The sequence below is a fragment of the Panthera tigris genome, chromosome D2, assembly GCF_018350195.1.
Source record: "Panthera tigris isolate Pti1 chromosome D2, P.tigris_Pti1_mat1.1, whole genome shotgun sequence".
Taxonomy (NCBI): Eukaryota; Metazoa; Chordata; class Mammalia; order Carnivora; family Felidae; genus Panthera; species Panthera tigris.
Window position 1 is genome coordinate 49,040,085 of NC_056670.1, and position 143,693 is coordinate 49,183,777.

A 143,693-nucleotide genomic window follows, 5' to 3' on the forward strand; every position below is an offset into this window, starting at 1 on the left:
ACTTGAGAATATATATTTGGAATACAACGTTAGAACACTTTGTCTTGCGAGTTAAGGAGCTTTCATCTCAGTGTGCACTCCACGGGGTCATCAGTCCTAGTACCTACCTGATACAGTGTCTATGTTTGCTACTTTATTTTCCTGATTTGATACACACCTTATGATGTTTTGGTATTTTGAGATGAACTCTGAGTACAAAGCTGTACCGTAACACAGGATGTCAGTTGGTGTGACTGGACGTACTTGCATCAATAAAAGAACATGTTGCTCCCCTTGCATGCCTGCTCTCTGCGTGTAGCTGGTGAGGCCTGATGGCTTGGCTGCTGACAAAGAGGTGTGAGGATGTCTAGGTCCTATATGGCCCTTCAAAGAAGGAGCAAGGGTCTCCCACCTACACAACACATTCTGACAAAGGGCTTCAAATAAATAATGCAAAACAAGACCAAGTTGTAGAAGAGTTGTGTTCTGGTCCTGCTTTCCTCAAGGAAAGATCCAAAACTGTATCACTAGTTGATTGTATCACATGGTCCTAAAAGTTTGGCAAACTTAACCCATGTAAGACTGTAAATGCTCCTTTACTACAGGACTAGTCAGAACTGTCAGTGGGCTCTGTGGGGCTCTGCTGGGGCAAGGGAAGTTGGGGGCACCTGCTGACATCTTTCTGTAGAACAGTTTGCAGAATGCAGTTCTAGATGGGGGCTCTTTCTGTTGTGATGAGTCACCTTCAAGACTACTAAAGAAAAGGGATTTGTTGAAAGGCACATGAGAGTTTGTGGAATTGAAAGAAAAGCATTGAGACACCGGAATGGAAGCCAAACTCCCACCTGTCCCTCTCCAGCCTATCCCACTGCCACTCTGTCAACAATGCCCAGGCTGGACGAGGTCTGCTCTACAGTTCGCTGAACCTTACCCTGTTCCCTCAGAGCTAACTCGGGCTCATTTTTCAACGTGTACAGTGTCTGTCATCTGCCCAACAGAAACCTTTCTGTGATGGGCGTGCTCTCTACCTGCATTGCTGCTGGTTACATCTGTGCACTGAGATGTGGCCAATACAACTGAGGAATGGAATTTCTAATTTGAGGTGTAAACACCTAGTGGCCACTGTACTGAACGCTAGGCCTGTGGGGCTTTGTCACCTGCTGTCCTTCCAGTGGCCTATGGACAGCACACAATAGGTGCTTAGGTGTTTGTAGAGCAATGAGGACACCTATGAGGATGCACAAGTGAGTTTTGGGGAAATGACACTTTTTCAGTCTTTATGATTCAATGGAATTCTTCATTTCCTGGTAAAGTCATTTTTGAACGTTTCTACCTACCTCAGCTGAAGAAGGGGCAGCACATCCTTCAGTGTGTGTCTTGGCCATGGAGCTTGAGCTGGAAGTGCATGGTGAGCTCTCTTGGCTAGCTGTGGTGCTCCTGCACCCACAGAGTAGTCCCCCTAGGGCATGCTTCTCAAGGTGTGGCTCTTTGACAGCAGCATTAGCAGCACTGGGCACTTGGTCAAACCGATCTCACAGTCCCTCTGCAGGCTCGCTAAAGGGGAAAACGGGGTTGGGGAGTCCAGAGTGTTTGGGAAGCTCCTCTGCTGATCCTCACAGCCTACCTTTCCCAGGTACAGCCCACTTCCCCCAGTGCACTCTGCTTTGCACACATCAAACCTCCACGTCACTAGTGCACGTCCTTTAATGTACTATGGTCCTGTGCTCGCACACATTCTTCCAGAGTCCTCTTACAGCTTCTCTGTAGGGTGAGTGGTGCTCTGTGCTCCTCCGGGCCCCATCTGTTTTCTCACCTTATACCATTGGCATCCGTCTTGCCCACCAGTCTTGGCTTTCTGAGTAGGAGCCACTTGTGTAGCTGTGTGGCCAGCGATCAGCAAGGTGTGCAGCTCCTACCACCACCATATGACGACTGAATGCTGCCTTTCACTTCACACACACATTTCAAGAACAAATCTATGTTACAGCATCATGTGACAGGAAATAAGCTAAGGATCTCTCCTAAGGCCATAGAGACTTCTGTGACAAAACAAAGATTATTTGCGAAATATATACCCATTACACCTATATATAAAAATAATGTCCTGTTCTCCAGGGAGGCAAGACAGGATAAGCATAAGAGCAAGGAATCAAAAGTTAAACTATTAGGATTCGAATCCTAGTTTCCAGTTCTCAGCAGGGCATACTTGGAAAAGTTGTTTGTCTTTTAAAGCTTCCATTTTCTTAAGATTGAGATGAAATTACAATACTGTCTCATGGGGTTGTTGTAATGTTACACGGCAGAAAGTGCAGTGCCTGGTTCATTAGAAGCAGTCAGTGTTAGCTGGGTACTTGCAGTGGCACCCCTGATGAAACTGAACCCCACTTCTCCCACAGAGCAGAATCTCCTGGGAAAAGTGACACAAGAATTGTAAGTGACCTTCTCAAAGGGACAACTGATGTTCTGGTTAATATATTCTAACATTACTGAAAAGTCACTTGTGTTAAATTTAATCAGTATATACATATATGAGGAAAAATCCCACAAATTGGGGATTCTGAACTACTTTCTAAATGAAAAACCTATTACCCACATACAGGCTAGTGACCTTATATCATACCAACATGATTTCTGTTTTTATTCCCAGAAAGGAAGTCATGATAATGTGAGGAAGGTGAAGGGCTACCAACCCCTCTCCCCTAAATATCTATCTTAACATACCCCAAACTCTTACGTATGGATCTTAAGCAACACTGTTGAGGAAACAGTGTTGTCAAGTATATAAAAAACATGGGATTTAAAAAATTCATTTTCATTTCTTAAAGAACGAATAGAGGCTCTTCTCCAAATTTGTTGGTCACAATTCTGAAGAAATTACGAGAGTGTAAGATTGGAAAATATGAAACAAGAGACATAAAGGGCACGGAGAATATAACAATAGGTCTAACATGTTATTGGAGCTTTTGAAAGAATGAGGTAAAGACAATGAAATATAATAGCTGAATATCTTTCAGAACTGATAAAAGACAATAATAATCCAAGGGGCCCAAAGAATCTCAAGCAGGATCAGAAAAAAAAAACAAAACAAACAAAAAAACCCCCAAAACCCTACAAACACACATATCATAGTGATACAGAACAGAGATAAAGAGGAGATCCTGAAGGCAGCCAGGAAAAAAAAGTTGATTACTTTCAAAGGAGTATCAACCTTAAGCTGATAACTTACTTATGAGGGAAATAACTGAAGCCAGAAGACAGCAGAATAACATCAATGTGCTAAAAAAAAATTCCCAACCTAGAATTCTATACTCTTCAAAAAATATTTTTTAAATGAGATAAAGATATTTATGAACCAAAATGGAGTTTGCTATCAGCAGACCTTCACTGAAATTTTAAAGATTGACTCTTGACTCCCACACTATATACATAAATTATTTCTAGATGCATCATAGATCTAAGTATGAATGGCGCAACAAAGATGAGAAGGGAAGTTATAAGCAATCTTAATAAAGCATCTAAAAGAAAACAGGAAAATTTCTTCTTTACTTTGGAGCAGGCAAAGGTTTCTTAAATTGGATACCAAAATCACTGGCTATAAAAGAAAGAAAAATGATAAAATGGACATTAAAATTAACAGCTTTTGTTTACTAACAGATAACATTAAGAGAATGAAAACAGTCCCCTGCCTCGGGGAAGGTATTTGCAATACATAAACCTGACAAAAGACTTGATCCAGAATACAGAAGTAACTCCTACCAATCAATTAAAAAAAAAAAAAAAAGGCAATTTAAAAACAGGTAAAAAAATTTTACTAGGCATTTCAGTAAAGAAGATCTTCAAGTGGCCAATAAGCACATGAAAAGATATCATTTCCCTAGTAATAAACTAATAAAACCAAAATGAGAGAACTGTACATACTCAATAGAGATTAAAGGGTCTAAATTGAAAACATTGAAAATACTATGTTGGGACAACGTGACACAACTGGATTCCTCACACGTGGCTGGCAAGAGTGAGTTATTTGAAAGGACTGAAAAAATTGGTCAGCCTCTGGTAAGGTTAATCAAGGAAAAACAAAAGGCACAAATAATATCTGGAATGAAAGAAGGGTTATCACTATAGATCCTGTACATATTACAGATATAATAGGATATTGTAAACAACTTTGTATATTTCATCTAAATTTTCAAATTTATCACTATAAATTCCTAGAAGACTGCACCTTATCTAAAATAACACAATCAAAACTGACTTTAAAAGAAAGAGAAAATCTGAATAGATCTATAATCATTAAATAAATTGGACCAATGATCAGAAATCTTCCCAAAATGAAAACTTCATGGTCATGTGGCTTTCAGGTAGTTCTCTCAAATATTCAAAGAAGAAATAATTCCAGTCTTACAAAACTTTTTTAGAAACAGAAGGAGGAAGACCTATCACTTACTTTATAGGTTAGCATAACCTTAATAAAAACTCATGAACACAGATGAAAAACACCTCAAATATATATACACATAAACACCCATACACACACGAATACATACACAGATATGCAAATGAAGTGTGTGTGTGTGTGTGTGCGCATGCACACACGATAAACTAAATCCAGCAATGCATAATAAGAATAATCTATCATGAAAGATTGGAGTTTACCCTAGGAATGCAAGGGTACTTCAGAAAACTGATTAACTTAATTTAACATCTCAAAGATGGAAAAAAAACATATGATCATCTCAACAGATGCAGTAATATAAAGTAACTTTGTTAACTTGATAAAGGGCATTTATAAAAACACCTTCAACAAATACCATACTTACTGATGAAACACTGAGAGTGTTCCCCTTGAAATCAGAAACATGGGCAGGAAGTCCACTATTATCACCTCCAGTCAACACTGCACAACAAATCCCAACAAGCACAGTAAGACACGGAAAATAAAGACATAAAAACTGAAAAGAAACAAAACTTTTACTACTCATAGAGATATGATTGCATAACAGAAAAATACGAAAGAAGCCAGAAATACATCACTAGAATTAAGTGTTTTTGGCAAGGTTGCTGAACACAAGCATCAATTGGGTTTCTAAGCCCAGCAATAGACAATAAAAAAAGAAAAAAGATAGTTACAATGGCATAAAAAATGCAAAGTATCTAGGAAAAATCTATAAAATAATACATGTAAACCCACTGTGTGAAAAAGTATAAAATTTAATTGAAAGACAATATAGACCTAAATAGATATGTCATGTTCAAGGACTGGAAGACTCCGTATCATAAAGATGTGAAATGTCCCCAAGGTGATCTTAGAGATTCAATGAAATCCCAATCAAATTCATGACAGTTTTGTGAAACTTAACTAGCTTATTCTAAAATTTATATGAAAATACCAGGGCCACAAGTAGCCATGACAATTGTTAAGAATGGGCAAATGGACTAGCTCTTAGAAATAGTGATTTCTTATAAAGTTATAGTAATTTAGGCCATGATGTAAGGGTATGGTGATGGACAGAAAGCCTAATTGAACAGAGAGAGCCCAGAACCAGACCTCTCTCCATGTATGGAGATCTGATGGATGGGAGTGGTTCTGCAGATCAGTGGGTAAAATATGGACTATATTGTAAGGTGATGCTGGAAACAGTGTAATACAATCCTTACCTCATGGCACATATAAAAAGCTCTTCCAGTTAGGTTAAAGACCTAACTAGGAAAAGCAAAGCTATATATGAGGTATTCAGGAGACAATATAGAACAATAGCTTTAAGCCCTCTTTCCTTAATATAAGGTTATAAATCAATAATAAAAAGTAGAATCCATAAAGGGAAAAAATAGTCACATTAAAGTTAATTTCTATTAATGAAAAAGTACCATCAAGAATGGGAAAAAACAAGCCACATCCTGGGAGGAGATAGTTAACCAATAAGAACTGGTTATGTGATGAATTCCTATGAACTGATAGAAATGGGCAAAAAGACTGAAATGCAAATTGTAATTCTAATTCATGCCTAAGGCCTACTAGATTAGCAAGAATTAATAAACCTAACAAAATTAAGTATTGCCAAGGATGCAAAATGAACTGTCTCACACTGCTGAAGATGGTCCACTTTGGAAAGGAAACAGAATGTACACACAACTGATGACCCAACATTATTACTAAAGAAATTCTTGTACACTGACACATATATAGTCGGGAAAACTAAGAAAAACAAGTGAAAAATTATCACAGAAATCAGAATGGCTGCTATTATGGGAGGTGAGGGTGTGTGATTAAGAAGGGGCACACAGAGGCCTTTCACTGACAATGTTCTTTATCTCACTCTGGGTAGCTGTTTGCTTTATTACTCTTTAAATTACACAATTACATGTTATATTCTTTTCTGTATTTATGGTATTTTGCAACAGAAAAAAATTATCACATTTTCATTTAAATTTTGATAATAAAATACTTTATTGGTACCATTTAATGTCAAAGCCACAGTATGTTTCCATTGCTTAGCTTCCATTTTTAAATTAAAGGCTAGTTTTTTTTAAAAAGGAGAAAAGGTAAAATCACTTGATTCTGTCAAAAAACAAGATGCAACTTACCTTCGCAAATAATTAGGTTCTCTCACTTTAAATACCAAAATTCACTGGTCTTCATAATAAATAACTGTATATAAAGGAGACAATAGCCTAATAATTCTGTAGAGAATATTTTATACATCTTAAAAAAAAAAGCCTAAATGCTACCCAACTTAAAACTTGTAAGAATAATTCATAAGAGTTACTGTAAAATGAATTCATGTAGCACCAAGAAATTTGGAATTTATATTTCAGATGGTATGATTTACTGAGTAAAAAGTAATGACTTTTCTTCTGTGAATTTTCAGGGGTTTATGTACAAATAGGAAGGATACAATATAGGTCCCTTTTAAAAGCCAAATCAAAATCTATGCATGCCTTTCACCTTATCTCCAATTTCTGGATCTAGCAATTGACCGTATGGTAAAAGATCCATGTGTGATAAATAACATAGTACAGTCCTATCTGAATACAACTTCTTATGCATCTTGTCTCATTAACATAATTTATACCTCAAGTAAAACAATATTCTATCTGCAAACAATACATTTCTCTAAAATATTCTGTAATTCAGATTTCCATTCAGATTACTTTCCCCTCCACCTCTTTTTGCAAATCAGTGTAATCTATGGCATACCTCATTAAATTGTTTTTCTTCAAGAAACTCTCTCTCAACTCAAAGTAGCATAACATTACAAATACAGATGTAGCATATATTAACATATGAGGGAAAAAAAGGATAATAAATATATACGGATTCAAGCTAAATGAGACAATGCAAAGCAAAAAACACAAAAGCATGCTATGTTCATCTATTCTGAACCACTATAAGAAGGCCCCGGTAGCACCTGGCTCATGTAAACGGATGTTCCCAGAGATCACCTGCTCTCCAACATAAGTAAATGTTCTAGTAAAGACATTTCCATGTTTGTTTACTTAAAACAATCCATAGCAACTCTGACTACTAATCCAGAACACGATAACACATTATAGTTTTAATCATGAGTCATAGATTCTAACCTAAGTATTTTCACTATTACTCATTTGTTTAATACCAGACATTCAGGGAGCTAAGCAACATTAAGCGTTTTTATTTCTGATTTCTTTTGATTGATTCTGAATTTCAGATGTGTCATTTAGTCATCCTCTGCTTCAGTGAAAAGGTTTCTTCAAGCAACTGACTAAAGGTCTTAATATAAAAGCAGGTTGACTCAGTGGTCAGCAGGTGAAGAACCCTTGTCAACACAATCCCTCCATAACACTCTGTCCTCTGTGCAGGACTGGATGCTCCTGACCCACCCTGAGCACAACACATTCCATCCCTCAACCCAGATGCAACCCGAACACATCAGAACATGGGTGCAGGGTAGAAACCACCTCAAAACTACTTTTGGGGCAAACACCAGATTTCAATTTGTCAGTGATTCCAAAGTACGGTATTCTCACAAAACAGGCTTTGCACTGAAACACTTGCTTTTTCTTCCCATATCAAGTTAAACTGCTTAAAGTAAAGTAATGCCAGAAAGAACACAAAAAATAAGCATGTCTTCTCTGAAAGAGGCACTGCATCTGGAATTGGAATTAAGGCTAAAAAAATAGTGCTGGTTTGTGGTTCAGACTAGTGTGCCAATGATGACATTAACCAACAGCTTCACTATTTGTCCTGTATGCCTGTTTGTGAAGATGGGTCTCTATCTCCTCCCTGAAGACCAGCATTCCCAGGTGCGAGTGAGAAGCCTCATTCATGGCTTTGGACTGGATGCACATACGGTACTGCTCGGGGGTCAATTCATCAGCACAGCGTTTCTCATGCCAGAGGTGGAAAAGACCAGGAACTGGAGTCCGAATCACAATCAGGTCACCATGTAAGTATTTTCGATAAAGATGAACATCTTCTCCACCCCAACCTTTTACTTCCATGTCGAATCCACCTGCAGGATTAAAATGGACACTGTACATAACTGTCTGACAGCTAGAGCACAGTCAGACCTGATAAGGATCAAGATGTTCTGCTTCAAATGACATGGCATGGTATAGCCTAAAGACACCTCATGGAGAAGACTGACATCCTGGTTTGGAAGTCAGTTAGGAGCAGACATCTAGGAGCGCAGGGTCTGTTGTTGAGAGTATCAAAATGAGATTAAATATTTGAGAATGCTTTGTAAACGTCAAAGTTATATAGAAAATCTGGAGAAAATCAAAGGAGAAGGAAATATAAATCACCCATAATCTCACCACCCTTATTATAATTAACATAATTATCCTTTGAGACTTAAGTTTTTCTGGGTCACAGAAAATTCTCCAGAGGAGAAAAGAGAAGAAATGTCTAAGCTGAACATATACATTTGAGAATGGGCACACAGATGATTTAAAGCCATAGGAATGGATGAAATTACTGAAGGAATTTAGAAAGAAAATAGGGCTCAGGTCTAAATCCTAAGTAAGTAATGCCAACATCTACAGGTTAAACATGCAGAGAAAGTTAAGTCAGCAAAAGAGTCTGAAAAATGGCACCAGAGGATGGAGAAAATTCTGGAGATCAAGCTATCAGAGTAGTCAAACGAAGAAAGTGTCGTGAAGAAGAAATGCTCATGTGTGTGCTGCTCAGTTAAGAACTTAAAAAGACCCAGGTAGACCTGGAAACATACATGTTATTTATAATCTTACCTACTAGAACAATTCTGATACAGTGATGGGGCAAATGGATAACTGGAATGGGTAAACACATGAAACAGGAGATAAAGTTGAGACTATTTTCAAACTGGCTTAAGCTGAACAATGAACTTTCTAAAGAAACATGGAGAACATAAACCATTTGGAGTTTTCTGAAAAACTAGAAAAGATTTTTAAAAACTGAGAACAAATTAATTCTTTAGGAGCTAGGTTTCCAAATTATGTCTTCTGTCAAATAATTATATGCCACTTAATTTCACCCTTGAAGGATGACAATAATCCTGAGCTCTCTGAAAAGTATTACTTTAAATAGTCACAGCCTTACTAATAAACACTATGTATAATATGTCTTGGTTTTTCTTCCTTGTAGATATCAGTTGTTCAAATATTAGAGATGGTGTAGATACTTAACATAAATGGGAGACTTCCAGTTTCTGGTCCAGCACAAACAGAGCTTAGAAGTCATTTCATCCTACCAAAAAGTAAAAAAAACAAACTGAAAAATGTACAACTCTTCTCAGATCCCTCAGAGAAATAAGGTCACAGAGCAAATGGCTACCTCCAAATTGGAGAGACAGGCAGGTAAAACAGAATCACAAGTATCAGAGCAGAAACCTACCAATAGAAATCTCCAGGGGAACCAGTACTGGGGTAAGGTGGCGGTGGGCAGAGTGGGGTGGAAATCTGAACCGTAAATGACGGAGAGTTGAAAATTTCAGGCGGCCCAGTCATAGGAAGGTCCCTGTACTCCTTTAGGAGCTCTAGCAAAACTGTGAAGACTGGAGCAAAATCCCCTAGTGCTTTCAGCAGGGCAGTGGAAAGTGATCATTTTGAAACAAGCCAGAGAGAACACTTTATTCTTCTTAACAAAACCTGCCATTAGGAGAAACTATTTTACCTGAGTCGAATCTACCTGGGGGAAGGACATATCCAACTCTAGCCCACTCTATCCATCCTGTTCCACCTTAGGTTGGGGCAGCGTCTGAGAAACACTTGTGAAGACATATAATCTCACTTCAAGGACTGAGGCCTAATCACAGGTATATAGAATGCTTCCTCTTTTCCTACACTTCACCACCGATTACTAAAGGCCTTGCCCAATACATTATGTTCAGCTATGAAGAGAAAATGAGGCATACTAAAAGACAAAAAACGATTGAAGACATAGAGCAAGTATCAGAACCAGACTCAGATATGGCAGGGGTACTGAAATTATCAGCCTGGGAATTTAAAACAACTGTAATTGATATGCTAAGGACTCCATTGGGAAAAGCAAGAACAGATGGGTAATGTAAGCAGACTGAGAGCTTCTAAGAAAGAATAGAAAAGAAATGCTAAAGATAAACAATGTAACAAAGGAAGAATGCCTTTGTACTGGCTGAGGAAAGAATCTCTGAGCTTGAGGACACATCAATAGAAACTTCCAAAACTGAAAAGGCAAACCCAAAGAAGACTGGGGGAAAAAACAGATCAGAACTTCTAAGAACTGTGGGACAACCACAAAAGGTATAACGTATGTATAATGGGAATATCAGAAGGCGAGGAAAGGGAGAAAGGAATAGAAGCTCCACAATGAAAGAGGCCAAATTCCAAACAAGCGCTGAGAGGATTGGGACTCCCTTTCTCATCCAGCTTACAGTTATAAGGTAGACGCTTCATTCCAGAAGGGAGTGGGACTGCTCTTCCCCTACCCCATAAGGTAGGGATGCCACTCTGAGAGAAGGGTGCCACTGTCTTCACCCCCCCCCGCCCCGCCCCCCCCCCCCCCCCCCCCCTCTGGAGAGGCTCAGAGATTTTTTTCCCCAGGGGAGGAGGCAGTACATGAGAACAAACTGCTTCAAAGCTCTACGCAACGAAACTGACTTTATTTGAAACAGTGTGCAGAAGTTCAAGCCTAACAGGGCTCTTGAAAATAATGGAGATTTTGGTGGTAAGCAATTCAGAGGAAGCTGATAGCTCCATTAGAGCAATAAGCTAAAAATAGGCCAGTTAGGTTACTGGAGAGAAACAGGGAAAGAGACAGCTAAGAAGAGCCCTTTTGAGGTCTGAACAAAACTCAAAGATTTGCCTCAAAAACTACCTTGCAAAAGGGTTCAATTTAACTGGGTCAGACTGTGGAGCAATTTATGCCCCAGAGCCCTGTCAAAAACAAGAGCGCAAACCAGTGAGCAATTAGTGCAGTCTAACAGATGGGAGTTACCAACAGAGGCACAGAAAAAGTAAAAGAGAGCTCTACTAAATTCATGTCATCCCAGGGTGACTGTGCACAGGCCCTAAGGAGTGACAGGAGAGGCTTCATATTGCTGGGGGGTGGAGGGAGGGTGGGGAGTTAAAATTCATTAACATAGTAAAGCCAAGTCAATAAATAAACAAGCAGAAAACAGAACAAAAAACAAGCCCTGGAGGCAGGGGGAAATTCAATACCCAGACTTGCCATAATAGATTAACTAAGATGTTCAGTTTGCAAGAAAGAAATTAGGAGGCATGTTAATAAACAGAAAAGTGTGACCTGTATACCAGAAAAAAAGGAGGCAACAGAAACTGTGAGAGGGCCTAGATGTTGGTTTTTACAAAAATTCCAAAACAATCATTATAAATATGTTCAAAGAATTAAAGAAATCATACTTAAAGAGAAGGTAAGATAACAATGTCTCATCAAATGGGGAATATTAATGAAAAAACAGAAGTCATACATATATATAACATACATATAGATATGTATAGATAGACCGAGAGTGCCAAATGGAAATTCTGGAGTTAAAAAAGTACAATTTAAATAAAAAACTCATTAGAGCAGCTCAACAGAAGATCTGATCTAACAAAGAATCAACAAACTTGAAGACAGATCAACTGCGATTATGTAATCCAAAGAACAGAGAAAAAAAGAAAAATGAAAAATGAACAATCCCAGAGAAATGTGGGACACCGTTAACTGCACCAACACAGATCAAACAGGAATATGAAGAGAAAATAATGAGAAAGGAGCAGTGAGAAGTAACACAGGTTAGAAGGCAATGATGTATACTCGCTGTTTTATTAAGCCAGAAGTAAGGGAAAAGGGCATTAGTTTCATTTAATAGTCTTTTTATTGCTATTTGCTGATTTTCCATGATTCAAATGTTACAATAATAAAGAGACAAGGTGGAGGAATTTCCAAAACAAATGCATGATTATAAAAATGAATGTAAGACAGACCTAAAAAGTACATAAAATATATTCTATTATAAAATATAAAAAAATAAATGTATATATATGTATGTATGTATATATATATATATATATATATATATATATACACACATGCATAAATATGTAAAATATATTTTTATATGCTGTGGAAATGTAGCCACTGACTGATTAGGAGACATGGAATCAAGTTTCAGCCTGCTTTATTTTATTTTTTATTCTGTGAGAGAGAGAGAGAGAAGGAGGGAGGGAGGGAAAGCGAGCGTGCACAGGATGGGGAAAGACAGAAACCCAAGCAGGTTGTGCAAGGTCAGCACGGAGCCTGATGTAGGGCTCAAACTCAGGAAGCAAGATCATGACCTGAGCTGATATCAAGATTCAGACAATTCACTGACTGAGCCACCCAAGTGGCCCTTCAGCCTGCTTTCTTAAACTGTACTCTGACAATCTATTTTTTGCTGGGTAAGGCTGAAGCCAGAGTGGGGGCAGGGGGCTTAGACCAGATTCTTCAGGGTCATCTCTGGCTTCAAGGAATGCATGATTAAGCCAGTGACTATAAGTCCCCCACTCTAACTTCAATCAGAGCTAGAAAGACCAGTTGTCTTTTCATTTGTTTTTTGAATACTAGGATTTTCATAAGAGTTAACAGATAATTAAAGGGGTTTCATCTCTAAATAAAAAAATGCCAAAGCCCCTGAACTAGATACTCTAATATTACTTCCAGATGTAATAATCCATGAGCACAACACCAAAGTTATGTAGAGATCTTTTGTAAGAGCATTCAAAACAACTGCAAATATTGGTAATAAGACAAACTGATGCTTTTAAAAACCAGTGTTTGATTTTCAAGAAACAAGTAAATATTCTGTTACACCTTCATCTTTATGATCTCATTTTTGCCACTCAGAGACATTATTATAAACTTTGCCTTTCACATCTCCAGACTCCTCTTTTTAGCCAATCTCAGACATTCATAATTTAATGGGAAAACACTCGATTCTCAGACCTTTAGAAAATGCCATAAGGCCCTACAGTAAACATGTATAGTCCTATTCTTAAATGTAAGATATACTTACCAATGGTCAGGAAATCTGATCGATACTGACAAGTCATTCCAAAGCCAAAATCTCGCCAAAAGCCAGAATCCTTTTTGTGAACCTTTGGTTAAAAAAAAGAAATTCAATTTAATCCCTCAAGACCTAGGTTTCAATCAACAATGAAAAAAATTAAGATACTTTCCAAATAATAATTTTTCCTATCACTTATGTGACTGAAAATGGATCACATGCATTTATATTATTAAATCCTTACAAAACCAACAAAAAAACAGTACTCTACATGAGCAAAGGATTCTTGCCATATTTAATTTACCCGAATTCAAGCCCTTACAAGGTGCAAGCTGAAGTTACTAGTAAACAGTATGGTGCCTGAGCTCAAAGGAGCTTACATTCTATTCTGGGAGGGTAACAGTTGCACAAACATATACTGTAATACAATATAATTACTTCTACACAAATCTTATTTGGTGCCTACTCAGCATTTATTCCTTGCCCCTCTCCTGACTGTACACACTTTTGCTCTGGTAATTCTCTGGCCTCATGTAGCCCATGAGCTTCAGGGAAGCTCCTTCCACCTGCAGCTTCAGACTGGGCCACGACTACTCTTTACCAGTGGCACACTGTCACCCCACTAATTGCAGGAATTGGTTCACTAACAGGAATCAGACAAAATTCAGGACAACATGGCAAAAGAAGAGGGTTGTTGGGAACTCTGGAAGACAAAGCCCCTTCGTTCCTCCGAGAGAGCTACTAGAAAAGACGCTTGCTTTTTTTGAACGGTATAGGGCAGGAGTCAGCAAACTACAGCCTCCAGGCTAAATCTGGCCTGCTGCCTGTTTCTGAAAATAATTTCGTCGGAATAGAGCCACACTCATTTGTTTACAAACTGTCTATGCATATTTTCATGGTACAGTGGCATAGCTGAGTAGTTGCAATAGGAATTTAACTGTATGGTCCGGAAAGCCCAAGATATTTTCTACATGGCTCTTTACAGAGTAAGTTTGACAACGCCTCAAAAGTAGGGGTTCAAGCCTAACAGGCTTGAACTGCTGCACTCCTTCTCTATCACATGGGAGACCAGTTTTAAAATGAAGCTGTCACCACTAAAGTCCAAGCAGAGAAAGAAAAAGAAAAGCAGGGCTTTGATGATATAGAGCCCCCAGAATCAAGTAAACGTTGAACCTCGATAAACCTTCTTTATTTTATTCATGCATTCAACAAGTATTTGAATCCATTAGACACAGTACTAGGAGCTGGGACACAGCAGTATGAATAGAGCAGTATGAATAGACTCTGCCATCACAGAGCTCTGTTTTGATGGAAAGATAGCAAATAAATCTATATCTCAGGTGGTAACACATGCTAGGAAGAAAAATGCAGTAGGACAATGGGAGAACATGAGAGAGAGAAAGCCTATTTTGCCATAAGGGGCTTCTCTGAGGAGATAATGTTTGAGCAGGGACTGTAATGAAATACTGAAGTGAGCTGTGCAAATATCTAAAGGAGATCATTCCAGGTAAAGAGGGTAACATGTACAATGGCTCGGAGGCAGTAAGTGAATGACTAAGGCAAGAGTAGAGAAAACAAGGGCAAGAGCAGAAGAATGAGGCCCTGAAGACAAGAAAGGGCTATTAACATTTTTTTTTTTTTATTTTTTTATTTTTGGGACAGAGAGAGACAGAGCATGAACGGGGGAGGGGCAGAGAGAGAGAGGGAGACACAGAATCGGAAACAGGCTCCAGGCTCTGAGCCATCAGCCCAGAGCCTGACGCGGGGCTCGAACTCACGGACCGCGAGATCGTGACCTGGCTGAAGTCGGACGCTTAACCGACTGCGCCACCCAGGCGCCCCAGGGCTATTAACATTTTAAAAAGATAATTGGTATTACAGATTTTTGTATGTATATGGTAATGATCCATAAGAGGCAAATGTTAGGATAGGAGACAGTGAAGGATGGCGGGGATGGGAGTCCCTGTTTAGTCATGAGGGATAAGCTCTAGTTCAACAGAAAAGGACAGGCTAGGCTTACGAGGGGCCACAGGGAATTTGTCCACTGGGAATGGGGAGAGGCTGAGAGATCTCATGACAGAGTAAAGAAGAATGTCTGACCACTCCTCTAAGTGAAAAATGAAGCAAGATATTTGAAGAGGGAGGAGTGGTGAGGAGTGCTGGGAGGCACGAGAAGGACAGTGTGGCTGGCTTGGAGGACAGACAGCAGGTAGACTATGGTCAGGAGCAGAACGTTAGGGCAGCCATGGAACCCTGAGGCCTATGGTCATATATTTAAAGCAATGGCCCTATAGTGGGGCTGTTTCTTGCCCTCCACATTCACTGCTCAGGGGCCTGGGTGAGAGTTGCCCTTAACCAGGCTGGGGTTTTAAGAGAAAACATTGGGAGGAGGGATGAAGGAGGTGAGTATAGCAAGAAGGCTATGGATAATGACTGACTATGGAGTCTGAGTTGGGTAAGGAGAGATGTAAGGATGCGGACATGAGGAGGATGACAGAAAAGAAAGATCTCATCCAACGTGCAGGGTTCTGAAACAGCTTTCTAGAAGAAATGAAGTTGGAGCTGGGATCTGAGAGAGAAGCAGGAGTTAGCCAAGTGAAAGTTGCAGACAAAAGAACAGGTTGTGCAAAGATCCAGAGATGGGAGAGAGCACTGTGGGTGAAGGATGGTGGGACCACATTAGAGACAGAAGTAGAAGTGACCACAAATCTAGGCCAGGGCTCAGCAAACGTCTGCAACACAATGGGCAGTAAATATTTTGGGCTCCGCAGAACACAGAGTCTGTCACAACTATTCAACTTTGCCACTGTAGTGTGAAAGCTGTCATTGACAATAAGTAACCAAATGAGCACGCTGTGTTCCAATAAACTTTATTTATGGCCACTGAAATTTGTATTTCATATCATTTTCATCTGCCATGAAGTATTATTTCAAAAATATTTTTCAACCACTCTTCACCCCTGGGCCAGAGAAAATTAGGCAGCAGGTATTTTGGGCAGCAGGTTGTAGACTGCTGACCCCTGGTTTAAGGGATCCACAGACGTCATCAGAAAGAATGGGGTACCTGGTCACACGTTTTGGCTTTTTCCTAATGGCAATGGAAATTTCCCTGAAGAGTCAGGGCAGAAGGAGTAATGGGATCAGATGACATTTTTGAAAGATCACTCTGGTTACAGTGTAGAGAAGAGATATAAAAGGGGACAAGAAGGGAGGCTGGTTAAAGAGGCACTAGTTATAATCTAGGAATGGGAAGCCTAGTTTTAGACTATCATGGTATGTTCAGAAAGAAAAAATTGCATGGAGGTAAAAAAGATTGAGTACAAAAACTGACAAGTTAGCAAGTGACTAAATGGGCAGGAGTAAGGGTGAGAGGGAAGGATCAACCAAGAGTGACAGCAGGCTGCTGTCCTGAACAATGGTAGTACCATCCCCCAAGAGTGGGGGCACTAGGGAAAGGGCCAGCCCAGAGCAGAACAATGCAGAGCTGGGTTCTGGATATAATGAATGCGAGTGATCTGTAAGCCACATGGGAATTACTGCTTATCTATAGAGGAGGCAAATCTTGAGGGGAGTGAGGAGAGTCTGAAAAAGCTGCTGTGTGGAATAGGAGAACTGGCTGGAAACAGAACAAGGCAGCAACTGAGGATTCAGCTTAAGTTGGAGCTAATACGTGAGGTATGCATTTTCCTTCTTGCCTTTTTTTTTTTTTTTTTGCAGGAGAGGGGCTTCTTCCCCTTCTAGAATGTAAAGCTCCTAGACAGCAGGAATTTTTGTTGATTTTGATCACTGCCATATCTGTAGCACCTAGAACAACATGTGGCACATGGTAGGCTCTCAATAAACATTGGTTAAATGAATAAACAAATTTATACAGGCATAATTTCTGTGGCAAAACCAGGCTCTAATATTCTTATCTCCTTAGTCAAAACAAAAGTATTACAACAAAACACTCACTTTGACATTTCTACTCCATGACAATTCTGATTTTACAAATATTATGACTTCCTTTATAACTTAACTTCTTTTAAAAATCTCCAGTTACCAGATTCGGGGGAAGAAGTCATTGGTTTTGTTTGATTTTTAAACCACCACATTTCCACTGTCAATAATCCCTGGTTATTAATATTTTATTTTTATCTGTCCCTCTCCTAAGCATGTGGGGGACATAGCTATCCACGTTATAACCTATATCTCTAGCCCTCAGTGCCTCACAGGCTGCCAGGTTCAAGAATCCATGTGGCAACCTGACACCTCCCCTTGAGGGTCTAATCGACCAACATGTTCAGGTTGACCTCTTGATCTCTCCTCTTGCCATTCTTGTCTTTTTCCTACTCCTCACATCTTGTCCACCAGCAAGTTCTGTCAGCCAAGTCACACCCAAACCGTTCTCCACAATCACCATCCTTACTCAAGCCACAGTCACCTCCCTGGTCCGCTGCAAAAGCCCAACTGGCTCTTTGCAACAGGAGCCACATACAATCCATTCTCCATAGAATCAAAACCCTCCCAAGGCTTTCTATCACACTTAGCCTAAACTCCTTAGTGCCAACAAGCTCTACGTGACTGGCTCAGCTTTGTGCCCTACTGCCCACTGTGCTCCAGCCGCCTTAGGAAACCCACTAGTGTCTCCTTCTGCCTGCAACTGCTTTTCCCCAGTAAGGGTAGCAGGTTCCTTCTTGTTACTTGGATGGCCTCTCCTACAGCCCAATCTCAGAAAGGTCTTTCTGACCAAGCACACCACAGAAACCACCTAATCACTCTTCACAACTCAGCCTATTTTAATGATCTGTATGGTATTTATTAATTGACTTTATCTTCCATCTCTTCCTATCAGAATAAATATTCCTGTGAATGGTAACCATGTCTATATGGTTCCAGGTGCTGGGGGTTCCAGCGGTGAATAATGGCTGGTATAGCATGAGCCCTACTGGATGAATTAATATAACAGAGGCAGTTTGTGCATTGGGTAAGAGTGGAGACACACAGCCCAGCCTTCTGGCCCCAACCCTGCCAGGCCTGTGGGCAGGCACTCAATCACCATACAGCTGCGTCCTTGTCTGTAAAACAGGGGTAAAAATAGCACCTACTTCAGAGGTTGTAAGAAGGATTAAATGAGTTAACATGTATGAAAAACAGAACAGTACCTTACACAGAGAAAAGGGTACATAAAAAAATAGCCATCATTAACATTAAAGGATCATCTAAGAAAGATACACCATTTCCCGTTTTTTTAAAAATTTTATTTTGATGTAATCTCTACACCCAACGTGGGTCTTGAACTCATGATCCTGAGACCAAGAGTCACATGCTCCTCTGACTGAGCCAGCCGGGCACTCCCATTCCCCACTTTTTAAACTTTGTATTTTCCACTACATTTACACTGCTGTATATATCTACATTTCATGAACATTTTCCTTTAGGTACATATTCACCACTGTAGGTACTATAATTCAATTTATTATTTTATCATTAGAGTTTTACTTGCTTTCAATGTTGTCAATATTATTATGTGAATTGCTACTCCAGAGCTCTGCTTCCTCAGGAGAGAATCCTGGGAGTGGAGATTACTGGATCAGAGAGATGAACCTGTTTGAAAACTCCTGGCCCAGGGAGCTTGCCTGCATTCCTACACCACCTGCAGGGATGGGAGACTTCCATCCTGCCGGCCTCGCTTGCATGGCTGTTTTAAACAGTGATTTCACAGCAGCAAAAAAGTTTCGCACTGCTGTTTTAATTTATTCTTCGTAAGTTTACTATTTAAATATGTTTATTGTGAATTATTACCAACTGTCTTTTAATCATTTTTTTCTATTGGTATATTTCCTACTTACTTTGAATATTAAGGAGATAATATTACACATTAAGGAGAGCAAGCTTTTGTCTTCCTTTAAGTGGGGAGACTGAAGTTTAGAAAGGGTAACTTGCAAAGGTTACAAAGGAGCGAAGCTAGAGCTTGAAGTGGAAGCACTTAAACTTATCTTTCTGCATAACATCTAGAATGAACCTACATTCAAACTATTCTTCTCTCACATCTTCCCAAACCAGACAAGAATATTAGTATGCTTTTATATTTCTCTTCACCCTCATATGTTGACTCCATTTGGCACTTTTTTTATCAAGTAATTTTTTTATAAATAATTTTTTTTTTGTTTTGGAGTAATTTTACGTTTATAGAAAAGTTGCAAAGCAGCAGAGAGTTCTCATATACTTCTCATCTAATTCTAACTTCCCCTAAATGTTATTATCTTACATTGTTGTGGTACATTTATAAAAACTAAGAAATCAACACTGGTACATTACTATTAACTAAATTTGAGACTTTTGTTTGGATTCCACCAGTTTTTCCTTCAATGTCATTTTTCTGTTCCAGGATCCAGTCTAAGGCACCAAACTGCATTTATCTGTTATGTCTCCTTGGTCTCCTGAGAACCTGTCATAGTTTCTTAGTTTTGTTTTTAACGACCTTGACACTTTTAAGTTTATTTTTTTTAGTAACCTCTACACCCAACGTGAACCTCGAACTCATGACCCCGAGATCAAGAATCATCTGCTCCTCTGAGCCAGCCAGGCACTCCTGATCTTGACAACTTTGAGGAGTACTGGTCAAGTATTTTGTAGAATACTGGTTTTGTCTGATGCTTCTCATGATTAGGGTTTTGGAGGGAAGGCCACAGAAGTGAAATGGCCTTCTTGCTACATCATATCAGGGGTGCATAACAACCCTGGTAATGTTAGCCTTCATCACTTAGGGCTTAAGGTGGTGTCTACCAGGTTTCTCCCCTGAAAAGTTAGTTTTTCTCTTTCCATACTTGATTCTTTAGAAATGAGTCACCTAGCTCCACCTACTGGAAAAGAAAATACCTACATAAATTATTTGGAATTCTGTAAGAAGACTGATCTCTTTTCCCTCATCTACTCTTATTTTATCTAAAGAGCTTGTCTACCCATTGATTATTGTTTATCTACTTGCTCATTTATTAATTTTTAAAATGTTTTTTATTTTTTTTGATGAGAGAGCGAGAGAACAGGGGAGGGGCAGAGAGAGAAGGAGACAGCATCTGAAGCAGGCTCCAGGCTCTGAGCTGCCAGCACAGAGCCTGATGCAGGGCTCGAACCCACAAACCGCGAGATCATGACCTGAGCCGAAGTCGGATGCTTAACCGACTGAGCCACCTAGGCGCACCTCCACTATGTGTTTATACCAGTATGGGCTCAAGGATATTTATTTTATGCTTGGGGTTGCAATCCAGGACTATGTTATTTATCTTGTGCTCAAATTGTTCAGCTTTGCCATTGAGAGTTCTTCCAGGCTCCTGTGTCCCTTTGACAGACCCTCACCTCACCCTTTTATTGTTTGAGTACTTCCTTACTTTCTGGACCTTCAGGCTCCTTAATTTCCTGTCCCAGCACTAAGATCTGGAAGCCTGGTATGCTTGTTACTCTTGGGGTATCACTGCTTCTAGGTCTTCTCAGGGGATAGAGCTAGGTAATACTTGTAAGCATGTACCGTTTGACTTTTAAATCCCCAATTGTTATTCATTTCTTTTTTATTATGTGTTTCATCAACAACTGTTTAAACAAAAGTTTTACTGGGGTTTTGTTGTTGTTGACTACTGTTACATTCTCAGATCTTCTTTCATACAGGCTCATTTCTCATTCTGCTGAAGAGGTCTGTAAGAAGTAAACCGAGTCCCTGAATGTTCAACAATGTCTATTTTGCTCTCAGATCAAATATGAATTCCAGAATTAAAGTTGTTTCTCTCAGAATGTTCAAGGTATTGTTTGATTGTCTTCTAGCACCAATATTATCAAAATGAAGGTGAATGCCAATCTGATTTTTACTCCTTTGTAGACAAGCTGGGGTTTGCTATTTTTGGTGTCTCTAAAAGCTATCAGGATTGTCCCTTCATTGTTCTCAAATGCCAGAAGACTTGTCTTTCCTTGGCTCTTTGAAGTTTTCTTCTATTTCCTCCTCTGTTTTCTCTTTTTTCTCCCTTCTGGAACTCCTATTCAATCAACAATTTCGGGAGCTCCTTGACTGATCCCTCATGTCTCAGTTTTTCTCTCACATCATCTCTCTTGGTCTTTGTGTGCCCAGATGGCTTGTCTTCTAGTTTACAAATTTGTTTCAACTGTGACCATTCCACTATTCAGCCCATTTAGTGAGTTTTAGATTTTCGTAATTTCCCAATTCTGACCTTTTTAGCACCAAATCTGGTTTTATGAATTTAAAGTTTTCTCTTCCTAAACACATATTTATCTTAAAGTTGTTTTCATTCTGTATTCATATTCTCATGTGTTACCTTTTCTGTTTTTCTGTTGGTTTGGCTACTCCTGGTTAACCGCTACTGATTTTTGTTTCAAAAGTCACTGTTCAAAAACCCTTGGCTGTTAGCTGTGAGTAGAGGGGCTTATCTCCAGTAATAGTGGAAGAGGGGCAAATGTGCCAAGAGTAGCTCATCTTCAGAGCCTGGGGCTTCCTATCCACCCTGCAACTCAATATTCCCCAAACCCTGCTCTGCCTCTCTTGCTCCAGAACTACATACCCTGCTGCAGGCTACAGTCCAATGCCTAGGATGCCTGTTGCTGAGCACACGGCCAGAGAATACATACTTCACTACTCTCTGCCTTCTATGAGCTCAGAGGATGCAGAGCAGCCCCATCTTGTGTTCTCCTGAACACGTTCCAGATTCTTCTCTCCACTACTGATCCTATGCCAACTACTGCCATCTTACAGAAATTTCTCAAAATATGGATCTACCAGTAAGTGGCACTTCTCTCATTTTGCAGTGCTAATATACCTTTTTGTTTTTAGTAATTCACTTTTACAAAGAATTTAGGGTGTCAGATAAGGCAAATGTGGGTGCTTGGTTTGTCATTTTGATCCCATCTGTTTCTATATTCCTCAGTAACACTGGCCTACAGATAAGGTACAGGGTATGTGTATATAAACGCCTTGCCAGGTGTTCCTCTGAAGAGAATGTTGGCTTCATAAAATTTATTAAGTAGATCATATGGTACTAACTGTTCTTTTTTGGAAAAACTCACCAGTAAAACATTATACCTATGCACCTGCAGGATAATTTTTTGATAACTGTTCTAATTTTTTAAGTGGTTCTTAGTCTTTTCAGAGCTTCCATCTTTTTTATTCATAAAGCACTAACAAAAACTTTGCTCATGTTAATAGTTTATAAATGCTCAAATCTTTTATCTAGATTTTTTTTAAACTTACCATATAAAAACGATTTCTCTCAATGTTTTCTTATTCTAATTTCCAATGATGTGTTTTTCTGTTTACCCCAAATCTGTCCACATTGATTAAAATATTTTTTTTAGCATGGGGCGCCTGGGTGGCTCAGTTGGTTAAGCGTCCGACTTTGGCTCAAGTCATGATCTCACGGTTCGTGGGTTCAAACCCTGCACTGGGCTCTGTGCTGACAGCCTAGAGTCTGGAGCCTGCTTTGGATTCTGTGTCTCCCTCTCTCTGTTCCTCCCCTGCTCACATTCTGTCTCTCTCAAAAATAAATTAAAAAAAAAAAAATAGAAAAAAAAATTTTTTTGCACATAAAGATTAAGGTCCTATATATTAGTGAAACTATTATTTTTGGTTCATTAATTTCTGCCTTTATCTTTCTTTCCTCAGAGTTATTTTTCATTTTTTAACATCTTAATTGACTTCTTAGTTTGTTTCCATTTTTATTTAATATTAACAATAAAAGATTAGGCTAAGTGCAATATAGTATCCTGGTCTGGAACCTAGAACAGAAAAAGGATGTTAGTAGAAGAAGTAATGAAATCCTAATCTATAGTGTAGTTAGCAGTACTTACCAATGTTAAGTTCTAATTGTGATCATCACTTATATATATATTAACCTTAGGGAAACCGGGTGAAGTATAGGAAGGCTCTATATTATCTTTCAAACTTTTCTGTGAATCTAAATTATTCCAACATAGAAGTTTATTAAAAAAAAAAAAGTATATTAACTCTATCAAGAACTAGAAGTTCTAATATGTGGCATTTCCACACCATGACTTTCTATGTAATTGCCCACAGAATATTATTCCTTCTTATTTAGTTTTAATTTCTAGTTAATAAGGTTTCTTTTAATTAAAAAAAATTGTTTTTTTACTATTTACTTATTTCTGAGAGAGAGACAGAGTGCCAGCAGGGGAGGAGCAGAGAGAGAGAGAGGGAGACACAGAATCCAAAGCAGGCTCCAGGCTCTAGGCTGTCAGCACAGAGCCCAATGCGGAACTCAAACCCACAAACCATGATATCATGACCTGAGCTGAAGTTGGATGCTTAACCAACTGAGCCACCCAGGCGCCCTTAGTTAATAAGGTTTTTAAACTTAAAATTTATTTTTATTTATTTTTTTTATTAAAAAAATTTTAATATTTTTGAGAGAGCGAGAGAGAGCGAGCATGAGTTGGGGAGGGGCAAAGAGAGAGGGAGACACAGAAACTGAAGCAGGCTGAACCATCCAGGCATCCCTAAAATTTATTTAGTATTACTGAAAATATGTTGGCAGAAATGACTAAAATTTTCATATTCTAGAACATTGTTTTCTCTGTGTCCTAAATTTTTCTTTCCCCCTCTAGAATAGTACTTAATTCTAAAGCCATAAACGTGAAACCATCTTATCGTGGGGGGTGTAAAAGAGACAATGAAAATATGTTTATAATAACTACAGTTTTTTATGGAAACTTTCTTTTCTACTTGTGAAACAAATATAAAGGAATCTAGCAAGATCTTTGTGGCCTTTCCTGACAGTGAATCTTACCAGCTGCTGCTCCACAGGCGGTGGTACATCCTGACTGGCATAAACAATGGCAGGGTTGTAAAGACTGAACACCACAGGGTAAAACACCTTCTTACCTATAAATTAAATTATATGATTACATCACACAAAGAAGTCCTAAAATGAAAAGACTCATCAGTACTGCATTATCAACATTTTATTAAAGTCTTTCTTCAGTCATATGACTTTATCAATATTGTATTTTATCAATTTTCAGGCTACCAAACATCATGCTAGATTTGATGAAATAATGACTTAGATTTGACGAAATAATGATGACACATCAGTAGGCCAGGCTATGAAATTATAAGCTAAAATAGACTAAAGGGTGTTCTACACATTTATTCTCTTTGATTTTAGAAAGATACACAAAGGTGTTCTCTCAGCTATTCATTAGGTAAGCCATTTATTACTCATCATTTCATCTAATTAGTGGGGATAGATGTAGGTTAACCTTTGACAATCACCAAGAACTTAGAAACTTCTGTTAAAGCCATCCTTCAAAACAAATCATAGAAACAGTAAATCCAAAGTATTATACAGTGAACAGATATGTACAGAATTAAAATATAGAACTGTAGATGGATATGAATAAGATTTGTAAAAGCTGGGAAGAGTTAAAATTACCTGATCTAATAGCTGCTGCAGAAGCCTTTGTCATTAGTATTCAAATTGATAGCACTAAAGGGAAGCTAAAGACTAGCCCATCCTCCCCCCAATAAAGACTGGCCTCAGTCAGTTGTGATAATACGAAGTGCTCAGTAACTATCAAGTACCTGTGGCAATGTGGTAGGCTTTTTATTGCAAGATCCCAACTAGATGCTCATCTCACTTTTGTTAAAACTCACTTAGGAATGGGGAGGTCAATTCTCAGAGGCCAATCTATTTCTAGACATAAAAATATATCTTTCACGTTGAGCAAACATGTTTCCTTCTACTTCCACATTGTGAACTTCATGCTGACTGGTGTCACAAAAGTAAACCTAACCCTCATTTATTCACTAGGTTCTCAAAGAGTTCCTGACAATCATCCCTCATGAAAATAATAAGAAAGTAATAATTTTCATGATATGAACAGTTCTACAAAAAAAATTTACTATGAGATTTTTTAGTACAGAAAACTTCCTTTTCACATTTAAAATAAGATTTGGGGGTGCCCAGGGATGCCTGGGTGGCTCAGTGGGTTAAGAGTCCTTCTCACAGTTCATGAATTCAAGCCCCACATCAGGCTCTGTGGTGACAGCTCAGAGCCTGGAGCCTGCTTCAAATTCCATGTCTCCCTCTCTCTCTGCCCCTCCCCCGCTTGCACTCTGTCTTTCAAAAATAAACAAGCATTAAAAAAAAAATTTGGGGGTGCCTGGGTAGCTCAGTTGTTTGAGTGTCCAACTCTTGATTTCGGCTCAGGTCATGATCCCAGGGTCATGGATTGAGCCCTGTGTTGGGCTCCATGTGAAGCCTGCTTAAGATTCATTCTCTCTCTCTCTCTCTCTCTCTCTTCTCCGCCTCTCTCCCCTGCTCGCGTGCTTTCTCTCTCTCTCTCTCTCTCTCAAAAAAAAAACAACAAAAAAAAGATTTGCTTTATAAAAATGTCATCTGCCCATACATTTTCAAAAAATATCTACAACATAGGCAAAGAATAGTAAATCATCTAAATCGTCCCCATACACACAGCAAGGACACCAAGTACCATCTGTATCTGGACCTGCACGTGTGTCTTTGTGTTGGCACCACCTGCCTGAGGCACAGTGCTACTGACTCTCACACATCTCCACATTGTCTGCTTGGCTCTTTTTCTGAGAAGCGCTGCTTCCTCCTTGTCAATTTTAAGGCCTTTGCTTATCTGGATTCAATTGTTGGCAACAGAATTTGGCCGTAAGAGAAGAAGGGTATGAACTTCAGAAGGGCAAATTTTCACTTTTCTACTTAATATTCCAGTTAAAGTATGCCTAATATACCTTTAAGAAAACATAATCAACTTGATTCCAAATGTGGGACATGCTGACACTGCGCTAAATTTCTACACTCAGTTCATCTACCAACATGTTACGCACCTGGCTCAGCATTTAACCGGCAGCTGTTAAGGAATTCGGCTGAGAAATATATATCAACATCACAGAAAAACATCAAGACCTCTCCCTTGTCCCAAGCTTGGGCACCCACATTTAGTCCTTGTCCACGATTAAATTCTTCATTCAATGGGATCAAAGTATAATTGTGAAAATTAGACTCACTAGGAGGAAAACATATACAACAAAGGATAAGTCCCATTTAAAGCTTAACAACTCTCTTCTTTCAACACAACTTACGCAATATGTTTTACACTCTAGATATTTTTTTACTTTGGTTCTACATTCATACAGGGAAAGGAAATCTTCAGCTTCACATGTATGATCATCATCAGAGACAGATACTCACTAAATGCCCATATTTGAGGCAATGTGCTGGTGGTGTGAGCTTAAAAACTGTCAAGGGGCCACTGACCTTCAAGATGTTAAAAACTTATTGGGCAGATAAGAAACATACACATGGAAAAATGGTCATTAATATTTGGTAATAAATAATGCATTCCATGTAAATGGTACATGCAAAGAGTCCTCTTGCTCTAGAGTTTTTCAGATCTTTGCTCACACGTCTCCTTATCAGAGGAGTCCCCCTCACACCATATGTGAAGTTGCTCTGACTTCCCTCTCTTTCTTCAATATTTACCACCCTGCCTGGCTTTGCTTTACTCAGGACCACCAGACATGTTTATTCGTGTGTCTTCCCACACTGGAATATAAACTCCATGAGAGCAGGGACTTTGTTTTGTTTGTTACTATGGATACAGTGCACCTCCTCAAAGAGTAGGAGATCAATAAATATTTGCTGAATGAATGAATGAATGAACAGCAGTTCTGAGAAAAAAGATTGCTTTTGTCTGAGAGTAGTTAGAGATGATGTTAGAAGCAGAATTTAACTTATGCCTTGATTAAAATCCTGAATTCAGTAGTGCGTTTAGAGGTTATTCCAATTAATTATTCTCAAAGGTAAAGAGATGAGAGTAGAAAGCATTTTAGACAACAGGGATCAGACAAATCAGATTGGAACAAAGGGATCCTAAAATGGGAACAATGAGAGAAGACCAGAAAAGGGTCAGACTGAGGAGTGAGTGCCTTCTGTGAGAAGTTAAAGGACCTGGTCAGTGTCCTTGAGGCAAGGAGGAGTTTTTCTGCCCGGGCCGTGGTTCTCACAATGAAGTCCCCACACCCACAGCATTAGCCTCCCTGGGAAAGTATTAGAAACCCTTTCTGGGTGGGTCTGGGCTACACCCCAGACCTCTGAATCAGATACTAGGGGTGACAATGAGCATCTGTGTCTCTCTTGAGACAGATCACTCCAGGTCGCTCTGATGTTAAAGTTGGGAGAAATGCTGTGCTAGGGTACAGCTGGCTCAAAAAAGGGACATTTTAGGAAGATAATTCTTATAACAGTATAGAATGGGGAATGGAGAGATGGAAGCAAAGGCTCAAATAGTGTATGGCGTGGACTCCACATGCTCTGAATGCCCACAATGTCCTCCTCATGGGATACAAATCTCTCCTTTCTTTTGGGAAAACTGCTGATTACCACCTCACACTCCCAGCACCCAGCAGAGGAACTAATCATAGAACACCCCAACCACAGTAACTTCCTAGGGGCGGGGACCAGACTCAAGCTGGGCCAATCACAATACCCCCACCCCTCATGAGTGGGCAAAACTCCTTCCCTGGGCTTTTCTCAACTGGATCTGGGAGAAAGCTCTTTCCTCTCTGATGGCAAAGCTGAGAAGATGTGAGCCCAAAGCCGCCAACAGCCATATACCTCACATGTGGAAGAAGCCAATCTGCAATAGGAGAATGAAATCAACATGCAGAGAAAAACAGACAAGAAGATAACAAGAGAATTTTCATGGTATTCAAGTCTCTGGTTCCAGTCCCTAAGACATCAAAGCTGTTTTGTTTTTTTCCCCCAAATTTGGTAATAATCCCCTTAGTTTGGGAGCTATCCAAAATTCTTTCATAACATTCCCAGTTTCCTTAAGTATTCCCTAAGTTTAAGATAGGTTTCCATCATGTGCCACAGAGGAGTCTTGATTAAAGCAGGGACAACTTCAGTAATACCAATAGAAGTGCTTGGCACTTAGTAGGTGACCTGAAAATGGTAAGCAGGGAAGAAATGAAGGGAGGGGAAACCTGGGTTAGGTGGTGGCAGCAGCAAGAAAGAACAGAGAAGAGGTCCTGTGTAGTAAGCAAGAACTTATTAGAGGTAAAGAATGAGTGAAAGATGCTAGCTCTCAGACATTAAGCCCAGGGGATCATGAGAATGGCCTTAGTCCGAACTGAAAGAGGGCCATCGGGAGAAGAATAGCTAGTGTGAAGTAGGAGACAATGCTTGTTTTTTATTCATGTGCTGTGAGAGTCCCTTTGGGGTAGGGACTCCAAGTCCTTCCTCTGCGCCCGTCCTACTCCAACCACCCCAGTCAGACTCCCAAGCGGTGTACCTGGAACATAGTCGGTGGGATTCAATGAATGTTAGTTGAACGGTTCAAGAGGAATGGCCGGCCAAATCTGGACTCTTAGGGAATGGCCACAACTAGCAGAAAGGTAAAGAAGCAAGTAAAAGGATACAGAGTTGGCAGCGGACAAGACAATCAACCTAATACCTTACACAGTAATACATTTATATTTACAAAATATTTACATTTTACAAACATCAGAGGAAAGTGTCAAGAAGGAACTACTGGGTGGTTAGGCATCAAATATAAAAAAGCGATCAAAGAGGATAACAGAAAAGTTTGAATTTGGCAGCTAGGTCATAACTTTGGGCCCAAAACTTAGAGATGAAAAGGCAGAAGAGCTGTAGAATTAATAATGGAGTATTAAGGAATTACAAATTCATTCATTCAAACCTCTGAGTACCTACTATGTGCCAGGTACTGTATGAGTTGCCTAATTAGAGAATTACTGTTCTATGAGGTTTAGCCAGAAAGGACAGAAACCTACTAGTAGCTGATGAGTATTATAGAGTCGGGTGGTGGTGTCTTAATGACAGGGGAGACCTAAGCATCATTTGCAGGACAAGAAGAATGAACTTGGGGAAATGGAAGGAAAGAAAAGGTGACAAGTGAGAGAAAGCTCAGGAGATAATATTAAAGTGAAGGGATTAGATTTAGAAAAAGGAGAAGAGTCCAACACAAGGGAAGGAAGAAGTAATAAATGGAGGCAAATAAATAGAAGGTAGGTGGGCCACAGAGTGAGAGGGCCCAGATCATGCTAGGCTATCTGTCAAGAGGGCAGGGAAGACATATTATTTAAGAGTTGCGTGAGTGAATTGAGGGGTGAAATGAGGAACTTATTATCACCACGACTCATGTGCCCAGCCAACTTTTAAATAGCAGCTATTTAAAATTAACTAATTAAATATCTGAAATTCTCATTCTTCTAATGTTACATATCAAGGACTTCAATGTGGACATGGCTCACCAACCTTGTGACAGATTCTAGGATAGACTTGACTTTAGACAGTCCTTCTTTACCAAAATACACCACTGTGAGATGAATTCTCTTGTCCTGATGAATACACACATCCCTAACAGAATTGAAAAATAAAGTTCATTCAAGAAAATATATAAGGCACTACTCATTCAGAAAGCCATCACATGAAGCCTTAACAAAATGAATGAGGCATTACTCATTTAGAATGAAACTGCAGAAACTTTAAGTAAATACAAAAGCGGCAATATCGTTGAATTATTAAAGAAGTCACAGCAAACGCATAACAACATATGCACATGAATATAACCCTTTGAGGCCCATAGAAGTTGCCATATTTCAAAATCTTTTTGAAACATTTGCTTTGGTATTGCCTTCAGAAGCAAATACAAGCTATTCAAGGAAAGAAGTCTAATCAGTTCATAAACAAATAAATATTCAAGTTGTTGGTCAAGAGTTATTTTGTCTTCAGACTGGCTAATTCCAGAAATTATACCTATCATTAAGGAATAAATATTTGCCATGACTGATGTTACTTACTGTAAAGAATAATGTAGCATCTGAAAGCAATTCCAAGAATGGCAGTAAAAAATGCTTTAGGAAATCAGATCTCAAGTGAGCTATTCCAAACAGGTAAAACTCATTTGGAAGAATGATTTCTATATATTTTGCTACAGAACAGCATTAACTAATTTTTAAGTCCAATGATTTCAAAATGAGAATAAAGATGGGATTATAAAGCATTAAAACTAGCATATTAAAATATTAAAAACATGGCAAAGGTTAAATTAAAACAAAAAAGCAAACTTTCCCCAGCTAGCTACCCTAATAACATACTTACTAATTTTTTTTAACACTTTAGCATTTTAAAATATCCAAATTTAATGACAAAAAAGTTTTTAAAAATTATTAAACTCTCTGCTTCTCAAGATGGAATAACTGTCTCCCATTTTTAGTTGAATGTTTGTATTTCCGAAATTCATTTCAATTTTAAAATTCAAATTTACTCAAGGGAATCTTCTGGGGAAATAGCATTGTCCTATATCGTGATTGCGAAGGCAATTATGAGTGTATAGATTTGTCAAAACTCATGAAACTTCTACTTAAAATATGTGCGTTTTATTTATGTAATTTATACCTTAATAAAGTTATTTTTAAAGATTCAACTTGCCCTAAAGTGAATTCACACACAATTATAAAGGTCATCAAATGTAGTTTCTAATAGTTGTCACTCTCAATTTATTTCAAAGTTCAAACTGTCAATAACACACTATATTATACATGCTTAAAAAAAAAGAATAGCAAAAATTAAAATTCCCAAAGCCTACAAAATTACTCTATAATTCTAAGTAATCATACTCAATGAAGATGAATTAAGTAAATCTGCATGAAATGTGATTTTTTACAAGTGCTTAGTCAAATCATGACACCCTGAGAGTTACCTGAAGTTCTGCATAAACTGCGCAAAGGCTTCAGTTCTTTCAGCAAGTGGCACAATGATATTAATAATTGATCTAGTAATGTCAATCATCTCGCTCTTCACTTTCATGAGAGGTCCAAAAGGGCGGAAGAGGGTCACATGTCTATATTCCATAAGGTCTGCTTTCTTAAAAAAGAGTTCATACTGTGTGCCCTTATCTCTCTCGGTGCGATAATAACCTAAAGGAAAGAGTTAGGGATAAAGATGTCTCTATGTCAAAGTTTACAAATTCAATGTGAATACTGATTTTACTCAAAGATCAACAGTACAACAGTAGACTGAAGGGTTTTTAATCATTTTGTGAAAATATTTACCCCATTGTACAGTTGTAAACAATTCTTTCTTTAAAAGGAGACGTTAAAAAAAAATGTTCACTGCTCTATTATTATTCAATCCATAAATATGCTTCAAGTCACAACTGCCCCTTTTTGCATATAACTTTTTTTAAATAGTAGAGCCTATCAACATAGTAATCTTATGATAAAAATAAATTACTTCTAGCACTATTAAATTCTAGACTTGAGAGTCAAAACTTCTATTGCTCAGTTCGGTTCAATGAAAATAAATGGAATACCTTCGTGTCATTCACTGGTAGTACAAAGAGGGCTATGTGGTCCTGGTTTTGAGAAAGGGTTAGTCTAGTGAGGGAGACAAAAATAAGTAAAAACAATACAGTGATATATACCTTACTCTACACACACACACAAATCTCTCTCTTTCTCTCTCTCTCTGAAGAGAGTGAAGTCAAAGAAAAATTAGTACAGATTTAAACATGGTGTTGTGAGATGCCTCCAGGAGAAAAGTCTGGAAGTCTATCGGGCAATCTGATTTTTAAGTGTGACATTCAAGAGAGAGGTAAGACCTATAGATGTGTGAGTCAGCCAATATCTGGGAATAAAACAATGAACAAGATAGACCAATTCCACTCCCTCCTGAGGCTTACAGTCTAAGAGGAACTACAAATTAGGAAATGGGCAATGCCAAATACTGTGATAAGTGCTATGAGAGGAGACATGGGTAGAGGTAACAGGAGGACACAGGAAGCACTGATATCTTAGACTTGTAGGTTGGAGATGACTTCTAAGTGAAGTGACATCTAAGTTAAAGTCTGGAAGAGGAATAGGAGTTACTCAATCATTAGTAATTTATTTATTTATTTATTTATTTTTTGGCAAGAGGAGTAGCAGAGTGGAGGAAAAGTGGGGAAAAAAATATGTTCCATACAGAGAAAACTCCTGTCAGTGAAAGATTCCAAAGAGTTATAAGATAAGCAGAGGTTGTAGAATATAAAACTGACATAGCTTCCTTTCTTTTAGGCAAATGTGAAGACATTTTGCATTTTAGTGAGTTATTTCCTCAGCGGCTTTCAATTCTGCCATAAACTACAAATATGGTGAAAAGACAAAAAACTGAGCTTGCAGAAAAATTAGAAGAGTTTTGAGAGAAACAACCCATCCAAAATTGCAGTAAGTGAGAGCAGAAAAAAAGAAGTGACTACAATGAAAAGATAGCTGCAATGCCACAGAAAAGCACAAGCCCTCCAAAGGTCTCAAGGTGCTACCATATTGTAGTATAGCAGGTACTATCCATGATGATTCAGGGTCAAAGAAACTACATACGGTATACTGTTCACAGAATCAAGCAAAGAGAACTTTTTTTTTTTTAGTTTTTTAATGTTTTTATTTTTGAGACAGAGAGAGACAGAGCATGAGCAGGGGAGGGGCAGAGAGAGAGGGAGACACAGAATCCAAAGCAGGCTCCAGGCTCCGAGATGTCAGCAGAGAGCCCGATGCGGGGCTCAAACTCACAGACTGTGAGATCATGACCTAAGCTGAAGTCGGATGCTCAACCGACTGAGCCACCCAGGCGCCCCAAGAGAACTTTTAAGAAAGATTTATATCCAAAATGGTTTTTAAGTTTGTAATTAAACATCTAGCAGGAGATATAAAGTTGGAAATGGGTAGGAATCTGTAATTATTCCTGTTTCTATCCATCAGCAAATGTCTTAAATTTATAGAAGTGTTCCTCAACTTTTGAGTCATACCCCATTTTGGTATGTATAAATGCCATCCCCTCTCTGCAGTCTGTATTAGCAAAACAGGTTATTTCTTTACTTTTCCAAAAGCCAAATATGCTTTTCAAAATTATGTATGCCTCCTTGATGTTCTGACATGTGCTTCTCTTCCTCCTAAAATACAGAATAACTACCAATCTACTAAATTAGGGTTTTTTTCTTGTCTTTACCAAATAGTTTTCAAATCATTAACCTTAGTTCATACATTTAAAAAAATATAAAAAGGAGTATCAAGACCAGATAAGAGAGGAATGCAAATACATACATGTACACACATAGCCCTAAGAGCCCTTTATCTTGACTAGTACTCTTCTACATAATCTTAGAAATATTCTATTTCCCTGGTCCTTATTCTTTTATTATGATCACAATATAACTTTTTTTAAAAAGCCACTTCAGGACACCTGGGTGGCTCAGTTGGTTAAGCATTCAACTCTTGGTTTTGGCTCAGGTCATGATCTCAGGGTTTGTGAGACTGAGTCCCACGTCAGGCTCTGTACTGACAGAATCCCTCCTTGGGATTCTCTCTCCCTCTCTCTCTGCCCCTCCCTCCACTCGCTCCCTGTCTCTCAAAAATAAATAAATAAACTTAAAAAAAAGCCACTTCAAATTCTTGGTGGAATGAAGTAGGTAAAAAATTAAATGTTTCACTACTGTAGATAATGACTTATATTTCCAACATAGAATAATAGGATTTTGTCATACGAACAACTATGTATGAGCACATTTTTCACATTACCTTCTATGAAGTCATTTTCATTAAATATCATTTTCTCTCCAAGGGGACTGTCCTCCTCTTCCTGTTCATCATCTTCATCAGGATTATTAATAACCTCTAAGCCAGCTTCAATAACTTCTACCAATTCATCTCGCTTGTCTTTTCTAACTGGCTTTTCCTCAGGATGGCGAGTGAGACCCATTTCCAACTGGAATACTTTCATTAAGGTAAAACTTTCAAAAGGAATGACTCCATACTCACTAGGTAATTTGGCTCCTATGCTAACTTCAGCTTTGTCAATTTGGGAATGAAGAAACTCTAAAAGATCACTAGGTGTTTGTTCTTTGTTGCCTTGATAGCCTATGCCATTAGCCCCTACATTCTTTCTCTCTTGCAATGATCTCATCTTCTCACTCATTTCTTGTAATTCTTGTTTTAGTTGGGCAATTTGGCGTTTCAGACTGGTAGCCCTGGTTTGATAATGTTCTTCTTGCTCCTGTAGGAGGGCCTGGTAATACTCTTTACCATAGTTTTCCCCAATAACACCAGGAAGAGGTGCATTTCCATCAGTCTGGGGGGCGCATTCCAGAAGGTATAAAAATAATACCAAACTGCAGAGTAAAGCAAGACCCAACAGCAGCCAGTGGGTCCGGGTCTGAAGAATCAATCCTCTTCTAGGCATTCTTATTCATGTGGACTTGCCTAATGAGGTAAGTTCTTTGGTTGTTCATTCCTTTAGAAAAAGGTTATCACAAATTAAAAACAAAATCAGGATTTCCATTAAAGGTACCAAAATGAACTCTGCTATAGCTTAAAAACTTTCTTCCGTCAGCAGTGAAGGCTGCTTGCAGAAATGAAAAATAGTGCATACTTCCTGTATTGTTACCATGACATCCAGAATAAAGAAATCTGATCTACAGAATCAGATAAAATTCCATTATATGTGTGGTGATTTTTCTGAAAGAAACAGATCAGAATCAATCAGAATTTTGTTTCCTTAAACATATCAAATTGTTGGTAGTTTCAGTAAACTTAGCTATGTGACTACTATATGTAGAACACCATAAGAAGTGCTAATAACAATGTAGAATATTCAGTAAATGCTGGGAGAAAGGATTAAGAAAAATACCTTATATAACACTAAAATGCCATATGTAATACTTTTAACCAGAATGTCTACACATCCATAACCTGAATAAATCAAAGAAACATTAAAATTATGTTTAGCATAGTTATTGTTACATAGACACTAATGTTTCTAATTACTTGAAAATTATATAATTTATAACTTTATTAACATAATATTTAGATTAATACCCCATTTCCCACCTAGAGCATATCACCATTTGGGAACTGAGTTTCCATAAATTGTTTCTGTTATGTTGATAATGGCTTACTAGAGAGATATATTTTCTTCCAGTTTATTCAGTTCAAGCATTCTGTTTTATTAAATTTCAATGGATGAACTCAACCAATATTAAAGCCTTAAAATTAAGTGAGGGGTGGAGGGGAGGGACAATTCCAAAAGGTCACAGACATCTGGAAAACACATTAAGAAATATTTTTACATCCAAAGTCCTCCCATAGAGTATTTGGACATTAGATCACATAATTCTTTCCACTGTATTACACAGCAACAGATTTCCTACAAGTCTGGAAAGGTTTAGAGTCTATTTTAAAAACAACAACAACAACAACAACAAAAACTCAAACCACAAAACAAAACAGAACGACCATTTTAATGTTTACCTATGAGGGAAAAAAATTCAGAAACAATTTATAAATTTACAAAATCACATGCTCTGTTCATACCACAACCAGTTGTGTGAGCTCTGTATTTCTATTTAAACTAAAGATTCTTCATGCTATAAATAGAGAAGGTTAAATTTAGGAGACTGGAGGCAGGGGAGGTCCCTGCTGCAGAGAGAACTTTTATTTTAACAAAGTATTTGTCAAGAAGGATATGTGATACTCCAGCAGACTTTTATTTTTTTTTATTTTTTTTTAACGTTTTATTTATTTTTGAGACAGAGAGAGACAGAGCATGAACAGGGGAGGGGCAGAGAGAGAGGGAGACACAGAATCAGAAGCAGGAACCAGACTCTGAGCCTTCAGCCCAGAGCCCGATGCGGGGCTCGAACTCACGGACCGCGAGATCGTGACTTGAGCTGAAGTCGGACGTTTAACCGACTGAGCCACCCAGGCGCCCCTCCAGCAGACTTTTTATAAAGATGGTTTCTACCGGTGCGGCAGACCCTATGGAAGATCACCAGGGAACATCAGCCCTAGTCACTTTCTTAGTGAGTAGGGAAAGCCTGGATGCCTTCTGTGAAAAATGTTGCAATGTGTGTTGTGGTTTTGTTGTTGTTGTTGTATATGTGTGTATGTGTGTGGAACATATCTGTATAAAAATGTAGGATAGATTCAAACTTCTTATGGCCAGTAGACCGCAAATAATGGTAATCACCCTTAGCCATTTATTACTTACGTTAACCAAATGATAACCAAGTATCATGAAAATTTTAATTTACTACTAGGAAGTTTTACTATGATGGCATCTCTTTTATTGATTATAAATCTTATTTTAAGTGATGTAGAAAAAAACAGGAAAAAAATTTGGTATAAATAAAAGTATCTAGGGGTGCCTGGGTGACTCAGTCAGTTGAAAGTCTGACTTCAGCTCAGGTCATGACCTCACAGTTTATGAGTTCAAGCCCTGCGTCAGGCTCTGCGCAGACAGCTTGGAGCCTGGAGCCTCCTTCAGATTCTGTGTCTCCCTCTCTCTGCCTCCCCCGCTTGTGCTCTCCCTCTATAATAAATAAATAAACATTAAAAAAATTATTTTAAGAAAGGTATCTAATTAAAAAATAAGGATGCAAAGCTAATATTAGTTCTAGGACTTTACCACGTCTCAAAACCATAGTTCTTAGCTTGAATGTCATTACTTAAAAGATAAAATTCAGAGGTATCTCTTTTAACTACTTATAAGTTATTACTAGCCTGCTTATTAGGGAAAAGACTAAAATTGAAAATGTAGAGCCACAATCTTACATAAGTTATTAATAAAGTTATACATATTTAACACATTCTAGGTAGTTTTGCTATAAGCATCTTTCCCACAAGCATTTTTGCTGAATAACTAATAAGGTCATAAGGCAATTTTGCTGTCAAAGATTAAAAAAATAACTGGCTGACAGTTTCTTGGTTTTATCAACTAGATGACAGCTTGGTTTCATTTCTCCATTGACCGTAGTACTCCCATTTTTATATTATATAAATCTTAGCCCCCATAATATTCTATCCAGTGGTGGAATTTTGAAACCACCCTTCCCACAGAACTTTGGAATGTCTATCAATGGACATCTGACAATATGACAAGAACAAACAACAGTGTAGAAGGATTTCACAGTACAATACAAAGCTAAGTTACAAATATGTATCCTAGTATTTGGAAACTGATGCCTCTCTTTAATGAAGGAAAAAATTTTCATGAAAAAATAAAGTGCAATGCTGAACACGGACATGAATCAACAAGCAAAAAAAAAAAAAGTATAATACTATGAAAAAAAGACTTTGAAGACAAGTGTTTAGGTACAATTCACAAAATAAAATCAGTTATTTGCACAACATTGCCATAAATCTACACACATTTTAAATATATTCAAATATTTTGTATTTTACAATAGTTTTTAAAATTTTGTTATTCACTTTTCATTTTTCACTATGTCCTTTTTAATAAATGTCCCTCTTTTATTTTTCATGATTTTATCTTTTATGGTGAAGTTGCTTTATGGCCAATTAGCTATGCAGCAAAAATGCTTGTGGCAAAGATGCTGCAAAAACACCAGACATGATTTAACTAAATATAGTATACTCAAACTGTTTTGAAATGAAATTTGATTAATAGAACTAACAGCATGTAGTCGAAGTATGTCTACATTTTATTAATACGGTACCTCATAGCTTTCTTCTTTATATAGCATTGTATTTGAAACTGTGAGATGTGATCCATTACAAGGGTCACTTCTAAAGGCTTACTTTTCACTGAAATTGAACAGGAACTATCAGTGTATACCACATATAGCAGTAAGTTTTTTATTACAATTATGTATATGTATGAGATCTCCACATAAAATATATTTATAAGAGGGATGTGGTCCAAAAACCCTGGACAATACTGATTTAAAAAGTATTTTTATACATTTCCTATGCCAACTTTTGGCTAAGAACAATAAATGCAGAAATGAAAGGTTTAAATAAAGGTTCTATAAAACTATTACATGGTAGCATTAAAAAACCAAGGTCTTTCCCCCCCTTCAAGCAAAATACAGGTTTTGAGATATCTTACATGCCTATTTACAGTTAAATCTCTTACAGTTGAAATGAAAGAAAAGTTGCTGTAATTACTTTAGAATATAAATGTTATTTGCATAGCTCTGTGGTTAAAAATAAAAGATACCAAATTAAAGTCTTACTTGCCTAGTCTGTGAAGGAAACTCTTTAGCCAAACTCTCAACTAGATTATAAAAACTTTAAATATGTTAAGTATGTTGGAGAAAACATCCATTTTTCGGCTGTTACAGCTTGACTGCCCTCATTCTATGTGTTTATATCATAAACAAGGTTCATTCATAACCCAGAGTTAATCCCAAGCAAACTTCTATGAACAAACAGCAAACAGTTAAATGTTGTGAGGAGAGAATGAGAAACTATGGAGATAGGAAAATGAGCTGTTCAAAATATGTAATACAAAATCAAAGATCTCAGGGTTAAAAAGAAACCTTAGGAGCCATCAATTCTTATTCTTTAAAAACACATTAAAGAGACTTCCTAGATGAAACAACAAGGACAGATTTACTCTTGTACTTGGGACAATAAAAAATCAACCAATAAAATCCAGAACCCGCCCCTCCCAATATAAAACAATGTTTTTCAAGATACTGAACACTGGGTAACAAAGGGCAGTGATCCTTGGAGAAACAAAAAATAAACGATTGCCCAGCTTACTGCCTTAGTTTCCAGGTCATAACACAGGGAGTCCCCTCTAAGCAGGGACCAGTTGACTTGCTGAGTTGATGAGATGGAGCCAACAGGCTGAGAAGACCAAGGCTGCTAGCATGAAAGGATACAGTACCAGAAGAGAGAGTTGCACAAAGAGACAACTCCAGAGATCTGAGAAGGACACCCTTTGGGTATTCAGCAGAGCACTGACCAGTGCAGGCATATAAAAGAAACTAACTGAAGCTAAAAAAAAAATTAGAGGACACAGATCTCAGCATTCATACTGGGCCAGGAATAATGTGCATGTTCCCACCAGACAGACTGGAAAACCTCAAAATACATGGGACATTGGGTAGAGTACTCAAAAAGGTCTTGCCTCAGTCATGGGAAAAAACTAACTCTAGACTAAACATGGCTCTGGTCTTGCCTAACAAATCTTAAAAGCAAGACCTGAAAGGATCAAATTGTTTTCAAGTAACTGCACAACAAGCCTCAAAAATATTTATAGGAATATAAAAATATCTAGCACCCAGCAAAATAAAATTCACAATGTCTGACATCCAAACAAAAATGATCAGGCATACACAGAAAAAAAAAATATATATATAACCCATAATGAGAATAATCAATGACTGAAAATGTTTTAGAACTGACAGATGCTACCCCAATGTTTATAGCAGCGCTACTGACAATAATCAAAGTATGGAAAGAGCCCAAAAGAGTCATCGATAGATGACTAGATAAAGAAGATGTGGTACATATATATAATGAAGTATTACTCAGCAATCAAGAAGAATGAAATCTTGCCATTTGCAACAAAGTGGATGGAACTAGAGTGTATTATGCCAAGCAAAATTAGTCAGAGAAAAACAAATATCATATGACTAAACTCATATGTGGAATTTAAGATACAAAACAGATGAACATAAGGGAAGAGAAGCAAAAATAATATAAAAACAGGGTGGGGGGGACAAAACATAAGAGACACTTTTTTTTTTTAATGTTTATTTATTTTTGTGAGACAGAGAGACAGAATGTGAGGAGGGGCAGAGACACAGGGAGACACAGAATTCAAAGCAGGCTCCAAGCTCTGAGCTGTCACCACAGAGCCTGATACAGGGTTTGAACTCATGAACTACGAGATCATGACCTGAGCTGAAGTCGGAAGCTTAACCAGCTGGGCCACCCAGGCAGCCCAAACACGAGAGACTCTTACGTGTAGAGAACTAACTGAGGGTTGCTGGAGGGATTTGGGGTGGCGGGATGGGCTAAATGGGCAAGGGGCATTAGGGAGGACACTTGTTGGGATGAGCACTGGGTGTTATATGTAGGGGATGAATCACTGGATTCTACTCCTGAAATCATTATTGCACTATATCATAACTAATCTGGATGTAAATTAAATAAATAAATAATAATAAAAAAAAATGACGGATGCCAGAATTCATAGAAAAGAACGTTAGGGAGCACCTGGGTGGCTCAGTTGGTTGAGTGTCCAACTCTATTGACAATAATAGAGTTATTATTATTACTGAGATTGACAATAATAGAGTGATTATTATTACTAAAACTCTAGTAGGTTTCAGCTCTGGTCATAATCTCCCAGTCATGGGATTGAGCCCCTGCATCAGGCTCTGTGCTGATATGAAGCCTGCTTGCAATCTGCCCCTCCCCTGCTCGTGCACAAGCTTGCTCTCTCTCTCTCTCTCAAAATAAATAAATAAGCATTATAAAAAAGAGAAAAGGATATTAAAATGGTTGCAACTGTATTTAAAAAGATATTCATGGGGCGCCTGGGTGGCTTGGTCGGTTAAGCGTCCGACTTCGGCTCAGGTCATGATCTCATGGTCCGTGAGTTTGAGCCCTGTGTCGGGCTCTGTGCTGACAGCTCAGAGCCTGGAGCCTGTTTCAGATTCTGTGTCTCCCTCTCTCTGACCCTCCCCCGTTCATGCTCTGTCTCTCTCTGTCTCAAAAATAAATAAACGTTAAAAAAAAAAATTAAAAAAAAAATAATAATAAAAATAAAAAGATATATTCATGTTCAAAAAACTAAACAGAGACACAAAGGACATAAAAACATCCAAACTGAACTTTAGGAGATAAAAACTTCAATGTCTGAGATGAAAAATACATTGAATGGAATTAGTGGTAGATATTTCAGTGCAAAATATTAACAAATTGAAGACACTGTAATAGAAATTATGCAAAATACAGAAGGAAAAGAGAATGAAAAGCATGAACAGAGCACCCAGAAAGCTGTGTGACAGCTTCAAGCAGTCTAATATATATGTAATTAGAGTCTCTAAAGAAGTGAGAGGGGGGTGAGGAGAAATATTTAAAGAAATAAAACTGAAAAGTTTTCCAAATTTGATGAAAACTATTAACACAGATCCAAGAAGCTCAACGATTACCAAACACAAAAGCCATAAAGAAAACTAAAGCCAGGCACACGGTAATCAAATTGCTCAAATTCTATGATAAATAGAAAATCCTGAAAGTGGCCAGAAAAAAAACACACATCACATACAAGAAACAAAGGGAGTGGAGCATTATCTTTAAAGAACTGAAAGGAAAAATATGTCAACCTACAATTCTATACACACAAAAAGTATCTGTCAAGAACAAAGGCCAGTAATTCTTTAGACATTAAAAAGCTAAAAGAATTCATCACCATCAGACCTGTACTACAAGTCCTTTAGGCAGAAGTAAAATAATACCAGATAGAAATATGAATCTATACAAAGCATGAAGAAAGTAGAAATGTTAACAACATGGATATAAGTTTCAAATTATTTAAATCCCTTTAAAATATAAAGACACAAACCACTGAATCTGACTTAGGAAGAAATAGTAAATATTAACAGACCTATGAGACCAAATTAATAATCAAAGACTACTCACAAAGAAAAGTCCAGGCCCAGATGTCTTCAATAGCGGATTCTACCAACCATTTGTAAGAATTAATACCAATTCTTCACAAACTGTTCCAAAAAATAAAACACACTTTCCAAAGCATTCTATAAGACCAGTATTACTTTGATACCAAAATCATATAAAGACATCAAAAGAAAACTAGATACCAATATTCCTTAATGATAGAGACACAAAAATCCTCATCCAAACTTTAGTACTCTGAATCCATCAACACATAAAAAGTATTATATAACATGACCAAGGGAGATTTATCACAGAAATGCAAGATTGGTTTACCATCTAAAAGTCAATTAATTTAATATACCATATCAATAAAGGACAAACCCCGCACAATCATGTCAATAGACAAAGAAAAAGCATTTGATAAAATCCTGCACCTCTGATAAAACTACTTAACAAACTAAGAATATAAGGAAACTTCCTCGACCTGATAAAGGGCAGATACAAAAAAGCTAACACACAGCTAACTTCACGTTTAATGGTGAAAGACTACATGCTTCCCTCTAAGATCAGGAATAAGACAAGGATGTCTGCTCTCATCACTTCTTTTTAACACAGTACTGGAACAGGTTCTAGCCAGGGCAGTTATGCAAGAAAATGAAATAAAATGACATCTAGATTGGAAAATATTGCACATGATATGATCTTGTATATAGAAAATCTTAAGGAATTCACTAAAAATCTATTATAATAAATAAGTTTAGTCAGTTTGCAGGATACAAGATCAATACATAAAAATCAATTGTATTTCTATATACCAGCACTGAAAATTTGAAAATGAAATTAAGAAAACAATCTGATATATACCAAAAAGAATAAAATGTTCAGGAATAATTTTAACAAGTATAAGACTTGTGTTCTGAAAACTACAAAACATTGTTGAAAGAAATTAAAGAAGATTTAAATAAATGGAAAGACACCTATGCTCATGGATGGGAAGACCTAATGTTATTAAGACAGCAATATTCTCCAAATTGATTTACAGATTCAACATGATCCTCTTCAGAATCCAGCTGACTTTACAGAAATTGACAAGCTAATTGACAAGCTAGAATTCACATAGAAATTCAAGGAGCCCAGGATAGCCAAAACAGTCTAGAGAAAGAAGAGCGAAACTGGAGGACTCACACTTCCCCATTTCAAAACTTACTTCTAGATAGTGTGGTACTAGTACAGGCATAGACATATAGATCAATAGAATTTAGGGTCCAGAAATAAACCACATTAATTGATTTCAACAAGGTGGAAAGGTAATTCAATGCAGAAAGAAGTCTTTCCAATAAATGGTGCTAGGACAACTGGATATTCACATGTAAAAGAATGAAACTGGGCTCCTACCTCACACTATATTCAAAAATTAACTCCAAGTGGGTCAGAGATCGAAATGTAAGAGTTAAAAACATAAAGCTCTTAGAAAACCTAAGTATAAATCTCTGTGGCTTTTAGGCAATGATTTGTTAGATATGACACCAAAAGAGCAAAGACAAAATAAATAAATTGGACTTCATTAAAATTAAAAACTTTTGTACTGCAAAGGATATCACTGAGAAAGTGAAAAGACAATTACAGAATGGGAGAAAATATTTGTAAATCATATACCTGATAGGGGTCTGTGTCTAGAATATGTAAATAACTCTTATCACTCGGTATCAAAAGGATAAATAACACAATGGGCAAAAGATCTAACTAGACATTTCTCTAAAAAGATTAAGAATGGCCTATAAACACATGAGAAGATGGCTCAACATTATTAGCCAATAGGGAAACACATATCAAAACTACAATGAGATAACTACTTCACATCCACTAGGATATAATTCAAAATGAATTACAGATGAATGAAAAACCCAAAACTATAAAAGTAGAAGCACAAGAGAAAATCTTTGTCACCGTAACTTATTATGCAAAGATTTCTTTGATAAAACAGTAATAGCATAACTGAAAAACTGGACTTTGTCAAAATATGTTAATTTGTGCTCTTTGGAAGATGCTGTTAAGAGAATGAAAAGACAAGTCACTGATCTGAAGAAAATAGGTGCAAAGCATATTTCTGACAAAGGACTTGCATTCAGAATACATACTTAACCACTATCAAAATGCAGTAATAACAAAACAAACACAACTCAATTAAAACTTGGCAAAATATTTGAGCAAACACTTTGTATAAGAACATGAAAAAAATGTTCAACACCCTTAGTCATTAGGGAAATGTAAATTCAAACCACGATGAGATACCATTACATAGAATGGCTAATTTTAGAATGGCTAAAATTAAAAAGACTGATGTGCTGGTGACAATGTGGAGGAACCAGAACTTTCATATACTGCTGGTAGGAATGTAAGACGGTTTTACACAGTTTCCTAACAAGTTAAACATAAGCCTATCATGATTGCGTCTTTTCATTCTTAGATATTTATCTGAGAGAAATGAAAGCATATGTTCATACAAAGATTTGTACACAAATGCTCATGGCAGCTTTATATGTAACAACCAAAAACTAGAAACAACTCAAATGTTTATCAACAAGTGAATGGATAAACAAACTGTGGTAGAGCCATACTGATACATGTATCATCACCGGTGAATCTCAGTAATTATTCTCAGTGACAGAAGCTCAACAATGAGAGTGTATATTCTATTTATATACAATTCTAGAAAATGTAAGGTAATTTGTAGTGACAGAGAGCAGATGAATCAGTGATTACTGGGACCAGGGGTGGGTTGGGGAAGTGGTAATAGTAAGCAATTATAAAAGAGCACAAGGAAACTTTTGGGAGTGACAGATACGGTCTATCATTTTGACTTGTAGTGATGATTTCACAGGTATATACATATGTTCAAATTATCAAATTGTATACTTTAAATATGAATAGTTTATCATATGTCAATTATACCTCAGTGAAGCTACTTTTTAAAAAATCAGATTTAGTTTGAGTAGTAGCATCAAAGAGGCATTTTTAAGAAACCTCCATTTTGTTCATTAAGAAGACAAGCATGAAGGTTTGCTGACTACCAGCTTGGACTTAACAAAAATAAGAGGGGCGCCTGGCTGGCTCAGTCAGTGGAGCATGCAACTCTTGGTTTCAGGGTTGTAAGTTTGAGCCCCACGTTGGGTGTAGAGATTACTTAAAAAATTAAAAATCTTAAAAAAACACAACAACAAAAAACAAAAACAAAAATAAGCAAAACCTGCTCTCCAAAAAAAGTAGAACTCATACTACCGTCAAGGTCTCGTTACATCTTTCTATTTGCCTTATGATTCTGAGACAAAAGAAGATTGCTAAACATAGTTCATTCTGTGGCACTGATCCCTACATAACACTATGGCCTTTAAGCAATTTCTACTCAATCTTTTGATTCTATAATTTTGTAGTACTAATACATATTTCATACATAATTTCCATGATACTTACGCTGTAATGTTTGCATTTAGAATAACCTATTGCCTTTTGCAAAATACAAACAATTCATTTGAATCTATTTACTTTATTTTTTTTATTTTTATTTTTTTTAATTTTATTTTTGGGACAGAGAGAGACAGAGCATGAACGGGGGAGGGGCAGAGAGAGAGGGAGACACAGAATCGGAAACAGGCTCCAGGCTCCGAGCCATCAGCCCAGAGCCCGACGCGGGGCTCGAACTCACGGACCGCGAGATCGTGACCTGGCTGAAGTCGGACGCTTAACCGACTGCGCCACCCAGGCGCCCCTGAATCTATTTACTTTAAAAGTTCTATTCTGGGGGTGCCTGGATGGATCAGTTGGCTAAGTGTCCAAGTCTTGGTTTTGGCTCAGGTCACAAACTCACAGTTCGTGGGTTTGAGCCCCATGCTGGGTTCTGTGCTGACAGAATGGAGCCTGCTTGGGATTTCTCTCTCTGCCCTTCCCCAGCTTGCTCTCTCGCAAAAAAATAAATTAACATAAAAATAATTAAAAATTCTCAATTCTGAAGATAAAAACAGAGAGGGAGGCGAACCATAAGAGACTCTTTAATACAGAGAACAAATTGAGGGCTGCTGGAAGCGTGTTTGTTGGATGGGGGATTGGGCTAAATGGGTGATGGGCATTAAGGAGGGTATTTGTTGGGATGAGCACTGGGTGTTATATGTAGGGGATGAATCACTAAATTCTACTCCTGAAACCATTATTACACTGTATGTTAATTTGGCTTTTAATAAAAATATTTTAAAAAGTTCTATTCTGTATAATCTTCCTGAATTTCTGTATAATGTCTTACTAAAGTCTTCAAAAACTAAATTTATAATTTTTAGTTCATTTTTTACACAACAAAAAGCCAAAACATTATTTGGAAAACATAAGCACTGTCAGAAAAAAACAAACTAAAACATTATGAAGTATAAATATTTGTAAGGGAAGGAATTAGAATCTTCTATTCCTTGAGCAATTTATGAGTTACAGTGATACACGGATTCTTTAACATGTCAATGAATAAGTGGTTTGTATTTAGAAATAAAAGTACTGATCACCAGAAGGTAGTGCTCATTCAACAAATATTTGAGTACCAGGGTGCCTGGGTGACTCAGTCGGTTAAGTGTCCAACTTCAGCTCAGGTCATGATCTCATGGTTTGTGGGTTTAAGCCCTGTGTCAGGCTCTGTGCTGACAGCTCGGAGCCTGCTCTGGATTCTGTGTGTGTGTGTGTGTGTGTGTGTGTGTGCCTCTCTCTCTCTCTCTCTCTCTGCCCTTCCGCTGTTAGTGTTCTGTCTAACTCAAAAATGTCTGTTAAAAATGAATGTCTGTCACTCAAAAATTAATAAACACGTTAAAAAAAATATTTGAGTACCTATTGTGTGTTAGGCACTGCAATGGACTGAATGTTTCTCTCAGACACTCTTATGTTGAAATCCTAACCCCCAATGTGTTACTTATAAGGGGGTAAAAGGCCTTTGGGAGGTTAACTAGAGGTCATGAGGGTACAGCCCTCTTTAATGGGATTAGTGCTCTTATAAAAGAGATCCCAAAGAGCAATTAATGTAGCCCTCTTTCTGCCATCTGAAGAAACAAGTTGGCAGTCCATAACCCAGAAGAGGGCCCTCACCAGAACTCAACTATAACTGGTACCCTGATCTCAGATTAAGAAAAATAAATTAAGCCAGTCTACAGTACTTTGTTATAGCTACCCAAACTGACTAAGACAGACACTGTATTGGGTGCTAAGAACAAATAATACCAGAATAATCATTCTGACAAGTGTTTCTGGGGAAAACTATACTCAAGGTACCCAGATTTCAGCAAAACAAATGGCAGCAATACTAATGCTATCATTACAGGTAAAACAGAAGAATGTGCCAAAAGCAGCCCGTGGCACAGTAAAAACAACTCAAAAAGTCAAGTGTAATAGCTACTTAATAGCTGTGTAATCTTGGACATAATACTTAACCTATATGGCCTTCATCTATAAAATAATTTGCTTGGATGGCCAAGGTTCCTTCCAAGATGTTTCAATTCCTTTGATTAAAGATAAATTAAAAATAGACACACACACACCTTATTTTTGGAAGGACAAATATGACTTACGCCTTTTAATCCAGCAATTCACAATTCCACTTTTAAGATTTTTAAGACTTCATACTACAGAAATACTTATACTAGCATATAGTCACATATATAAGATGTTTACTACTGCTACATATAACAGCAAAATAAAAGTAACTTAAAGTCTATCAATAAGAGAGGATAAATAAACTGCAGACATTTATACAACAGAGCATTTGAAAGGAATGAGGTAGATCTAGATGTGTTGACATAGATAATACCTATAAAGTAATATCTTGTCTGCACAATAGGTTTGGGAGCCAGATGGCCTAAATTCATACATCTGCTCTATCACTTTCTAATTCTTTATTATAGATATATTCTTCAATCTCTACAAGCTTCAGTTTTCTCATCTGTTAAGTGGGAATAATTATAGAACCTACTTGCAGTGTTATTGTAACAGTCAAGTAAAACATGACAAGCAAGCATTAAGTGCTCAGTAAGTGTTGGGTGTTATTTCCCTTGTGCAAAGTTTTCTTTTGTTGCTGTTGTTAATGGAGTCAAATCTATCAGTCTTTTCCTGCATGACTTCTCGATTTTAGCGTCTGTACTGGAAATTATCCTAATATAAAACTTATTTTCTCAAATAACCATTTCTTATCATTTATTAAACAATCCATGCTCTTGTCACTAATTTGAAATTTCACTTTTATCATAAGCACAATTCCTTATACATATGGAGGTCTATTTCTGTCTCTAAACCAGGGATTAACAAACATTTCAGGTAAAGGGCCATGTAGTACCTCTGCCTTGCAGCACAAAAGCAGCCACAGAAAATGTGCAAATGAATGAGCATAGTTGTATTCCAACGGATACTGAAATGTGAACTTCCTATAATTTTCATGTCACAAAATATTCTTCTTTTAGGTTTTTTTCCCCCCCAAGCACTTAAAAATATAAAAGTCACCCTTATGTCACAGGTAATACTAAAATAGGTTCCTAGTCACATTTGGCAACTTGTGCTCTAAACCTTTACATTTGTATACACTCTTAGAATTTTTTTCTATTTCTAAAATTCTACAAAATAAATACATGTGAGAAAAAAGTTAAACATGATATAAGGTCATACAGTGAAACCTCTGCCTTCTATCTCAGAGGCCCAGGTCCCTTCAGTTTTTGTGTATCCTTCCAAACCTATTGCCACTATTAAACATCCCAGCATAAACAGCCTTATATATACATGACCTCCCATGTATTATTTCACCCATAGGATAAATCTCTGAAAACAGGACTGCTAGGTTAAAATTCTTTAAAGTATTCATTTCAGCATGTAATTGGTCAGTTTCTATAGCCTTTCCTTGCTCAGGATAAGCCTTTCAGCATGGCTTTATCTATATCTCACCTTCCCAATCAACTTTTAAAATTATGTTAAATATTTGCTCCAGATTACAGACTTTAAACTATAACTACTCTGGTCCATTAATCCTTCTTTAGCATTCCATTATAGTTCTTAGCTTATCATTATCAATGTCTTGGAGTTAAGAAATAAGTTATACTATTTTCTTTGGTCACTGTTTCTTGAATTCCATATCTATTTTTCTTGGATTAATTTTTCACTTGATAGAGTACCTCTTGGGGTATTCCTAGTGGGTATGGGTGAAAATGACTTTATTTTGCTCCCACCTTTTTTTTTTTTTTAATTTATTTGAGAGACAGAGAAAATGCAAGTGGGTGCGGGGAGGGTGGGGGAGGGGGGTAGAATCTCAAGCAGGCTCTGTGTTGTTAGCACAGAACCCAACATGGGGCCTGAACTCGAGAAACTGTGAGATCATGACCTGAGCCAAAATCAAAAGTTGGACACTCAACTGAGTCACCCAGGTGCTCCAATTATGCCCTCACTTTGAATGACAGGTTGGTTGGTGAGAAGTTTCTGAGTCTAAAATATGTCTCATGGACACTATTTATGTTAGATATTATATTAGATATTAGATATTATGTTAGATAACCACATCCCAAATTAGAAGTCTGATCACACATCTGATTTTCACTCCTTTATAGATAACCATATATTTCTCTTTAGAAGCTTATGAGACTGTATATTTATTTATCCATGGAAGCTCATAAATTTCATTGGAATGTATCTAGGCGTGTCTATCAACACTCGTTTAAGACACTCAGTATGTCTAGTCCATTCATAAACTCAGATACTTCTACTAAGACAAATTTCTTTGTTTCCTTCCTTTCTTTCCTTGACACAGTATTTTATTTCCATTCTACCGTAAGGTAAGAATGGGAAATCTGGCATCTATTGTCAATTGCGAGGGGAGGAGAACGGGGGAATAGGAGTTGTTAGCACAGCCAGAAGCCCTCAACCTGTGCCACATCTTTCTACAAGCTCTCTTAAAAGATTATACTTACTGATCATCCCCACAACACAGATGAAATGGAAGGCGTGAGAAGGAAGGGCTGATTTACATTTGCTGGTACTTTGTCTCCTGATAACATTTTTCTGTTTGGCTCTGGATGACCAAGATACTGCCTGGATACTTCTACCCTCACAATCTCTGTGGTTATTTCTCCCCTTCTAATTTCTATTCCTTCCTGGAATTGCTGTTAGATGTGCATTGACTCTTTTGGATCTATTTTCCATGTCATAGCTATTTTTCCTTCTTTCTATGTTTTACTATTCAAGAACTAATTGCTTGTTTTCAGGGCAGCCTGTTCAATAAGCATGGTACCCTCCCAAATCTGAGCATACTAATATTAATTTTAAAGTATTCTTCTATTTCTTCTATCAATTCCATTGCTTCAGGTCTCGTTATTTGTTCAGTCTGGGGCACCTCTCACATGCCACAGATTTCTGTTGTCTGTCCCCTGATATGAATGTCTCTGATTTAAATGTTTCTGTTTCTGATATAAATGTATCAGCATCTCAGTATACATGGAAATCACTGCACTCCTACAGTAAATTCGTACTTGTAAATAACCCTAGAATTCAATTTTACATTTACACCTAGTACTTGTATAGTATGACAACAATGTTAAGTTTACTGACTTGCAATCCCATGATTCTTCAATCCATTTTTAGTCATATCCTTTTGGTGTTTCGTTTCCCCTAACAACCACCAATTTGAGTAACACTGTTCTTACCTAAGCGTTATGCAATAAGCTTCAGGGACACCAGCTCTATCTAGCAGACTTCTCTAACAGATAGTTAAATAAGTAATGACAGTCTGGGAGAAGATTGTCAGAGGTGTACAATTCAAAAAATAAATAACCATAGGGTAACGAATCACTTAAGTCTTGAACTCATAATAGTTTTGCTTTTTACCAATCTTGAATGTTATATAAATTAAAATAACAAATTCTATTGAAAAAGAAAAGAAAGAGTCCAGGTTGGTTAAAACAATTTTCTGCCTACCTTATGACAGTTACTCCACAGCTGACAGAAATGCACACAGGTGTGTGTTCACCAAGAACATTTACAAGAATGTTCCATAGCATTCCCCAAAATACAGAATAACAAAAATTGGAAACACAAATATCCATCAACAAAATAGTCATATAGCCATACAATGGAATATTAAACAGCAATAAAAAAAAAAGAATGAACTACTGATACATGGAACATCATGGGTAAATCTCACAAGCAACGTGCTCAGCATTCTGCGTGAATCCATTAACATTGAGCCCAAAATAGACAAACCTAAGAGCTGATGACAGAAATCAGAATACTGATGGGGGTGGGGGGGGGGTGGGGGGCCGCAGTAAAACTTGGACGAAGCAGAGGGAAACTCCTGGGATGATGGAAACGTTCTATAAGTATAATTTGATCTAGCCTGTGGTTATACAAGTTAATAAATCTATAAAAATCCACTGAGCTGTACAATAAAGATTTATGAACTTGATGACTTCATATGTATTTTATACCTCAATAAAAAAGTTAAGAAAGAAACGTAATTTCCGAATCGTTGGGAACCAAAATGGTGTGTACTGATGTCAAAATCTCCTAAGCCATAGATATTGGACACCCGACATCCTTCTTACATTCTTTTAGTCACAAGACAGTTTTAAACAAATGGTATCAGAATAACAACACAAAATGAAGGTCAACATTCTCAGTCATAAAATACTTGGTTTCCCACCTCCAAGTTTGGAAGTACCGTTTTGATGCGACATTTAAAGACAACATGAATTCCACCAGGAATGAAGGCCCAGCTCCTGAGAACCTTCCATGAGGCTAAACGTCCACACACTGCACATAAATCTCAAGAGCAGGCTGAAGGATAAAAGCTTAAGATTTATAATCAATGTTTCATCCTGTCATCATAAAAGCATCACTACTGCCTTTACAAATGATTCCTTAGCAAGCTGTTCAGCAATAGTGCAATTTTCCAGATGCAGCCTGAAAATGCCAGAAGCTCCCTGTCCTGTAGTCCCCGCGGCCCCACTAATTCCGACACAAATGTGCATCTTTTAAAGGCGCCTGGTGTGTGGCAGAAACTGCGAGGTGCTGCAGCTGGAGAATACTACTTTAACGCAATAGAAGGGTAACAGCGGACTGCAAAGTTATGCACTGAGAGAGGCAGAGGCGGGGGTGAGTTACAGCTTAAAAAAAAAAAAAAAAAGTGACAAAAATAAAACACACCCAAACCAACGGTCTCTGACAGCATCGTTCTTCAACAGAAAACTCAAACCGCTCCGAAAAACTGTGGCTTTTCCTGACACCGCAGCGGTCTCCGGAGGGCTTCTCCAGGAGGCGACCCCACCCGGACAGGGCCCCCCCCGGAGGGCTCGTCGGAGAAGCGACCCGACCCGCACAGGAGGGATCCACAGCCCTCGGCCCGCGCGCCCCGGCACCACTCGGGCCCTAGTCGCGAGAGCCGCGCGGGCAGGCAAGGCCGGGTGGGGCCGGGTACTCACCGCGCTCCTCAGTCCTCGCAAGGCGACCGCCGCCCAGCCGCCTTCTCCCCGGCCGCGCGCATACTCCGGCGGCGCCCGGCGCACAGGGATGCAGCCACGCCACAGCCCACCGCACGCCTCTGCGCCGACAACCGCCACTTCCGGCGCGCGTGAGGAAATGAGGCTGCAGCTGCGGCTTGCGCCCGCCCAGCCCCGCCCCGCCCACGCCCAACACCGCCCACGCCCAACACGGACAGCCCCGCCTTGGCCCCGCCCACTGCCCCGCCCGCACCCAGTGTCAGGCACCGGAAGCTCAGTAACTGGCGTACGGTACTGATTAATCGATTATCTGTTTCAAGTATGTGTGTGTGTAGCTCCAAAAACGATTTGTGGAGACCAGGAGAGTGCCTCAGGCAGAAAACCGTTCTTCCTGGAGCAAGCGTCTGCAGGGACAGGAGTACCAACTCTGGCGGACCGCTGACTTTGCCAGAGGGAGGAACTCAGCGGAGGATGGCAGCGCTGTCCTGTCGGGGACCCCTGTCCTGGGAGCCCAAAGGGGGCGATGAGTGCCTTTGTGGGCACTGAGCTAAGGACTGACAGGTCGCCACAAGTGTCCGAGCATCCTAGCATGCACTGGGCTGTGCGTGAGGCCCCAGGGAGGAAGTCCTGAGCTGCCGCTGGACCTTTAGCCATTCCATTTCTTTGAACCTGGGTTTCCTTATATGTGAAACGAAGGGTTTGAGGTAGACATTCTGGAAGACGGCTTGAGATCTGACATTGTATGATTTAGTGAGTGGGAAAAAAGAAAGCCCTCCCTAACACCCCCTCCACTCAACTGCTTATTTTAGGGACATCCCCAAGGCACTTTGTCCTGCCCTGGAGAGCAGTGGCCTGAGCAGGGGAGGGGATGTCAGAGAGCACCGGCACCTGCCTGTGTCTGGAAAGGACACGGAGGTGCTAAGAGCAGCTCTGGGGTCTGCCTCTCACCAGGTTCTGCTTTCCTTACAGGGCTACTTTGGCAGGTTACCATACTTAGCCCCTCTAAGCCTGTTTCCTCAGCGGTGTTGTAGGGACAGTAACAACAGCACATACTTCCTAAGGTGGTTGTGAGGGTTAAATGCAGTTTTGTATTTGAAGTGTCTGGCACCGTGCCTGGCAGATGGCAGGCAGTCGGAGTTCACTGTCACCATTAAGCACATTAGTTAGAGCAGAAGACTGAGGTGAAGTCTGAGATGCACCCTGTAGAAGCGGCACTGCTGGGAGGATCTGCTCCTAATCACAGCTGTCTTCCTTTGATGATGGTTATTGGGACGTCTTTACCACAGATGTTCTCCTCAGATATGTCTCGTGGGAAATTCCACCAGTAAGAGAGTCTGAATAGCCCGTTTCTAAGCCAGGCTTGCTGAATGTGCAACTTCTTCCTAATTTCAAGGTGTCACGACTCATGTTATTTTTTTTTTTTCTCATATCACTTGTGAGCAACTGTAAACATTTATAGTTTTAACCCTCCTGGGGCACCTGGGTGGCTCAGTCGGTTAAGTGTCCGACTTCGGCTCAGGTCAAGATCTCTCAGTTCGTTAGTTCAAGCCCCACGTTGGGCTCTGTGCTGACAGCTCAGAAGCAGCTGGAGCCTGCTTCGGATTCTGTGTCTCCCTCTCTCTCTGCTCCTCCCCAACTCATGCTCTGTCTCTCTCTCTCAAAAATAAATAAACATTAACATTCCTTCCTCCTAACCTGGTCCAAGAGTAAATAATTCATCTAGTCATAGATTCCATGGGTCTGTGACCTTCTGAAGATAAGGACCATGTCTTTTTAATCCACCAGTACTTTACGCATAGTAAGGGTAATGTTCAATAAATGTGAATTGAATTGATTAAAATAAGAACACACAAGGATCTCTCCCTTATCCAGAATCTCTGCCACTTGACTAGCCCTTCCGGCAGGTGGCACAAATGATTAACTTTGCTGTCATGAAATTAAGTTTTCTGTCTGGATGCCTAGTTATGCTCTAGTATGGCAATCAGCCTTGTGGGAGTCTACTTAGTGTAAATTAGTTATCTAGTGTTTAAACCTGCCATGAGCGTTTGTCCTGTAAGTCTGAGGACCCGACTTGGGAGTGTGAATGCAAAGGTAAAGTATTCTGTCTTGGGAGAATTAGAGAGTGGATCCACAGCATTGGTGGATTTAAGAGGATAAGACAGAAATTCTTTAAATGCTTAAGGTGTTACTTCAAGTAAACATAAATGTCAGGCCACTGAATGGCCAGGGGATTATGTTCCCAGGCTGGCAGCTTTGAAGTTCTCAATCCAAGTTCACTACATGTTCTTAGTTAAGATGCTATAATCAGCCTGTACTTGAAATTCCTGCTGATGGCCCTTAGGCATTCCACAGAAAAAGGAGTATCTGGACCTTGTACTCTAGCCTCATATCCAATAATGGCAAATTCTTAGGCTGTTCCTTATGTTGTCCCTAGACACTTTAAATTGGCCAAGACTATCTGTCTCCTAGGGCAGGGACAGCACCCCTAAGCCAGGCAAGGGGCCTGACCCCATTATAGGTGCTCACTGCATACCCACGGATATGTGAATGAATGAATGAATGAATGAATGAATGAATAATAGTAAAATCTACAGCTCTAACTTTCCTCTACTGGGTGTCAAAGTAACAGCAAGAGAAGTCTATACTTTCACTCACCAGATGCAAAACAGGCTCATTTCCTAATGTGCTGCGATGCACAGTAAAACCACTCCCCTCCATGTTAAACCTTCCATTCTTTGTCTACTTCCACTAGCCTTATAAGTGCTGGCCTTTCTTTTTTACAGCATTTGTTTTTCTTCCTTTATCCTATACTTTCCTTACTGATCATGCTGTGTAGCCACGTCTGGCACAGGCTGAGGGTGCACTCAGCAGCAGGTGGTTTTCCCACTGCTCCCTCCGTTTTAATCCCTCTAATCCTCTTGACATCCTTGTGGAGTAGGTTATGGTCCTCAGTTTACCATGGAGAAGACAGAAGCTCCGAGAGGAAACTGCAGAGGCTCTTCCAGCACAGGACCTGACATGAAATGGAAGCAATGGGGTTAACGTTAACTAGTTGTCACTTCTCGTAAACTGTTATTTGAATCCTGCATTAGAACAGTTGTTTTTAAAATAATTGAGATTCTGCCATCAATGGATTTAAATTGTTAGTGTTTTATTATTTTTTAAATTGCTACATCAGATATTAAATGTGTATAATTTAAATTTGGAGAGAAAATAATGCATAATTCAAATTCTTTGGCAGATAATGGGTGATCTATGGAAAATAATGGAAAATAAGTAGTTCCATTGAGAAAAATACTAAAGTACAGTTGTGGTATATTAATATCAGAAGAATATAGTGTCCCTCCCCCAAATATCCAATCTGAGGCTTCTTTTTTAACTATAAAGCTTTCCCACTCCACTAAGCCTGCTTTTGAGCTCCTGCCAAATGAAAGTGATGGAGGCTGACTCCTTTGCTGTAGCAAACTCTCGATAGCCTTTTCCTGTTTTCATTTGGGCCATCTTTGTTTCCAGTTTTCCTAGTGGCCCCACCAAGGTATGGTCTTCACTGCTTGTTGCCTTCAATTAAGTGTGGTATCCACAGAAGCTCCTTGTGCCTTGTGTTTCTTGGTTTATCAAGTCTATAAGGATATGGTAAATTGGCATTGGGTCTGACCTCTGCTTGCTTTGCTTTGCTTTGCTTTGCACTGAGTTCTTTGGCTATTTATTCTCAGTGTGGCAATCTGTTTTTTGTTACTGATTTCCATTTGTTTGGCATCTTTGATGGAATCAGTCCGTTCCTTTCATCCCTTTTTGCCGTCTTTTAGGTTACTATTTTGTGTCCTAAGAGTGTTGTCTGTCATATGGGGAGTAGTGGGGTAGAACACTGACACAGGCTCTGGAATCCTGTTTCTCTGGCTGGCTTCTCAGACCTGAGTTTGGGGTTCTCATCAGACCAGCATCCATCTTTATGTTCTTCCTTGTGTGCCTTCCTTAGGTCCAAATTTCTCTCTTCTTAGAAGGGTGCCAATCATTGACTAGCTCCTCAGGCAGATGGCATGAGAGACTCTTAAATACAGAGAACAAACTGAGGGTTGAAGGGAGGATGAAAGGGCAGGGGGAAATGGGTGATGGGCACTGAGGAGGGCACTTGTTGGGAGGAGCACTGGGTGCTGTATGTAAGTGATGAATCACGGGAATCTACTCCCAAAACCAAGAGCACACTCTGTACACTGTATGTTAGCTAACTTGACAATAAATAATATTTAGAAAAAAAAACATTTCAAAAGGTAAATGACCATTTTTCCAGAATGCAGTCTGTTGTTTAGGGCATGATCCATGTAGAAGGGGGAAACCATTCTTTTGTGATAGACTAAAAACTACTCAAATCAATGGTAGATCCCTGACAAAATGGCATTTGGGAGGATTTAAAGGTTTAACTAGATTTTGCAGACTATCAGTGCTGCTTTTTCTGGAATTTTGACACTTTTTAAGGAACTATATGTTCTTAGTAAGAGATTCTCTCTTCTGGGAGCCCAAACATGGACAGGCTTTCTGGAACCTGAAGGTAGTTCCCCAATGGCCTCCTTTCCTAGACATCCCAAACAACAGAAAGCCCTTTTGTCTATTTGTGCATGAGCAATTTGGACAAGCCCTTGGAGTTTCATGGGAACTATCCAAAAGCCATCACTTACTATAGCCTTCCCTTGACACGCTGTAAAGATGTCTCTCCCTAGTGTTAGGACAAGTGCTCTGCTGCAAAATTTGCTGATGCTTCTGCTGAGCTAGTTCCAGGCTCTTCGCTTGACCTCATGATTCTTCCTGAAGTAAAGCCATTACTATTGACTGAGAACACAACACTTTTCAGGCAGCTGATTAACCTCTTATGAAATTCTATTACTCTCTCCCTCTCAGGTACTACTCACCGCTACAACCCCCCAAATCCTGGCACTCTCCTTCTTCTCAGAAGAAGGGGAGCCTTGTGATGATTTTGCCTCAGATAATTTGGGAGCACTCTGCACCTCCCTCAGATTTACTACAGTCTCATGTTGAGAACCCTGAGCTAATCCTGTTTGTTGATAGATCATTCTCAACGCTAGACGTTATCAAGCAGCATATACTATCATTAATCAAAGGTCTCCTTTAGAATATAGTCCTCTACCTGAGGTAAAATCAGTCTAAATGGCAGAACTTATTGCGTTTACTAGAGCTTGTTAACTAGCCAATGACTAGGGAGTGAACATATATACAGATAGGAAATATGCTTTTGGAGTGCTACACGACTTTGGGTTGCTAGAACCTCCACAAAAATGGAGAGCAACTTAAGCAACTTTTAGATACACTCTACTTACCACAGCGGTGGCTATTATGAAGCCTGAGAATGAGGCAAAAAAAGAGAATGTTGAAGCTAAAGAAAATGCTGTAGCAGATCATGATACCAAACAGCTACATTTCTCCCTGAAACCACTCACAGAGCACAAATGGATTACTACCTTACATCAACACTGGAGGAGAGACTGTAAAGAGACAGTGGCATTGTTCTAAATGTCATGTAGGTTCGTCATGGTGTGTGTCATTCCTAGTACTGTATTTGGATCAGTGACACAGGGAAGGTGGGATAGGCTACACAATGCCTTAAAGAGCAAAAGCTACTTGCTCTGTAAGGTTGACTCTCATGACCTGTGTGGGATTTATTCTTGGCCTGGACTAGGGTTGTGGATTCAAAGCATCTTACAGGGGTTATTGATTATTCCTGTTTTTGTCATAGTGGTCGTGATACTGGTCCACTGCATTCTATCCAGGGCCTGAAATGCTTCTGCACAGACACTTCCTCGTCAGATGGAACAACATGATGGAACCCATCATGCACAACAGAAAGGCCGAGAAGACCTCATGGTACAGTTGGCCATGGAGATGACTGGACGATCAGTCTCAAAGCGGTGAAGATCTGGATTTCTAGGCTTCCCTAAATTGGTCAACCTCTCACAAGCAAGAAAATGACCAGAGAGGCAGACGGAGAGACTGAACACCCAGACAATGATCAGACCACATGTAAACTGAGACACTCTGACCCACACCTGTGCAGCAACCAGCCCGGAATGGTCAGGGCTTGGTCAATGACTGCTTGTTTCCCTATCTTTTGCTCCTATTTCTGAATCAGGACCAACCAGAGAAAGCCAGTTATGTTCTAAAACGAATCGCATGAGATTCCTGGCTTCCAGATAGCCTACCTCCAGTCTTCCCATGCCAACAACCTCCAATCACGACACGCCTGAGGCCTCTCTCCATCACCCCCTTTTCTACTATAAAGCTTTTCCCTCCTCTGCCTGCCTTTGAGTTTCTGTCAAAAGCTAGTGCTGGTGGTCGGCTCCCTTACTATACAGCAAGTTCAGAATAAATAACCTCTGCTTGTTCTCATTTGGATGGTCTTTACTTATTTCTACGAAACTAAAGATTATAGATAATTAGACTTCTCTTAAAAAATACAATTTTCAGTCACCATCTTATGACACACCAGAATCCTGGCAACCTGTGTGTCACTCCTTTTCCTAAAAATCACATCTGATGATCTTTCCTTTCCACACGCTTACAAAGCCCCTCAAACCCTTGGCATGCTCCTGGCCCACTGTGGCCACAGAGCCTCCAGGAACATTTTGAAGCTATTTATTTATTTATTTAATTAAGTTTATTTATTTTGAGAGAGACAGTGACGGTGGGGGGGGGGGGCAGAGAGCAAGGAGAGAGAGAGAATCCCAAGCTAGCTCTGTGCTGACAGTGCAGAGCCCGACACGGGCTTGAACTCACGAATCTGTGATCATAACCTGAGCCAAAACCAACAGTCGGATGCTTAACTGATTGGAGCCACCCAGGTGCCCCTCAAGCTCTTTAAAACCCTCAAGAGGCACAATCTATGAAGCAAGTCATAGGCTCTTGGTGAGCGAAGCCTCTGAGGACAGGGCTGTGATACAGGCACTGTGTGTCCTCTGGGCAAAGTCCTTTGCCTCAGGTAGTAAGAGGCAGCCTCATATTCATCCTTCTCCCGAGAGCAGCCAAAAAGCATATGGTTTACTCTGATATTGTTTACAAAGTTGACCAAGATAAATAAAAACAGGGATGCTTAAAATGAAGCCTCACGGTTTTATTCAAGCAATTGACAGTTTTCATGGTAAGTATTATCTGTGTATGAAATATCAAAATGATTTCTTTCTCAAAAAAATATTTTTTTTAGTTTTAGAATGCACTTACTCTCCTTACCTTGCCTGCTCATGCTAACTTTGAACTTGAATTGCTCAGTATCCTCTGAAAGGATGCAGGATTATGGTGCCTCCTGGGGTCACAGTGGCTGTGGTGGTCTCGGGTCGTGACTCCTTCGGCGCTGCCTGGCCCAGTTCCCCGTGACACTGATGTTCCTGCAGCCACATGTTCCTGCAGATGGCTTCCCTGTCGCGACTCTGGGCCCGGGCTCCCGCTGAGAGATGTTGCTTGGCCAGGTCCTGTGATTTAGCACATCCCAGAAACCTCTGCAAAAAATATCTCCTCGCTTGACACAGCAATCAAAACCTGAGTTGCAAAGATTAACCGTGATGTCTTTTGGGCATCGATAGTGTGTTCCTCTTTAACTCTGGATGTGACGCTTATTCTTCCTGCTGTCACACTGCCACCCATCCAGCCTCGGCTTCAGACCTGCCCCAAACTGAAAAACTCTCTACATACAGGTTCTGATTTTTTCACAATGTCTGCTAAGAACGCTTCATGTGAATCCCTAACACGGTTCTAACAAGGCCATTGAGGCTGCTGCCTGGGAAGAGACGACACAGCAGGTGGCCTCAGCGGAAAGGGCGACATGAGGGGGCGACAGCAGGGGATAAGTTCTGTGCCTACCTCCACACTGAAGATATGAGGCATTCCCAGCACCCCCTACCGCTGCACATGCCCTTCAGACCCACACTATGTCTTTCCGGGGCCACAGAGGTAAGGGCTTCTCAGGCACCTCCTAGAACCACCCTAAATACCACCTGCTAAGTATCCTACAAGTCAATATGCTCAAAGGAGGACAGGAAACCATTCACTGGAGAAAAAATGCTTTATTTCTACTGGGGGAAATTATGTTTTGCCTTAGAATTTTCTTTTATGTGTGAAGTATTTGTCCGGACCCCATTCTCAGACATTATATTCAGCTAAATTTCCACCCAAATAAGCTGGCCTTGTGGTGGGAAAGCATCCTTTGTGGAAGACAGTGGAGAAATGGGACTTTTAAAGACAAATAAACCAAACACACACACACACAAACACTCCTGATGGAAGTTCAATGCTCTTGAAAAAGGGGTTTTTAGTATTTTTAGTATGAGATTTTCTCGGCATACGTTTCTAAACATTCAGAGAGAAAGGCTGTAGCAAATAACTGACCCTAGAAATTATATTTATTTCCAGGCCCTGTGGCCAGATTGAAGGAGGACACCAAGAGCAGACATGGGTGCCAAGGGCCAGGAGCTACAGCTCCGAGGGCCAAGGACAGCCTGTGTATGCACACATGTGCACACACACGAGGGAAATGACACAGGCCCTCACCATCTAGCACACGATACAACCAGAAATCAGATTTATGTTGGTAACAACATGTGATTATCAACTGACCCGCCTGCTCCTTGCCAGGCCTTGGAGGGGGAGCTCAGAGCATGCCTCCATGACCCAACAGGAAGACATAAACAGAAGCACTTAGTGTTTAAAGCTTCATGGTGGTTCAGGGCAAATTTTTCCCTCTGACTGACTAATGGACCTTCACTTATGGCTATGCATTTTACATCCTCTCTCCTACAACTGCCCAACTGCAGTTTCAAGAAATAAGCCATAGAAAAACTGCCAGAAAGCCACAAATACCTGAACTAGACTGGCTGCTACTCTATTTTAGGGAAGGAAACATAAAGGAAGGAATTTCCTGAATGGCAGAGTTAGAGGAGTTTTAACCGTTGCCATAAACGGGCCTCATCACATACATAATGGGTGAGACAAGTCAATAAATACAACAGATTTCCCTGTGATACTTCAATCCTTATATTGAAACTTCAAAAGCAGAAACCCGAGGTTTCCAACTGGGAAGTTAAAAAGAGAAAAGAAGTTTACACATTTTATGACACACAATTTTATTTACATAACTGAAATTATGTTCTTAGTCACCTTGATTACAAAAGCAAATTAACATGGTATGGTTTAATAACCTTTCATAAATAGATTTTACAAACTTTAATAACTGACAGATTGCTACTTACAGCCAGTAATATTTAATACTTAGTAACTTCTGTGTATATGTATATGAAAATTGTCTGATAGGACTAGTAAATATGAATGCTGTTAAAACTCAGGAACAGACAATTAGATTATTGGTCAAGAGTTAATTCCCCATCACTGGGTCAGCCAGTTTGACCTGGAGTTCTCACCCTGCCAAGAACAAACCTACTGTGGCAACTCGCACTTATTGGGAAGGTATTTTTAATTATGTGAGAGAGTTTCTCCCTATTTTTGCATTGCTAAGACTATCATTAAGCACATCTGAAAACCAAAAGTTTACCACAATTAGATATTTGTAACAGAATTCATCACAGTGCATCTAAAAAACGGCCTAAACTAAAGCCATGTTCCATCTCCAGTAAGTGTTTTTCCAGCGCTCTCTCTGGGTGTGTGTACACACACATACACATACACACACATCACGAGGCTCTGATACATACTCATCCAAGCCTTCTTGGCCACAAAAATGCCCCCATTTCATTGCTTTTGTGAAATGCCTGTAGGATACAGTATTTGGATGAGGCTACTGTCAATCTTTCACAGTGCTTTAAGTCTGAAGACCAGGCAGTGTGTTGGTAACCGACCCTCTCCTGCAAAGTTACAGACAGAAGAGCTGTCGGGGACTTCCCGAAAGCCGCCTCCACAAGATGGGAGGGGCACTGAGTGTGTGTGACCACAAACAAGCAGTGAAGAATGACAAGAAGCTTATGAGTCATGGTCAGAATCTAATAAACAAAAACGTCTTGCTATATAGCAGCATTGAGTTACAAACACAGAATGAATGGATACACGTACCTTTTCACACAAGCTCTATGAGAGCCAAAACATTGTCTTTTCCGCATCAGAACTGTGATCAGAAGGGTAGCAATCTTCGGTCACTGTCAACGTTACTTCTAACAGAACTAGCTAAACTGTCCCTTTTAAACTGCGCACTAACCCCACCGGCTCCTAATGTGCGAGATGAGGCACCGCTTTCTGGCACTGGACGGATGTGGCACCCTGGGGGCTGGCAGGGGTGGGATTCATGGCAGCCAAGTCTCGGCTGTTAGCAATCCCGGGACGGGAGGCCACTCCACTCAGACGCCCCTCTTCTTCATTCTGTTCTTGCCAGAAGGTAGTGATCACTCAGTGATGGGAACAACAGTGAAGTGTTCAGTGAGCCCTGTCCTCTCACACTGCCTATCTACATAGCATCAAATCTATTGTGCTAAATTGAAGAATCCATTGAAATCATGATAAAAATCAAATGTCTTCCTAAGAAAAGGTTACACGATTAAAAACAAAAACCAAAAAACAAACCGCTCCCAGGATCTCAAATGCTGAGCTGAGGCCTGTCCCAAGGTCCCCTTGTCCCCTCCAGCCCTGGCCAAGGGTTCGATACCACGATAGGGCCTTGCTGGGCTTCTTGTTCTGAACAAGGATGTGTCATTTGGGCCAGTTTTTTTTTTTTTTTTTTCCTGCTGACTTTTTTGGTGTGTGTGCTTCATGTTTAAATCGTGTTGCCTTGTTTGCTGGCAACAAGAAAAATCAAACTACTCAGGTAGTGAGTGAGGGACCCACACGTCTGAGCACAGGGTGTGGTGGTCACTGATGAACACAGACCAACACAGAGCACTGCCAAGGGCTGGAGAGGAAGGAATACCTAAAGGCTGGACTCAGAACTCTGGTCCAGCACGCTACGTCTGCCAGGAGGGAAAATCACCAGCCAGTGTGAAGTGCACAAAGGAGGGGCCGGCAGACTTTCTGTTCTCGGCATGTTTCTTCCCCTTGTGAGTCCATTACCTTTCACAAAGAAATGTTAACTATCAAATGCGTCCATTAATTGTGCCGCTGAGGGTGAAACCATCCAGTTAGCATATACACTATCATTTGCATATCTTGGACACACAGTGTTAGTGCCATCAGCTCTCGTGAGTGGTACAGGACTCTCTTCAGGCCAGTTCGGGTCTGACATGCCTAAAAATGAAAACAGATCATTTGCTCTGCACTGAAGAACCAAAACTTCATGTGCAGACAGTAAGGCCTTGGCAAAACTCCCTTTGAGGTTCAAACCAAACTTTCTGGTTTTCTGTGCCAATTACATGAATGGTTTCGTGCTCCGGGTTTCCAAAACACTGTCATATTTGGGGGGAAATATCACGTGCTCTCTTGGTAACTGTAACTTAACAGAAACTCCCAATTTTGACTTTTATAAGCTTCGAACTCCCAAATCTGATATAAATATTTGTTGACCTGTTTAAGTCTTTTTCTAAGGCAGCATAAAGCATTGCTGAATTAAAGGGCTCACTGCAGTGGGAAGCTTCTATAAAAAGTTTTCTAATGTAAAGAAGCCTACTCATCTTCCATCCAAACCCACCATGGAGGAGAGAATCTTCCAAATCAAGGGTGCGCACGGGCGAGCCCCACAGCGTCGACAAGACAATGGTGTGTGGCACCAGACCCAAAGCCAGCAAGGAATCAGTGACTCAGGAGGCATGCAAAAGGAACAATCTCGGCTGAAAAATGCTTGACACTCCAAGATTTAAAAGCAATCAATGATCAAGTTAGGAAACAGAAAAAATTTTCAAGTATTTAATCAAAGACAAAAGAAGGAGTTTTGGCAAGAACCGTATTTACTGTCCATTGCAAGACCACAGCACCACAGACTATGTTCTTTCAGAAGCATTTGCTCCAGCTTGTAGCACTGACTTCATAAGTGACAACTGTCATGACGGTGTGTAATGCAAAGGATGTGAAAACAGCAGTCTTCATGTGTCCTCCCTGATGGTGGGCATGTGGGCTGGGCTGAGCTCCCTAGTATGGAGTGGCCTCCCAAGAGCCACCTGCCCACCCAGATGGGTTCTGGGAGTGACCACAGGCTGTGCCCTCAGTGCAGGCGGGGTGGTGCGGCTCCTCCTGTCTTAATGAAATGCCTCCCCAGATTGGGTAAATTTATCCCAGTAGTTAAATTAGAAGTACTATGACTTGATGCATACCCACCCAGAAATGACTTGTTTATCATTTTCTCAATATCCCCTGAGAATTCTGCCCAGCTCTTTCTTTTCTATTATCATAAGTTGCTAGGCAGTGTGGTAAGTATACTTATTTTCACATCCTTTAAAAAAAAAAACACACACACACACAGTTTCAAAAATGCCTGAATGTAAACGGATGCAAAGTCAGACATTTACAAATAAAAAGGTTCAGAGAGAACTTTGGTTTCATTCAGACCAGAAACACTCTTAAAAAGCATTACAGAGAGTAAGGATAGTGCAGAGAGGAACGATGTTGCTAGAATCTAGTAAATGCATGTGAAATTCTACCATAGAGTTTGTTTTCAATCCACGTGGAGGGGAGGGCTCGAGGGAGGGGAGCATTATTACAGTCCACCAGGGGCGTCTCCTCCTCCGAGAGGCCGTCGTCATAAAGCAGGGAGTCGGATGGGGTGGAGGCAGCCAGGTCCAAGTAGTCCTGGAAGACAGAGATAGTTGGTCATCCCCGCGTGGGTCACTACTGGACATGGCCCCTGCTCCTCTCCTCCCAAAGGCAGACTCACTGGCTGAGTCCCACCTCATGCTGGCCTACTAGCCACTCCTCACGACCTGAGCCCCCTGCCAGACAGCCAGCACTGAGCCCTCCCAGCCTCTGCTTTGCTGGCCTTGCTCCACAGCCCTCATTGCTCCCTCTAGAAAGTCACCTGCCTGGGACAGAAATGTGCTCCTTCATTGCCTAGTCTTACCTCTGCAACATGAGGGAAGGGGGTGGGTTACTACATCCAGCACTGGGGAACCGGCCCATTTTACCAAACCCAAGGCTCTGGGAGAGCTCACTGCAGCCCCATTACTCATGTGCGAGTGCCAAGAAGCATCTCTGACCTGCTAACATTTTTCAGCTTTCCTCTGAGGACTCCCATCTAGAACAGAGCATCAGGACTCAGAAATCTGAAGTCATTGACATGGGTTTTGCATAGGAGGCTGTTCTGGGCTTTAGCTCCCAAGCGTGATGATTTCTCAGTGCCTGCCACTTCCACTGCCCTGGTTAAATGTGTAAAGAACAGTTGTAGCATTTTCCTGGATGCTTCTCTAGGAAGGTTGGCTCTCTTGGCATCACCTGTTATTTTGATTTAAGGTAATCCTGCGTTCACAGGATTTGGAGGCTTGGCCCAAATGGTACCCTGATGTTAGGTTTTATTACAAGCGGCCTACACCAGGCACATTTGTTTTTGTGTTTGAAGAAATGCCAACTTTTAGTAAATGTGCCAAGGTAAAGATGAAACCCTGAAACCCTGAAGGTAAGATCTGTGTCTGTATTGTTTACTTGTATCCCCAGCATCTGAGACAGAAAATGGTACATAGCAGTTGCTCAGTAAATATTAATTGAAACTTGTCGGCTTTCTCGTTTACCTACAGAGTTGTAACCCAGAGGCATATGGGCTGAACTGAGTGTCCCAGATATGATTTATTTGGACCAGACTGAGCTTTTGGAAGTATTTATTTATTTATTTATTTTGAAAGAGAGAGAGAGGGAGAATGCAAAGAGCACAAGCGGGGGAGGGGCAGAGTGTCTGACCCGGGGCTTGATTTTGATTGTGAGATCATGGCCTGAGTTGCAATCAAGAGTTTCAAGCTTAATCAAGCGAGCCACCCAGGCGCCCCAGCTGTTGGAAATTTAAGTGAGTTACTAACATTAAAAACTGGAAAGCTTCAGGGGTGCCTGGTGGCTGGGCGGGTTAAGCGTCCAACTTTGGCTCAGGTCGTGATCTCATGGTTTGTTAGTTCAGACCCTGCGTGGGGCTGTGTGCTGACAGCTTGCCTGGAGCCTGCTTCAGATTCTGTGTTTCCCCCTCTCTCTGGGCCCTCCCCTGCTCAAGCTCTGTCTCTCTCTCTCAAAAATAAATAAGCATTAAAAAAAACTGCAAAACTTTACATAAATATTCTTTAAAATTCAGAAGACTAGGCACTCTGGTACTCATATTCCTATAGGTTATGTGTGGCTACAACGAGAGGTCCTTTAGAGGGGCTGGTGTGCTCCTGTTGGCCGCAGTCCCCACCACTCTGTAGCCGCTTCCAACCCCCCGCGGGGCCCCTCGCAGCTCTACTCTGATGACTTGTTTCTTTACTGAAAATGTTGTTTGACTTTGGAATATTTGCTTCCCACACCTGTCTGTGGACAGCTCTAAGCATAAAGGGAAGAATCTTGGTTTCTTTATGATTTGAGAAGGGGCCTGGCTCAAGGAGAAGGGTTCAGGTGCTGGCTGCCTTCAGGGGACGGCACGACCATCTCCCTTTGTACGGCCTTGCTCTGATCCTGCACTGGGAACTCCACAGAACAGGGGTGAGGCCGGAGTCCCCCCACTGCCATGTTCTGCCTGCAGGTGGGCAACGCCAGGAATTAGCCCCAGGTACTCACTCTGTTCTTAACCATCATCTTTTCCAGGTCTTTGCTGATGTCAGCAAACACTGGCCTCTTGTCTGGTTCCTGCTTCCAACACTGCAGCATGAGACCGTACCTGGCGGGAAGCACAGATGAGCAGTTATGACCCAGCATGGACTGCCCAATCACAGCCGCCATAGCCAGCACGGTGCCCTGGGCCCACAGGGCTCTGTTCTCAAACCCCAAAGCTGTTTCTGCGTCACTGGACATCCTTTGCTGAGCTGAGCCAAGATCCAAGTGTCGTTAGGGGGTCAGGGTGCCTGGTGCTGTGGTCCAGCATCCTGTGGGTCTCCTTGCCCTTGAAAGAGATTTGTTTTCCCTTCCTTTTCAAAGATGTTGGTAAACAGCTGACAGGATGCCATGCTCAGTACGGGGGGGCTAGTCCTTAAACTCTTATCAAGTATGAACTGGTTATGGAAACAAACAAAAGCTTCTGCCAACCACACCTCTGCCTTGGGCCGTCCTCACTTCCTCATTTCCCTGGGGCCCGGGCTTGGCTGCAGGGCCTCCAGGGCTGCCACGTGGGTGTGCCCTGAGCCGCCCAGGGACGTGGCACCTACTCACCCCTGCACTCCCTCATCTAGCCCTGAGCCAGGCGCGTGGCAGGCACACAACAGGTTGTGTTGAATGAATGGACTGGCCTGTTTCTGCCCCTGGTGGTGCCTTTCCCATGTGTTCTCAGCCTGGCCTCTAAGAATCATCTGCTGGAACTACCATGTGGAGACTCCGGCACTCTTGGGCTGTGGGGCAGGCTCTTCCTGCCTGCCACCTGCCGGCCTCTGTGCCTCCATGTGGGCCCTCCCCAGTGTGCACTCCTAGGGTCATTCTGAATTATCTGCCCCTCCCCAGGTGTCTGACAGGGACAGGCCTTGGGCTCAAGCTGCTCTCTGGGTCTGAAGCACCCTTTTATCCTTTCCACCACCTTTCCTTGGCCTTACTCCCCCTCATCCATGTAAGCCTCCACCCACAAGAAACCCACTCAGCTCCCAGCAGAGTCAGGGTCCCCAGCACCTGCCATCGTGCCCAGTGCTGGTTCTCAGCCTTCTGCCTTGGTGTGCTCTGCCCTCTTACTACCTACTCCCTGGTTCACCGTGGGCTCGTGCCCAGGGCTGCTCAGGAACAGCGAGGGAATGAGTACATTGTCTGTGTCTGAGGGAGGCTGGGCCAAAGCAAAGCCTGCTCACATCTCCTCACTGCAGTTGTCGGGCCTCTCCATCCGGTAGCCTGTCTTCAGGAGGTTGAAAAGCCGCTCCGGAGGGATCCCAGGGTAGGGGTTGCCCCCCAGAGTCACAATCTCCCACAGCAGGACACCAAAGGACCACCTAAGGGGAGTGAGACAACCAGTGGGCGGCTGCACTGGGCCAGCGGCGTCCCCTTCTCGGCAGACCAGACGTCCATCCCCCCAGCTGTTGTTGACCTCATCAGCGCCCCCAGCGCAAAGAGCCAGCCAAGTGCTCACGGATTTCAGCCTGGGCCTGACTGCGTGGATGGATGTGGAATGGAGGTAGGGATGAGCCGGCTGCCTGCCCTGCTCTCACGCCTGCCGTGCACAAGGCCCACCAGGCCGCCGCCAGAGCTCGGCCCCCACACCCACAAGGGGTACTCGGCTGGCCCTGTGGAGATGCGCCAAAGCACCAGGGACAGGACAGAGCAGCCGGGCAGGTACACCAACATGTGAGGCGGGGACTGAGGCCATGGGGCTGCCTGTACAATTCCTTCACCTTTTCTGTGGGCTTGGAAACGTAAAATCTTCAAAGAAAAACAGCACTGGCACAGAAAATTATTTAACTGTGAGGGAGAACTTACTGTGAAGTGGGACCAAAATCACATTGTAAAATAGCATCATCACATGAGCCCACTTACAGAGATAAGCATATGCCTGCACACCATGGAAAACACTAGACGGTCTTGTAGGCCAGGACCTTCAGGAGCTACTCAGGGGCCGTGTGACCCAACTGACTTGCAGTGTCTTCATTACCCTTTGCCTTTTCCAACTGTCTACAGTCAGCTTTACATAATCCGAACACAGCTGCCTAAAACGGTTTAGGAACTGCCTTTTCTCAGCCCACATGATTCAAGAAATGCATGTGCGTTGATGGAAGAACACTCAGAAACAAGTCTGCTGTGTTTTTGAAAACTATCAGGTCTTATGATTTGACCTGTAAGGCCAAGTGTTGGTTCCTTTCTTCAAGCAGATTGGGACACGCCAACCCAGCAACTCACCCAAGGCCACCCTACCTATGGTAGGACTTGTCTGAGCCCAGCCCACGCTCAGGCCCACAGAGGGGAACGGTTCAGCTGGGCCTGCGTGGCACTAAGATGCCCAGGGAGGAGAGGGAGGGGCTGGCAAGGAGGATGGTGAGGGAAATTTCCAGTTACCCATTCACTGTTCTCACGCATTCCACTGTGACTCTCAGAACCACTGCGTGGGCCCCTGCCGTTTGCTGAATGAATACATGAAGGCCCCTCAACTTGGCAGGGGGGTGGTCATTGCAGATGGTTGGTATGAGCCAGTGTTGGGGCCAGTGTTGACCTCCCAGCCACGCTGCCCAGATGGGCATCGTGGCACCCTATGAATTGTAACCTTGACCCCAGGAAGGCAACACCCATACTTACACATCACTTTGGGTGGTGTAGATATGATCGAAAAGAGACTCAATTGCCATCCATTTGACTGGAATCCGACCCTAAAAAGGGAATGACGGAAAGACATTAACATGGCTCTGACACCCTGGGAACTGGGGATGGGGAGTGTGGAGCCATGTCCTGTGCATTTCCAGCTCTGGAAGGATGCTGAGGAGCAATGTCCAGAGTGCTCCCAGGCACAGAACTAGCAGCAGAGCCTCAGAGGGGCTGGAACTCTGGTCTCCCAGGCACAGTTGAGATGCTGGAGGGAGTCAGCTGGCCTGCCCACAGCTACACAGGGCGTGCTCGTCATGCATCACATCCCTGCTGAGAAGAAACCCAAGGAATCAAGACCACACCCAAGCCAGGTTTCCCTAGGGCCAAGTCCGGAGGGCTCTGGGGTGCCCTGGGTGGTGATGCCCAATGTGTGGGCCAACAACACCATCCAGCAAGATCTCCTGATTTCTGAGGGTGAATGAGTTCAGGAAACCAACTTCCAGCGTTTCCATCTTGGGGACTTCTGAGGCAAACCAACACACTAAAGGCTTTTCTGAGAAGCCCTGAGAGAAGAAACCTGTTTCCATGTCTTGGGGCTTCTTTTTTCCCTATCATTTTATCCCACAGCCCTGTTAGCACCCTCTGAGAAACTGTGCCCACTGCAGAGTTGTTGGGGTCAGACCTAACAAATGCTTTCCAGTGCAACTTGAGAAACAAGTTAGTAGGTAAGTCTTAGGACAAGAATCAACCAAAAATGTGGTTGATTGATTTTAATGCAAAATTTACTGCAGTTTCCTTTTCTTGAAAGCATTCCTCACGATTTCCAACCTTCATGAAGTGTGACTTTTTGAGGTGTGAGTGTTTGTAGCAACACTGCCTGCTGCCTGTGCTCTCTAGGAGGCCTTGTGCTTGGATGTCTGTACTTCTCTGCTCCCGGACACAGGCCATTTTGGGGGGATCAGTGCATCTATAGAAAGGCTGTGTCCACACCCCTCCATAGGGGAAGCGGCCCCTCTCCACTTCCCCTTTAGCAGTTCTGAGATATGCTGTCACAACAGAAACCCCAGAGGCACCTGGGGTGCCATTAAGTCCATTAAGTGACCAACTCTTGATGTCAGCTCGGGTCACAATCTCATAGTTTGTGAGTTCAAGCCCCGTGTCGGGCTCTATGCTGACAGCACGGAACCTGTTTGGGATTCTCTCTCTCTTTCTGCCCCTCCCCAGCCCATGATCTCTCTCTCTCTCTCTCAAAATAAATAAGCTTAAACAACAAAACAGAACCACAGAAACCCCAGAAAAAAATGAAACATCATCCTCACAGTCTGTGGCGACACGGGGCTTCTCCTAATCCCTTAGAACAAATCTGAAGTGTATGTGGTCACTTTTTGTGCTTCTCTTTTTTGAGCAGTGTCTGTTCTGAAAGCTGGTAGGCATAGCTCTTGAAAGGCCCCAGGAGTGATCCTGTCCGGTCACCAGGAGGCAACAGGAGGGGCTGAGAGGGCAGTGGAACTATGTCCCCCTGCCAGGCTGCCCAGATGGGCATCGTGGTGCCCCATGCATGTAACCTTGACCCCAGGAAGGCAACACCCACACTTATACATCACTTGGGACTGCCACAGGGCACTGGACAATACAGGGACACAAATTTCCCCAGAAGGGCCCCCAACCAACTATTCCAGTGGTTTGGAGAAAGCGTCTAAGAATCCTACGTTGCATCTCTGGACTCCCTCTCCAGGGCTTCCCTGTGAGCCTTCCAAAGTCACTCAGCCAGGGGTTCCCAGGTCCCTGTTCCAGGGGAACCCCCACCTGTAACGCAGTTCATTCCTTTCTGCCCAGAATGACTGCCACAGTGAGGCTTATTGACTTCAGTCTCCTTTGAGCGAAGAGCTAAGTTACACAGAGGAAACAAGGGACCTTTCATCCTGTAGAAGGGAGGGGAACAACTGCGGAGAAGAGAACTGTCATTTCTGCAGCGCTAGCTGACCTTCAAAAGTGATGAAAAGCAAAAGAAGCTGCAGGCCCAGCTTCCCAGGGGTGCTCTGAAAGGGCGGGTATGGCCCTCAGGAAGAGAAGGAACAGACACAGGGACGAGTCCTGAGCTGGGTCTCTGGGGACCCACGATTAGGGAGGGATCTGAAGATGACAGCTAGAAGTTTATACTCTAAAATGATCTGCTCTCTCCTCCCCAGGTGCTCTAAGGGCTCTGCCCAGGCCCACTGCCGGAACCCCGCCCCACCCCCACCCCACCCCCCCACCGCCCTCCAACCCCTCTGGGAGCCCTGGGCCACACCCCTGGGGACCCGGTACCTTGCTCCTCTTCACATAGGAATCCTCTTCATAAACGTCTCGGGACAGGCCAAAATCCGAAATCTTCATCTTCCGCCCCTCAGCTACCAGGACATTTCTGGCTGCCAAGTCCCGATGGACAAGCTGCAAGGAAGACAGCAACAGGGACGCCTGAAGCCCGGGCCCCAGCGCAAGCGGTGGAGGCCCGGGCTGGCAAGGCACACACCTTCATCTCAGCCAGGTACCGCATCCCCCGAGAGATCTGCCAGGCGAAGGAGATGAGGTCGCCCATGGTCAGGGCCCGCTCCTCGGGGTTGTCCAGGTAGCTGGAGCTGCGGCTGCCTCCGCTGCCCACGTAGCCGGGCCCCGCCTTGCGGCTCTCTCGGAGGAAGCCCCGCAGGGAACCGTACTTGGCATACTCCACAATGAGGAAGAGCGGGCCTGGGGGCAGAGAGGGGGCTGTGAGCTGGCTACCTGCAGAGCCTGGGCCGGGAGGAGGCTGCAGGGCCCCTAGGCAGGCTCTGCCCCCACCAGTAAGTGGGCACAAGGACACAGCCCTCTCTGGCCAGTGGCCTGGGCGCCGTGCAGCACGTATTTCAGTCCCGGCTCACTCTCGTACGGCTTGCTCTCCTCTTTGTGCTGGCCATGCCAAAGAGGCTCCCTGGGCGGCCGGGCGCAGCCTTCTTCTGGGGTGCCCAAGGCAGGCGGCTGCCTTACTAGTGCTGCCCCGGGAGCCAGCCCCCTGCTGCCAGGACGTCACGTCTTTCTACATCCTCGGCCCTGCTGCAGCACAGGCTGGGGATGGCTGACGGACGCAGAGGATCTGGAGCCTCGTGTGGCACCTGCTCCCTGTTCTCAGCAGCTCGTAGGCTGCAGTCTTGTCCCAAGCCCAGCCTCGAGTCCTGCTGGTGTCCATCAGTGTCCTTGCTGCCCTCTCCCTGGGGGACCCTGCCCTCTCGTTCCCCCAGCACGCACATCGGCGTGTACGAGGACACACAGTGAGAGGCCCTCGAGCAGCACAGACCAGGCCAATCTCCTGTGTCCTTATGTGAGAGATGGTGACGATGCCTTCACCATGCAGGACTGGGCTTGGGGTCACCTGGAGGTCAAGACACTCCTAGTCCCCAATAGGTGCCCAGGACATACCATCTGTTTCTAGGGCTCCCTGCCCTGGAGCTCTGCCTGGAGCAGGGTGCTGACAGACCAGGATGTCACCACAGACCTCTGTGCAGCTGCAGCAGGCCCGGGGGCAGGAGCCTCATGCAAACACCGCTGCAGCAGCCCTTCCTGATCCTCTCACTGACGCGGGAGGATGCAGGCTTTGGGTGGGGCCAGAGCCAGAGAGGACAAGGGGAAGGAGGAAGAACGAAGCAGCCCAGAGCCCCCAGCCTGCACTGGGCAGCTGCCTGTCCCTTGGCCGGCCTTACCGTCCTGGCTGCAGGCCCCGTACAGCTTGATGACATGTGGGTGGTTGACCTGCTTCAGGAGGTTGAACTCTGACAGCAGGTCCCGCAGCTCACTTGGGGAAGCGTTCTCTGAAATGCACGTAAACAGAGCAGGCTGCAAACCAATCCCTTCTGGAAGCCCCCTCTGTGACCACCCTGGGTCACTGACCCACATCACGGGTCTGCTCAGACCCTGGTTATCTCCTTCCCAGACAGCCTACCTAGGTTTAGACAAGGCCCCCAAAGACCCTGCTATTCAGGGCTTCTCTCAGCCTGTAGAGAGGGTCAACAGCTGCCTCATCTGCTTCTGGGGAATAACAACCCTGAGGAGCAAACTTCCTTATCGGCAGGCTCTTTCCATGGAAACCCTCCTGGGACCAGGCTGTGTGTGGAAGTGGCTCCATTTCCCTGCAATTGTCATCTTTCAAGGACAGTGGTGCACAGAGACCGCCCTCATAAATCCCGGGAAGGTAAGACGCTTGTCCCGTGTCCTAAAACACCTGCTGACCAAGCACGCAACAGGAGGGTGAGGCCCTGGAGAAAGCTGAAGACGATGAGGCTTCACAGAGGTGGCCTCTCACCATGCTAAGCACGTGCGTCCTGAGGGTGGGCAGAGCTGTGCTTGGGCTCCCAGCAGGAGCCTAATCTCGCGGGGAGGGATGTGGAGTCAGAAGCTGGGGCTCAACAGGCCTCCTGGGGCAGCTGTGCCACATTGCGTCCTCTGGCTGAACACTGGAAGTGAGAGGGCGGCTGGGAGATAGGGTGTCAGGACCCACATGTGGCGGCCTGGGCTGGTCTCAGTGTGGCCCCTTAGTTCCTGGAGCCTCAGAGGGGCATGGGGAGACCCCAGTCTGAGGGCCTAGGTAAGCATTCAGAAGCACCCACTGGTTCAGGTAATGGTTGTCACGGTGTAGCCCCACCTGCGGCACTAGAATTCTCATGTACATCTGCCAGCCTGCACCCACTGCATGGCCACTGGGCCCTTGGGCCACTGGACTGTCCACCCAGTCTCTGGGTGGACACCAGTGTTTGCGTATGGGTAGGTGAGCATATACCCACTTAGAGGCAAACTTGTGGCATGACTGGTCACAGGGCCCTCGCTGAGGGCCACAGGGACAGGCCAGGCAGGGCCCCAGGGGGCAGGGGCCAGTCCCTACAGGTAGCTTCTTCACCAGGACCTCAGGGGCTGAGAGGAAGGAATGGGGCAGACTGGGGAGGGAGAGCTGTCAGTTCAAGACAAAAAGGGCTTTTAATTTTTTTAAAACTCAGATCTTTACCCAATATTGATGCAAAAGCAATACCACTCTAGAACCTTCCAAGTGAGGAAAGTCCTCTTGCCCTGTTTCTCCAGGGCCCACCCTGGCCCATTTCATCTGTGACGGGGGTCTCCAGAATGCAGCCCCTCAAGAATAGCAATGGGGGGCTCTGAAGAAGGCTCCCGGCTGGCTGCCAGCACCCTGGTTGTCAGGGGGGCTTCGTCCAGCCCTTGGGGCTCCTGCAGAGCCACCTGTGCACAGTGCATAGACAGGTACCTTTCAGCATCTTCACGGCCACGGTTGTGTACCCTGCTTTGCCTTTTAGCCGGAAGGCTGTCGCCTTAACCACTTTTCCAAATTCACCTTCTCCCAGGGTTTTCCCAAGAACCAAGTTCTTTCGAGGGAATTCCCACTTTGGATCCTCCTACGTGGGGTTGAAGGAAGAAGAAGAGAAGGGAGAAAGCTGGTGAGGGTAGGAGGAAAAGAGGACGGCAAGGCCCATAAGTGAGCCCCCCCTCCCCCCACCGTGGGCAAGCACCAGTGTGTAAACAATGGTCACCTGAACCTGTGGACAATGGGCATCCACCTGCACTGAGGGCAGGAACCCAGCTGGGCAGGATCCCACACCTTATGGGAAGATAGGTGCTGACACAGAATGGCCTGGACTCTGGATGCCTGGACCCTTGCTTATCCCTGGTCTACTGAACATGCCTTGGGCCCTCCCAGGCCCATGTCCTTGTCTCTCAAACAAGGGGTTCAGGGCTAGCCTAGCACCCAGGGGGTACTCACATGGGAGTGTGGCCTCTTCCCTGGGAGTTAAGCCCAAGCCTCCCAGTGCTGCCTCTGCTTTGGACACCAGGCCCATAAGCCACTGACATCCCACAGACCAGGTCCCAATCTGTCCTCTCTAGAGAACCCCCGGGTCCCCAAGAGGACTGAATTGGCACCAGTGGCCCAAGCTGCCTCCTGGCCAAGGACCCCCAGCTATGGATGGAAGCGTCCAGGGCAACTTCCCTGTGTGGTGCTCCAGAAAACGTACCACCGTGCTACTTGGGAACCTCCATCCTCCTCTGTGGAAGATGCTGCTCCTCCCATGGGACTGGCCATTTCCCTGGACCTGCCTCTACCTGTTCCCCACGCTTCCCACGCTCCCCTCTACCCACCCTGCCTTCCCACTGAAACCCAACTCAGATTACTCTGGGACACCTTCCCAGACCCCAGCCTGGTCCCGCATCCTTGAACTCTGACTGGGGATGCCAATGCCTATCAGGAACCTTCCCTCCTGGGCCACTATGGGTGTCTGTTGCCCCAGCTCTCCCTGCAGCTGGGTATGGGTGTGGCCTGGGGGCGCTGCTATGATGTGACCTGCCAGACTCATCTGACCCACACAGATGACACCACTGGGCCCCACTGCCCTGCTGAGCAGGACCATGGTTTCCAACACCCATGTACAGGTGTGCGTGCTCTTCATGGGCAGAGGCAGCCTCCCCTCGGCACCACATCCAGGGTCCCTGCTGGCCAGCTGCCGGGCGTGGTGGTGTTGCCTCAAGTTCCCTAGGAACCCACAGTCAGGGTCAGGGTTGACAATGTCATCACTGTTACCCTGGTGTCCTCAACCCACACTGCACTGGAGAAGTTTTCACTGCACACGGAAACTGCACTAAGCATGCGTAGACAGCACTGACTTGATCCTCTTAAGAGACATTAACGTTTCTTCCCACTTTATACAAGAGACAAGTAAGGTCCAGCAGTTGCGTAATATGTCCATAGAGCTGGTCAGGGTCCTCAGGCTGGGCTCTGGCTTCTCTGTGCCGTGGGCCAAGCGGACGTGGGTTGAGATTGGTGTGTGTCCACTTGCACAAGCGCCCACAGGCACTGCCCTTCCTGTGCACCTCACCATAAACTGCCTGGGTTTACAAAGGATTCAAGTGGCTCATCCCACAGGCCTGCTGTCGAGGCTGAGACGCTTCCTGGGACAGGGGTCACAGACCCCCTGTCTGCTGAGCGACTAGAACTAGGAAAGCCAGGACGGAGGCCACAGTGTCTGCCACAGCTGGGGATGGCGTCCGTGGCCCAGACCCTCACTACGGGGGAGTACCCTTGAGTAGTGCCCCCTGCAAACCCCAGCCACCTCCCAGCCCTGCTTGGGCACTGCCAAAGGCCCCGTGACTCCTGGCTCCCTACTCGGTGACCCCTGTCAAGGTGCACACTCTGCGATGCTTGCTGCCAGGCCGTGGGCGGGGAGCCTCTGTTCACATGCACCCTCGGCGCTGAGTGTTCTTCTCAGGTCCTCTTAGAACCTGGCTTCCAGCTCCGTGGCACCTGCCAGCAGGCATACAGAAGAAGCGTGGCAGGTTGAGGGGAGGCCTGGCCAGGATGGGGGCTCTCAGGAGCACATAGTGACTGCAGGCCCAGGACCTCCCATGGAGAAAGGGGATCGGGAGGCTGCCGGCTCTGGGTGGCACTCTCCATCACCCAGCCAGTTAGGGTCCTCTCGGGCCTACCTCCTCCACAGCTGGCCCAGAGGCCCATGGCACCCCCTCTTCCCCTCCACAGATGAACTCCCCTCCCTACTGCTGCCACCCTGGCCCAGCCCCTGCCTGCTGCCATCACTCGCCTAGCTGAGGACAGTGCCTCATCACAGGGCTCCTAATTCTTCTTCTTCTTTTTTTTTTTTTTTTTAGCGTTTATTTACTTTTGAGAGAGAAAGAGCACAAGCCAGGGAGCTGCAGAGAGAGAGGGAGGCACAGAATCTGAAGCAGGCTCCAGGCTCTGAGCTGTCAGCACAGAGCCCAAAGCGGGGCTTGAACACACCATCTGTGAGATCATGACCTGAGTCGGTCAGATGCTCAACCCACTGAGCCATCCAGGTGCCCCACAGGGCTCCTACTTCTGCACCCACCCCGGAGACTCCCCAACAGAGGAACCTGCAGAAATGAAGGCAGAATATGGGCCTCCTCTGCTGAACCCCCAAGCCCCAGGGCCCCACCCTCTGGGAATAAAATCCACACTCCTCCTCAGGGAGGAGCCCGCAGCCCTCGGGGCATCTGGAGGACAGTTGCCTATCAGGTATGGCATGGCCCACCCTCCCAAATCTCAGTCCACCTAAATGAGCACCCATCACTCTCCACTCTGCTAAACTGCCTCCATGTCCTCTGCCCTCCTTGGAAGGCAGCTCCGCGGAGGCTGGGGCCTTGCTTGTGATGTCTTCCTGGTGAGTGAGGATGCATTAGCCACTTGTGGGCTACAGGACGTGGCACGAGGAAACCCCGTGTGCCCCTCCCCGCACCTCCTAGCTTCCCCAGGCCTGGGGTGTCTGTCACCCACAGTGTCTCCAGGAGGGATGCCTCCCAGGCGGAGGTCCTGCGCGGAGCCTCACCGGGATCTTGAAGGCGTCCACAGAGACCTGGTTCTCCATGGAGTCCATAGAGGGCCGGCGGGCGCCGGACGAGGAGTAGCTGACCGGGAAGGCCTGGGCAGGCCGGCGGAAGGTCATCTCAGCAGAGGCAATGGGTGGCTTGTGGGCGTTCTTGTGGTAGCGGTGGATGCAGAAGGTGGAGAGCAGCATGGAGACGACGAAGGAGAAGAGCACAGCGGCCGCGATCACCGTGCGGCAGAGCTCGTCACACAGCGGCTCTGCAGGCAGGGGCGGCCGTGAGGGACAGCGCTCTGCGAGGGTGCCCCGATACCAATGGGCACCAGCGTGGCATGACTGCAGCAGCGGGAGGACTGCTGTGACAAGCTGGGCGGCCCGGCAAGTGTGGCAGCACGAAGTCGTGAGCATAACGCAGACACTCACACGGCACCGACCGCTTGGCAGGTCACTTTCCCTGCGGAGACTGCTATCACCCTCCTACGGAAGGGCCAGGAGGCACAGGGGGTTTAAGCAGCCTGCCCTAGGCCACCCAGCAGAGGCAGTGTATGCACTGTGCTAGCCCTGGGATGCTGGCAGCCGGGGGGCTGGCAGGCAGGCAGGCAGGGTTCCTCTGCTGTGTTCCCAGTGTATTCTGTATTTTCTTTGTAAAACTGGGAGAGGGAAGGAAAGCGGCTCAGGGCCTAGTGCCATGCCGCAACAACTCAAATACAAAAAAACATCCCTGGGCCCAGGCAGGAAAGCTTCCCATGTGCTCAGACCCATGCCACCTACCCGCACCTGCTGGCCCAGAAGGAGCACCTGGAGGCTATGGCTGGGAGAGTGGGGTTCCAGTCAGATGGTGCCATGGGCCCAGAGAAGGCCCTGCACAAGGACAAACTGAATAGATGTGGAGTTACTAGGTGGAAGAATTTTCCAGCCCAACCTTTACCATAAAACTTCAGGGCAGAAAACTTACTCTGTAGAGGCCCTGACCTAGATGCCTCTGCACAGATGAGGGAACCGAGGCCCAGAGGGAAGGAGGAGGGTCTCCCGGGGTTTCACTTGCCTTCCTGCAATTTCCTCCCTGGCTCGCTGGGGCTCAGGGAGGTGCGGGGAGCCCTGCCCTGCATATGGCCCCCGCAGTGCCCCCCACCCACTCACCCTGGCTGTCTTCAGGTTCGCAGAAGCACTTCTTCTCCTCTGGGAAACAGTTGCAGATACCGAAGCCAGCTTTAATCCCCCAGCGCTCCCCTGGCTCATGCCCACCAATGATGCTGCCGCCCCCTGGTGACAGATGTAGCCCACTAAGCCTCCTGGTGTGACCAAACCAACCAGGACCACCCAGGAAGAAGCATGAGCAGTCCCTCTGCACATGATGTCAGCATATTAGGCCAGGGGGTGGGGTGGGTGGGAGACATGGGGGTAGGTGGGGGTGGGAAGGGTAGTGAGCTCTGAAGTCTGGGTCACCTGGGCAGGAATCAGCACAGTCTGCCCCCAATCCAGTGGCCCCAGCAGGTAGAAGAAGGCCCCCACAGGCTGTCCAGGGCCCTCGCTGAGGTCCACACATAGTTACTTTTCAGAAGCAGACAAGAGGCAGCAGGAAGCCAGGACAATCAGGGGTTGGGAGCTGTACCCATGTGAGCTGCCCAGGGAGACACTGGGGAGTGTTGGTCCAGGCACCAGTCTCCAGAGGCTTTTTTTTTTTTTTTTTTTTTTTTTTTTTTTTTTTTGCAGGAGGTGGTGCAAAGCCCTTTGTTCAAATGAAATGTTAGAAAAAGTCTTGGCAAAAAAATCCAGGCATGAGGCTTGTCTGGCTGAAGTGCAGGTGGGAGTCCAAGCCTCTCCCTCCCGCTGGCTACTCCCACCCACCCGGGGCCCTTGAACTTGTAGGCCCAGTAGTTGCTTACGGAGGCAGTCCTGGGGGCAGATGTTGACATTTCTGCTCTCCACGGCATCACAGTGGCCGTCGGGGCAGGTCTTGATGCTGGGGGAGCAGGTGGAGAAGTTCCTGGTGATTCCTACGACACACGGCAGGCTGGTCACTACCACAAGGTCAGATGGCCAGGGCCAGAAGGGCGGCACCCCAGGGCCTCCCAGGCCAACCCTGTACCCCTAAAGGAGCAAACTGAGGCCCAAGCAGAGAATCCGTGAGTGGGATCCATGGGGTGGTGGGCACAGTTCAGAATTTGCTGCCATCTACACCCAAGCCCTACTGCCTGGGGCCACATCCCAACTTTGGCCCAGACCTTCCAAAACCCAAGAGGACCTGTGGTCCCATGGCGATGAGAAGACTGCACGTCCTTGTGCCGCCCGTGCTCTGTGTTCATGCTCACCCTCTCCTGACATCAGGAACTACAAACGGGGACAAAGTTCTGGAGAACACATGTGGAGAGGGGAGGGCCATCACAGTGGCCGGCAGGGCCTACATGGACCCCATTTCCACTCAGCCACCATTACCCCTCTCCCCCGCCTGGCCGCAGGCCCCTGGCTCTGCGTAGGGCCTACCTTTGCCATCTCCCTGTCTCCACTCGCACCTGCCCGTCAGAGAGCCCAGGCCGCCGCACTCCTCACATTCAGGGCGTCTCTTGCTGACTGCACAGGACAGGGGGCAGCCTGGCTCCTCAGCCACATCTGGGGGTGGCAGAAAGCTGGTCACAGAGGGCTGGCCTAGGTCCGGTGTCCAGCCAGCATCCAGGGGCAGAGGGAAGCACTGGCCAAGCTTCTCTCATGGGTGAGGCTAGAGGGGTGGGGGTGCCTCTGCATCAGGGCACAGGGCAGGATGGGGCCCACTGAGGAAGTAGGGTGGTACCACGGTCACAGCAAGGGGTGGGGCAGCTACTGGGCTAAGCATGGAGGGAGGATGTGACAGGGCTACACTCAGCCAAAGATACACATGCACGGTTACACCTGAATTTCAGAGAGAACACTGAATGCTTGCTTTGTGTAAGTACATCCCTAACACTGCATCGACATACTTGGAAGTCTGCAAATGTTGTGTGGGACATACTTACAACAAGAATTGCTTGTTGCTTACCTGAAATTTAAATTTAACCAGGGTCCTGTATTTTATCTGGCAGTCCTATAGCAGGGCGTGTATAGAATGCACTGGCAGTGGTGACGGGGAATAGTGACCTTTCACTACTCAGTCACTCTGGGCTAAGCTGTTTTATACTTTCTCCTTGTCACCCTTCACGCTTGGCTATGCAGCGGGCACTCTTAGTCTCATTTTGCAGGGAAGGAGACTCGCGCCCAGGGGCACTGCCATTGGGTGAAGGGGGCAGGCCCAGGCCACTTCTATGAGGGAAGCCCATGGCTCTACCATACCCTGCCCGTCTCCATCCTCGACGCGGCCCCGGCACTCACATGTCCCCTCCACGGTGACAACCAGCAGGGCCTGGGTCTGCTTGCGGGTTGGCCGGTCGGCAGCCACTACCGTGTACCGGAGTTGAGAGCAATCGGGCCGCTGCAGGGCTTCTGTGTGGTTCACGAAAAGGTTCCCTGTGGTGTCCTCTGCTGAGGTGACCACCCCCAGGACACTGCAGTTGGTGCTGGAGAGCTGCAGCCTGTACTGCACGTGGATGCCGCTGAACTCCTGGCAGTTTTCCACACAGACTTTCCCAATCTAGGCACGGGGCACAGGAAATGCCTCAGCTGGGTGCGGCACTGGCTTGTGATGGTGGCTGGAGGGGCCCCTGGCTGGCCTGAGTCCTGGAACAGTCCCCTACGGGCTCCAGGTATGACAGACCCCCCTCAAGTCCCCGTCCTCCATGCCCCTGGAACCTGCAGACCCATCCAGATGCCTGTACCTCCCCTGCCCTGCCCATCACACCACCGCCTACCTCCTGGGGGCCAGAGGTGGAAGAACTCAGGGCCCTGCCTCCAGGCAGGTGCCCACTCTCCCGGCTCATTCTTTACTCACCGGCTCCTTGAGGCATGAAGGCCGATTGGGTCCCCCCCTGCTGCCCTCCCCGACTTCCGGCCAGGCCGGTTTTGGGGACCACCAACTGCCATCCTGAGTGCATGTGGCCCGGTTGCTCCAGGTCACCTGCCTGGTCAGTCAGAGCACCGTGCCCAGGCCATATGATTCTGCCTGTCCCACACGAGACCCAGGGGCCTTCCTGGCACTCTGGCTGGAGCCGCTGGGAAAGAGGGGATGCTTCTCCAGGGGATGCTAGGCAGGCAGTGCCATTGCTGGGGCCCGGAACTCTCCTTACCCCTCGGCCACTGAAGTTCAAATTAGACACTGGTTTCAGTGGCTTAAAACCAGGAGCTCTGACTAGTCAAGGCCGGGGGGCAGAGGGCAGGCTGGGGCCTGGCCTGCAGCCACTTAGCAGGCGTTCACTCAGCCCTGCTCAGGCCCAGGGCACAGCCAGGTTCCTCCACACACAGGCCCGACACCACAATAAAACTACTACCTCCTAGATCTCCCAGCACATTCCCATATAAAATGTGCTTACTTCCACTCTCCCATACGGTCCTCAAAGTTGCCCAAGGTCACTATCCTCAACTTACAATCACAAAGACCGGGGAGGGGGGGGTGAAAGATCACAGTGAGTGTGAGGCCGTATTGGGACTCAAGTCCCTCTGATCTCAAGTCTGCTGGAGCACAGGTGACACACCTCTTACGGTATTTGCTTCCATTTGGCACCCCCTCAGAGACCCCTCGGACCCCTCTGCCTTGTTACCTCCCACCACCCTTGACCTCTGCTTCCATGAAAGGTCCGGGGTTGGGTGGCAGGTCAGGGAGCTTGGATATGTCCAAGGGTGGGGTCCTTTGTGTGCTGGACCTGGGTGGCTGTCAGGAGCGGAGGGTGCATGGGAACCAACAACAGAAACGGGGACAACTGGAGATGGCCTTAAACATGACATTCTGAAGAGGTGTATCCGAAGCTGCTCCATTAGGAAAGAGCAGTATGTGAAGTCATATGCATGCTGTAATGGCAAGCAAAACTACAAAAATCCTTAAGAGAAACATTCTAGAAAGAACTGTACTAAAATGCTAAATACTAGTTGATAGGGAGAGAAGGGATCTCTCCTCCCTGTCCTTCATCTTTTTTAACGGATACTTACTACTTTATGTTTTTTTTCCCACTTCTAATTGTTATTTTTCAATGACAAATGAAAGATAAGCTCTAGTAAACGCACATGCAGAAGGCAAAGTGGAAGTGCTCCCCACCTTTCCCAGCAGAGGGCGCCACTGTTACTTGCTGCCTGCATTCACACGCTCGCAAATTCCATCAATGAAAATTTGTTTTTGAACATACGGAGTCATGGGAGGCCAGTATTTTTACAAATCACTTTTCACTTAACAATCCACCAGGAGCATCTTTCCAAGTCAGCCTACGTAGATTTAGCTGGCATTGCTTTTACAGTTGGACAAAATATGTTTTAAAAATACAAAGGAAGACGGCCACAAAGAGGTCCATGGTGCCCACTAGCCCTACCCTTGTGACTCTGTCAACTCTGTCATGGCCCCAGCCTCCCTGGTCCCGTGCCCGTGGCTCCCCCTGGGCCACTCTGTGTACACGTTAGGCCAGGGAGGGAGTGTCTCTCAACACCAGCCCTGCTTGCAATCTGTAAAACAGAGTGCCCCACCCTGGGGGTCCTCGGTCCCTCCATGCCCCTCCCCAGGTAGGCACTGGGCTGTGGGCTCACCTGGGCAAAGCGGCGGGCCCGCCTGCTCACAGTGAAGGTGTAGGTGCTGGGCAAGTGCAAGCTGACAGGCAGCACGGACACGTTGAAGTGGAGGAAGAGGGTGCCCTCCCCGGGGCCCTGGAAGTCCGAGTCATTGACCAGCACGGTCAGCTGCAGGGAGCGGTTCTCCGAGATGGGGAGGCTCCGGTTGAGAACCAGCCCTGTGGGTGGGGGCACGGTGATGACTGCCTGGGCCCACTGCCCCGTGCCACCGCGCGCCTCCTCCCAGCCATGTCCCCGGCACATATACACATGTGTGCAAACACAGATTTTCACACATATGGTGCATGGATAACAGATGCGGCTAAGTCAGAACCACTGTTTAAATGTTAACCGTTGTGCTGAGCTGGAAGCTGAGAAAATCCTTCTCAGCTGGGAGGTAACCTGTATGTGTGTGTGGTACGTGTTATGCGGTGTCTGTGTGTCGTGTATAGGGTATATGTACGTATATGTGGTAGGTATCGGGTATGCACGTGGAATGTGTACGTGTGGAGCATGTATGTGTGGGTGTACACGGGGTAAAGAGGTACCACCACCGAGGTCCTGGGAAAACTATACTGGCCTCCATTCCCCCAGAGAACTCCTCCCAACAGCAGCAGCCTCCAGTGGAGTCCTGGACTCCACAGGCCCCCAGTGCTCGGAGCCTGCACACTTCCGTGCACCTGCTGAATGGCGTGGCTGTGGTTCTAGTTTCGCAGAGACAGGAGGATGAGGGTCAGGAGGTTTTGGTACACAGGGTGTTTAGAGTGAATGAGCCCGGGCAAGGATGACATTTCCCCTTGTACAGGGCAGGAGACCTTCAACGGCTCAGAGTGTGTGAGGAAGATGAGAAACAAAAAGGATCAGGCCAGGCAGAAAGGGGTAAAGGTACCAGCGATTCTGGGTTCCCCCAGAAGCAGGTCCCAAAACAAGGATTCAAGTGCAACTAGGGTATTTGGAAGGATAATCCCAGAAAACATGGGCAGGAGGGTGGGGGGGGGGAGGCAAGGCAGCTGATGAAGATGCCCCATCCTGCAAGGGAGCACAGCAGGCCCCTGGAGCTTAACCCTGTGGGAGCCAGACAGGACAATCTTTGCAGGATCCTCTGGCTCAAGAACACAGAGATGCTACCGGGTACTAACCTCTGTGAGTAGAGAGCTATGGGGACTAGGGAGAAATAATCCCCAGGTACTTGGCCACCTCGGAGGCAGCAAAGCAGATGCCAGGAGCCAGGGGAAGGCCTCAGGAAACGATGTATTTGTTTGTAGTGGGCAGTGAACCCTGGCATGGTAAGCATGGGGAAATGTGGGAGGGTCCCGCCAAGGCCTGCCACGAGGCAGTTCAGTGAGAGAACAAAGCCGGTAAAAACCCACCAAGGTGGCCAAGGTGAGACCAGTGGGAGACGAGGAAGGGCTGGGTGGAGTAGAAGGATCTTTATCCCAGGGTCAGAGAGCAAGGACAAGTATCTGTGTTTGTAGGATGCTACAAGGGTGGGATTCCCTAGGGGGCCCAGCCAGGCCACGCCTGGTCCCTCTTACTGTAGTCATGCACAGTTGCCCGCACAAAGCTGCCGTTGGCCTGGGCCAAGGTCTCGTTGGGGGAGTGCTCGATACGGAATGTCTGGAGGACCCAGGCATCCCCAGAGAGTAGTGTGTTTGTGTATCGCTTCAGGAGCTCCCCGGATGCTGGCACCACGTCTGCATCGAAGACACGTATTTTGGCCACCACAGTGCCCTGCAGAAAGTAGGGGGTGCCAGTCAGAGCTGGTGAGAGGGACCCCTCAGAGACCCTGTAGCCTGAGACTTCAGGAGGGCACGTGCACCAAAGGCGGGGCAAATGTGCACACTCAGAGCCAGTTCTAAGGACACACTGGCCTGGGTTCAAGTTCCCAGAGGGTCCCTTGCCAATCTGGCTCAGTCACCCTCCTTGGGCCACTGTGCCTCACTTGTGCAACAGGTGTGACAGACATCTACAGATTTCCCCTAAGAATGGATGAGAGCAGATGCCCAGGTGCTTTGCTGATAGGCTTCACCCAGGTCTCCATGGAGCACAGCAAGCCGGGCCCCACAGGGTGGAGGAGTTAGCTCACTGTCACATAGTGATAGGTGGCAGAGCCAGATCCAAGCCCGGGTGTACATCAAAATGTCCTCCTCCAAGGACCTTCTATATACCAGGCTGGAGGGAATCATGAGGAGAGCTCTGAGCAGTCACAGGGCATCTCTGCTTCCACTGCTAACCAGACTCCTTGCTGTCACCCCAAGGCAGCTCTTCCAAGCTCATGCGACCTTTACCAGCGAGACGTGCTTTCCTCCCATCCGCCCATCTACCACTTGGGGTGCCTAGAGAGGCAAGTGACGGACAACACATTTCCCATTGTGCCCTTGGCCAGCCGGCTGCAGGACGGCCCAATGCCCAGCAGGTGGCAGTCACGATCCGCCTGCAGGGAGGTAGGTGGGCGGTGCTGTGCTGGGAGCGGCATTTGCCAGTCTTATGCACTCCCTGGCCACCCTCCACGAGCCTCTACCGCCCTCTAGTGACAGCTGACACGGTGGAAGGGAGTGCCCTTCTGGCAGCTGTCCTCTCCCTCTCAGGGCTGCACCGCTGTGCCCACGGGCAGCGGCACAGGTACACGTCCCTGACACGAATGCCCGCCCTTGGCTTTGACAGCCTGGTCAGACACATGCTAGGCATTCAGGGCGCCCGGACATTCATCAGAGGACAGCTAGGCTGACCTCCCCTCTCCTCCTCAGCTACCCCCAAGACAGGAAGAAAGCCCCAACAGACAGTTGGATGGACCAATAAAAGACGAATAGCTAGACGGATGGTCAGCCACACGGCTGGATGGCTAGATGGACAGTTGAACAGACCAAGGAATAAATGGTGGACAGAATGACAGACACCCAACAGATGGACGACAGAAAACAGACAAGCCCAAGGGCGGCAGACAGGCACCTCCTTCCTCTTGAACTCCACCACAGCGCTGGCGGTGTCGATGCCCCCGAGGAAGGTGGGCGCCGAGTCGTCCTCATCATACACGGTCACGGGGAAGGGCACCATCACCACCTCCTCCTTGCGTGCGCCGACGCGCACCGTGCAAGCAGCCACCAGCTCGTACTTCTCCCGCAGCTCGCGATCCAGGGGCCAGCGCGTGCTCACCTCCAGGCTGTCCGGGGCGCAGTGGAAGGGCAGGTTCTCACCTATGCACCAAGCAGACCAGGAACCCCAACATGACTCCGGGGCAGGGAGGAGGCTGGGGAGGGGGGCAGGGCGAGCTGCCTTTTTCAGGGGCCCTGCCAGTGGGTCGGAGTTGCGGAGCATGCCGGCCCCGCCCTGAACTACTCCTCCTCCGCTCTGGCGGTGGTGGGTGTGGAACTGCAGGCATGGGTTTGCAGTGATGACCGTGCACTAACCGGCTGTCCTGTGCCTGCCACCTTCACTCGTGCTGATGGGGACGCGCAGGAACCAGGAGGCCTGGATCAAGTCCTCACCCTGATAACCTAGGGAAGGCTGCTCACACTACTTGCCCAACCCCCAACCTTGCCTCTCTGGGGGGCGGGGACAGCTGTGTCTCTGGCTGTGTGATCCCAGACTGGTCGTTCTGCCTCTCTGTGCCTCAGTTTCCTCACCAAGAGATGGGATGATGAAGGCTAACATGCCTGCTCCTGACCAGGTGCTGCTACCTGGTCAGTGACTTATGTACCTTCCCGCTACCCGCTGAGGGGAGGGCCAGTCACCATGGTACACTCTTCAGCCCAAGCCTGTCCTGAAATTCATCCTCCAGGAACAACTCGGAAAAGGGGAAACGCTGAAGGCTTGAAGGTCAACACTGACTGCCCCCACAGCCAACCAGGAAGGGTTAGGCCAGCTCCATTCGGTGGGAAATCAAAAGTCCCTTCCCTCTCCTCAAAGCCACATATTACATGTGGATTACATGTGGGAAATGCTTATGATATAATGTTTCTCTCTGATGTTTATGGCTACAAAAAACACGCTCAACAAAATTTAATGATGTAACCTTTATGAGGAAGGGCAGCATGCTCAGCCTTACGTTTGGCTAACAATCCTGCACAAAGACACCCATCCCTGCTGCGGGGCAGTGTGAGGATGCTGGGGGAGTGGGTGGCTACTTTTCTTATCTTACTGAGATTTTCTGTAACATGATTACCTCATTACGGTGTGAACGGTAAACCTGCTGTGAAGCCAGGTTCCTCTTACTACTAGCAGTCTACCTTCTGGGTCCCAGTTCCTTGCTTTTGAGTATTTTAATGGTGCCTCCCATCGGAGGTCTGCTCAGGTGCCCCCTCTCACCTCCACTGGGACTCACCCCCCATCCCCACCTTGGCCGGCCTCCCCAGGGCCATCTTGTGGCAAAGTCTGCTGCCCTTGTAGCTGCTTAGGGCAGAATCCTGGAGCCACACTAGCTCCCGCTTCCCCTCAACACCCACACCCAACTCCTCAAGAAATCCTACTGGGTCTTCCTTCATAACATGGCCAGAAGCTGCCTGCTTTTCACCCTTCTTCCGGTCTCCATCCTCTTGGCTCAGGGATTTCTCAGGTAGCCTCCTAACCGTTTCCCTACTTCCACCCTACGCTGCCCCGTACCAAATCACCCCTAGCACAGCAGCCAGAATAATCCTTTAGAGGTAGGTCAGGTCTGGCCAAGCCCCCCTTCCCGATAAGCCTTCCATGACTCCCCAGTCCCTCAAGGGGAAACCCTCAAGAATTTCTCTGTTCTCATGCACCTCCACTGTCCCCTGTCGCTCACTCCACTCCAGCTATGCAGGGGCTCCACTGCAGGGATCTCAAAGGGGCCAGCCCAGCTTGCCTGGGGCCCTCCCACCTCTGCTCCAGCTCTCCCTTCCCCAGCCACGAGATTTAAGACCGCAGTCTCCACTCCTCTATATCCTTGGAGCTTTACTTCCCACATAGCACCTTCCAGAAGCCACCCCATTTCCTTGGCATGTGCATGGTCTCCATCTCCCAGGGAAATGGAGGCTGCGGGCAGGCAGGATTTTGACTTTAGTTCACTGTCACATCCTTAGCCCCTAGAATAGTACCTAGTCCCTGACAGGCCATCATCCATGACAAGAAATATTTCTGGAATACTAAATGAGCGGGTGGTGTGGTGGTGGAGAGTAAACCAGATGGCTCATGTCAAGGGCTAGTGGTCCTGTGCTCGGCACATAGCAGGCATTGAGGATGGCCCTACAAGGCTGGCACTCACCTTCTAGAAGCCTGTAGGCCACGCTGATGTTGGGGCAGAGGAACTGCACAGGCAGCAGGCGGAACTGGTGGAAAGTGCCGGGAGGCCTATTCTCTCTGATGCGGAAGGAGACACCTGACTCAGGAAAGCAGAGCTCCCGGGGTTTGAGGGAACCACAAGCCGGGAAGGAGGTGTTGACAAAGGAGAAGTACACACGGGCACAGCCGGGCCATTGGCACTCGCCCTCACGCAGGGATGTAGGTGACAGGAAGACCTGGAGGTAGATGGTGAGCACAGGGAAGCCGCCATCTGCAGAGAAAGAAGTCAGGTCTGGTGGGTCATCAGCCACATCTACAGGTGGTAGGGAACAGAATGGGGAAGGGACAGGAGCTGAAGGGCTAGTGTAAAGCCCAGTCCTCACGGTTGTCCACAGGGTTCCACTGGGCTCTCTGCACCCCACCACCGACTTCCCTGGACCTGGGGCATGTCTGTGCTTCAGGGTCCCATGGTTCTGCTCCCTCTGCCTGGAGGTACCTGGCAGGCCCGCCTCTCTTGTCATTCAGGTCTCAGCTCAAATACTGCTTCCTCAGGTGCCCTGAGCACTGGGGTCTATTGTTCCCCCTAATTCTCCCCACATCATCACCCCCCGCAGAGGGGTGCCCTGAGCCCTGGGTCCAACTCCCCAGGCTGGTTCCTACTGCATGTGGTGATCAGCAGGCCGCTCCCTTCCACACCCTCCCCAAGGGCTTTCATTGTGGAGCTGCCTCTGCAGAGACATACCCATGGACAGACTTCCCAGCACCTGGAGGGGGAATTTCCAGCAAATTCCATTATGGAGGCTCTTTCTCCAACAAGGTCTGGATCTCTGCCACAGTGACAGGACGCTTCCTGGGCCCTCTCTCTCAGCCCTAGGGTAGTGGCTGCTCCCCCACATCTCCTCCTCCCATATTCGTTAGAGTTCTCTTTGCTTCTTACCAGCCTGTCCTTTGTTGCTTCAATCCCGGGCTGTAGTTAACCATTCTCTATACAAACTTGCCCTGTTCAAGTTACCGTGTGGTTTCTCTCCTGACTGGACTTAACAGGTGCAATCACGAAGAGAACAGGACTCCTATGAAAAGGGGCACCTTGGCAAATTCCACTCTGGCCTCTGCCCCTGGAGCCCTAGTTCAAGATCCCCACAGGGGCTTGGGATGAAGACGGCAGCGGTTAAGTGTGCACGGAACCGAGATCCATCTCAGGTGCCACCTCCTCCAGAACTGGGGGTACCCGGTGGGGGGCTCCGTCATGTGACCCTGGCTTTTACCTGGCAGACAGGGGTGCAATCACTCCGTCCTGCTGGGCAGTGCCGCCCACTCTGCATGCATAGGCATGCCACCTGCCTCTTGCCCGTATGAGGGCGCTCGGGGCTGGTGGGAGCAGGCAGTGAGGCCATGTCTTTGGAGGAGATGCTTGGAGGTGGGGAGCTACTGGGCATGTGAACACCATTTTGTACCACCAGGCAAAGCTGCTGCACCCCCCCAGGACCAGGGTCACATGTGGCCTCTGTTCTGCTCTGTCCCCGACTCTGAGGAGCTGGCCAGGCCCTCCTTCTACATCACTTTTCTCCCCAGCACCAGGCTGGAGTCCCCACCAGGGACCAAGGGCAGCCTGTTGCGGATGGGAAGACAAACTTTCTGCAGAACTGCTCCTTCCCCGGGAAGTTCCAGATCATTTGCTAAATCAAAAACCTTCTGATTTTTCTAGCCCCTTTTAACCCCTCTTATAACCCCAAATCCTGGTCGCCCAACTGGAAAAGGCATCTGAGTCCAGCATAGAGAGAGCACCCAATCCTTCCCAGGGGTTCTCCAAAATCCCAACAGACTTAGGAGGCCCAAGGATCATCAGCAGCCCCCAAACTCATCCGTGCCCTGGCCTGGCTGGACACAGAGGCAGGCCAGCCTCGCCTCACTCTTTACTCTGACACAACAGGAATTGCATAGCAACCACCCTCTTGAGCCGCCGCGTGGCTGTGAGAGGAGGAGAGGCATGAGGTGGGCTGTGGGAGGAGAAGGAGACAGGCTGGGGGTAGGCAGCTCCCTTACTGCGGATGCTGAGCTTGTCCCAGGTGCTGTGATCCAGGCTCCGGTTAAGGTAGAGAAGGCCAGTGTCCTCCTCGATGCGAATCCAGTCGTTCTCATGCAGCCTTGCACGGTAGGCGATGCCGTAGAGGTGCTGGCCCAGGCGGAAGGTGGGCACCTCCTCCGGCATGTCCCGCAGGGCATGGACGTAGAGCAGGGGCATGCCGGCTGGCTGGTCCACGTAGAGTTTCTCCCAGTAAGCATCCCTGGCGAAGTAGAGTCCCAGCGGAGCTGGAGAAGGGAGGGAAGTGTGTGAGGGAGGGAGGGGTGAGGATGATGTCCAGAGCAAGCCCCCCAGGCAGACCAGCATTCCCCAGCAGCTTTATTTCACACCTTGATAAAAGCTTCTTTGTGGACCAAAAAACTTCCTAATTTAAAATTCCAACCTAGCGTAAGGAATAGTTTGCAAGCAAAATCAGATGCAAGTGTTAAGTCTCCTCATTCTTAAATTATAAGAGGTATCATCCTCCATAATTTATAGGATTAAAGTCTTTCATACACAAATAAATAAATAAATAAATAAATAAATAAGAAAATTCTGATCCTAGTAGGACTTTCTCACCTGTAGTCCTAATAACATCAGCACACAACTATCTGTGTAGCTAAACACAAGCTGAAAACGGACTGCCTTAAAACAGAAAAAGAAAAGAGAGGAGGAAGAGGCAGTATAAGACAAGTGCAAAATCATTCTCAATTACCCAAGTTTGTTAAGTACGTGAATTGCACAGAGCTGGGAGTTCACACAGGCTTCTCAGCAAATCATCTGGATCCGGAGTTTTCTTTCTTTCAAAACATTTTTTTAACGTTTATTCATTTTTGAGAGAGAGAGAGAGAGACACAGAATCTGAAGCAGGCTCCAGGCTCCAAGCAAGCGGTCAGCACAGAGCCTGATGCGGGGCTCGAACCCATAAACCGTGAGATCATGAACTGAGCCGAAGTCGGATGCTTATCTGACTGAGAGACCCAGTGCCCCTGGATCCAGAGTTTTCAAGTGAACAAGATGATGTCACATAAGCAGGGCTGGCAGTAGTCACCAAAAATGAACCTGGGCACTTTTTATAAGGATACACATCCTACCTTTGGACCCAGAAATCCTACTGAATTTATCCAAGAGAAATGAAAACACACGTCCATCAAATGACTTATTCACAAGTGGCAGGGTTATTCACGCAGCCAAGAACTGGAAACATCCCAGATGCCCTTCAGCAGGTGAGTGGATAAGCAAAAAGTGGTTTTCACACCATGGAATCCTATGCAGCGACAGGAAGGGATGAACTATGGATACACATCACAGCCTGGAAAGCTCTCACAGACACCATGCCAAGAGGAAGAAGCCAGGCACAAAAGAATATACATGGCAGGATTCTAGGCTAATTTCAGGTGACGGAAAGTAGCCTGGCTACCTGGGGTGGGAGGAGACACAAGCCTGGGAGGGGCAGGAAGGAACATTCTGGGGGATGCAAAGGTTCCACATCCTGACAGCAGTGTGGGTCGCATGGGCACATACATTTGCTGCCAATGTACAGCTGAGGGCTGTGCATTTCGACTTCTGTAAAGTTTCCCTACAAACCTGATCACCAAGGCACTGTGGGTAGAGCTGTGGTTGCCACGAGAAGAGGATGCTGACCATGACCTCACTGGGTAAGCCCACGTAGGAGCTCACTCCTCTGCTGACTTTGTGTGTGTTCAACATCTTTCATAATAAAAAGTTTTTTAAAATAGTAAGAATTTTCAAGGAGGTGGATAAATAGGCAAACGATGCTTAAAAACCACAAAAGTCCTGAAAATATAATGCATAGGAACTACCCAGCACACAACGCAAACTTTAAGACTATTCATGCACTTGTAGCCAATTTTTTTCTCTCTCTCTTTTTTAAATGTTTATTTATTTTGGGTGGGGAGAGACAGAGGATCTGAAGCAGGCTCCGTGCTGACAGGAGAGAGCCCAATACGATGCGATGCAGGGCTCTAACCGTGAGATCGTGACCTGAGCCGAAGTCAGATGCTTAGCCGACTGAGGCATCCAGGTGCCCCGCCAACTTCTCCTTTCAATCAGCTTGTTTCCACCCAGACCCCACTTTTTTTGCAGCTGTCAGGGTTAGCAGCCAGGCCAGTCTGCACCAGCAGAGGAGACCCTTGGCCCTGCCTGCTCCAGTGTGGGTGCTGCCATGTCAGACAGGCCTGGGCTGGGAAGGAGCAAGGGGGAAGGGGTGGGAGAGGGAGAGAGAAGGGAGAGAAGGAGAGAGACAAGGGGTAACAGGAAAGGGGGGAGGAGGGCGAGAGAGATGGTTTCGTCAGAGCCGAAGGCCTGGCCCTGCACACCCCACCCTAAACACCGTGATGGGGGGACGTGGGGGTGGGGGTTGGGGGATGATGACAACACCCATAATGTGGCCTTTCAGACCTTTGGAAAGCCCTTCTCCAGGAGAGGTGTCCCTGGGGTAGGACCTAGAATTACTCAGTCCCTGTGGGTGAAGTTCAGGCAGGAGGAGCAGGCTAGGACCTCCAAGGAGCCCGCCTTTTGCTCTGAGCTGAAGTTTCCCAGGGAAAGGATCTGCTCCAGAGTGCCACATGGGCTGCCATTCAAGGGGGAGACAGCTAGGGCAGAGAGCATGGTCCAGGAGGACACAGGTTCTCAGAGGCACTCAGGGCTGACCTCCTTGGGATTTAGCCGCTGATGCCAGCAGGGACAGGAGGGCAGCTCAGAGGGCTGTGTTGGCCCCAAAGGGCCACAAAACTGGCCTCTTGCTGCTCCTGCTGAAGGGTCACTCATGGTACCAGCACAGAGCTGAGCTGAGTGATGGGCCATGGCTGTCAGGTCCTCCGAGGGTCCCCGCACAGCTGGGATTCACTCCAGAAGGGGTACTCACTCTCCCCACAGTGTGGGGGCCCAAAGAGGACCCTAGCAACCACTCAAGTCATGACGCAAAGACAGGAAAGCTCCCTGTGGGTGTCTCCTCACCCACAGGGAGGGGACAGTGGTGGAGGAGTTCCCGAAGGGGGTTGGCGGCCACCTCCCACTAGGAGCGTGCGGGAGCCCCCTCTGTGCTACCTGGCAGGGGAACCCCTGGCCTGCTTTCCTCTGCGGGGCCATCCGGCCTCCCTCCACAGGAATCCGGCATTATGGGGGCTCCCAACCCATGGTAGCATCCTGCCCCAGCGCCAGCATGGCCACGTCCCGGAAGGCAGGCTCAGAAGGGGGATCAGAGCCGGGCACAGCACGGCTGCTCCAGGACAAGGGCCTGAATCATGAGCAGCAGCCAAGCTTCCTTATCCTCCAACATTCCATGAAGGTTCCAAGTCAGGGCATCCAGCAAGAGCCCTGGGGGAGGGGCTGAGGTGGGGGCGAGGCAAGTGGTGCTCACTGCCCCATGGACAGAAAGAACGACTCCCCCTTCCCCCTGACCGTGTCCTGCTCCCATGACATTCTCTGAAGGGGCCGGCCCCCTGCAGCCTCCCGCTGCCTCTCAAAGGTGGAGTGTGGGGAGAGCGCTGGATGGCTCTGGGAGGCAATTCCCCACGCATACCCACTGACCTTCCATCCTCTCCACAGCCCCAGACAGAGGCACTGTCAGGACCACTGCTTTGCAAACACAGACACTGAGGCGGAAAGAAGGAAAGTCATTTGTTTGCTTAAGGGCACACGCACAGACAGAAAGAAACTGGAATTCGTAAAGCTGTCTTTCCAGAGAGGCACATCCTTCACCAGCCCACTCAGCTTCTGGGGGCCCCCACAGCTGCCATGCTCTTGATCCCCAGCTGACCAGGCCTGGGCCCCCCCCACCCCCCCCCCCCCACCCAGGGGGCCCTGCCTGCTGGGACAGGCTTTGCTCCCCGACAAAGCCCTCAGTGGTGCTAGGGCTCACTGCAAGTCAGGAACACCAGCTCAAGAGGGGAAGTGGACCCTGATGATGTACCATGTCTCTGGGCAGCTCGGCACTTCCGGGCACAGAAAGGAGAGGAGACTGTAACTCCCAGGGGCCTCACAGGATGGTGGCCAGGGGCAGTCTGGGCTTGTGACACCAACACCAGGTAAAGAGGGGGCTCAGCCTGGATGAGTGCTGCCGACCTCCTCAACGCCGTGGCAGAAGGGCACACGCTAACCGCTAATGCTCTGAGATGCTGCCCTTGGGCCTGAGCACCCAGGGCTCCCCCCAGGGAACACTGCTGGGTCTACAGGATCGGCCGTAGACACAGACCAGGGCAGCCTGTGTCTTCCAGAGCCTATCAGGCCACCAGCTTTCCTTAGGGTGCCCGACCCCTCCCTGGAGAGGTGGGGTGTGCGTTCTGGCCTCCAGAGTACCAGTGAGGGGCCGCTGCATGTCAACTGAGCTTACACCATGAGACTCAATACAGCAGCTGCTGGACATTCTCTCAGCACCCACACTCCTGGCCCTGGTCAGCAGGGTAGAAGCCAGTAGAACCTGGCTGTTCTTGGAGTCACTGTGGGGAGGGCCTCTTGGGGGTGGTAACCCCTGAGGCTGCAGAAGGTCTTGTCAGGTCTTGCTGGGGGAACTACTCTACCCAGAGCACCCCACCTCGCAGGTACGTGGGAGCAGCTCCAGGACCCTCTGGGCGGCGGGGGGAGGGGGCCTCCCTGACTGCACATACTTCCAGTGGTACAGGGGCTGGGAGGCAGCACAGCCCGAGCTCCCAGAGCCCTCTCCCACCCCTCCTCCAGGCTGGTCACTGCCACACAGTCCTCATGTGCAGGAGAAAATGGGCCCTGCCTGCTCTCATCTCAGAGAGCTCAGCCCTACGGGATCCGTGTGGGGCCCAATCTATTGCTGCCAGAAGGGATTTGTGGGTTGGGCGATGATTGTAAGCAGAAACAGACTTAAATGCACTTAAAATACCTCCCAGGTGGTCTCTGACGCAGGGCATGGCTCCCTTAATGCTCCTCAGTGTCACAGACACTTCTAGATGGAAAAACACATGGTCCGAGGCAGGGAACTGAGGAGGTGGGTGCAGGGCCGGCCTCAGGGGGGTATAGCCTAGGCAGTCCCCAAGGGCCCCACACTTGGTTTAATGCTCTGTTGTCACAGTTTTGAAATTCTTCACAATTCTAGAACGAGGGGTCCCCACCTTCATTCTACACGGGGCCCCACAAATGATGTAGCCAATCCTGGCAGGTGAATGAGGAGAGCCTGAGACAGGCCACTGATGTCTACTTCCACAGGGCTGTGCAGCCTCTGCAGCCTCAGTTTCTCCAACTGGGAATCAGAGCAGGGCATGCTGGGGAGAGGAGCAGCCAGTGCAGGTTGCAGCCAGGCCTCACCTCTGCACAGGCATGTACTACACAAAGCTGCTAACTTCAGATTCACAGCCACTGTGTGCAGATCGCTTTACTACCCCATTTCACAGTTCGGAACACCGAAGCTGGGAGGTAGGAAGCCTTACCAAGGTCACTCGGCTGGAGGTTCTGAGACTCGGGATTTGGTACAAGGGCTAACGAAGTGGCAGCGGGAGTCAGGATAAAGGCAGACGTTGAGCCCACCAAGAGGCTCACTGCTGGCAACTTTCTGCCAGGAAGGGCTGTCTGGCCTATGGGCTCAGAGTGGCCTCCAGTGAGGACCAAACCTGGCACTTTGGATAGGTCGACACAGAACTTGCAAAGCCTTCCGTACCCATCCCTCTCACCTGTGAATGCCACAGGGTGTCAGAATCGTCCCCCGCACCTAGTCTAACATTTCTGTCTGGACAGAGTCGGCCAGCATCACCCTCTGGTGGCACCTCCTTGCACAGTGGGTCTGGTTGCTCAGGCTGCCCCTGTTCCATGGCACCACACTGAGGGGTGAGGAGCTGACCTTCCCTCACACAGCACAGGTGGGTCCCTCCCACATTGCTCATGGCACACCCACCCAAGGCTGAAGTCACTGCTCATGTTCAAAGAGACCCCATCGGCTCCCACCCTGCCTGGCCCTGAAAGGGACTGGCTCCCACCCATCCACAGCCTTGGCTCCCCTGTGCCTTGGAGGATTGTCTCCAGCCAACTCGAAGCTGCAGGCCAGTCCCGGCCCAAGCAACTCAGCCAACTTCCCCATGAGCAGTGGGCTGCTGTCCAGCTCTGCCAGCAGGCTCTGACCCCCGGCCGGGGAGCAGGGTCCTTCCCTGGGTGCCCTCAGCCTGAGGTAGCCCACAGAGCTCTCCTATACCCACTGTTGTCCTGTCAACACAGATTAATAAGTTATGTTCACCTCTCCTGTTTCAACTGCTGTGTGAGTGCTGAATCCTTGGTGAGCCCGCACTCATACACACATCTCTCATGCACACACTCATTCTCTCACACACACACGGTTACATATTCACGCACACGTCCTGTGGCTCACTTAGGGTAGTGTAGTATAGCCCAGTCCTGACTGTGGGCTCACCTTCGCCAGCTCTCCATGGCCCTGGCCAGCCCTGGCCATCACGGCCACACACAGCTCACCCGAGGTGCCTCAGATTTCGGTGCCACCCTCTGTGGTGGTTGTGCCGCCCTCTGACCATGCCAGTCCGTATCTGGGCAGGCACTTCCTGGCCGGGTGCCCTTGGTCTCTCACCCCATCTCGGGGCCTGTCCTCCCGGCTGCTATGAGCACCGGTGAGTCACACTCCCCGTGGCACACGCTCACCCTGCCAGAGAAGTGCAGAGAGCCCCCAACAACTAAAAATGTGCTGCACTGCAACATGAAAGTTGGAACTCAGGGCTCCTAAGAAAGAAAAAAAGAGTGAAACGGTTTGATCCAAGACCTGGGCAGGGTTAGCACTGTGTGCAGGGCAGGCCCTTCCTGCAGAATCCACTCTCTACACAGCCCTGGCTCCTGCCCTTGATGAGCGCCAGATCGTGCAGATGACAGTTTTATTATAACCCAGCAGAATCTCCTTAACAGACGATTTCCTAATGCCATCATCTTTGCTGGGAATGGGAAACAGACCTCACTGACTTCTCCCCAGGGGCAGCCCCTCCCCTGCAGGCCAGCTGTCCCTGGAGGGGGTCTCTCTCGCCCCCAAGACCCATGCTTGGCACTGTCACCCTCTCAGGATGTGGCCTGTCCACACCACGGCCCCTCCTCTATCACATTCACATTCTCTCTTTATTCTAATTGTATATTTGATATACACAAATACGTCATACAGAACATTTACACTGCAAGTAAATATAGCTCCCCCACCACCACCACCCCGAGCCCAAGGCCAACCTTACTGGATGCTTCGCAATGTTCCTGCCCCTCCCCGGTCTCCACCTTCCACTTCATCCCACTCACTTCGAACATGAACCTGGGTCTTGGGTTCCTCTTGCCTTAAAAAAAACTTTTTTTTTTTTTTAAACCTTCTGCCTCATTCATGGAAGGTACTTCTGCTGTGTTAGAGGATTCTGTAGGACAGTTACTTTCTCTCAGTCCTTCGGAGGACTTTTTTTTTTTTCTTTTGCTTTTGTTGCTGCTGCTGAGAACTCTATCCTCGTTCTACTTGTCACTCCTTAGTATTCCCTCTTCTCTCTGGCTCCTATCTGGTGTTCTCTCCAGTTGCACTACAATAAGCCAGGTGGCCAACCTCCCGCGCTGGTTTCCTCCCCCTCGCCGCCCCTCTGGGTGTCGGAAGCTCCTCGTTCTCTCTCCCTGTTCTCTGCTAGCAAGCGGCAGTCAGTCCCACAGCATTTGTGGCCAGGTTCATGAGTCTTGTTCACACGCCCTGACTGACCTCCTCCTCGGTGCCAGGTGCGAATCTCCACCGTCTTGCTCCAGCCCCTCTCACATCTCAGTCCACTTAGAGGAGGACCCAGACCCCCCCCCCTCACCCCCACCCACCAGCCTGCTGCCATCTTTCCACCCCAGCCAGGGCACCTCCTACCTCACTGCTCAGAACACACACCTCAAGCTCACCTGGAGCCTGTCTGACTTCCACCCCTTCCACCAGCCCACAGACCGCCCTCTGCCATCCCCAATCGAAGTCGCATGCTCCCACACCTCCCTCACCTGGATGACACTGCCACAATGCTCAAGTGGCTTTCCTGCGCCCGCTCTCAACCCCACAGGCCACTTATACAGAGCAACCAGGGTGAGTCGGCTCATGTCACCTTCCGCCTGACGCCCTGTATTAACTGTCCACTGCTTGCAGAATAGAACACAGCTCCTCACCAGGGGTGAGGTCCCAACTCACCTCCTCCCCACTCTCCTGGGCACCCACCTTCCAGTCGCATCAGCCAACTCACCACATCTGAGCTGAAAGAACAGACTAATGAGTGAACCAATGAACGCAACAAGGAAGGAACAAACCAATAAACACATGGTTTCATGGGGGAGGGGATGCTGGGTGTTTTTGGGAAATAGTCTAAATTTGGGATGGGAGAGGAGGTGGGGCTAGGATACTCTGGCTTGGTCTGATGGGCCCTGGGAGCCACAGGGGGACAGTCAGCAGCAGGATGAGCCAGAGAGAGTCATATGCACAAGACACACGAGGGACGTGGAGGGCCCTCTGGTGCACTGGCCATCTTGGTGAGGCCGGTGGTGGGTGCTGAGCCAACAGCCACCAGGCTGAGAACAAAACCTCTGATCCCAGCTCAGCAAATGACTTACTGGTGACTGAGGAGCACTGCCAACTGTAGGTGTTGGCCAGGATGTGTGTGCTCACTCACACACACACATGCACACAAGTGTGCGTGCACAGGCAGGGTCACCCTGCAATCACTGTGCTTTGTCTCAGCCGGAGGCCCTGCTTTTACAGGGGATTGTGATGTCATTCAGCTTTTAGGAAAAAAGTACGGATCAAATTGCAAATCAAATTTATAAAGAACAAATCTGGGGAGGCACACAAAGGGAATCCCAGTTTTTAAAATTAATCACGGTAGAATACACATAAAATTTACCATCTTAAAAAAATTTTTTTTTAATGTTTATTTTTGAGAGAGAGAGAGAGAGAGAGAGAGAATCCGAAGCAGGCTCTGGGCTCTGAGCTGTCAACACAGGGCCCAACGTGGGGCTTGAACCCACGAACTGCGAGATCATGACCTGAGCCAAAGTTGGATGCCTAACTGACAGACACCCAGGCACCCCTACAATTTATCATCTTAATTATTTTTAAGAAGGAACTGAAGGAGGGCTAGCTACTTCCCTGGTGCCCAATGAGGGCATTAGTCACATCACGGCAGTGCAACTTCAGTTTCAGTCTTCCATTCCTTCTTCCCAAAATGCTGCCAGCAGCCCTCAGGAGGCAGCCTATGCCACTATGGCCACAAGGCTGAGTGGCCTTCCTGGGGGTGCCTGGGCACACAGCAAGGGCAAGCTGGGTAGGCCTGGCACACAGGGAGGAACGAATGGGGATCCTGGCACACACAGTGGATGCCCGAGCTTTCAATAATGCGCTCTGGGGCTCTCGATGTTCCCAAAGGTTCTGTCTAGCACAATGCCCAGGGCTCCTGTCTGGCCAGGGACTTCGCACCAGCTCAGCTCTCGAGGTCCACATCATCCCTGCAGCCTAAGCCCTCACCGTGTGGTTCACGGTAGAGAAGGGCAGGAGACCCAACGTGGGGTGTGGTGTTCTCCCTACATACCTGTCCTCTTGGGCCCTGGCTGGGAAAGGTGGCCAGCATCCTGGGAGAGCAGCTGGATGGAGGAAGAGAGAGCTGGGGGCCAGCCCTTGCCTCAGAGATACCACTCTGCACACACAGGCACACCCGTCTACCTTTGTGAAAAGCTCTTCCTCGCACCCCTCGCCTAAGCTCTTGCTATAGTCTAGGGACATCACTCAGCCACCCACCCACCCCCATTCAATGATGGGAAACAGAAGCTGGGTTTCACCTCTCACACTCATGGAAGTGCCATCGGGGCCCAGGTCTCCTGACACGACCCACGTCATCCATGTAGCCCTCTGCCAAGAGTGGGGAAGGGGTCTCTGCATGGTTGAGGTTGAGGTTTGGGAAAGTGAGGTCAATGACTGAGGTCTACAGCCCAGGCAGCATGGGAGCCAGTGGTCCAGGCTCACTCTCTGCACACAGGCCCCAGCCTTCTGCTCCGAGGGGTCCGGGCCCCAGGCTGCACCCTACATGCACCCGCAGCCACCGCCCACGCTTCCACACCCATCAAGGCCAGCTGCAGTGGCCTCACTGAGATGATGGACGCTCCTGCCCAAATGTGATTTCCCAGCTGCTGCTGAGTTAATCACCAGCCTCACTGGCAGCTCCTTCCGGCTTCTATGCAAAGGAAACTGCCAATTAGGTTACAATTAATTTCTTACCCAGGGCAAGGCCTGGCTGGAACAAGATTGGCCACCCAAGTGGCCTGCTGATGACTGTGTGGGGGTCACCAGGCCCACTTGGCTCCAGGACTCTCATGCTGCAAGGTCCCAACTGACTTGGGGGGTGCTAGCTCTGGCCTGGGGGTGACTGGCCAGGACATTACTGGCTTTGACCCTGGTGCCTCCGCCTGGGGAGCTGTCCCTCATATACCCAGCAGGGCACTGCGACTCAGACTTAAACAAACCTGTTATCCCACCTATCTTGAGATCCCTGAACAGAGATGGTCCTGTCCATTTTTGTCCACCCCCCCCACCCCACCCCTAGCCCCATGCAGCACTCTTCTTGTGCAACATTAACCAGCAAGACTTCTATGGTGCACTCCTTGTGAGAGTCTCTGTTCTGAGGTATTTCACATGCATTGTCCCACTGAATTAACACAACTGCCAGAAGCAGGATGATTATGATCCCTGTCTTTGCAGAGGAGGAAACTGAGGCAGAGAGAGGCTAAGTACCTTGCCCAAGGCCAAGCAGACAGTGAGCCAGGACTGAAGCTAGGGTCCTGTGTAGGGTGGTAGGCATGGCCACCAAGCTCTTTTGCTCAGTGACGGCCATGCACACACACGCAGAGAAGCCAGGGCGCTGAGATCTGGGACCCTGCACCACCTACCCACCCGCTTACAGCTCAGACCGATGATGCCATCATAAATAACGATCCATGCCTCCCTTACCTCTTCTAAAAAGCAGGTGCCCCTAGAGGTTTCCTGGTATAAATTTGTTAACATTTCAATGAAATGGGATGAAGGCCCAGGAAAGTGTGACTGGGTGGGAGTCTGCTCAGGCAGTTATCTGCCTGACAGGGACAGACACAGCGATGGTTGCTGAATGCACAGGCAGGACGTGGCAGGGGCCCACCGATGCCAGGGGCCTGACATGTCTATCTCTGCTGGACCAGAAATGACTCTTACGGGGTCGTGCCCTCCATCCCCATTGGGTCCTATTATCACCAAATACTTGAAAAGGTGGAACCAGCAAAGTCTGGCTTCTGCAAGTGGCCAGTGATCCATGGCTTGTACCTCCTGAGGGGAGGGGTCAGGGCAGCTCCTAGGAAGGTAGCACTTACACAGGGTGGCTGGGACAAAGGCACCTCCCTGAGCCAGCAGCAGCCTGTCGGTCAGAGCAGGGCCTACTGGGACTGCTGCAGCTGAGTGGGGGGCCGGAAGGCCATCCTGTGGTCTGGACGTGCTTCTTTGTTAGGTCTGAGAGGAACACCAAGGGACCTCTCAAAGGAAGCCCCTTTCCTCAAGGGCTGAGCGAACAGGTTTGCCCTCCTGCCCCCAGCACGCACTCCCTCCTATGTGGGGCAGGCTTGGGATGTCACAGTGCTCCCACTGGTAGCCCCCCTCAGTCCCTCCCTGTGGCTTTGGGCTGCCCCCTCCTCTCCCTACTCCTGCTGTAAGCAAGGGCAGGTGCAGTCAGAGTGAGCAGCAGGCAGGACCCCGAGGCAGGGCCACCACGATGGAAAAGCTGGGTTCTCTCTGGGGATGTGGGGTTCCAAAGCAGGCCTAAGGGTCTGCTCTGCTGGGAGGGTAAGCCTCTGAGAGAGGCAGGTTCCAGCACAGCATGGACCTGGGGCCAGGCAAGCCTAGGGCTGGGGCACATGCACCTGCATTTGGCTGTTGTTATCAAGCCTACTGGAGCACCAGACCTCTAAGGCCTCAACTTCAAGAGTAAAAAGGAGCCTAACTGCAGGGCTGGAGAAGCTGTATGGAGATGGGGTCATGGCAGGCAAGTCCTCAGTTGATGCTTCTCACATGTGTGACAACTCATGGCTCCCTCTGGGCCTCAGTTTCCCCATCTATAAAATGATAAGGTTGCATCCGATGCTAAGGCTCCTTTAAATTCTGATTCTCCTATGAGTCTATGTGATGTTGGTGCAGAAGCATTCACTGCATGAACTTCCTGACCCGGGACCAGGAGGCAGGATGGTGGGCATATTAGAAATTGGGATGGGCTTTGACCTAGGTGGCCTCTGGGAGGGGAGTGGGATATGGGATGGAATAGGATTAGGATCACAGGTATCTCCCTAGGCCACCAACGGTAAGGCAAAAAGACATGGGCCTAGATCCAAAGGAGAGATTTTAGTGCAGTACAAGGAAGCAGAAAGACAAGGGCAGAGCCGGGCCCAAGCCCACGCTCCTTCACTGCCTCGCTGTGTGACCGGCCTGGCAATTGCCTCTCTGGGTCTGTTCCCAGCTGTGAACTGGGACAGGAACTCCTCTTTGGAAGCACGGCTGGGACAGACCAGGCATACAGCACCTGCTGACTGAAGCCGGTTCTCCTCTGTTCTCTCTCTGCATTCCTGGTTCCCCAGTCTGGAATCAGATCTGCCTGGGGCCCACAAAGCCTTCCAGCCACTCTTCAGTCAAGGCCTTGTGATGCCCATGCCACTGCCCAGCCCTCCTGCAAGGCTGAGCAATGCCTCGGTACACACTGCTGTCCCAGGAAAATGGCTTCAAGGGACTGGCAGCATGACATCACAGAGCTACAATTACGGTAATCAACTTACACCGGATCTGCCTGGTTATTTTTAGAGTCAGGATTGAGGTTTAGCAAGACAGGGCAGCCCTGGGTTCCCCTGCTGCTGAGTCCTGGCTTGTCAGGTGGGCTGGGTGGGCTGCTGATTCCTGGCACCACTCCTTTCCCTGGTCCTTCACAAGGTGATTTCTGGGCGTGGGCGTCACACACACAAGTTGTGACTCCATTGCCTCTGGGGCATTCGAGCCTAAAGTGGCCTCAAGGTCCAGGATTTCTGAGAATGTCCTCAGGGTCCCAGTGGGGTTATGGTGACTCAGCCTCCCACCTTGAACATCAGATGAACCCACATCCTCCTCAAAAGGGATCTGGGGCTCAGATACCAACAGAAATGCCACTGACACAATGAAATGCAATGACACAAAACAGCTTCTTAGCAAAACTTGGTGGAGATTTGGTGAAGCAAGGTAAACCCAACAACAAAAAGACACCCCACCCAATTAAAACATGGGCAAAGGACCTGATTAGAGATTTCTTCAAAGAAGATACAAATGGCTAATGAGCACGTGAAAGGATGTTCAACATTGCTAATCATTAGAAAAATGCAAATCAAAACTACAATGAGATACCACATCGTACCCAGTATGCTGGCTATAATTAACACAAAACAAAACAAAACAATCCAAAAAATAACAAGTGTTGAAGATGTGGTGAAATTGGAACTCTCCCACGCTTCTGGTGGGCATGCAAAATGGTGTAGCTGCCATGGAAAACAATTTGGGAATTCCTCAATAAATAAAACAGAATTACCATATGGCCCAGCAATTCCACTCCTAGGGACACACCTAAGAGAAGTGAAACCAGGGACTCAAACAGGTATTTGTACGTGAATATTCACAGCAGCATTATTCACAATAGCTAAAAGGTGGAAATGAACAGATAAATAAACATGATATTTACAATCCAAGGAAATATTACCCTTACAAAGAAATGAAGCACTGATACATGCTACAATGTGGGTGCACTTTGAAAACATCATGCTCAGAGAAAGATGCCAGATACAAAGTTCCATTTATGTGAAATATCCGAAGTGGACAAACCCATAGGGACAGAGGCGGAGCAGTGGTTACCATGGGCTGGGGGCTGCAGGGATACACGGCAGTGCCTAAATGCGTTTGGGGTCTCCTTCTGCCTCGATGAGACCATTTAGGAACTACATAGATGTGATACCTATGCAACATTGTGAACGTACTGAATGCCACTGAATTGTTCACTTAAAATGGTTGATTTCATGTTATGTGAATTTTACCTCACCAAAAAGAAGCAAATTGTAATTATTTGCTACCCTTCCCTCAGGCAGATGCTGGGCAGGACACAGGCCCTGGCTGTGCTGACCAGGAGAACTGCCATGGAAGAGTCCGTGCGCAGGGGTGCCGTGTCGGGAGCAGGGGTCCCCGAGAGTGTAGGCAGGTGCTCCGGTGTGTGCCCTCCCACCCGCCATGCCCTCCTTTGTACTCTGGGCCTCTCTTGTGGAGAGAAGGGCCACGTGATGGGGTTCTAGCCTGTGGAACATGGGCAGAGTGCTGCGGGTCCCTCCAGGCCTGGCTCTGTGCCCCTCCTTGAGCACACAGCTGGGCATAGAGGGGCTAGCAGGAGGGACCATTAGTAGGAGACAAACTGGCTGTGTTGAATCACTGAGGCTGTGGGGCTTTCTCTTACCAAGTGCAGTCTCACCTGCCCTCAAAGATAGGAGTCGGTGGGAGGCTTGGAAGCAGAGAATCTTCGAGTGGGTTCTCACTCAAGAGACTTCAAGGCTCTGTGGAGTCATGTCTGTGGTCCTGCTGGATGAATCTCCTGCAAAGACCACCCTGCAGGTTGCCTACCTGACGTGGGTCATCCCTCTGGTGGCAACACCCATCTGCATAGGGCTAAGTGCATGTTAACCCTGCCTCCAGAAGTGAGGAGATGGAGGGTGGCTACCCCACTAAGTGGCTGCTGGAATGGTGCCCTGCTCCCCAACTCCACCCTTTCTCCTCCCCGGAAAGGACAGAATGCAGAAGATGCCCCACAGCCAGTGTTGGGAGGGCAGGACGGGGGAGCAGGCAAGGAGAAACCCGCACCCACCCAGGAGCAGCCCCAGCTTCTGTCTTGAACCATTTCACTGTTTCTGTGTCTTTGCTGGTTTCACCAGCAAGAGAAATTGAGGGAACAAACTCTTTAGACTCTTGGATGGCCCCATCACTCTGCACACGTCCAGGTCAACACCCTCACACACCCCACCCCCAGGTCCTGGCACACAGAGTGCACATTTCCCCCAGCATTTTGTAGGTCATTAATGATTTGGGGCCATTAATCACATTTTTTCTTTTCCCCCTTCTGGAAGGCTGAGAATCACTGCAATTTTCTGGTGATCACACAGCCACCTATGGGACACTGGAACCAGCTTTGGTGGCTACTAGCTTGCCAGGGGCCTTCTAACTTATTTTTAGCAGCAGAACCCTTTCTCCAATCCGGCTGGTGCTTGCGGCAGGGCTCAGAGCTTCGACACCCCTGCGGTCCCTTCCCCCTCCCCCACCCCAGCCCCCCAGGCCATACTGCTCTCTAAGCACTTCTGGAGCCCTGGGCCCTGCAGATCACAGACATCAGCACCCCATGTCACATAGGAGCAAAGGCCCAAGATGGCCATGAGGTACAGCCGCCAGCGCCTGAACTTGGGAAGAGGGCTGGGGCCCTAGGACCCAGGCCTACGGGGGCACAGGCACCTTCCCTGAGTTGGGCCCAGAACTGAGCCCTGCCCAACACAGAACTCTAGCCTTGCCCTCCCCCACCCCCCCGGCTTTGATATTGTCATGGACAACTTGCACTAGCCAGCCCACCAGGTGGGCACACACCTGTTCAAGTGCACAGGTGACCTCTCCGCAGCGGCACCCGGACTGCTGTACTTTGTGGAGCCACTCATAAGGCAAAGGCAAACAGAGGTGTTTGCTCGTGGCTGGCCACCTGCTCTCCTTGGGGGCCCAGGTGGTGCCTAAACTGTCTCCCTCAAGGTCCTGTTAGTGTCACCTACCCCCACAACCGCATTTTCTAGGGGCATCAGCTCCAGCTGAGGAAACAATGGCACACTGCTGCCTCCTCTTGTCCCACCCCCTCCTGGCCCAGAGTCTCAGAGGGGACAGTGCAGGGGTGCACCGGCTTCACAGCCTCCAGCCTCAGGGACAAAGGGAGGTCCCAGGGGCCCCTACAACCGCACAGCTGTGAAGTCTGAGCTTGATGGGAGCCCAGGCCCTCATCTGGTCCCAGAGCTCAGGAAAGGTGGATGGTAGGAGGATCAGGAGGGGAGGGAGGGCAGGAGGGCCCAGTCTACAGGGCTCCCAAGGGTCTTGGAGTGTTGGCCCAAAGAGGGGTCTTCTAAGGTCTTCTGAGGTGAGGTGGAGCCCTGCCTCAGAAGTCACAGTCTCCCTTAAACCCTCAAACACCAGGCCTGGACTGCCACTCTGGGGCTGGGAAGGGAAAGTCAGGTGGGCTCTGGGAGGCCTGGGCATTTCCACCCCTTCAAGCCTCTCAGGAGCGCCCTCCCCAGGCCACCAGAGGGCCACGCTGGGTGTGGCCTCTCTGAGTCCTACTGACCCCACAGCCTTCTAGGGGCTGAAGCACCCCGACCCACAGAGCACGGAAGAAAGGCCTCAGAGACCTATGGGAAGCTGAGGAGAGGGAGCAGGGAAGAGGAGGGAGCCCAGCAGGGATGCATGATCCCCTGCTGTCATAACCACACTGCAGCCCATAGCTGGGAGGGCCACTTGCCTGCCTGGCAGCCCAGTGCCCTCCCCTCCCCTGCCCTTCAGGGGGCAGGGTGCTCCTGCTGAGCACCTCTGAAATCACACACATGCTTTTGGGGTAAGTGACAGCTTAGTGCTTCCTTTACTGCCTGTCCCTCCCTGCACAGTGACAGCTCTGAGGTCAAAGAGCCCTTCTGTTGTCTCCCCAGGGGCATCCCCAGCCCTGGAGAAGCTCTCTAGGCAGCAGGCGGTCCCTCAGGGAGTGTCTGTAGATCACTATTACTATCACTATTAAACCACTCACTCGGAGAAACTGCAGAAATGAGGCAGAGGATGACACCAGGAGGAAGGAGAGGGAATGGGGAAGAGGAAAACACAGGCAGGAGAAGGAGGACATGGGGAAGAGGAGGAAGACATGGAGAGAAGGGCACTGGGAGGAAGAGGAAGATATGGGGAGGAGGAGGACATGGAGAGAAGGACACTGGGGAAAAAGAGGACAACAGGAGGAGGAGGAGGTTATGGGGAGGAGCATGAGGACTCAGGAAGGAGGAGGAGGACACGGGAGGAGGGTACACAAAGGAGGAGGAGGATATGGGGAGGAGGATGAGGACACAGCAAAGAGGAGGAGGACATGGGAAGAAGGAGGATGTGAGAAGGAGGAGGAGGACATGGGGAGGAGGATGTGGAGAGGAGGAGGACACAGGAAAGAGTATATAGGAAGGAGGAGGAAGACACTGGGAGGAGGAAGGCATGGAGAAAAGGACACGGAGGAGGAGGACACAGGGAGGAGCATGTGGGGAGGAGGAGGACACGGGGAGGAGGAGGAAGACACAGGGAGGAGGAGGGCATGGAGAGAAGGATATGGATGGGAGGACGACACAGAAGAAGGAGGACACAGGGAGGAAGAGGGCATGGGGAGGAGCATGCAGGGAGGAGAAGGACACAGGAAGAAGGAGGACCTGAGAAGGAGGAGGAGGACATGAGGAGGAGGAGGACATGGGGAGGAGGAAGAGTCTATAGGAAGGAGAAGGAAGACACGGGGGGAGGAGGAAGGCATGGAGAAAAGGATATGGGGAAGAGGAGGCCATGGGGAGCAGGCCATGGGGAGGAGGATGTGGGGAGGAGGAGGATGTGGAGAGAAGGACATGAGGAGGAGGAGGACACAGGGAAGAACATGGGAGGAGGAGGACACGGGGAGGAGGAGGAGGGCATGAAGAGAAGGACATGGGGAGGAGGAAGATACAGGGAGGAAGAAGACACAGGGAAGAGGAGGGCCACAGGAGGAGGAGGACATGAGGAAGAGGAGGAGGACATGAGGAGGAGGAAGAGGACATGGGGGACCTGAGCTGAGTGCTGCCAAGGTCAGGAGCCAGAGCAGGGCCCTCACATAGGAAATGTCCCCCCCACACCCACAGGAAGGGGGAAATGGTTCCGCAGCAGAAATGCAGCCACTTCCACAGGACAGAAGGAAGCACTACTATGGGAGTGGGGGAGTGCCTCTCCAACTCTGTGCTTTTCCTGGGTACTGGTTGGGCACTTTCTCCTCCCAGTGTGCCCTGGAGCCCTGGGGAGGAGAGCCCGGTCGTGGATACGGAGACACACTTGTACCCACACCTCCTGAAGCCCCACACCCCCCCACCCCCGCCACCTCGGCACAGTAGCTTCTTCGGTCAGGTACTGCGTCCCCAGGCAGAGGGTGGGTGCAGAGGCTGCACCCTCACAGAGACCCCTTTCTGCCACATAAGAGCACACACACCCCTCTCCTGGGGCCGGCTATGACAGGGCCATGCTTGGTGGCTGTCTCTAGACCCATGAGACTCCCAGACATCAGCTAAAGCAATGGTCCAGCCAAAGAAATCTGCCACGACCCAGATGAGCTTCTGTTTCGAGCACAGTGCCACACTTCCCTCCCATGCCACTTCCCTCCCTGCTGGAGCCCCGAGCAGGTGAGTCACTGGTGGGCGAGCAGGCTCAGGGCTCCTTTCCCTTCCCAGGAGCCCTCCTCAGCCCCATGCCTGGTCCCCACCACCACTGGCTCAGAGAAGGCATTTGCCAAAAGGCGTAGGACTAGGGGCGAGGAGTCACTAAATCTCCTCCATAGGCTGGAGTCCACAGGTGATGTGGGGCACGGCTTCCTCACCTGCGAAATGGGATACCAAGGCCATGTCCTTCAGGGTTTCGGGAGGTTACAGGAAGCTGGCAGATAGGCAGTGCTCGGCAGAGGACCAGCAGGCTGTGAGTTCCCTGGGGTGGCTCCTCCTCAGCCTTACCCAGTTAAGACCAAGGACAGAGGAGTCCTCCCTCAGGTCACAGAGAGGGGTAAGGCCTCGGGGGAAGTGGCAGCTTCCGGGCCTTCCATTCCCCCTGGCACCCTGGGCTCCATTTTAACAGATACCATAATTTTTAATTAGTTTTCTCTTCCCCTGGCTAAAAGGCCATTAGCTCCCCATTAGGTGAATGCATCCCATTTTCTTCACACCATCAAGGAAACAGCGATTTACTTAGCCATCCCTAAAGCAATTCTGCAGAATAAAGGCAATTTAGCGATGGGCTCAATAAACTTCCTCATTTGCTGTTTGCAGGCCCCACCCTTAGGAGCCCACCAGCTAGCCCATCCCCTGTGTTCTTGGGTAGGCTGGGCCCTGGTAGGGCCCAGGGCAGGCATTGTGGGATGCAAGCAGCTCCCAGAGGTCAGAGAGGCATAGTGGGGATGCAGGCTAGGGTGAAAGAGACGGAAGGCAGGGGTCCAGGTCAGCTGGTGAAGGAGGACATGTCTTTTACTAGGCCCCGGCCAAAAAGAGGGAGGGTCCAAAAGAAAGTAAGAAGTAGGTGAGGCAGCCTTCCCAGCATGGCTGCTCTGACATCTGCTGGTCCAGGCATAAGTGGCCTGCCCAGGCCACACTACAGAGGGCCGGGCCTGGCATCCTGGAGGGGAGCATGCCAAGTCATGGCAAGTTCTTCCTTCTTTGGTGTCAGGGGCTGAAAGTCCCAGGGGTCTGCAGGTAGAGACGGCAGGTCCGTCCTTGACGCCACGGGTGCTCAGCAAAATGGCACCCAAGGAGACAGGCGAGAAAGACGAGAGATGTGAGGCCTGCTGAGGAACTCCAAAAGTCGGGGAAATGGTGCTACCCGGGGAGTCAGGCTGGGAGAGCCCTGGGCTGGGACTTAACTGCTCATCCATGCCCCAAGGGTGGCTGCACCTGTGTTGAGCAGCAAAGTGCCAGAGACTCTCCTGAGAACAAGTCTTAGATGGAAGTTCCCAACTCTGGTTCCAGGATCCCCGGGGCCAATGGGCTGTGTCCCTGAGTGTATGAGGGGGTGAAGGGCAGGGGTTCCTATGTATATATGTGAGGTCCCAGTACATGTGAGTGACAGGGGCTGGGTTCCCTGGGTGAGGGTGGAGTATGAGTGGGGTTAGGCCTCACTCATTGTGGGAGCGTGTGTGTGTCCATAGGTGTCATGATCACATTATCCTTGAGAAAGGGCAGGAGCATGTCTAGTGATGAGCATTATGAGTGTGTGTGTGTGTGAGAGAGAGAGAGAGAGACACCCTGTGGGTGTGCACCCATGCATGGACACCAGGATGTGAGAGAGGAGTCTGTGTCAGCACCTTTCTCTTAAGGCATATGCGGTCACACACAAAGACACTGTGCACATGTGGAAGGGGAACAAGTTTCAGGGGTCTGTTTATTATGTCCCATGGCCTTGCTCCGGGCATCCCCGTCCCCTGCTTCTTGGCCAGCCCTGAAGCAGCGGGGCTCCTTCCGCTGTGCTCTGGTTTAGGCCACTGCCTCTTCATCTGGGTCACCTCCCTGCTCCCATCCTGTCAGTCTCCCAGCACAGAAGAGAGCTTCCTGCCTTGGGGAATTGTCTGGCCACAGGGGGAAGGTCTCATCCTCTAGAGACGCAGCACATCCCCTGAGCCATAGGCCTGGTCACCGGAATGCTGCATCCACAAGAGGGCGCCCAGAGGCTGAGCTGCTCTCAGCCTGGGTGGGTCCTGGAGCAGCATCAGGGCTCATCCGGTGCAGCTCAACGAGAGCCAGGCTCACGAGCTCCAGGAGTGCTGCTTCAAGTGAAGGGTGCCCATGTGCCTCTCCAAAGGTCCCAGATGTCTCCTGTGGGTGCTGCAGGCCCACTTCTCCACCCTCAGCACCAGCCAATCATGGCACCTTGGTCATCCCAAGGGAAAGGTGGGCGGGGCGGGAGGCTCACTTGCCCTGGACTGGAGAGTCTGGCCACCAAATTGCGTGGGCCAGAGGTGTAAAAAAGCCAACTACATCCACGCCAAGTGCCACAGGTTGACTCTTGCAACCTGGGCCCCACAGTCTAGCCCTTGAAGCCTTTCCAGGCACCCCAGTTAAGCTAATGGCTGTGGAAGAGCACGTACAAAGTTGCAACTCAGAGTTACAAGAGATCTTCAGAACATTCTGTTTGTGTTTACTTCTGCCCTGACTGCAGCTTCCTAGGGGTCCTCCCCCTGCAACCCAATGACCCCAGAGTCCCAATACCGGAAACAGGCTCCCTCCACTACATTCCTCCTCAGGGCAAGGAAAGAGCTTCTCTCCTGCCCTCCCCATGTCAGGCTGGGAACCCATTCTGGCTTCAGTATCTACCAGTGGAACCCAGGATCCAGTCACACAAATGAAGCCTTGGGGCAGGCCTGTGAACCCAGAGTCAGCAAGACCAGGGGCTAGAGGCAGGGGACCACCGCCTCTTCTGTTCCCAAAGGCCACAAGGAGGGAAAGTCCTTTGTAAGCAGTGGGGGCGGGCAGGCTTCCCTGTCAGAGAGAAACTTGGTGCATACAAAAGCACTGAAGGAAGAGATCAAATCAGGACTCTTCCAGGAACACTAAAATGTATGGCCAAAGGGATCAAAGATTCTATGGCCTTAGGATTCATTCTGTCAGTCTGGCATCGGGGGCGGTGCCCAGCCTTTGCAAGGCCACATCTAATCCTTTCAGCCCCTACGCTGGCTGGCGGCACATAGCCCTGCCCCACTCAAGGATGATCAAAAGCGCTTGGTAAAGGTTGGCCCAGAGCGGTCTCTCCGTCCCAAAGGCTGTTCCCTTAGGTGGCCCTGCCTGGCAGCGGCGTGCGGCTCTAATGCTGCCTGTTGGGACTCTGGCCATGGCGGGGCCTCAGCCGGCTGCGCTGGGCCAGTCAGAGCGGGCCGTCGAGGGCAGCCTCCCAGAAACCATGGGCTTTTCGAATTTTTAAAGACCAGGGCGGCAAAAACGCACGAGGGAAAAGCAACCTTTTACAAAAGAGCAGATCCCCTCCGCAACCCTTGGCGGGCCAGGATATCAGAGCTGGAGGAGGAATGCACCGACGTGGAGCGAGGACAGGAAACCAGGACGCAACAATCTGCAAAGACAGAACTCCCCGCGCCAAGTCGCGGGCTTTCTGGGGCTACCTCACCGGGCCTCCCCCACCTGCGCCGAAAACCTCGACAAGATCCGTCCGGGTCGCTCCAAGACGCGGCCGCGGCGCGGGGCGCAACCAGGCTGGGACGCGCCGCTGCGGCTCGGGCCCTGCACACCGACCCCGGCCGCCCGGCCCGGCTCACGTCCCGTTCTGGCCGGAGACCCGCCCAGTCTGGGCCTCGAGGCGCCGGGTCGGCCGCTCCACCTCGCTCCCGGCCCAGCCCAGGCGGCCGGCAACTGCGCAGCGCGCTGCCCGCCGCAAAGAGAAAGGCGTTTCCGAGCGCGTCCACTCCGCCGCTCGGCGCCGGGCGCCAACTTCGCCCCGGCCGCTGCGGGCACCGGCTCCCGGCAGGACTCACCTTCGCCGAGCAGCGGCAGCAGCAGCAGCAACCGCAGCCTCGCGGCGCCGGCCGTCGCCGTCGCCTTCGCCATGGCCCGCGCACGCCGGGGCCGCAGCAAGAGGGCTGCTGGCTGGGGCTGGGGGTCTCGGCGGCGGGGTGCGGCGGTCAGCCTGGCCGCCCCATGCCCGCCCGGGACGCGGCGGACACGGCGGACACTGCGGGCGCAGAGCGTCGGGGCGCGGACTCCGGCTGCTCCACGATGCTGCGCGCCGGGCTCGGGTCGCGGGACTGAGGCGGGGCGGGCGCGGACTGCGCCGGAGGAGTGGGCAGGGGCGGGGCGGGGCGGTGAGGGGGGCGGGCCAGGGGCGGGCCGGGCGGGGCCAGGGTGCGGGCGGGGTGCGGGGGTAAGGGCGGGGCTCGGGGTACCGGCCGCGGGCGCCTGGTGGGGATCCCGCCGGGCGCGGAGAGGAAACCTGTGCGGGACGCGGGATGCTGGCCGGGCCCGGTACGAGTAGGAGCGAGGTGCTGGACGCGGGGTGCGGGCCTGCCACCCGCAGCCCCAGTGAGCGCACCTCTGCACGCACAGCCACTCTTTTCAGTCTGTGCGCCCGCTCGCGGTCCCTGCGCTCCGCTCTTTACGGCCGCCCGCCGGCTGAGGGCAGGGAAACCCGGCGGGGATGAGGAGTCACGGCGGACTGGGTAGGGGTGCGCCCGATCCGACAAGGAGACGAGGCGGGCGCCCCGCCTCCAGGCTCTCGGCGCGGAGCGCATCCTCCGCCATTTCTCAGAGGGGGGAGGCGCGGTGGGAGCGCGGCCTCTCCTGGGGCCCGGCGGGAGGAGGGGAAGAGCCTGGGCAAGGAAGGGGAGCCTGAGCGCTTTCTGCGCACTCCTGGAGCGAGCCTGGCGTATGGCTTACAAAGTCCGAGGTCGCGCTGAGGGATAGGGTAACGTTTCCCGGGGCTAGTTTGTGATCCCCCTCTCTTTAGGACTGGTTCAACCAATGGGAGCAGGAAACTGGGTCTGGGCACACCTTTCAGAGAGGCCTGGCACTGGCAGCTTAATGGAGTGTTTGGAGGGCAGGTGTCCTTTCCCAAACAGAAGAACTCTTAGAATGTGGACTGACGGGGTAGGAGAGCAAGTAGCAGGGAGGAGCTGGAGCCCAAAGTAATTTAATTGTTGCCCAAATAAATGATACCCACGAACACATCCAATCCCATAAAGGGGGAGACTCTGGGCCCCTAACATGGGGGTCCTGGAGTGAGGTTGCGGTTGGATTCTTGGTCTCTGTGGGAAAGATCCACTGTTCTACCACTCCTCGCTGTCTTTTGAGGAATGGTCTCCACTTAGGTGAAGAGGAATAGAAACCCATGGAGCCTTGGGGTGGGAGGGTTCCTGGGCCTGGCGCGCCCCTACTTCAGTGTCTCTTCCGCCTGCTGCGCACAAAGCCCCGCCCCCCTCAGGGCTGAATAAGAGATCCGCACATCACTCTGCAGATATGAAGTCAAAGTGAAGTCACCCTCGCAGGCAGGAGGAGCTGCCAAGACAGAAGCTGGCTGGGGGCTCTGCCAGCTGAGATGTCCAGAGCAAGCCTGCTGGCGGGAGGCCAGGGCACAGTGCTGCCAGCTCAGGAGAGCCACCCTGTGGCCACCAGACCTTGTGTTGCTTGCCACACCCCCCACCCAGAGCCCCCGGGGCCCTTGGATTTCCGGGGCTGGAGTTCGCCATGGGAGGGTTTTCTTGGGTGCGGACAGGCCCTACTTCTGGTGCTAATAAGGATTGCCAAGGCTGTATACTCAGGCATCCTCCCAGGGAAGGGACTTGAGCAGGAAGGAAGGGGCTGAGGGGGACTTCTTCATTACAAATATCCCATGGCAGGAGAATGCAGAAGGAGAGGGGTGGCCTGCCGCATTCTTTCAACCAGTCTCACCCCCACACCTCCCAGGGACCACTCTGGCTAGGCCATGGCTGACACTGGACGGCCTGGATGTTTGGTTGTGCTCTGTGTGACTGTCTCAGGGCTGAGGCTGTGGTCCTGCCTGGGCCACCTCACAGGGTTTTGAGTGGACACCTGACACTATGGTGGGGCATTGCCCTCTTCTTAGAAAAAGGTCTGGGAGGCTTCATATGTAAACTCCTGTACACAGGTGCATATGCACGCATTTATACATATGTGCATATGCCTGTGTTCACATAGATGGACATTCCTACTGTCTCCCGCTGCATGCCCAGGGACCTGACCAGAGTGGCATCCAGTAGAGGGCAGAAGTGAAAGCTTGGTCTTGCTAGCCTGAGAACTGCAGGGAGGGAGTGACTCAGCCCTGTCTGGGCCTGGGCATCGGCTCAGGATCCCTAATATCAGAGCAGCAGGAAGGAGCTTCCTCAATCAGCAGAGAGGAAATAGATGTGGTCTCCCTGAGGACCGACAAGGGGAGGTCAGAGGTCACACTGGGGTACAATCCAAAGAGGCCAGGCTGTGATTTCCCAGGAAGTCCTTCTCCTAACTTCCTGTCCCAGGGGCTCCTGGGACATTTGCCTGGGAGAGCCTGCAGGAGGTTCCTGCTCCCTGTCTTGGCTTCCCCTAGTCATCTCTCTCTGAGCCTCAGTTTCCCCAACCGTAAACATCCCCCTCTCAGAAAGGAAGAGTGAGGATAAAAAGAGGGAGTACACCTGAGGGTAGACCTCAGTGGCAGGTGCTCAAGAAATCATGGCCATTGTCTTGCCCAGGTTTAGGAGTTGGCTATGGCATCCTTGCCCCAAAAGACCACAGTGTTGTGGGGTGTGGGCTCCCACAGGCACTGAGAGGCTTTCTGGGATCTGGGGAGGGGGTGCATTACTGTGTTGTCTGTTAGTGTTCCCCACTGCTGCCCACAGACCCCCTTGGAGTATCACCAGGGTAAGTTTAATCAATAGATAGATCCCTGGGCCCCACCTCCACAAAAAAATCCAACTTAAAAAAAAGTTCCCCAAGAGATTCTGATAGGGGATTCTGCTTTGAAGTGAGTCAGACCTGAGTTTTTATTTTGCCACTTGTGCAAGTCCTTGACCTCTCTGAGCCTCAGTTTTGTCATGTATAAAATGGGGGCTGAGAATCGAATAGTGTCTGCAAGGCCCTGTCGCCAGCACAGGGTAAGGTGCTCAGTGGGCAGGCAGCTCACATGTGCTCCCAACGGCAGTCTTTGCTTCCGAGCAGGTGAGGCCTACCTGGAGTCCCTTGGGTCTGGCCCCCAAACACAGCATAAGGAAGGGAGGGTGGAGGTTAAGCCCAACACAGAAACGGATCCCACCCAGCACAGGCTTGCCCAAGTGGGGAGAAGCTGCTGCTGGGAGTACGAGGCTAGGCAGGATGCATTGTGACTATGACCCAGGTGGCTATGGGGACTCAGGGAGGTCCAGGGAAGCTGAGAAGGCCAGCTGTTGGGGGGGACACTGAGTGCAGGGACAGGAAACCCTGGCCCTGGGGGGCCTTGCAGGAAAGGGGACACAGCCCAGTCCAGGGGCTACTGAAAGACCAGGCAGCCGTTCCTAGAACTACCAACAGAGGCTCCTGCCAGATGTGGTCAGAGTGAGCACGGCAGAGGATCTCAGTCCCTCCTGCAGGCAGCTTGACGCAGTGGCTGGAAGCATAGACTTTGAGACTGACTGTGGGTGCTGTTAGCTAACTGCTCAGTGCCTCACTTTCCCCCTTGTAAACGCGGGTATCAATAGTCCCTACCACTACACTCTGCAACCCCAGTGGGGTGTCGAGAGGGAGGAAGGTCTATTGCCATTGCATGGTTTTCCCTCCTTGAGGCACAGCTGCCAAAAGAGCCAAGGCCCACCAGCTGGCTCTGAGGGCCCCATAGTGGGGCTCCCCACCCACGTAATTAAATATGTAAATATGCTGTCCCCACGGCACACTCACAACACACCAGGACTGGGCTCGCAGGGTATGGCGCAGGGACGCTCTTCACCTTACTCTGAGCAGGCCCCGCCTGCCTGCCTTGCCACCCGCAGCTGGTATTTGCAGACAGGGCCTCAATCTGGCTGGTGGGCCTGACAAGGAGCAGGTGCCTGAGGCCCCCGCCCAGGGCTCCAGAGCACGAGCAACTGGGTCCTGCATGTCTGTCAGAGCCCCCGTGTAGCTCACCTCCACCCAGAGGGCCTGACCTCAGCTCTTTGCCCCCACTCCCCCTTCCTGTTGTGGACCCCCTCAACAGACTTGTTTTTCTCCTCTGAACTTCCTCCCTCAACTCCCTTCCCTCCTCTGTTCTCCCTTCCCCTTCTTTGCCTCCTTCCCTCCCCCCCTTCTCTCAAAGGAATCTCTTCTCATTCCTTTCTTTTTTTTTTTATTTTAAGTTTATCTTATTTATTTTGATAGAAGGAGGGAAGGAGGGAGGGACAGAGAGAGAGGAAGGAGAGAGAGAATCCCAAGCAGGCCCTGTCAGCGCAGAGTCCAATGCCGGGCTCCAGCTCGAGAACCGTGAGATCACAACCTGAGCCAAAATCAAAGAGTCGGATGCTCAACTGACCCAGCCACCCAGGTGCCCCGTCCTCCACTCCTTTCCACCAGCACAAGAACCAGGCTCGCTGCATCAGTGGGGCCCAGGTTCTCCACCTGTTACATGAAAATAATAATAATAATAATAATAATAATAATAATAAATAATAATAGTAATGCAGGGATGTGAAGTTAAACCCAAACGAGGTTTGGACAGGATCAGCACAGTTCCTGGCTCAGCAGGAAATGGACATTTTTCTTACTGTTCTTCCAAGGGCTCCTCTGAAGGGCAGGGAGCCATCCGGGTGGTAGGCCAGGGGTACTGGCGTGCTGGGAAGGTTGCAGGTGGTCTCTGAGTCATGTCCTTGTCTGTATGACCTGGGCGTGTTCCCAGTAGTATGTTCCCAGTGTTTCTGGGCCTAGGTGGGAGGGAAAGCAGAGTTCCTTCCCCCCAGGTGCCCGAGAACAAGTGAGTCCCCATGCAGTCAATGTGAGCTGTCACTGTTATCATTGGTTCCCATCAGCTGGAGAAGCTGAAGCTAAGAGGCCAAAGAGGTCAGTGGACGTCGCTAAGGTAGCACAGAAAGCAGGTGGTTCCTAACCCTGAGCTGTCTGCTTCTCTGTGCTCTGGCTCCCCACCTGCATAAGGAACAATTCACACCGCCTGGGGCTGGCGAAAGCGAACCTGGCCACGTGAGCCTGGCCCCCGTCTCTCGCCCACCCCACGTGACAAGCTGCCTTCTCCGTGGAAAGACAGAGCGAGCCCTGGAACCGCAGAGTCTCTGGACGCTGCAGCACTTATCTGGCCATGTAATTACACATTCGGGAATGCTGGGTTGATTAATGCCTGTGCCCCACCTCCCAGCTCCAGGGCACCGCTGGCCTGAGGAGGCCGGAGCCTGGTGGGGCCTCAGGCCTGACCATGCCCACCTCTTGCATCCTGTGGACGCCAAGGAGAAGGCCCATCCTGGCTGACAGGCGCGTTGTGGAGATACAAGGGGGCTCAGATTGGCAAGTCCAGCAAATATGGCCTGAATGCCTTTTAGAAAAAACATCTCCCAAGGCAGTTTCATAATCTGCCTTGTAATGCAGATTTAGACAAGTTTTTACGAATGCACTTTTTAAAATAGGTCTTAATGGATCCTTTGCAGTAGTTACAGCCCATTGTGTAAATGCAAACAGAAGGCTTTTTGAAAACATGTATTATTGATCAGAAAGGCAGCAGCAATTAGAAGCCAGTGTGTCATATTATTCAATACACACTTCCTATACAGGCCTGCTTGTACTCACTCATAACTTTCTGACAAATTATCCTGTCACTAGGAAGCCTTTTCTTTTCCCTTTTGCTTCTGAAAGCGCAGGAGGACCTCCCCATCGGTTATTAGCTGGAGGCGAATGAAAAATTAAGCTTATCTTTACCGGAGCAAAACTTACTTACGACTTCTGACTTCTCCGTTGGTTTCAAGACTAAAATGGCAAAACCTTCAGGCAAGATGGATGATGCTTCTCGATTTGGTCTATGGCCCAAATGGAAAACAAAAAACAAAAAAGCAAACAACGAAAACACCAAACTGATGACAAGGTAGCAGTGTGCTACAGGAAGGACAGAATCACCTGCCCGGCGTGGGAGTGGGGGGGGGTGTGGAGCCAGGGGGGACCAGCTGGAAAGCCTGCTCTGCGGGAAAGATGCGGAAGCAGAGGAGGAAGCAACCCAGCAGCCCAACGAGGGCCCACAGGGAGAAGTGCCATCTGAGCCCCTAATGTCCCCCAATGTTCTTATTTTCCCTCCCCAGTCACAGAACCTAAAATGATCAATTGATCAAGTTGAGATCTGTTTTCGCTCAAAACCTCATGCATGAATCCGTACTATACCCAGTCTGCGCATTTCCCGTTTACCCTCCTTCTTGAAGGGTTCATTTATGTAACAAACATTTACTGGGCACTTCACCATATTCTGGGTGCTATTTTCAGCATTAGAGACCCGACAGTGAATAAACCAAAGGCCTTCCCTTCATGGTGCTTCTCGCAGACCGTTACCAACACAGGAAGCACATAGGCAGTACATCTTAAAGTGACCCCAGACAAGAAAGTACACAGGGGAGGACATCTGTCAGGGCTGGCTGCCCCAGGGAGCTGACTTGGGGCAAGCTGCTGGGGAGAGCGCTGCTCTCTCCCTGGAGATGGTGCTGGAGGTGGGAAGGGGCCTTGGAGTTCTGCCCCAGCACAAGTGAGATGCCACAGTTGGTCTTCTTAGGAGAGCGTCTCCTCAAGCAGCCTCACCCTTGCCTTCTGGAATCTGCAGATCTGGTCTCTGCAGGGCAGGATCTGCAGGGCAAATACTCTGGCCTGGGCAGTGTTTTGGAGCCAAAAACGTCCGCCGTGCTGTTGGAATGCTGACAAATAGGAAGTCCATTGACTTAATGCCCTGTAATGGCTTCTGAAGGATCCTTGCCCAGGATGGCGTGGGTTGACACTCCAGGCGTGGTGTGCAACTTCTAGGTGCATCTCAAGCCTGGGTGCAGGTAGTAGCTGTGAGCTAGATGGGCTGGGGGAAGGGGGGCTGGCAGAGCTTGGAGGTATAGACTGGGTGGCTCTCACAGCCGCTGTTTGCAGACGGGCCCAGGAGCACAGCACCTACTTGCCCCGAGCTTGGAGCTCTCCTGCAGAACTTGCTAGGCTATTTCAGAACGCCCAGGCCAGTCTTGGGCAGATGACTGCTTCTATTCCGGGTTGCTTCCTGAGCCTAGGCCTTCCCAGAGCTCGCACCCTTGCTGCAAACCCCTCATGCAGGCCAGATGAGTCCCCTCTCTGCTTGCTCAGAAGTTTTCCAGGCTGGCCTTCATCTCCTAGAATAGTGCTGTCCAGTGGAACATTCTGTGATGATGAAAACATTCTCCTCCGTGCTGTCCAATGTGATGGCCAAGTGTGGCTATCAGGCACTTGAAATTTGGCTAGTGGGACTGAGGAACTGAATTTTTAATTTTACTGTATTTATAATAATGTCAAATTAAATAGTCACACGTGACCAGTAGACTTACTGGGCAGTGAAGCTTTAAGAAACAGCTCCCCAGCGCCTTCCTAGACTTCCTGGCACAAAGCTCCCCTACTGGAGTGAAGGCAGAGCAACCAGAGCCTTCTGAGTTGCTTAGCCAGAGACCATGTGGGCGCCCAGTGTGGTACCAATGGGCTCTCTGATCCAGAAGCCTTCTTCCTGTGGTTTGGAGAGGCCACAGCCCCAAGGAGAAGGGCAGCATTGCTGGGGCACACCGTAGGCACCCCTCACCCTGGGGCACGGCTGTTTCCCTCCAGGTCCAGCCCCGGGCCTGACCACCCCCCCTGAAACTCTGGGCCTCCTCAGGCAGAGTGCAGCAGCTCTCAGGGGCCTCTTCGCAGAGGGGCTAATGAGCTTGTGCATATTAAGATGCAGTGATGAAGGGCTGTCAGGGGACTCTGTGCAGCAGCCTGAGACCCAAGGGCCTACTCGCTGATGCTGGGAGCTCAGCACCTGGCCCTTCTCCACGATCCTTGTCCTTCTGCTAGTGAGCTCCCCCCACCCTCACCATGGTCTCAGACTCCCCACGTGTTGCCTGGCCACTGGCCTCCACTGGCTGTTCCTCCTGCCTGGAACATTCTTCCCACCTCCTCCTGGCCCCCTCTGTTGTTCAACTCCTACTTGTCACTCAGAAGTCTTGGCTCTAAGGCACCTTCTTCCCAACCCACATAGATACTCCAAAGGGGACCCGGTATACCTTCTGCTCTAATTGTGCTGGATTTATCTCTGAGCCCTTGACTGGGGACCCAGTGAGGATTCAGAGCATGGGTTAAATGTCCAGCTATAGGAAACAGTCCTCCAGGTGGTGGGGACAGCCTGGGCAAGGCAAGGCGGTGTGCTCAGGAAGGTAGGTGGGGGAGCATGGGGTCCTGGGCTGAGACAGCATCTGTCCTGCTGCCCCCTCCCCACGTGCACCCCCATGCCCCTGTGCCCCTTCTTCCTCTGGGCTGCCTCCCTTGGTGTGACTAAAAGCCATCTGTAAAAATCACCGGAAGGAGTTACATGACCATGGGCTTGAGCTGTAGAATAACTTGCAGGGAGAGAAAAAGGCGCCCCAAATAAATCATTTGGGGCCTGACATTTGGAGCGTTTGAGTTTGAGACCAAACACAGATGCCCTTTAGATAAATACATTTTTGAGAAGTGTTCCGTAGGAGAAGTTTATGACTTTAATAGGTTTTTAGTGTCAGAGAAGCATCAGGAAGTGTTTTGTTGAGAGACTTTCTCTTAAAAAGCTCAGAATCCTTCTTTTCCCTCTGGCCCCTTAAACATAAGGATACAAGGATCCTCAGCCAGGGGTGCATTCCCCTTTTCAGGTTCTCTAGGGATTTGTCCTGGGCTGGGATTGCTCAACTGAGGAATGTTCAAGAAGGTTCTTAAGACCTCAGTGCTCCAGGCAGGGGTGAGGGATGGGAGGGGTCTCTTGGGAAAATGATTTAGTGGCTAAGAAGTGTCCTTTTCATTCAGAGCAGTTCCCCTCCCTGCCCCAGCCCCCCTCCCCCTCCCCCGGAGGAGTCTGGATGGCTGGTCCTCAGGAAGGAGAAGGGCTCTGTGTGGAGTACGTGGGTCCCCCTGAGGCTTCCAGAGATTGGCAATTTTCTATGGATTGGAAATCTTACGAAGTTCCCCACACTGAAGCCCAGGAGTATGAAGGAGCTGAGCTCACCTCGGGCCCCATGCCAGAGAGAGGAGACATGAGAAGAAGGTCAAATGCAGTCATGTCTGGAAGCTTCTCCCTTCCAGCTAAGAGACAGGCCCCCACCTGCCCATCCCAGTCTCTGCCCCAGGACTGCCCGGACCCCCGGGTCCTGCAGCTGCCCTCTGCCCGGCTCTGGCCTGGACACGAAGTGCTCACATGTGGGGCTGGTGCCACTACCCCTGTGCATATGCTGCCCTGCTCTCAGCCCCCGCCTTGCCCCCCAGGACGAGGGCTACATTATGAGGGGGTGAATGCCCTCCTGGACTTGCAACCCATCCTTGAATGGGTCCAGCACCAAAGAACTATGCCCCAGATCACCTGTGCTGTGGCTTAGGCTGGGGATGTGGGGTGGAGGAAGGGTGTCCCTGGCCAAGCCGGCCTGACCTCAGGCTTGTCTTCCCATCATCGTGGGTGGGCTGGGGCACACAGAGCCGAGGCAGGACCAGGAGGGGCCCACTGCGATCCATGACCTGGCTCCCAGTAAACACGCGGATGGAACTGAGAGGCTTCAAGGCAGTGCAGGCTCTGAGGGCACAGGCAAGCTGCCTCCTAGCACAGCTGTCTGATGAGCACTGGGGGTGGTAGGGACCAAGAGAGAAGGGACAGCTGTGTCTATGCTGTCTTCCCGGGGGCAGCAGAAATGTTCTATTCAATCGATACACCACGACTCAACATTGATTGCCCAGGTGACTTTTTCAGCACATTTTCAACAATTCCGGCTGCTATAATGGAGAAGCCTGGCCTCAGTTTTTCCATTTCTGAGGATATGCTGCCCTCCCACCCTGCCCCTCCATCTTCCATCTCCTAGCCTGGCCCTCAGGGACCTGTCTCAGACCCTCCCTGCCTCAGACCCCACTTGTGAGGATCTCCCCATCTTCCAAGATGGGAGTTTGTGTGTAAATGGGATTGTGTGTGGTCAAAGTCCTGGTAGCTCTGTCCTGGCTGTCTCGGGCAGTGAATGGACAGGGAGGTGGATGTTGAGACGCTGGGGTCTGGGTCCCTCCCCCCACCCCAAGGGTCACCTTCCCCTACCAGGGCCCTGAACTCACCTCCTCAGCCCCTGGGACCTTCCAAGACCCTGATCAGGAGTCCATCTAATGGGTAGATGAGAACTGATTAGACAAAGTACCCACGATCTTCTAAAGCTTTACTCCTGCCTCATAATTTATTTCCTTGCAGGATCCAGGCACTTGGATGCAGCTGATTTCTTAGCACCATTTACAACCCTTTTGTTTTTTCACAGTTATGTCTTGGAAGCAGCTGCCCACAGACTGAAAGCAGCCCATAAACTATGTATAATCTTTGAGGGCTCTTGTGACCTTGCCTGTGTGGGGCAGAAGGCAATGACCTCTGTTTTATTTCCCAGGCTGACACCCAGGCTTGGATTGGGGTGTTGGCTCGTTACCTATTTACATCTGTAACTTATCAGCATTCTCCAAATCCTAGAGGTTTAGGGTTTGATTACGCATGTTTGACCTCTGAATAAGATGCTCTGGGAGGTAAATCTTTGGGGCAGAGGGGGTGGTGAGGCTGAATCATCTCTCCTAGAGAAAGAAGCAAGCCCTAGAGGGGCCTGAATAAGAATGGCTCACAGGTCGCTATTGAGAAACTACCTGTAGGCAGCCCTGACCTGGAACCTCCAACTCAGGGTCACAGCACCCGCTCAAGTGGTAACGGTGTCCCACTTTACAGGTTAGGTCACTCAGGTGCAAGCCCGGGTGTCCTTTCTCTGGAGCCCTCATGCTACATTGTTCCTGGTTCCCAAACTCTGGTGGAGGGCTGATCAAACACAATGTGGCCTGCCCCCCTGGGTTCCGACTCTGGACATGGGTGGGGGTGAGAGACTGTACTCATAACCACTTCCCAGGAGCTGCCAGTGCTGCTGGTTCCAGGCCCACAATGTGGGATCCATTGTTCCAGAGCAAGTGGGATGGCAGAGAGGTGGGTGACAGTCTCAGGGTGGAAGGCACACACACACACACACACACACACACTCTGACCAGTGCACTATGTCCTTGGCGGGTCTCTCCACCTCCCCTACATCACCTCCTGGTTTCTAGTCTCTATCCACCCCTGACTTACGCCCACGGTCCTGGCTTTGCTGGGGGCCCACCAAGAACACATGTGCTGTGTTCCTCTGCAAGGACCCACCTGCATTTGCAGCCAGCTCTGTTTCTTCCTAACACTCATTTCTTCAGCTAGGATCCTATATGAGGTTCAGACCCCTTGGAGTCCGCTTGGGATGGGGAGCGTCCAGCACCTTCACAGTGCAGGCAAATAGGGTGTTTATTTCCATGGTTGGACTGGATTCAATGCATGATCCGTGGCTTGACCCTTGCACAGTATTAGGCTTCAGGGAATCTACAGCAAATGCATTTCTCCAGTCTGTAGAGCAAGATGGCTATTGCCATCATCCTGATGACCTTAGTTCTAGGAGAACTGGCTTTGTCAAGCCATGGTCATTTGATAAAGGCTGACTCAGGACCTGTGTATGGCCAATGGGGGCCTGGGGAAGCCAAGGGATGAGAGGGGGACAGGGGATCCTGTGCTCTTAGTTGGAGGCACGTAGGCCCCTCCAGGACAGCACGCATCGGCGGCAGCAGCAGCAAGGACTCTGGCTGGCCTGTGCATTGTTATTTCCAAAGACTAAGGCTTTGGAACAAAGGAATTTTCATTCTTTAATGAAAACCTTGCAGCGAGAGGAAGCACCCCACTAAATGACTGATACTCACCAAGATATGCACTGCTTAGAAATGTCTCCTAGTCAATGAAGAAGAGATAACGGTCAGTGGAATAAAAATTAATCTGGCCACTATAGGAATTAATATAAAAACATCAGATGCAGGACTTATAAGGGATGCCACCTCCAACTAACCCTCCCTGGGTTAAATACCCTGGGGATGATGATTTACGTTCTGTGCTGTAGGGCTCTGTGGCATAATCAATAGGGATGAGAAATGGGGCCATTCAGCTGTTCCTGCCTCCAGGCTGGGGAAAGGAGCCCAGGGGAGCACATGGCTGCCCTGGAGGCTGCTGGGAGCAGGGGACACATCTAAGCCCACTCACCTTCCTGTCTTCCCCTTCCTCTCCCTCTCTGGTGAGTGCCAGGCCAGTGGCTGACAGGCTTCTGGAGGCCTGGGTTATGACACCCCCTCACTAGGACTCACCCCACCCCCAACCCTCCCGGCTACAGGAGGCGCCAGAGGAGAAGAGCGCAGGGTAGACAGGGCCAGGTGCTGCCTGAGACCAGAGCAGTGGGATCCTCCCCCCTGCCCCGGGGGGCTGGGGCTCTGGTGAACCTCCTAATGGTAACCAATCACACACACCCATCTTTGCTCTGTGAGAATTACTGCTCCAAACTCTTGGTTTAGGTGACGCTTGCCTAAACAACCATTCATTCTCACTACCTCTAAGCTGAGGTCCACTCTTTCCCTCCAGGAGATGGATGTCCAAGCCCTTTGGCCAGTCCCTGGGGTGCTTCTCTGCAGGGAAGCTTTAAGCTTCCTTAAAGCTTACTTTACCTACAGTGGGGCTCACTGTAGGTCCCAGTCTGGCCTGCCTGCCATGCCAGCTGAGCGGTGAGGTATACTCACTCCTTCGTGGTGAGGGCCGTACTAGCTCAATTCTACCCCACTGTGCATATGTCCACCTGGGCAGCCAGGTGGGCGAGTGGCGTCAGGGCCAGCCAGGCTCCAGCCTCACACAGTGGTGTCTGCCCCCCCCCCCGCCCCTCCCCCCCATAGGCTGGCTCCCTGCTCTCCATCCTTTGCACACCTGCTCCTGAGGGATAGAGGAACACATGACCATTTGTCTCCTGATACAAGGCCCTGGAGGAGACCAATTCAAGGAGGATGGAGGGTTTCTCCCCAAGCCCGTCTCTGCCAAGCCCCACCTCCCCTTGGGGGTCCCTCTCCCTCTACGCTCTACCAGATCTGGACTCCTAGCTTGTGTCAGGGATCAGGGATTCCAGCTCCCCACCATGCCAGCCTCTCACCATGTTCTGCTCAGCCCTCTGCTCTTACACTGAACTGTAGTCATTGCCCTTCAGGTGTGCCCTCTGCTTCTGCTGAGCTCCGACCACACATTCCTTAAGGAAAATTCCTGCAAGGCTAGTAGTAAGGAACATCGTGGGGAAAGGCCTGCTTTCCTGTTTTTGATGACATGAGAACCTGGCCCTTCCCAGGGAGACCTATTGATGCCTCCTTTGTGTGCCCCACACTGAGCAGCCCAGGCGAGAGCCTGTGTGTCCCCCCACACTGCTGCCCATGCTCACACTGGGCCAACCCAGGGAAAGCCCCCATGCTATAGTCTAATGTTAGGGACAAGTGACCCTGAATAATCTCAGGCATAGAAAGGCCCCGGGGGACCACCCAGTCTAAGCCTCATCATAAAGATGGAGAAACTGAGGCCTTTGGAGAGACTGGCCAAGGCTATAGAACAAAGCAGGCCTCCCAGCCTCCAGGGTAGTGCCCTCTGCCCTCTGCCTATTGGACGTGGCTGCGGGGCTGCCCACAAGGCTGGTCTGGGCTACCATAGTATCGTATTGGATCATACTAAGGAGATAAACATAAATCCACAAATTATTCTTCGCATTATGTCATGGGTTCAAAAGTATTTCTCCAAATCCATATGTTGGATTCCTAACCCCCGGTGCCTCAGAATGTGACCTTATTTGGAGATAGGGTCCTTACAGAGTTAATCAAGTTTAAACAAGGTCATTAGGGTAGACCCTAAACATATACGACTAGTCTCCTTATAAAAAGAGGGAAATTTGGACGCTGAGACACTCAGGGAGGGATGACGTGAAGAGGCACAAGCTGAGGAGAGAAGCCTCAAATGGATTCTTCCTTCCCGGCCCTCAGAAGGAATCAACCCTGATTTCAGACCTCCAGCCTCCAGAACTGTGAGAGAACACATTTATGTTGTGGTCTGGGCCACTTTGTTGTGGCAGTCCCAGGAAACTGATACAGTTGATAAAGTTCATGATAATGAACTTAGAGCACTATTACTTTTTTTTTTTAATGTGTAGTTATTTTTAAAAATTTTCTTTAATGCTTATTTATTTTGAGAGAGAGACAGAGCGTGAGTGGGCGAGGGGCAAAGAGAGAGGGAGACAGAATCCGAAGCAGGCTCCAGGCTCTGAGCTGTCAGCACAGAGCCTGACGTGGGGCTCGAACTCACAAACTGTGAGATCATGACCTGAGCCGAAGTCAGACCATTAACTGACTGAGCCACTCAGGCGCCCCAATGCATATTTATCTTTTGAGAGAGAGACAGAGTGCGAGCAGGGGAGGGGCAGAAAGAGAGGGAGACACAGAATCTGAAGCAGGCTCCAGGCTCCGAGCTGTCAGCACAGAGCCCCACGCGGGGCTTGAACCCATGAACCGCGAGATCAAGACCTGAGCTGAAGTTGGAGGCTTAACCCTCTGAGCCACCCAGATGCCCCAGAGCACTATTACTTTTATTTGTTTTTATTTTGGTGAGGAGGTTGGTGTTTCAGATATTTTTTGTGGTTTTAATTTTTTTAGTTTGTTTTGTTTTTATGGATTCACAAATTGGAATGTATTTATTTACACTCAGTGGTTTAGAAGGAGACGCTGATGGGGAAGGCTGCCTGGCGCATTCTAGGGGTGGAGGCCAAAACGGGAGGTTGGGTCCACAGTTGCTGGGATGGGCGTCAGAGAATTGCTGGATGTGTGGGCTGTTGAGGTGCAGAGCAGACAGGGAGCCACAGCCCACATCTCCCACCATCTTGGTGACATTTCTGTTCCCCAATGCCCCCGATGGCGGTGACATTGATCAGGAACCCCATGGCAACCCAACTAGGGCACCACCATCCAGCCAAAGAGACGGAGGGAACAGGCTATTGAGCCCTTGCTTGTCCTTTCACAAAATAGCAGGTCAGTGTTATTTTAACAGAAAGAACTTCATGGGAATTACTGGTGTAGGCGTCATCATACAACATGTATTTTAAATAAAATCACAGACCTTCACTTGATGAAGCTTATTCCGGAGAACGTCAATGTGTTGTTTAAAGCCCCACTGACCCACTCAGCTTAGTGACAGTTTTTGTTCTTACAGCAGCCCCATTACCGCTGCTTTTCAGTGGAGGCCTAAAATAAGCAATTTCTCTTCAGGCCAGAACTCAGCTTGCTACAGGTTCACAGAAGGGATTCAGAGACTTCACAACCTTTGGGAAAATGACCAAGTATCTAATTCAGAAGCCTAATGCCTAGCATCTGGCTAGCATGAAAACATTTCCCATTGAATAGAAAACCCCAGCCAGAGTTTCCAGGCATGGAGCATGCCCTGCCCTCCCCCCACCCAATGCATGGTGGGTCCAGTTGAATGTCGCTCTCCATTCTTCCCCCAGATCCATTCCAGTTGGAAGTTCCCCCAGGACAAGGAGCCCTATGCTCACCCAGAGTCTTCTCTCAGTCATCTACAGAGTCAGTGCTGCATCCCTGGGACAGAGATATCCCTGGAAGTCCTAGAGATCACCCAGGGTACTGTTCCCGTTATCTATTGCTGAATAGCAAACCATCCCCAGTGGAGTGAGTGTCTTAAAGCAACACCATCATTTCTTTTGCCCACGAGTCTGCAATTTGAGCAGCACTTGGCTGTCTGGGGTAGTTTGTCTCTGCTTTACTCAGCTTAGCTTGGGGTGGCTTGCAGGCAGGGCTGGAATCATCCAAGGGCTCCCTCACGGGGTGGAGGCTTTTGCCGGTGTGTCAGCCCAGAACCTCAACATTTGCTGGAGCTGTTGGCCAGAACAAAGACACCTGACACCGTATCAAGGATCTGGGGCCTTACAATATGGCAGTCAAAGTCATAGGGTGATCGAGCCTCAGAAATCACCCTGCACCCCTCTGCCACGTTCTTTTCATCACGAAGGTCACAAAGGCCCACCCAGTTTCAAGGAGAGTGGAGATGGAATCCTCTTAATAGGGGTGGTGAGATTCTGGAAGAACATGTAGCTGAGAAATATTGCTGTGGTCATTTTTGGAAAATGCAGCCTGCCACACCATGGGTCAGAGGTCACACTGGGGACTCTGGGTCAAGGCGGCAGGTCCCAAATATGATTCACCCCTAGGATTGGGGACACAGCCCAAAAATGCCTCCCCACTGCCACTGAAGTGAGGCTGAGTCAATACCCCATGGGGCACTGTGTTCCCTCTGGCCCCATGGGTCCATCAGCATGAAGAGAGCAGCCTTGCACCTCTCTCAAGTCCTCTTAGCAATGACCGTCTGTGATGTCAGGACTCTCCAGTCTGAAATGAGTCATCAGCGGAATCTCCTTCAGCAAATGACCCACTCAAAGGGAGGATTCATCATGCCTGGGGCATTTTATAAATCTTGTCACTCGGCCTGGCAAGCTGTGATTCCATTAGTAACAGCACGGCCCGCCTGAGGTGATGTTGCCGGATCAGACACTCTGATCAAGGGCAAGTGGAGAGGGACACAGGGCCTGTGCTCTGGCTGCCTCCTCCCCAGTAGAGGCCACCAGAGATCACCTGCCCAGGGGGTTAGGGGCGGAAGACCCTCGGTGGTCAGCTCATTCCAGCCAGGATATTCGATTTGGGTGGGGTCTGCACACCCATCAAGCTTGCCCTTCTCTACCTGTGACACTCATGCAAGGGACAGTGCAAGTGACTTGTGCCCTGAGCTGGGCTCCTGTGGGGCCCACCATGAGGGAGGAGCCAATGAAGGTGCTGGGACAGCAGTTTGTACCCACATCCTGCTCCTCTGCTGCCTGTTGGGGGACAATGTTCACAGGTCCACTTGAGGTCTCCTTCCTTACCTGTCACACAGGTTAACACCTACCTTGGAGCAATGTGTGTTGAAGGGTCCGGACCCACGAGTGCTGGGTGTCTCCTCTCTCGGTCTTCCCCCAAGGCCTAGCACAGTGCTGGGCACACTCGGGGTCCTAGGTCAGCAGCTGCTGGCCTCTCTGGCCTCCTGGTCATTCTCAGAACGAGGACTGACCTGTGGCCACAACTTAGGCTGGCCAGGACTGGAGAAGGAAGTGGAACCCCAGGGTCACTGAGAAGGGGTGGAGGGGGCAGGGCTGCCGCTTTCCTTCCTCTGGCTCAAGTTCCCTCTGAATGTCCATGTTCTTGATTGAAACCATTGGGTTTGAGACTTGGAAGGGGCGTCAGCAATCTCCAGTGTCTAGAAAAGGAGAAGGATTCCACTCTTCACTTACCCGGTCAGCATTTTCTGAACCCTGCCACGTGTGGAGCTTTTCAAAAGGTGGGGGTCCTGGACCAGTTGGAGCCTCTCCTACCCCTGATCCGGCCCCCATGCTCTTTTGCAGGTCAGCCCATCACTAATCCCTGGGTCTCCTGGTGGAGAACCTGCCCATTTACGGAAGCCTTCCTCAGCTGCATCTCATGAGCACCCAGCTCCTGTAACTCAACTGCAAGCCTCGTGTTCAAAGTGGTTCAGAGTGGTGCCCCTCGCCCAGGGTGGTGGTGTGGCAAACCCACAGAGCAGGGCCCGGGTAAGGGCCCTGGGAAGTGAGCGTGACCAGGACGCTCCATGTACATCCCCACCCTGACCCCAACAATGCTATGTTCTCCTACTCACCTGGCAAAACCTGAACCCTGGAGGAGAAGCACCACGCACTTAGCCACGGCTCCTGAACCTGCCCTGTCCACCTTTCCAGTCCTTCAGCTGCGCCCCCCCTCCTACCAACACCCCGTCTTGAGCCTACTGGAACATTCCCTTCAGAATGCAAACAGCCTGCGATGCTCCTCCTATGGAAATCCAAGCTCCAAGACCCCATGCCTCTCTCTTATTTCTCTGCTCCCTTGACAGAAATTTGCCTTGACAATGTTACGTTCTTTAACTGCATCCTCTCCTGGCCCCTGCACTCCTCGTGGCCCCCACCACTCCCCTGATTCTGTCCCTATTGGAGCCTGAAGGCCGAAGGCCTCCACCCAGCCGGGCCTGCAGTGATCCTCTGCACCCACTCAGTCCCTGGGAGTGCTGGACGTGCCCACCCTCACTTGGCTCCCCTGGACACTTGCTCTCTGGCCTCCCTCACTTGGCTTCCTGGACACTTGCCCCCATCCCGCCACCTCTGGCTCTCCTCTTCCTCATCCGTGTGCCTTCCTCACCTCCATTTCTAAACGTGAAAAGTGTCCCCAAGGACCCCCATACTGGCCCTCTGCTTACCCACACCCACTCCTCGGCATCCTCACCCAGGCCTGGCTGCCCAGCCATTCCCTCAGCCTTTCTCCCTGTGAAATCTGCTTTCCGAGCTGCCTGCCCTCCGTGGCCTCTCCCACTCGGACATCAAGCAGGCATCTCAAGTTGAATACATCCAAAAGAAACTTGATTTGCATCCTTCCCAACCCCCACATCTTGCTTCTCCCTCAGCCTTCCCATATTTATCCGGTTTCTCAGGAAAAAAAACAAAGAGTCACCCATGGCTCCTCTCTTTCATTCCCCAAATCTGATCCAGCAGCATATTCTGCTGGTTCTTTCTTCAGAACATATTCGGAATCTCACTCACTCACCTTGGTCGTGGCCACCTTGGTCCAAGCTGATGTTCTCTGTAGGCCATTATGGTGGCTTCCTCTGGGGCTCCTGCCCTTGTCCTCACCCCTTCCTAATCTGTCCTCCCCACAGCCCCAGAGTGATGCTGGAAAATAGCAAGGCCCTATCACATGGAGGAGGCCCCCCGCCTACTGGGGTTGATATGTCAGTTTGCCCTACCCAAGCCTGCAGCCTGGCGGTGAGTGGAGCCTGCTCTGATGGATGGTTGTCCTCCCACCCCCAGCCCAGCTCACCCACCTTCCCTGGCCTCACCCTCTGCCTCCTCACTCTACTTGGGCCCCTCTGGCCTGATATGTTCTTCCCAGAGTAGAGCAAGTGTGTTTGTGCTTGGGGACTTTGCACTGGCTGTTCCCTGTATCTTGGGGGCACTGGTCCTGCATGCTTTGGCCTTTCCCTCACTTCCCCAGGTGTCTGCTCAGATGTTGCTCCTCAACAGGCCTCTCCTAGTCATATGCTCCCACACTATCCCTGGCCTGCTTTGCTTTCCTTAGAACCCTGTTATATTTCATTATTGTCTTTGTTTGCATGTATCTTTGCACCTGTATATGATTTTATACTATAATGTAAAGCTCTGAGGCCAGGTACCTCCTTCTTCTGTGTCCCTAGTGCCTAGAACAATACTTGGAACATAGTAGGTGCTCAACAAATATTGACTGGTGGAATGAATGAACGAGATGGTGATGTGCCCACATCAGGACATCTGATTTCCCTTGGTCTTCCTTACAGCCATGTGCAATTCCACTGTGTGGCTGGTCCACAGTTTATTTAACCGCTGCCCTGCTTGAGGACATTTAGCGTTTTCATTCTTCTGCTACTGTAAACAAAATTGCATTGGACGCCTTTGTACATGTCTTTGCCTTCATGTGTGAATATAGTGAAAAATCAATATTCCAGGCTCTGGACTCGCTGGGTGCATTTAAAGCTTTGGCAGAGAATGCCAAACTGTCTCCTAAGTATGTTTTTAACAAATTATGATTTTTAAAAATATTTGAAAACACATAGTTTAAAAGAATGAAATTAGCACAACTGCATTACAGAGCCCTTGAGACTATGAGTTCAAGCTCTGGGACTGAGTCTCACTTCCCAGGAGCAAGGCCCAGGCTCAGAGAGGGGGTGGGACTGCGATCTCTTGGCCGCCGTGGCTGTGGTAATCAGGATGGCCCCAGCCTTTCCTACTTTTACAGAACAATCTTCAGTGCCTGTCACCAGATCACTCTGTAACCCAGGGAAAGTACCCTCGGGGTGGATGGCCGTCACTCAGGCTGCATTGTAAAGCGCTTCCTGAAGTTCACCAGCACCTACCCAACGAGCATTTACTCAGCACCTGCTCTGTGCTGTGACGGTGCTGTTGGAGGTGGTAGGGATACAGCCTGCAACGACACAAAAAGGCCCTGCCCACAGGGAGCTTGCATTCTACTTGGGGAGACAGACCATGAAGAAAATACATGAGCCAACTGTATAGTATGTTAGATGAGAAGAAAAACAGTGTGGTAGCCAGTGTCAGAAGTGGCTTCAGGTATTCACACCCCCAGGTGTTCACATAATTGTGTGATTCCCCTCTGCCCTCCCTTTGAGTCCAGCCTCCCTAGGCTGGACCTAGGACTTGCTTCTTTTGAGAGAGAGAGAGCCCAAGCGAACGGGGGTGGGGTGGGGGGAGTGGACAGAGGAAGAGACAGAATCTCCAGCAGGTTCCATGCTTAGCATGGAGCCTGACATTGGGACTCGATCCTGCAACCCTGGGATCATGACCTGAGCCAAAATCAAGAGTCGGATGCTTAACCAACTCAGCCATCCAGGCACCCTAAGTTGCTTCTTATGAACAGAACAGGCAGAATGATGGAAGTTGCTCCCAAGATTAGGTTGCGAATGCCTGGGAGTCTCTTACATGCACTCCCACTCTCCCTCGCTCACTTTGATGTTGGAGCAGTGCTATGGTGGGCCGGTGTGTGAGGGACTGAGGGCAGCCCACAAGGAGGCAATTCTTGACCACAGCCTCATGAGGCAGCCTGAAGCAGATCCAGCCCTGAGGTGACCATAGCCCAGCGAACACCTTGACTGAAACCTACAAGAGACCCTGAGCCAGAGGGACACCTAAGCCACACCCGATCCCTGACCCATAGAAACTGTGAGATAACAACGTACAAATGTTGTTTTCTTAAGCCACTAGGTTTTGGGCTCGCTTGTTACTCATCAAAAGCTGACTAACACAGGGAGGAATAGAGAGTGCCAGGGTAAGGGGTGCAGTTTAAAATGGGGTGCCAGGGAAGGAGGTATTTGAGATAAGACTTGAAGAAGGGAGAGCCACGGTGCCCCAGGGGCAGAGCTAGAACTGGGGACATGTATTTTGTGGGAGCTCAGGAGACAAGGTTTGTAGGAACAGAACAAGAGGGGCAAGAGGCAGAGGGAAGGGAGAGAGCAGCTGGGGGCGTCATGCTGGCATTTGGGCTCCTGCTCTGAGCTCTGCAAAAGGGAGCCGTGCGGTCTTTGAGGAGTTGCACATTTCAACAGGATTCAGGGGGTATTAAGAGTGTTTGGGCAGGTGGGAGGCAGCAGGGAGATGACCAGAGGCGTCAGGTCCTGGGTTTCCTTCACAGGTGACCAGATGAGAGGTGTGTGTAAGGAAAGAGAGCTGTTTTTGCATCAGAAGGAAGGTGGAGGCAAGCAGGCCCGGTGAGGCCGGGAGGTTGGGGTTCAAGCTCTGGGCGCCCGTCTGAACTTGAGGTGGTTGGGCAGGGCGGCATGTGGAGACTTTCTGAGCCATGAGATGGGAGGCAGGAGGGAGTGGAGGGGAGGCCAGGGTGGCAGGGCCACGGTAGGGAGCCTGGAATGCAGGTGAAGACAGCGTGGAGGACCAGGGGCTGGGGAGCTCAGTCACCCTGATGTCTATAAGGTGAGGCCAAGCGCCGACTTGGGTTTAGCAACTCAAGGGTCACTGGCAGTGAGAGTGTCACGAATTTTTGCCGAGGGCTCGAGAGAGTGTTCAAGGGGCAAACCACATATAGGAACACAATGTGAACCAGTTTGACTGCCAAGAGGAGCAAAGAAATAGGACAGCAGGTGAAGGAACAAAGTGAGTACAACAGAGGGGTGTCTTAAAGATGGGGAAATAGCAGTGTATAAACCCAATGGGAATGGTTTGGCTAGAGAAGGAAACATCAGGACACAGCAATGAGGGAGGCTGGCTGGAAGTTGTCCCGAGAGAGGGAGCTGGAAATGTCCTTAAGAGCCGGTTGGGAAATCAGAGCATCAGATCCTCAGGAAGTTCCGGAGGGTGCGGGTGCCCCTGCGGCACGCATGGGTCCCCTGACATCCCACCGCGCAAGCCGGCAGACAAGTCACCCTGGGGGTGACCGAGGGAGCTGGAGCCGAGCTGGGAGACTGCCCTTGGAATTTCCTGACCTGGACGAGGTTCAGCCTTTAATCTCATGTTGCATCTACAGCCTTGTTTCATGTGGCGTTTGAGAAGCTGAAAGAAATAGATTGATAAGCTTTACAGAGCGGAGTGGAGGCCAGCCCTAGACACCCTTGACTGACCCTCGGAGGTGCTGGGGGCAGGACAGGGACTCTGGGGACACAGCGGCTGGTCACTGCTGAGGGAGCAGCGGGTAGCTGAACATCCTGGCTGCGAGATCAGGCTCAGGCCCAGGCTCCGGCCATGGTCTCAGGCAAGGGACTACCTTCCCAAGCCTCAGTTTCTTCATCTGGAGAATGGAGTGAGTGAGAGCACATTCTCACAGGCTGTGTGAGGGGTGTTCGAGGAAGGCCTGCGTGGGGCAGTGATGTTGTGGAGGAAAGGGATTAGTCATCCACTAGGAGTGGGATCAAGGTGGTGCAAATAGGACGTCAGGTGCCCTGAGCAGCCAACGTATTGCCGTGTCAGGGGGCTAAAGTCCTTCTGAAAGAAAGCTTAAACTTGCTACTGAATTGAGGAAAAGTCCCTTGTTTGAAACAGCTTCTGTTCCCCTTCCTCCTCATCTGTGCCCTGGAGGATTTGCTTCCTCTCAATGGCCGAGAACACAGGTAGTAGGAGCAGAAACAGAGGGCTGGGTGTCAGGGAAAATCGAATTTTCCCTTTCTTCTGGCCTCTAGGAGAGATATCATCTCCTCCATTGGTGCAGATGTGTTCATGGTGCACTTCCCACAAACTCACAAATAACAAACTGCCTTTCCTCAAGACCTGGGACCGTGGCTGTGGCTTTCCTGCCAAAGGTGGCCCATGGCTGTCCTCAGAGCCAGCACGTGGTGATGGGTGAGCCAGGGGAACCACCGAGTGTGCACAGAGGACAGCAATCCCAGGAAGCTTCTGGTCCGCTCCCTTCACTTTACTGATGAGGAACAGGGCCCCAGAGAAGGCGCTAAGCTCCCCGGGGGGGGGGGGGCAGGCAGGAAGCCCCGGGCACGCAGCCGGCTTCTCCTCCTCCACCATCCGTCTCCGACCAGGCTCGTTTCTGGGAAGCAGCAAGTTTTCAGCCAGGAGTTGGTATTCGGCCAGGAGTTTGGGTTTCAGCCAGTGGTTGGTATTCGTTAAAAGAGATGAAAAAGGCGAGGCTGTTATCAGGAGAGAGTATCTGGGGTCTGGGTTCACTGTAGGGTCTCAGGAACTAGATACCATCAGCCTGGCCTGCCCAGCGGATGTGGAGGGAGGCTGTGGCTGTCACACATGGGAGCCGCCTAATTCCAGGCCGGCCTGCCCCGTGCTCCTGGGAGCCCGGAAGATGGAAAACAGGTTCCAGTCCAGAAGGAAATGAGCAGAGGCGCCCTCGCTGCCAAGGGCTGGGGCCAGCAGCCTGACTGCTTCTGGCTCCCTCCGCCGCAGCGATGGCAGTTTCTGGCAGGGGGTTGGCTGAGTTGGGAAGTTGGATCTGGAGGCTCTGGACGCCCTGGATCCTGGTCTGCACTACTCCCAGCTTTGCTGAGTTCCCAAGAGAATGTGAGCTCCCAGCTGGCCCGTGTAGCTAGAGGTTCCCCTCCTGTTTCACAACAGGTGGGCCTCTCTTTAGACGGACCCCAAGAGCAGGAGAGGGACAGAAACACTACAAAGGTCTCACTGCTGAGGAAACATTTGCTGAATGCCACCACCTGCTCCTGATCCACTAAAAGATGGTCACACGGAATTTTCTTTAATAGGACAAAGAAATTGTGGCAGGCTCTGCGGAGGTCATCCCCGACCTCCTTTCCATTATGATCTGCACTATTGAGGCTGAAAAGCTAACTATATTCCCGGCCCGTCTTGAACTAAGTGCGGTCAAATAGACACAGTTCTGGTAAATGAGACATAACTGGCAGTCAGCTGGGGGATTCTGAGAAGGCTTGTTTTCTTAATAGAAGAGCCAAATGTGGCTGGTGCTTCTGGTTTTCGCTCCATTTCTCTTCTCCCTACCTTGAAGGTGGATGCGATGCCAGGAGTTGGGGCAGCCATGTTGCAACACTGAGGCAGAATGCATGAAAGAGAGGCTAAGCACTTGCCGAGACAAGGCCCTGACACGGCTGAGGTGCTGAACACCAGCCAGCATCTTTCTACTTACAGGCTTCTTGTAAACTGAGGCAAAACAAAGCCTTGTTTGTTTACGCTGCTGTGTTTGGAATTCTTGTAATAGAAAGGATTCCTAGCTAATGAACACCACTACAGCAAACTATCAGCCAGCATCACAAGTAACACTGAAATTCTAGCTGCATTTCCATTACATTCTGAGACAAGGGTGTGCCTGCTGTAACAGCTAGGATTGCTAATAATTACAAATGTTGTTTTATTTTTCATTTTTTTTTTTTGAGTGTTCACTACATGCCAGCTACTCTCCTAAGCACTTGGCATATTTACTCATTTTATCTTCCTGCAGCCCCGTGGCGGGTATCTTATAGGTATCGAAATGAAGGCATCGAGTGATTGAGAGAACTTGTCCAAGTTGGTAAGCTGTGACCCAGGATGTGATTTCGGAAAGTGTGGCTCTGGGTGCTCATAATCACATGTGGTGGTATTATCTGTCTATAAGATGAGGAAGCCAGGAAGAACAGCACAACCCAGGTCTCAGGCCTCTTGTCCTAAGCCTCCTGGCCACCCCATTCTCTCCCTCCATGCACTACTCCGGGAAAGCCAGTTACTTTCCAAAGGAGGGCGGGGAGCCAGGATCAGAACTGGGGACTAGACACCCGGAATCTTCAAGAGTCTGGGAGAGCCTGTGGGGCCACTCCACAGAGAGCCAAGACCTTGGGCCAAGGCCCCTCCTCTGCTCCAGGGCACGTATGAGCAAACACTGCCAAGATTTTCTTTCTTTTTTTCTTCCTCTGTTTCCAAAGCTGATTGACCCCACTTCTGATGAACGTCTTTTTCTTTATTTTTAAAGCTACTTTTCTATTCAGAAATACTGGAGAATCTCCTGGGCTGGGAGCTGGCTTGTCTCTTCTTTACCTATTATCTCTTAATGCTTTTTTTTTTTTAAGTTATGAAAGAAATACGAGGCTGCTATAAAACCTTCAAATAGTTCAGAAGTTTACGAAATAAAAAGTATAATTTTCTGCTCCCATCTTTTCAACCTCCACCCCCCTCTCCCCATAACTCAGAGGGATAGCATTACCTAGGAGATTAGAGTGTGTCCTTTCAGAGCCTTCCCTACACAAACACACTCATATGTAGGATGCACACATCTTTTTTTTTTTTTTTAACGTTTTATTTATTTTTGAGACAGAGAGAGACAGAACTTGAACAGGGGAGGGTCAGCGAGAGGGAGACACAGAATCCGAAACAGGCTCTAGGCTCCGAGCGGTCAGCACAGAGCCCGAAGCGGGGCTCGAACTCACGGACAGCGAGATCATGACCCGAGCCGAAGTCGGCCGCTTAACCGACTGAGCCACCCGGGCGCCCCGCACACATCTTATTTTAAATAGAAAAAATTCAGGCTCTACCCGGGAGTCTGTAAGTTACTTCTTATCCAATAATAACTCATGGACTCAAATCTGGCTCATTGTTTCCAACATATGCTGACTTTTCCTTAGGAAGAAAGTACTATGATTTCTTTTTTTTTTTTTTTTTTTAATTTTATTTTTTTCAACGTTTTTTTATTTATTTTTGGGACAGAGAGAGACAGAGCATGAACGGGGGAGGGGCAGAGAGAGAGGGAGACACAGAATCGGAAACAGGCTCCAGGCTCCGAGCCATCAGCCCAGAGCCCGACGCGGGGCTCGAACTCACGGACCGTGAGATCGTGACCTGGCTGAAGTCGGACGCCTAACCGACTGCGCCACCCAGGCGCCCCTATGATTTCTTTAGCTAACCTTGTGTCGACGGACACTGGTTACTTCCAATGTGTTGCTTCTGTGTATTTGTACATCAATTTGGGCTGTAGAGACTCCCACACGTGGCCCGGCTGTGTTCAAGCCTGCATCTGACAGGTGTGGCCAAATGTCATTCCTAAACTCCTGCACCAATTACTCTCTCCCTGACTGAGAACGAGAGCGCTCTTTCCCTATGCCTTTACTAAACTTGGACACACTTAATCTTCACAAATATTGCAAACACCCCAGTAGCCCAAAGCTTGGTTTCTAAATACTGTCTCCCCTAAAAGGAACCAGGAATCATGACTCCTTGGAGAAATGACTGATTCCAGGGCTGGGGTGAGGAACAACAACGAAAAAAGAGCTTAGAACAGTTTGATGTGACAGAAAGTAAGGAAGCACTCAAAGAATGACAGGGACATGTCAAGGGGGCACAAGCTAACTCGAGGGAGCTCCCGCTGACCCAATTGGGACATTTTGAGCATCAGACTAAATTATAGCAATGAATTATAGCGATTGAAACTAAAACTCCATGAGTCAGTCTGTAATGATATTAAATAAAAAGGAAAAGCTTGTACTTTTAGAATTTCAGCTAATACATGTAGACAGAATTCAGAAAAAGCTTCATTTGGCAACAGTTATGATAATAATCGATCAGACAAGAATCGTCAACAGATGCAAAATTTGTGGGTGAAAGTTTGAACAGGAACCACAGACTCGACGTATCTTCCCACAAAAACACTTCTTTATCACAGAAGGGAAAAAAGCCACTTTATAATCGAGAAACCCAGTGAATATCAGAGTCCATATCACCAGCGATGAACCACACTCCCATGGCTGTGTTGGTGACCCACTGAGAGGGCACAGCAGCACTTCTGAGGCATTCTTGCCAAAAATTGATGATCTGAATCTAATCCTGGGGAAATATCACAAAACCCAAACTGAAGCACATTGTACAACATAAAGGGACAGTCCCCTTCATACATGTCAATGTTATGCAAGCAAAGTAAAGCAGAGCCTTCTCCAGATTACAGGGGTCTACTGGGCCGTGACAATTAGTGATCCTGGACTAGAAAAAACTGTTATTAAGGACAATATCAGGACAGCTGACAGAATTAAAGTATGACTTCAGATAATATATGAGAGTATGACTAACAGACAACATCTGTATTCATGCTAGTTTTCCTGCACTTGATAAATGTATCGTGGTCAAGTAGGAAAATGTCCTTGTTTGTAGAAGACATAGATTTAAAAATTTAGGAGTAAGGAGGCATGGAGGTGTGCAACTTACTGTCAAATCATTCAGAAAATAAACCACATATATATAATATATGTACATATGTATACATGTATGTATTCATATGAGACACACACACAGAGAAAGGGAGAAGTAGAGAAAACAAATGCAGCAAAATACGAACAGTCCAGTGAATATGGGTCAGTGGATGGGGCCTGGGTGGCTCAGTCAGTTGAGTGTCCAACTTTGGCTCAGGTCATGATCTCACAGCTTGTGGGTTTGAGCCCCGCGTCGGGCTCTGTGCTGACAGATCAGAGCCTGGAGCCTGCTTCGGATTCTGTGTCTCCCTCTCTCTCTTTGCCCCTCCCCTGCTCATGCTCTCTCTCTCTCTTTCAAAAATAAATAAACATTAAAAACATTAAAAAAATGTATGGGCCAGTGGTGAAAGGGAGTTCTTTGCACTGAGTTTAGAATTGTTTTCAAATAAAAGGTTTAAGGGAAAAATTATGTTTGCCAAAGTGTTACGTACAAAATCGTATCTCACAGGTATTTTAATCTGTATTCACTTCATCACAGGCAATGTTGAGCATATTTTCACAGGTTAGTCATTTCTAGTTATTTTGTGAATAATTTCTCTATTAAATTGTTTTTGTTTCACTAAATGGAATATTTTCTGAACTTGTATTAAAGTTCTTTTCTCTTTTGTACTCGGTGAATAATTCTCCTATTTTGTCATTTGTCTTTTGATTTTTATGGTGTCTTTAGCTGTGCAGATGTTTTACATTTTTATGAATCAAATCTATCACCTTTCCCTCCCCCTGCAAGAGTATGAAACATGTATAATCTTTAGTAATTAAACAGTATAGCTAGAGCTCAAGTCTGCCTCTAATTTCATCATTTTTTTAAAATTAAAATTTTTATTTGGAGATCATTATAGATTCACATGCGGTTGTAAGGAATAATACAGAAAGATCTCATATACTCTTTTTTTGAGAGAGAGAGAGATAGCAGGCACAAGTGAGCGAGGGGCAGAGACAGAAAATCCCAGGAGGGGCAGAGAGAGAGGAACAGAGAGGGAGGGAGAGAGAGGGAGAGAGAGAGAGAAGTGGGGCTCACCTGAAGCAGGGTTCGGGCTCACCCAAAGTGGGGCTTGTGTTCACTTGAAGTGGGGTACGAGCTCACCGGATGTGGGACTCCAGCTCACCCGAAGCAGGGATCAAGCTCATCCTTGGGACTTGTCATGGGACTTGAATTCATGAACCGTGAGGTCATGACCTGAGCCGAAGTCAGATGCTTAATGACTGATGCACCCAGGAGCCCCAAAGATCTCATATCCTCTTTACCCAGTTCTCCCCATTGGTACAAATTTGCAAAGCTCCAGTACAACGTCATAACCAGGATGTTGACATTGATATGGTCAAGATATAGTACATTTCCATCCCCACAGGGATCTCTCATGTTGTCCTTCATAACCACACCCACTTTCTCTCGCCATCCTTCCTTAACCCCTGCCAACCACTAATCTGTTCTCCATTTCTACAATTTTGTCACTTTAGAATGTTATGGAAATAAAATCATATAGTATGTAACCTTTGGGGTTGGTTTTTTATCACTCAGCATAATTCTCTGGAGATTCATTCAGGTTGTTGCCTGTATCAATAGCTTGTTCCTTTTTGTTACTGCATAGTATTCCATGGTATAGCTGTACTGAAGTTTGGTTAAACCATTTACCCATTGGAGGACATTTGGGCTCTTTCCAGATTTTGACTGCTACAAATAAAGCTGTTACAGATTTTTATGTACTGGTTTTTGTGTTAACGTAAGTCTTAATTTTTGTTGGATAAATATCCAGGATTGCAGTTGCTGGCTTGTGTGGTAGGTGCCTGTTTAGTTTTTTGTTTTTGTTTATTTTAAGAATGTCAAACTGTCTTTAAGAGCAGCCCTACCATTTGACATCTCCACCAACAATGTATGACTAACTTGGTTTCTCCACATCTTCATCAGGATTTGGTGTTGTCACTTTTTTATTTTAGTCATTCTGATGATGAGGTGTCATTGTGGTTTCAATTTGCACTTCCCTAACAGCTTATGTTGTTGAATCTTTTCAAATTCTTATTTGCCACCTATATATCATCTTCAGTGAAATGTCTGTTCATGTCTTTTGCCCATTTTCTAATTGAATTTTTTTTTTTTTACTTGTTGAGTTTTGGGAGTTCTTTAAGTAGGAAAATGTCCTACAAAATGGCATATAATGATATACTCTAGATTCAGTTCTTGGTTGGATATGTGGTTTACAAAATAGTTTCTCCCACTCTATAGCTTACCTTTTATCCTAAAAGCAGGGTCTTTTGCAAAGCAAAAGTTTTAAATTTTGATGAAACTCAAGTTACTAATTTTACCTTTTAAGGTCATGCTTCTGATGTCAGGTCTATGAACTCTTTGCCTAGACCTAGATCTCAAAGTTTCTCTCTCTCTCTCTCTCTGTCTCTCTGTCTCTCTCTTTTTTTTTTTTTTTTTTGGTTTTAAGGTTCACATTTATCTCTGTGATCCATATTGAATTCTCTTTTGTATAAGATATGAAACTTAGGTCAAGGTTCAGATCTATGACTAAGGATGTCCAATTATTCCCGTACCATTTGTTGAAAAGGTGATCTTTCCTTCATTGAATTGCTTTTGTACCTTTGTCAAAAATCAGTTGGGCGTATTTTTGTGGGTCTATTTCTGTGTTCTCTGTTCTGTTCCATAAATCCATGTGTCTCTCCCTTTGCTAGGACCACACAGTCTTAATTATTGCAGCAACATAAAAATCTTAACATTGAGTACACTGATTTCTTCTACTTTATTCTTCATTTTCAAGATTGTTTAAACTACTGTAGTTCTTTTGTCTTTCTATACAAATTTTAAAATAATCTCATACATATCTACAAAAATTATGCTGAGAGTTTTATAAGCATTGTGTTAGGCATATATACTGATTTGGACAAAATCAACATCTTTAGTATGTTGTCTCCTATTCCATATCTCTCCATTTCTTTAGATCTTCTTTGATCTTTTT

General features: G+C 47.6%; 2 protein-coding genes and 1 long non-coding RNA gene across 11 annotated transcripts; 1 reads left to right on the forward strand and 2 right to left on the reverse strand.

Annotated features, from left to right (window-relative positions):
• Positions 1-6,393: 6,393 nt before the first annotated feature.
• Positions 6,394-52,538, reverse strand: CSGALNACT2 (chondroitin sulfate N-acetylgalactosaminyltransferase 2). Of its 9 annotated transcripts, none has more exons than XM_042960685.1 (8): positions 52,401-52,538; positions 34,069-35,004; positions 31,218-31,434; positions 29,771-29,872; positions 26,317-26,495; positions 24,248-24,342; positions 13,473-13,554; positions 6,394-8,468 (listed from the first exon to the last, which is right to left on the reverse strand). In XM_042960685.1, exons 2-8 carry the CDS (start codon positions 34,727-34,729, stop codon positions 8,176-8,178), a joined length of 1,629 nt encoding a protein of 542 aa, XP_042816619.1. In that variant the 5' UTR covers positions 34,730-35,004; positions 52,401-52,538; the 3' UTR covers positions 6,394-8,175. The 9 variants fall into 9 exon arrangements, with proteins under 9 accessions (XP_042816619.1, XP_042816620.1, XP_042816621.1 ...); XM_042960687.1 differs by lacking the exon at positions 6,394-8,468 and adding an exon at positions 8,477-9,682; XM_042960686.1 differs by lacking the exon at positions 29,771-29,872.
• Positions 52,539-52,630: 92 nt separating this feature from the next.
• On the forward strand, positions 52,631-58,814 carry LOC122231895. Its single transcript, XR_006209181.1, has 2 exons — positions 52,631-52,709; positions 58,165-58,814. It is a non-coding gene; the product is annotated as an uncharacterized LOC122231895 (long non-coding RNA).
• Positions 58,815-61,097: 2,283 nt separating this feature from the next.
• On the reverse strand, positions 61,098-113,613 carry RET (ret proto-oncogene). The gene is made up of 20 exons (XM_042960684.1): positions 113,360-113,613; positions 91,016-91,282; positions 88,956-89,243; positions 86,684-86,928; positions 85,270-85,465; positions 83,714-83,913; positions 81,422-81,680; positions 80,564-80,689; positions 79,966-80,076; positions 79,220-79,342; positions 78,083-78,339; positions 74,980-75,127; positions 73,430-73,537; positions 72,229-72,443; positions 72,024-72,146; positions 69,711-69,781; positions 68,279-68,416; positions 67,071-67,170; positions 64,985-65,132; positions 61,098-63,638 (listed from the first exon to the last, which is right to left on the reverse strand). Exons 1-20 carry the CDS (start codon positions 113,430-113,432, stop codon positions 63,481-63,483), a joined length of 3,354 nt encoding a protein of 1,117 aa, XP_042816618.1. The 5' UTR covers positions 113,433-113,613; the 3' UTR covers positions 61,098-63,480.
• Positions 113,614-143,693: the final 30,080 nt, after the last annotated feature.

What these genes read in the sequence shown, in the direction of transcription:
- CSGALNACT2 (XM_042960685.1), bottom strand. Translation starts at nt 34,729, where the DNA reads ATGCCTAGAAGAGGATTGATTCTTCAGACCCGGACCCACTGGCTGCTG. An exon ending in ATCCTAGAATCTGTCACAAG is followed by an intron (nt 26,496 to 29,770) that starts GTTGGTGAGCCA and finishes TTTTCCTCCTAG; the next exon opens with TGAGTCTAATTTTCACAATT. An exon ending in ATCAGATTTCCTGACCATTG is followed by an intron (nt 8,469 to 13,472) that starts GTAAGTATATCT and finishes TTAATCCTGCAG; the next exon opens with GTGGATTCGACATGGAAGTA.
- RET (XM_042960684.1), bottom strand. Translation starts at nt 113,432, where the DNA reads ATGGCGAAGGCGACGGCGACGGCCGGCGCCGCGAGGCTGCGGTTGCTG. An exon ending in TGGACGCCTTCAAGATCCCG is followed by an intron (nt 75,128 to 78,082) that starts GTGAGGCTCCGC and finishes AACCCCACGTAG; the next exon opens with GAGGATCCAAAGTGGGAATT. An exon ending in GGTACCTGGCTGAGATGAAG is followed by an intron (nt 72,147 to 72,228) that starts GTGTGTGCCTTG and finishes TCTTCCTTGCAG; the next exon opens with CTTGTCCATCGGGACTTGGC.